At 49.7% G+C, this 142,509-nt stretch overlaps 1 protein-coding gene across 1 annotated transcript; it reads left to right on the top strand.

Moving 5' to 3' along the window:
* The first annotated feature begins 79,009 nt into the window (after window positions 1–79,009).
* On the top strand, window positions 79,010–133,529 carry MAPK4 (mitogen-activated protein kinase 4). The gene is made up of 6 exons (XM_044242963.1): window positions 79,010–79,025; window positions 82,086–83,527; window positions 121,450–121,594; window positions 123,103–123,264; window positions 127,997–128,198; window positions 130,878–133,529. Exons 2-6 carry the CDS (start codon window positions 82,982–82,984, stop codon window positions 131,572–131,574), a joined length of 1,752 nt encoding a protein of 583 aa, XP_044098898.1. The 5' UTR covers window positions 79,010–79,025; window positions 82,086–82,981; the 3' UTR covers window positions 131,575–133,529.
* Window positions 133,530–142,509: the final 8,980 nt, after the last annotated feature.

Raw genomic sequence — 142,509 nt, 5'->3', positions numbered from 1 at the left:
TTGACAGATGGGAAGCCTTGAGCTTGGGGAAGATGGGTGGCTGGTCTTAGGCCACGTTGTCAGTACTTGGGAAGTTTAGAACTAGGAGCCACGTTCATTGTTCCTTTAACCCTAACTTTACTAGAAACTTTAATAGAAAGAACTGTTCTATTGCTTCTGGACATTCTTTCCTAAATGCTCCAAGCTGCCTCCTCTCTGTTTTTATGCCGTAACATCTGTTTCCTTCTCTGAAAGCATGGTTAGATGTATAATTGTTTTCCTTGTTAATATTATCAACATAGGCCATTTCTCTGCTTTCCGCAGGCTTGTGGCATCGAGGACATTATGGTGTGTTTATTAGTTACTTAATCTTTGTTTTATGGAATTGGTTACTCAAGGTATTTTCTCCCAAATAATTACCCATTTTTAGGAAAACAAAGTAATAAGCTTAGCCATTTCCACCAGGCTAATGTCGTTGTCCACAAGCAAATGAGAACCACATGATGTTTGAATTGGAAGAAAACCATCCTTGCAAGGACTTACTCTCTTGCTTTGTAAATGAAGAACCTGATGGTCAAGTAACTTGTTCTGGATCACCTAGGGAACTCAAGGTGACATGGGATCCAGAGCCCACTTATCTTAACTTCCAGCCCAGCTTCCTTCTGATGCAACAGGAATTACAGAGAACAATTCTCTCAGGCATCAGGCATGTAGATGAACGGTCAGGGGTGGCAAAAAAAAAAAAAAAAAAAGTCACACTAAAAACTGCAACTGTGCAGAGGTAATATGAAAAAGAAGAGGAGGTGTTGAGCTTATTTTTCCAAGTTTTAATGAGCGTTTTTGCAGGCTTACCCCTTTTAAAGCACACATGCTCTGTAAACATCAGCACTTCCAGAAAAGGATTTATAATAGGAATCCTTTAGATGAAACATATCCCAACCATATTTCATTCGCCATAGAGTAAAAATCTCCCTCACTTGCTGGGCAGATCAAGGCACACCGCATCAATGTTGTGAAAGGAATTTTTTTAAAAAGATTTTATTATTTTATTTTCTTCCTTGTTTGACACCGAGAGAGTGTGCCTGTGAGCACAAGCAGGGGGAGGGTGAGAGGGAGTAGGAGAAGCAGCCTTCCCGCTGAGTAGGGAAGCCTGAGTAGGGACTATGGGAGCCCCGAGGGTTGGATTCAGTAGTGAGAATGCCATTTTTATGAATTGTGTACCTTTGGTGGCACCCGCTATCAGATTTATACAGTCCTCGGAGGCACTCGCTCCTGTAGGCAGCGTTGTAAAGGATGTCACAATAATGGATGTCTCTGAAAATTCCGTGTGTGTGTGTGTTTGTGTGTGTGTGTGTGTGTGTGTGTGTTACACAGACATGCCAAGGCTCCAGCCCTAAAAACTGATTTATTTGGTTTGGAGTGGGATTCAGACATCAAGATTTAAAACCATGGTTCCCCAAATTGGCCACACATTGGAATCTCCTGGGGAATTAAAAAAATCCTGATGCCTGGGTCTGACTCCCCAGATTCTGGTTTAATGGGTCTTGGGTCTGGACTAGACATCATAATTTTTTCAGAGCTCCTCGTGTGATTCTCATGGGCAGCCGAGGTTGCAGTCCATGGGTGAATGAGACCTGGCTAACCTCGTGCATAGCAGGTGTTCAATAAAAATACAGTATGAGATGAAAGCTAGGTGTAAGGGTTTATAAGAGAAGCCAGTGCTAAGAAGTCCATTTCTGGTTCTTTGGACATTTCTGTAGGTTTGGACGTGTTATGCAGTGATTTGGGGTGGAGTGGGCAGCAAAACCCAATAATTCAGCTCGCCAGTGGAGCTTGCAGCCAGAACCGACAGCTAGGGTCTTCCTGGTTGCTCTGCTGCATTTTCTCTACCTGTCATAGGAGTGGCTGATCTGCCTGTCATACTCCTGATGTGTCTGTCTCACACTGTCCTTTGGAGAAAAACAACCAGAAACTGGCTTCTGTAAGAGCAAGGTGCTCCAGCCCTGGATGTAGCCCGAGGTGAACTCTGTCCCATTGGCAAGGCGCTGCGAGAGCCCGCCCACTGCTCAGGGTTCCTGAGAGCTCCCTGAAGCACAGAGCGCAGGAGTTGCCTGGTTTCCTTGGTTCCCTAGGTGATTCTTGTTTAGTTCAAGGGGTGCAGGGAGGGTACATGTTTCCGCATCTGGCCCCAGCCAGTGCAGCTGCCTGCAGCCGTGGGGAGGCTCCACCGTCCTGGAGAAGGGGAACTTGCCAGGCAGAGAGTTCACCGGAGCTGCTTAACGGAGCTGAATCTGAGCTGCTCTTCTGTGCTCTTGGAAGTCTCCCAGGGCACTGGTTTTCGCACTCGAGTGTGCATCGGCGTCCCTTAGAGAAGTGTTAAACTAGGGATTCCTGGGGCGACACCCAGATTCTCTGATTCAGTAGGAGTGGGGTGGGGCCCCGGAACTGGCCCGTCCGACACCTTCTGGGGTCAGACTGCTGGTTTGACGGTTGCTGGTTTGGGGACTGCCCTGTGACGGAAGCACACAGATGGCACTTGTGGTGTTCAGGGAAAGGACGCTGTTGGGTGGCTGCAGATCTACCTAATGGTCACAGGATGAAGAGTTCAAGTGGCCTCCCAGCCTGGGGCTTCCACGGATCGCACAGGGGAGGCGGCGGTGTGGCTCAGAGGTGGCTCCCTGGAGCAGATGGAGCCTGGTGGGGAGGGCTTGGATGAGTAGGGGTTTGCCAGCTGAGGAGCAGGGGGCAGTGCGGGCAAAGGTGGAAGAGAACAGGAGTGAGGCTGCTGTCGGCGCCCACGTGGCTTAGGGTGATTGATGGGGAGCGAGCTTCATCTGCGTAAGCAGGCAGAGGCCAGATCCCGGCGCTGGTCCTCCACGTGGAGGAGTCCGGGCTGATCTGAAAGCAAGGCGGTTCCCTGGGGGTTTCACGCAGGAGAGTAACATGATCAGATTTGCCGACGAGTAGGGAAACGGCCTGGTGGAGCGTGCATCTGCAGGAGACCCACGAGGCTGTCCCAGGAGTCCCCTTGGGAAGTGATGAGGACACAGGGGCATGACCTCTATGTCATCTTGTCCTGGCATCACCCTCGGTCTCTGCTCAGCATTTCCATCTTTTCAGAGCCATTTCCAGTAGGTGCCTTTACTGGCTCTTTGAACATCTGCGAATGCTTGTATGTAGACCCAGGCATTCTTTGCTCCCCCTACTCAGACTGTTTCTCAGGGAAAAGTAAGTTAAAATAAATGTCAAGGGCAGCCTTGAAGCAGGAGAGCCCTGAAGGGCCAGCGTAGAAGGGAGTGGGGCAGTCCCCCCTACTTAGCCTGAATGAGGGCCTAGTGGGTTGTGTATCTTGGGGAGCTCTGGGTTTTTCTTTCTTGGTTCTATCTGGGAGTCATGCATCCCTCTCCTGCTCCCACTCAGAACAATTACAAACCTGAGTCAGAGACCAGCCCCCCAACCTCCCAGGCTTTTAGTTTGGGGGCTTACCCAGGCCAGTCTCCTAAATTCATAGTACCCTCAAAATGGCACCATGCTGGGCATTCTGGAGGCACGGGGGTTTCTGAATCAGGGCAGACCCCCACCTTGCCCACCGCAGTAGTGAATGCATCGTGCCTGCAGAAGGAAGTCGTGTACGTGGAAGAGGGCCGCAGAGAGCCAATTGTTTAGTAGGCACAGGTGCAAAAGGTGTTGGCAGGAGCAAGTTCTCATCTGTCCTGGCCCATCACAGAGAAAAATCAACACTGATGGATTTCATTTGTGGTACTTCTTACTTCATCTGGTAATGAAAATTTGATTTGTGGTTTCCTCTCGTAGGGCTCTTCATCATACTGTAATTGATACATCTCCAACAAGTGGCTCTTTTCTTTTCTCTTTCTTTTAAAAGATTTATTTATTTATTTATTGGACAGACAGATGCCAAGTAGGCAGAGGCAGGCAGAGAGAGAGAGGAGGAAGCAGGCTCCCTTCTGAGCAGAGAGCCCGATGTGGGGCTCGATCCCAGGACCCTGAGATCATGACCCGAGCCGAAGGCAGAGGCTTTAACCCACTGAGCCACCCAGGCGCCCCCAACAAGTGGCTCTTGAGGAAATCGATTCTGCCAGGTCTCATCATGAAACGGAGAGACTGATGGAGATTTGTGTAGGCTGTCTCCCTTGTTGGGCCCCTTTCTCTCAGGCTGTGGGGTCTCATCACTGGCTGAGTTAGAGGCTCCCCCAGAAGGCTTGAGTAGGCTGCTGTTGGGGAAGGCAGGGATCTAGACTGATGACCAGCGTCAGTGAGCAGTCTGTGTTCTGAGATAATGACATCAAGAAGTATAGGTCACCCATTCCAAGGTGGCTTTTGCTGCTTCAGACTAACACATAGATAGGAGAACAGATTGTAGGATGGTGAGCTGGCAGCCTGACTCAGATTGGAAGGCGGGTGAGAGCAGAAAGGGGTGGGCGTGACCCACAGTCCATCCTTGCCCTCGTTGCAGGTCAGGGGAAGAGATATGCTGTCCAAGCAGACACCATCTGAATGCCTCACTGAGTGCTGTCCCAAACATTTTGCTAATGACATGCCCAACTAGGACTTTTTTGCTTCAGAGTTGCTAGAAACATTTGGCCAGATGTCCAACGGGGCTTGCTTCAAACTTTGGCTGGCTCATGCAAAGCTGTTTTTATCCTGATCCCATCTGCTGTCTGTCCCTGAATGAGGTTTGCCATACATTGGGTACCATCTTGGAAGTCTGTTCTAAGGTCATGTGAAGGGGGCTGTGCCTTCTCTTTTTCTTTTTCATGATGTTTACTGTAAAAATGTCAATCTGAAAAAATAAAGTTATGAAATGTCAGGTAGTAGAAAAATTTCATCATTCTTTTATTTTTTATTTTTTATTTATTTATTTTTTTTTAGATTTTATTTTATTTATTTGAGAGAGAGAGACAGTGAGAGAGAGAATGAGCGAGGAGAAGGTCAGAGAGCGAAGCAGACTCCCCATGGAGCTGGGAGCCTGATGTGGGACTCGATCCCGGGACTCCAGGATCATGACCTGAGCCGGAGGCAGTCGTTTAACCAACTGCGCCACCCAGGCGTCCCTTCATCATTCTTTTAAAGCTCATTTAATATACTCTACCTCATTTGGTTACTACGAGAAGTCTGTAGAGTAAATAGGAGAGGTGTTACTATTTTTTTTTTTAAGATTTATTTATTTGTCTGAGAGAGAGAATGCAAGGGGTAGGGGCAGAGGGAGAAGGAGAGAGAAATTCAAGCAGACTCCACACTGAGCTCGGACCCCGACTCGGGGTTTGATCTCGTGACCATGAGATGATGACATGAGCCTAAACCAAGAGTCAGATGCTTACCTGCTTAACCAACTGTATCACCCAGGCACCCCAGGAGTGGTGTTATTATCTCCATGTCGTAGGCGCAGAGGGTCAGTACCTTGCCCAAAGTTCTGAGTAATTCAAAAGGTCAAGAGTGACTTGGAGCTCAGGCTTCAAGTCTTTACCCTCAGAGCCTTTCAGCATATTTAACTTGTCAAGACTGCTGCTGAATAACAGATTTTAGCTATTGGCTGTAAGAAGAGTTTGGAATTCTCTGTCTACATAGTTGGTGATGTCATTTATGCTGTTTTGTGGTGGAATGGTGAGACATTGCTGTTTCATTAATTTGCTCCTGTATAAAAAAACCACCGCAAAACGTGGCATCTTTTTTTTTTTTTTTAAGATTTTATTTATTTATTTGGCAGAGAGAGATCACAAGTAGTCAGAGAGGCAGGCAGAGAGAGAAGGAGGGGAAGCAGGCTCCCTGCTGAGCAGAGAGCCCAACGCAGGGCTCCATCCTAGGACCCTGAGACCATGACCTGAGCTGAAGGCAGAGGTTTAACCCACTGAGCCACCCAGCCCCAAAACCTGGCGTCTTAATACAACAATGACTTACTCTCAAAACTGTAATTTGAGCAGTGCTTCGCTGGGTGACTCTTCTGTTCCATGTGGTGTCACCTGGGACTCCCTTGGCTGCTCTCAGCTGCTGACTGTGTTGGGCTTGGCCAGAAGGTGGGAGAAGGCTTCCCTTGCCTGTCTTGTGCCTCCGTGCTCCTCCATGTGGTCTCTTTCTGGGTCTGGCTTGGGCTTCCTCACAGCCCGGTGGTTTCAGGGTAATCAGACTTTATGTAGAAGGAAGAAGTGGAAATTGCCAGTTCTCTTAGGACCTGGGCTCAAAAGTCCTGGAGTAAACATCATTTCCACCACCTTCTGTTGGTCAAGGTCACGAGGCCTGTCCAGACTCCAAGGGAGGAGAAGGAGACTCCACCTCCTGAGGGGTGAGTGGCAGGCACCTACAATGTTGGGAGAAGTGGTTGGTGGGCTGATTAGGGGTCTGGCAAGCACAGTAACATTCCTGTGTCCACTTGCTGAGAGAAACAAAGCATCTTTACTAATGTCCCATCCCTAGATACACGGAAGAATGTCTGTTAAATATACCAAGTGTGCATGAGGTGTTGACGAACAGCAGGTGTGGCCCAACAGGAACATATGGGTGAGGAGCAGCCCTAGAACTTGGGTCCTCTGGCTGGTTGCCAGTCCAGGCCACCATCGGGCTCCTCTCTGGGACCACGCACAGACTCAGGAATCACGGCCTTGGTCCTAAAAATTACTTGATGCATCCGACCCAAACTCAATTCAGACAGACATTTATGGATAGAGGAAAGACTTGGAGAAATGACCATAAAGGTAGTCCATTAGATGGTAGAAGAATATGAACTCTAAATGTCATGTCATGATGATGGTGCGTGCGGAGCCTTTTGGACCCACATGACTGTTCAGATCCAAATAACATGGTCAGTGCACTTTTCCAGCTGCTCATAGCTGGGAAATGATCCTCTCTTTTTGTTCTGGCCCATTCATCCAACCCCATGCTTCCTGAGCAAGCTTTTCTTGGCTCCTGATTGCATCAAGAGCATTGGGCATTGGGCCTCAGATTGTAATTAACAGAGAATTCACAACTGCTGCTTCTCTGGTTCTGTGGGGTTGTCCTCTCACCCACAAATTTGTATTGCCAGTATATCTGTAGAACTTTCTGTTTTTTTTCAAAGAGTTTTCGGATGGATTATTGCATATCATTTTCATAGCAACTCCATTAAGATAACACTGAGTAAGATTACTCCCTTGTAGAAAGAAGGAGGTTTGAAGTCCCAGAATGGCAGAGCAGTGGCAAAGCCAGGCTTACACTCTCCGTTCCAGTGTTCTTCTTTCTCTTCCACACCTCCAGCCTGTGGTAGGCTTGTCCTAATGTCCAGGGCAGGATGACCGGCTGTGATGAGGAAGGACCAATTTTGGGATTAGAGCATCTGTTAGTACCTGAATCGTGGCGTTGGTCATGAAGTTAAGATACAGAGGTAGTTTTTTGTTGTTTTGTTTTGTTTTTTATTTTTTTTAAAGATTTTATTTATTTACTTGAAAGATAGAGATCACAAGCAGGCAGAGAGGCAGGCAGAGAGAGAGAGAGAGGAGAAAACAGGATCCCTGCCGAGCAAAGAGCCCGATGCGGGACTCGATCCCAGGACCCTGAGATCATGACCTGAGCCGAAGGCAGCGGCTTAACCCACTGAGCCACCCAGGTGCCCCTGTTTTGTTTTGTTTTTAAATATTTTATTTTATTTTTTGACAGACACATTGAGAGGGAACACAAGCAGCGGGAGTGGGAGAGGGAGAACCAACTTCCCCCAGAGCAGGGAGCCCAATGCAGGACTTGATCCAAGGACCCTGGGATCGTGACCTGAGCTGAGCAGATGCTTAACGACTGAGCCACCTAGGCACCTCCAAAGATACGTATTTTTAACTTGAATTTCAGCTAGTGGCAGAAAAACTTGCTCTTTGCAGCTAGTGGAGGGACCAGCAGGAAACACATTTTTACCCAACCCTGATAGTACCTTTCTCTGGATGGGGATTTGAGCTTATCCACTCATGGCCCTGAGTCGGAGCATAGGAGAGGGATAAAGGCAGCTCTCACATGCTGAAGTACTTCTGTGAAGCCCACTTGGGTCAAAGCTGATCAGAAAGTGGAAGAGTTCAGCAGCCCTGCTCCATCAGCAGCCCTGTGGACCCGGCCCAGAACACCTCACACAAGTTAATGAAGACACTTGCTCAGTAGCAACTAATGGGCTTTTCTGCTGTGCTAAAATTAGAGCTGAAAGGTAAACAGATAGAGCATTGGAATGGAATAATAATGTCATACCATATGGGAAAATTCTAGTGTGGATTAGTGATTTTCTTGTCCTTGGAGTTCTTCAGAGCTCTGCTCTGAGCTGTGTGGGAATGGGAGACAAGACAATGCATCTAACATGGCCGGTTGTCCTCGCATAATTAATGTGTCTCCTTTACTCTCGTAAGTGTTCAGGTTTGGAAGGTAGGTTTGGTCCCCCAAAGCGTGGAGCTCAGCATATCATGGGCACTCAGGATGGGTCAGTTTCCTTCCTTGGCAAGCCAGTAACTTCTGTGTGGAAGTAACCATCAAAGCGCTGTGTATTTTGTTTTTATGAACCTATTCTTCTTGATGCTCAAGGTCAAAATCAGGGCTCTTCCCTTGATTAAGTTTTTCTTAATCACTTTTTTCAAAAGTGATAATGCTGAAACTGGTGAAGGGGACTGAAAGTACACTTCCATCATGAGCCTGAGTAATGCATGGAATTGTTGAATCATGGTTTTGCATACCAGAACCCAGTATAACACTGTGTATTAACTGTACTGCAGTTAAAGAAAATAAAAGTGATAATGCTTTTTCACAGTCTTCTTGGTACCATAATAGGCATGACATTTGCTGGCTTTGGATTCAGTCAAACCCTAGGGAAATGAGTCTCTGGTTCTTTATGGGTGAATCCATAAAACCATCCTAATAATATTGTCCACTGAATTTATAAGGTAGTAAATTACTTCTAATGTAGGACTTGATCTCACAGCAACTCTATTCAGTGGGGGAGTCTGGGGCACTAGAGATAAAGAGAAGCTCCCATTGCTAATTAATAATACCACAAAAACTGGAACCTTTTGGTTCTACGTCCTTCCTTTAATCCTGCCTGTTGTGGATGCTCCTGTATCTGACCGAGTCATGTCGATTTAAGATATTTCTTCTGGCGCCCAGTAAAATTTAGGATCCAGTGAAATTGATGACGCTGTATCGTGCTGACCTAGGTGACAGTGGAGAATTTGGCTACTGCAGCATGTGCACTGTTTCTGGTTTATTCATCCAAGTGGCCAAGGGCAGCCTCTTTTTTTTTCTTAAAAGATTTTATTTATTAATTTGACAGAGAGAAATCACAAGTAGATGGAGAGGCAAGCAGAGAGAGAGAGAGAGGGAAGCAGGCTCCCTGCTGAGCAGAGAGCCCGATGCGGGACTCGATCCCAGGACCCTGAGATCATGACCTGAGCTGAAGGCAGCGGCTTAACCCACTGAGCCACCCAGGCGCCCCTAAGGGCAGCCTCTTAAACAGGCCTTGTATTTGTTTCGGGCATTTATGGTTTACAGAACATTTTATCTGCAGTATCTGTTTGATGCACCCAAAGAGGAAGTGTAAGGGACAGGTAAGTGTTTAGAGGTCTGGCTCTCACCATTCTTCTCCGAGAGAGGAGGAAGGCGGCTCGGAGAGATGAAGGGAGTTGCTGTAGGTGACACATCTGATAAATGGCACCACATGGTTTGGGGCTCAAATAAATATATATATATTTTTCCTTTTAAAGATTTTATTTATTTATTTGACAGACAGAGATCACAATTAGGCGGAGAGGCAGGCAGAGAGAGGAAGGGGGGAAGCAGGCTCCCTGCTGAGCAGAGAGACTGATGCGGGGCTACATCCCAGGACCCTGGGATCATGACCTGAGCCGAAGGCAGAGGCTTTAACCCACTGAGCCACCCAGGTGCCCCAAATATTTCTGATATCTGACCCCTCGTTCCTGATTTCCAGGAGCTCCTCCAGTGCGTCATCAAACTTGGGAGAGATGGTTTGATTCTGAGGCCAGAGGGCTCATGATGAGCACCTCATAAAATGCTGAGATTGATTCTCCTCTAGGAAGAGGGACAGTTATGGCCTCTGACTGCCAGAGTCGTGAGAAATGTAACAGCCTCTTGCAGAGCAGGGACGGTTTTAATCCACCGAAATGGCCTGGGAAAGTAATTAAGCAGCTCGTTGTTAAGTGGAGCAGTGGGTAGAAGGCAACGAGAGAAGGGGAACGCACTTAGGAATGAGAGTGTTTAAAAACACTTAAAAAAAAAAAGCCTTAAAAGGCTTGGAGCCCCTTGTCTGTCAGGAGTAAGAAATGGGGCTGGGAAAACACTAGAGGTCCATAAGAGTTGAAGTTGAAGAGGCCCAGAAAAGGGTTCAAGGACATGCCGGATGACTCCGACAGGGACATTATTTTGGAGAAGGGAGTACTTGAGGGGTGCAACAGGTTTTCGATAGATACAAATCTCTGAAGCCTGGGCCTGGAGAAGAAACAGTCCTCCACGTGGGTCTGAGGACAAAAACACCCAGCCTCTCTGAGTCAGAAGAATGCCATTTCCCCTTGCCGTGGACTTTTCTAGATCCCAACAACTGAACCAAAGACACAGGGCCTCAGACTGGCAGAAGCTAGAGACTCGTATTGTGGGCAAGTGAATTCTGTTGCCTCCTTTTGGTGTCCATCTTCTCTTCCTTTCTATCACCTGTGTGTGACTGAGGGCACAACGTGGGTTATGTTTCCTTACATCACTTAGAGGCTTTGTCTCCAGGCAAGCTGGGCTCTAACTGATGGAAGGAAGAGAGAATGTATCGACTGATGGAGGCAAGAGGGTGGGCATGTCTCTTGTTGTCTTCATGACTTTTTTAAAAAAGATTTTATTTATTTCTTAGAAAGAGAGAGCATGAGCTGGGGGAAGGTCAGAGGGAGAAGCAGACTCCTTGTGAGCAGGGAACCTGATGTGGGCCTGATCCCAGGAGCCTGGGATCATAACCTGAGCCGAAGGCTGACCCTTAACCAACTGAGCCACTGAGCCGCCCGTCTTCATGACTTTTGAAGGAATTGACTTAGAGGCATTGGATCTTAGAACTGAAAAAAAAAAAAGAAAAAAAGGAACCCCAGAGACTATGTAGTCCCAACTTTTCCTGTAATGCAAGCATCTTTTCTGTAGCTATCAGAATAGATGGTAATTCAGACATTTTTGGAACCCTTTGAGAAAGAATGTCCTGGCTGGTCCTCCCATCCATTTCTTGATTTTTTTACCCATTGACCCTTACTTGGCACCAGCTGTGTACCCGATGCTGGCATGAGTCCTTTATGATTACTAAGCCATTGATCCAAGACTTTTTTTTTTTTTTTAAGATTTTTTATTATTTAAGAGAGAAACAGTGAGAGGGAGCATGAGCAGGGGGAAGGGTGGAGAGAGAAGCAGACGCCCCGCTGAGCAAGGAGCCCCATGTGGAACTTGACTCCAAGATGGTGGAATCACGACCTGAACCGAAAGCAGACACTTAACCGACTGAGCCACCCTGGTGCCTGATCCAAGACAGTTTTTTAGAGATGAAGAAAAGCGAGGCCTGATCCAAGACAGTTTTTTACAGATGAAGAAAAGCGAGGCACAGAGAGGTTAATTGACAGTGCCCACAGCCATACAGCTAGCTAGTAAGTCACAGAGATGGGATTGGAACCCAGGCAGCCTGACTCCCCAGTCTGTGTACTTTACCACCAGCTTTGCTGCCTCTCTAAGACATTTCTGGTCATTTAAGTGTTTTTGAACCAACATTGGCCCCTTGAAGTTTCTACCCCAGGGTCTTTCATATGATAATTCATTAAATTCTTTTCGGACAAACCATCATGTCTTCTCATTATCTTTTCTTTTCCAGGCTGGCAGTCCTTAGTTTTTCCGGCAATTTCTCTTGTGGAATGATTGCCATGCTCCAGATGCTTCCTCTGGTTGCATGCCAATTTTGGCCTGGCAAAGAGCACCTGAGGGTTAAAGTCAGACCCACCCGCCTTGGGATCTCAACCTCCTTACTTAACTAGCGATATATACTTGAGCAGACACTTTTTATTGGTCCGTCTGAGCAGAGGGTCCTGCATTTGTGAAATGGGACTACTTCTAGACTCCCTGATTCGTTGTTGGAACTGTATAGCTACAGTGACAACTACATTCATTTCCCCCAAAATTGATCTTTAGATTCACACAGTCCCAGTCAAAACTTTAGCGGGCTTATTTGAAGAAACTGACAAGCTAATTCAAAATGTATATGAAAATGCAAAAGATCTATAGTGGCAAATGATATTTAAAAAGAAAAACAAAGTTAGAGGATTCATCCTGATTTCAAGACTTACTCTAAAGCTATAGTATCAAAGATAGTGATACCAGCATAGAGAAGGACAGATCTATGAAACAGAGTCTGCCAGTAGAACTACACATTTATAATTAACTGATTTTTGACAACGATGGGAAGTCAGTTCAACAAGAAGGGCTTTTTAACAGGTGGTGCTGGGGAAAAAAATCTCCCTGTTAATAAGATGAACCTTGACCCTGACTCCACTCAACATATCAAAACTAATGAGTTAGAGCATAGAATTAATGGGGAAGCTAAACAGAGAACTTGAATAAGAAAACATAGGAGGGGTGCCTTGGTGGCTCATTCGGTTGAGTATCAAATTTTTGATTTTGGCTCGTGATCCTAGGGTCGTGAGAGTGTGCACTTTTCCCATCTTAGCACTGAATGTGGAGCCTGCTTTGAATTCTCTCTCTCCCTTTTTACCCTCCCCCTACCCTTCCTCCCTCTCTCTTTTCTCTCTTAAAAAAAGATACACTAAGAAAAATGGGAAAATATCTTTGTGGTTGTGGATAGTCAGATTAGTCAGAGATTAGGACATTAAAAACACTAATCACAAGAGAAAAACAATATATTGGACTTGATCAAAATGAGATATTTCTTTTCATGAAGAGACGTTATTAAGAATGTGAATAGGGAATCTATAGATTGGGAAGAAATTCTTGCAAGAAATATAAACAAGTAAGACTTAATACGTAATAATTAATCAGCTCCCACAAGTCAATAATAAAAGACCAACAATCCAAAGGAAAACATGGGCAAAAGACTTGAAAAGATGTTTGACAAAAGAAGATATACAAATGGGCGGTAAGAAAGTTACATCATTTGTTGTAAGGGAAATGCACATTAAAACCACAAGGAGATACTATTCATCACTGCTAGAATAGCTAAAATCAGAAAGACTGGCAATATGAGATGTTGGCAAGAAGATGGAACATGTAGGATGTTTGAACAATGCCGGTGGGAGTGTAAGATGATAGAACTGTCTTGGAGAACTGTTTTGGCAGTTCTCAAAGTTAGACCTACATCTACTCCATAGCCCACCTGTTTCGCTTTTAGATCCTTATGTAAGAGAAATGAAAACATATGTCCATAGGAAGACTCATGAGAATGTTCACAGCAGCTTTGTTCATGCTAGTCCCAATTTGGAATCAACCCAAGTGCCATTGGCAGAGGATGGGTAAAGAAATTGTGATAAGATCATGGAAAGTGGAATAATACTCAGCAATAAAAATAAAGAAAAAAAAAGATGCACGAGATAGAATCTCAACAACATAGGTGAGAAAAAAAAAAGCCAGAAAAATGAAGTATTTCCTAAATGATTCTATTTAGATAAAGTTCAAGAGTCGACAAAACTAATACACGGTGTTAGAAATCCTGACAGTGGCTGCCTCTGTCTAGGATGGATGGGAGTTGACTTGTAGGGGGCATGAAAAGACGTTCAGGGGTAACAGGAACTTTCGGTATCTTGATTGGGGTCATATGTGTGGACACGGCCATCAAAACTCATTACATAAAATACTTAATGTCTGTGTAAATTCTACCTCAATATTAAAAAATAAAAGTGATCTCTGAAATTGAATATGTTGCTGTTTACTCTAAACAGTATAATGTGCCTTGGGGCTGTTATTCCCATGATTTAAACTTTCTAGTTCTACTACCTGGAGTTGCATTAGCTTTTTTTTTTTGTGAAGCAGGAACTTCATTACACTGTTGCCATTTATGGAATTTGTGGCTAATGAAAATTGGCAAGCCTCTCTTCCTTTTAAGTGTGAATTGCTCCCAAGCACTGTTTCTCTCTGAAATACTTCCTTTGTTTGTCTTAAGTGGGTCTATATGTAGCCCTTGAAGGAGTGAATAGATAAGCAAAAGTGGTATTTCAGGAGAGTAATGCTATAAATAATGATAGCTTACAACTAAATAGTACTTAGTGCCAAGTACTCCTCTAGAACCTTACACGTATTTACCAAGATAATTCTCAGAACCGTTTGATGGGATGGGTGCTGCCATCATCCCCATTTTATAGATGAGCTGATCTGAGGCACAGTGAGGTCAAATGACTTATCCAAGGTCATATGGTCAGTAAGGGATGGAGCTGGAATTCAAATCCTGGTCTGATCTGATGCCAGAATTTGAACCCTTAGCTCCTGGGCTGCACAGACTATGCCTGTTCCTGGTTTGCTTCTGCTTGATGCTTTGACTCTTAATTGACTTGATCTGTCTCTGGTTCATCCTTTTCAAATAACTCAGCCTAGGAGATGCCTATAAGGAGCATCATAGCATCATACCAGAGCAGGAATGTCTTGTAGGACTCCTGTGGGAGACCCTGTTTATCAGTGAGGGAATGGTTTTCATAATCACCAGATCTCATTCTAAGTCCAGCCTTCCAGGTCTCTCTCCACACACCAGAGCTCAAAGAATTCCTTAAATAGAATCAGTTATCTTTTTTTTCTTTTTTTTAAAATATTATTTATTTATTTATTTGACAGACAGAGATCACAAGTAGGCAGAGAGGCAGGCAGAGAGAGAGGAGGAAGCAGGTTCCCTACAGAGCAGAGAGCCCGATGTGGGGCTCGATCCCAGGACCCTGGGATCATGACCTGAGCTGAAGGCAGAGGCTTTAACCCACTGAGCCACCCAGGTGCCCCTAGAATCAGTTATCTTGAGGTACATGCTTCTGTCCTATGTATCCACCAAAATAGACAGACATCAAGGGCGCCTGGGTGGCTCAGTGGGTTAAAGCCTCTGCCTTCAGCTCAGGTCATGATCTCAGGGTCCTGGGATCGAGCCCCGCATCGGGCTCTCTGCTCAGCAGGGAGCCTGCTTCCCCCCCCCCCCTCTGCCTGCCTCTCTGCCTACTTGTGATTTCTCTCTCTGTCAAATAAATAAATAAAATCTTTTAAAAAAAAAATAGACATCAGTGGCACAAGGTCAGATTGGGGAAGCACTGCTTGGTAGCCTCAAAGGAAGAGATAATTGACAGTTATCATTATTCACGAGTTCCATAAATGGCAAAGAATGTGATGATGCTGAAAACACACATGCGCACACACACCTCGGTCTCAAGCCACATTCATATGTTCAGATCATGAGAATAATAGCCCCGAAGCACTCATCACTGTTTAGAGTAAATCTTAGCATGTTCAATTTCAGATGTCATTATTATTATTTTAACATTGAGGTAGAATTTACCCAGATCTGAAGTACTGAGGTCAATGAGTTTTGAAGACATTATGTACACCCATATAACCATCTACTTCAGTCAAGACATATGAGAACGTTTTGGTCACCCCAGAAAGTCTCCTCATGCCCCCTTGTAGTCATTTCCCATTCACTCTCACCAAATGCCTATTTTGATCCAGAGAGAAGAGGTTATCGGGACCAGATTGGGATTCTTCTTTACTAACCTTTACCGGTCTTTGTCATATCATGAACCCAGGGATAGAGTTCCTTAGAAATGGGTGGCTTAGGCTGGAGATGACTCACTTCAGAGGCGAATCCAGTCCTATCAAGTAGAAACACTGAAGGCTGATGTCCGTGCCTAATGGCCAGCCCTGGGTAAGGCTCACCTGCACTAAAATCATGACTCCATCCTGCTCATCTTCTCTTTAGACCTGTGGTCTCAGGGAGTCTGGCTAGAGCGAAGCGTAGGTCCTGGTTTCGCATCCCGCAGGGAGCTGTCATGGAGCATTTAATTAACTCTAGTTCCAGGTGGCGAGTTATAATTCTTATTTTGAAATTTTAATGATCTGCTTTTTTAATAGTCTATGTCAAATTGGCTTCAAAGTCCAACAGAAAGAAGACATGAGAACATGTTGGATCAGGAGGCACCCAGAGGACATAGGCTGCATATCGGGGAGGTGTCTAATATTAAAGTCTGCTGGTTTTGAGAAGGCAGACCTGGGTTTTCCCTGCAGTTTCAGCCACGGTTCGGCATGGTATACACACTTCTTTCGGTTGTCAAAGTCTGCATCTGAAAATTGGGATTAATGCTTTTCCTCTATGTCAAGTTCATTGGTTAATGAGATAATGACGTCTTTAGAGCCCTAAAAATGTATAAAAATAGTATGACATTAGGGAGGACTACCTGTTAAAACCTTCATCACGGCTCCTTGAAGAAGCTGAGTTGGTAAGGGAAAAAAACCCCAGGATTGGTGTTTGGGACCATAAAACAACACTTAACAACCCCTCTGTGTTTGAAACTTGACCCTTAGTCCTTCATCCTTCTAGGCCCCCTTCCCCGTTCGTCACCACCCCCCCCCACCTCCACAGGCTGAAACCTCTGAGAAGTGTTAGACCTTGAAACTTGATCTCCTAAAACCGAGTCAACTGACTTTAATATTAAACATCTACTGCATGCCAAGCACTGTGATGGTTGTAAAAATGAATAAGAAATAGTTCCTGCCCTCAAGGAATTTACAGCTTGATCACATCACTTACATCAGGAGGAGAATCCCAGATTGTGTGCTGTTTCATTCACCAACCAACTCTTCTTACTGGTTTGTGTCTGTTTGTCCAAGCCTTTGCATTTTTACACATTAAATAATTCCTGGGTTTCCTCTCTACAGTGAGCGATAGCCTCACCAAGATCAAATCCTTTCATGAACTTCTAAGACAAGACCAAAAAAATCAGTAATTACTGTGTGTTTTGACAGAGTCATAAGTAAACTTGGTACTATGTTATCAATTCATGGATAGCTTATTTTAAAAATGTCCATACAGCTTTAGCTTCATAATTTATGTCTTAAGCTGACTTTTTTTTTTTTTTTAAACTAAACACCACACTTTCTCTGGATTTCTCCAGCTTTTCTGTTAACATCTGCTTTTCTGTTCCAAGATTCAGTCCAGAGTATGGTGTCCCACTTAGTTGTCATACCCCACTTCCCTCACCCCCCACTCCTACCCCCCGCCCTCCCAAGTCTCTTCTGGTCTGTGACAGTTTCTCAGTCTTTCCTTGTTTGTCCATGACCTTGGCTGTCTAGAGGAGTGCTGCTGGCTCAGTACCATGTGGCATGTGCACCAGTCTGGGTTTGCCTGATGTTTTTCTCATGGGGGTTATGGGTTTTTGGAAAAAACCCCGCAGCAGTGACATACCCTTGTCATCACAGTGTCTCGGGGTATGTGATATCTACAGACATCATTGATGACCTTAACCTTGATCATTTGGCTGAAGAGGTGTTTCCTGGGCTTTTCCACTGTAAAGGGATTCTTTAAGCAATTCCATTCTCTCTTTGGAAGTGGGCCACTAAGTCTAGGACACCCTAAGGATCACCTCCTGAAACAGAGTGTCTACAAATATAATTCGCTTCAGTGTTTTTGACCAGAATTAATATTCAGTCTCTCTACTATAGTACAATTCAACCTTGTGCTAAATTTCACCCGTGCTCTGTGCTTTGAGAACATTAGCTAATTAATCCTAATTAGACATTACAGCAGAATCTCACTAATTCTCACTTCACTGATCTGTAAATAGCATAGTTTTTCGAAAAACCCGTCAGTCTTTACTTCACTTGTAACCTGAGATTTATATAGCTGAATGCGGCCGTATCAAGGATGTCTGTATCCGTGAATGTATTTCTAAAGAGCTTATCTACAGAGCTTCAGCATGGGTAACGTTCTGCAAACTTTTTACTTTGTATTTTCTGCTTTCCTGTGGAGCATTATCCTAAGTCATTTAAAAGAATATGTTTGTGAAAAGAGCCTTGGATTTTAATCTGTTTATTATATTACAGCCTCTAATGGAATGCCTTTCTCTAAGGAGCACAAAGCCGATTATGATATATAATTAGGTAATATCTGCATTCTCATAAAACTCCAGTCACCTATGACTTGGTTTCCAGTAGAACACTGTTTGGTTTAGGATGAATCTGTCTTGCATTTTGTGTGGTGGTAGAGTGCTTGCATTTAGTACTTAACATACATTGACTTGTGTACTATAATTATCTTCCATTTATACACATTTATGCTTTTCCCCCAGCCACACTGTAAAATGTTTTGGGAGAACAGTCTGTGACTTACAGCTTTGGCCCCAGCGGCGACTAGCATGTGGCATTCCTAGTAAATGTTACTGATGGTTGTTCAGTGTCTGTTTGCCTCTCTCTTTCGGTCCAAGAATCCCAGTTTATTCAGGTGTACCCTTTCTTCCTTCTCAACAACATATCTCAGGATGAATAGACCTACCCTTAGCTTTGGGGGTGGATCTGAGTGGTTTAAGGGCATTTATGCTCCTTGCTGTCCTGATGAGCTTAGGATGTCCACAGGACCCCAGCTAGGCTGTGAGGCAGCTCCCTGGGGGCTTCTGATAAAAGTTTCCTCCAATTTACAAAAAAGCTACAGGGCGAGGGAGGTGGTTCCTCTACCCTAGGACATTGTCATGTGTATCTGTGAAGGTTGGAGTTGTAGGAGCTGTTCACCTCCAGTGGAAGCACAAAGCCAAGACATTGTGGGGGGGGGTTGGGGGGGATAGCTGGACCTGGGCCATGCTGTGGCCGCAGGTTTTGTGGAACAATAAATGTACTTACCATGTCAACTACTTCGAGAGAAGTGTCTCGTTACTTGCAGCCAAAGGCATCCTGAATGATACAAAATTGCCAGGTATTTTTATTTGAAGGATTTTAGTGCCAAAGGAACTCTTTGGCCTCTTTGGAAGAAGAGATTAAAATGAAGTGAGAGACACTAGGTCCCTTTGGGAAGATAAATTTCATACCAGTTAGGAAAATTTAAAGACTACGCAGTTTTTATTCCTATCCACGCCTTTTTCACAAACGTATTCATTAAGTGTTATTTTAAACTTTGGTATTGATTATGACTCAAGGTTATGAAGTAAAATAGCTCTAGTGCAGTAGATTGGCCTGTTTGGCATTTTTTTCTTTTGTTTTTTGTTTTTTAAGGAGTTTCCACATCCAGGGAGGGCTTTATTTAGTTTTTGGATTCATGACCCTGAGAGCAAGACCTGAGATGAGATGGAGTGTTGGGTGCCCTACCAGCTGAGCCACCCAGCCACACCAAGCCCCCTCCCCTCCACCCCCTGCCCCCGATCTGTTTTTTTCTCTAGAGAAAAAAACTGACACCAGTGGCGTCAGTTCTGGGGTCCTGAAATGGTCTCAATTTTAGCTTCCCTTGAAACACACGTTGACTTTCTCCTCCAGAGTTCCATTTCCATGCTTTGCACCCTTCTTCTGGGGCATCCCTTCTCTCTCCCTTTCTCCTGGCCATCCTCTGTGGGCAGTTGTCCCCTGGGCTGTCCCCACATGGAGGATTAGCCTGCCCGGGTCGTGGCTGCCCTTCGCCAGTGTCTGCCCTTGAGCTTTCTCTGACTGTTCTCAGAGACCCTGTTTGCTGCTTTTCTGGCATCAACTTAGGACTGTCTTATTCCTTATCAAGGCTCTGCACGCCGGCACCGGTCGGACTTGAGGCCCCGGCGTCTTGTTTCTCATCCTTTCCCATGATTGGCTCCATCACCACACACTTTCTACCCTCTGCTCACTGTCCTGTGCTGTATTTGCTGCCCGCTCAGGTGCTCACTGTGAAGGGGCTACGAGGAAGGTTCTCTCCATCTCCAGGGACACTTCAGTTTGTTTTGTCTCCATTCAAAAGAGAAGACCCATTCATTTGGTATCTTAAACTTAGCCCAGTAAGTACATTTCTGTTTTCTCTCCAGCCGACAGGCCAATATTTCCCAGCTAGTATGATCCAGCTTTATCCTCCATATTTTTTTAAATTAATTTTTTATTTTTTTATTGTTTTTTATTTTTAAATGAACATATACTGTATTATTAGCCCCAGGGGTACAGGTCTGTGAATTGCCAGGTTTACACATCACAGCACTCCCCATAGCACATACCCTTCCCAGTGTCCCTAATCCAACCACCCTCTCCCTCCCTCCTCCCCACCGACAACAGTCAGTTTGTTTTATGAGATTAAGAGTTCTTATGGTTTGTCTTCCATATTTTTTAATCTGCATTTTTCAGAATATCTTTCTCAGCCTCCAGTTCCTTTAAAGTGCTCTGTAGACAGATGATACCATAGACTGTCATCGGAGAAACACTGCAGCTCTTCCCAGAGTCACCATGTGTGTTAGTCCATTATAGGCCCCCAGATCCTGTGTGAAGACAAAAGACAACTGTGTCGCCTACTTGGGTCATAACTGGCCCCTACTGCTACTCACCCCACCCACAGCCTAGCCCCAGGCTCTGTCCAGTATCCAGGGGACCCCAAGGAGTAGAACTTAGAATCTCCCGAACCTGGTTGAGCTTTGCACCCCTAAGCTTCCGCATTGGATGGTGGGTGGTTCCGCACCTGAACACCCTCGCTGCCCGTCCTCGTATCTGAATGGCCGGCCCTCCCCTGAGCCTATAGCACTGCATTGTGCTGTGATCTTTTGCTTTAAAACATTTCCCTACGAAGGTTGCAGCAAGAAGTGTAGACACGGTTGAACTTCAGTCCACACCCTAGGGGTAAGAGCTGTGCCTTCGAAATACCCTAATCAGGAATCAGCATTCCATATGTAGCTACCCTGCATTCCAGGTATCCTTGAGCTCAACACCTGGGGCTTCATTAGCCTGAGTTATGTAAGAAACAATTTTTCCTTGGTGTCCTGAGTGGCATTTGAGTTCAGTAGTCTGTTGGGAAGACCGTCCAGGTGGTGCCTCCTGCATGGTGGGTGGAAGAGTCTTCTAGGCCCGGGCTAAGTTGGGTGCCTTGGGGGTCCTGAAGGCTCTGCTTCATGGGGGCCTCCTGCTGCTTGTATCCGGAACAGGCCTGACCCGCATATCTCTGCAGCCACCCTAGAAGTAAGGTGCTGGCTGTGGGCCAAGATGGGGACTTGCCGGAGCTGCGGAGCTGTTCACGTGGCTGTGTCTGCAGGCTTGCTAATGAATACTAAACAGTTGCCTGAATTTTATCTGAGACTTGCTTAAGTGGTGCCTACCTGGCCCGGGGGTTGTGGAGAGGGGCGTTTTGGCCCTCAGCTAAGCCAGAGGCTGTTGATAGTTAAGGGGAAGCTGGCAGACAGTTGGGCCTGTCAGGAAAGGGGTCATTTCCCCACAGGTGGTGACAGCAGGCTCTGTCCCCATCCCCACTGGTGTTCAGGAGGTGGTGTTGACCAGAGTCACCCCAGAGCTCTGCCAGCTCCATGGGCTTTCATTTCCCTCCTCTCCTCTGTCCCAGGGGGACCTCTGAGCGACTAAGGAACTTGCTTGAGGGGTGCCCTCATCTCCTCGTGGTCACCACAGAGAGGTGTTCCTGAGTGTCCTGCCCTCCTCATCTTTCAGCTCCTCCCTCCCCCACCTCCTTGGGATTCTTGCAGGAGCCATTCCTATACCAGTGAGTGCCGCACTGTCACCCCTCCAGAACCCAGTCTTCCAGCCCCTGTGGTCAGGCTTATCTTCTTTGTGCCTCAGAGTCTGTACCTGAAGAATGGCTGTGATAATGGTATCCCCCTTTCCGGTCTGTCCTGGGGGCCACCAGCTCATACAGGCAAAGCTCCTAGAACACTGCCTAGCATCTTGTACGCACTCACATGGGTTCATTATTCCCTCCCTCCCTTCATCTCTCCTTTCTTTCCTCCATCCTTCCCTCTATCCCTCTGTCAGTCTGTATTTGTCAAAGCTTTACCTTAATGGGCAGGCTCATTACACCGTGTGGAATAGATGAACTCATTCCTCCATGGAAGGCGTAATAGGCTTCTGTTAACCAAGATGGACGTCACAAAGACATGGTGCTAATACTCAGGAAAGAGTCCCCTTGGCCCTTACTTAGGGCTTAATTGCTCTTGGTTTACATGGAGTTCTAGTAAGCACGATTTGCTTTCCTACTCACAGAAGAGTAGAAATGGCGAATTAGAAAGAATTTGTGTCAGGCAAGAAGTGACTGTGGATGGTGAAGGAAGAGTCGTATAAATATAAAAATCAGACAAAAGCAATTCTAAATTCTGGGATCATTTGTGTAGGAAAAAGAATCATCCCACACCTCAGTGGATTCATGAATAGTCTCATTGTTCTAAAGCCCTGCGTAATGGTTGATGCTGGCAATGATGGCCCTGAGTGACCAAGAAGTGAGGAAATGGTTCTTAGCATACTTTGTTTAATGAGGCAGGAAAGTATGTGATAAGCTTTAGAACTTCCAACAAAGTGGTGAGTGTTAAAGTTTTGATGCTGAGAGTGAGAAATCATCCCTCCGTTATTTGGGAAGGCGGCTGATAGAGCATCATCGGCACCCCGTCTGGGTGAATGAGGCATCCGTTCACACGGTTGCCACAGTCCCCCGTTGTAAAGTGCCTCCTCATCCATGAGGTACGAGCCCACTGACGGCAGCAGAGAAGCAGCCCCCAGACCTGACTCCCGACGGAGTTTCCCAGACGCACTCATGTCAGAACTCACGGACACCCTGGACTCTGGGTCTTAGGAACAGACCGCTGCCTGTATGTAAGGTGGTTCATCTCTTTCTTTCTTTTCTTTTTTTTAAAGATTTTATTTATTTATTTGACAGAGAGATCACAAGTAGGCAGAGGCAGGCAGAGAGGGAGGGGGAAGCAGGTTCCACACTGAGCAGAGAGCCCGACGCAGGGCTCGATCCCAGGACCCTGGGACCCTGGCCTGAGCCAAAGGCAGAGGCTTTAACCCACCGAGCCACCCAGGCACCCCAAGGCGGTTGATTTCTAACCCTGTTTTTACCATCTGCTTTTTGTCTTGCCCTAGAAGGCCTTACCCACTGTCACATTTTTTTTTTTAAAAGATTTTATTTATTTATCTGACAGAGAGAAATCACAAGTAGACAGAGAGGCAGGCAGAGAGAGAGAGAGAGAGGGAAGCAGGTCCCCTGCTGAGCAGAGAGCCCGATGCGGGACTCGATCCCAGGACTCTGAAATCATGACCTGAGCCGAAGGCAGCGGCTTAACCCACTGAGCCACCCAGGCGCCCCTGCACTGTCACATTTTGCTAAGTTGGGAGTAGGTGCATTTTAGATGTACTGGAAAAAGGCCGGTGGAAGAGCTTGCATTGGGTTGCAAAGATTGTCACCAGGCCACGGTGCAGAAGCTGGCCTTGGCTTTTCAGCCACGGCCAGTCCTGAGGGCGGATGGCCTGAGCAGGGGCTTTGCCCCACCAGGGACTCAGACATGACCCAGTGTGGACTCTGACTTGTGTCTTCCAAAGACACACACGAGTTGGTAAACAGTTAAGGGATTTGAAAGTCTGGGACCAATGCCGGGGCGCGAAGCAGAGCCTCAGTTACTGAACATCTTTGCGCATGAGAAGAGAGGATGGCACGGACAGTTGGTATTACCGCCGCACTCGTCAGACTCTGTACCAGGCCCAGAGCACACACCGGCGCTTCAGCTCAGAGGCTGTCTACCCGACAGAGTAGGCGCTTCATACAGTAAGAAGATCAAGGCTCAGAGAGGTTCAGTGTCCTATCCAAAGTCACACAGCTAACTCGAGAAGGAGTTAAAGTTGAAACTCAGATCTGTCTTGCCCCCAGCAGCCACGCTTGAGCCCTCGACTGGGCATCAGTGACCATCTCCTTCCCCCACGGACCAGCCTAACGTTGTATGGAAGAAAGAGCCAGGAGAGGGGTCCTGGGAGCAGGCAGGTACTGCTCTGAGGGAGAAATGTCAGGGATAAAGAAAGGCATGGATCTATCTGGACAGAGCCTTGGTGAAACACTTCTAGGTCATAACAATTCTCCTGGAGTCGGCCCCCCCGGCTCTAGGTGCCAGAACAAAACATAGCAACAGCAGGAACGTCCCTTTCCGCCGTGCAGGGGACACGCTCTACAACCCTACTCCTGTGGCCATCATGTGCTCACTCTGGGTTTTTTTTTGGGGTCACTTCTGACTTGGCAGTTGGATTGCTGATCTTCTTAGAAATTCAGTTCAGGCTTGTTTTTGTTTGGAATGGGTCTCAGGGGCAGCTGAACTGCCATTCCTCTTGGGAGGAGGAGGGGAGGTGGCGGACGGGCAGCTCAGACTTCCTTCTAGAGGCCAGGCCATCCGAAGAGGATTTGTGCCCTCCTGGGAGAGCCTGGCCCTCTGTTCCCAGCTGACGTGGCTGGCTCTGGGCTTTCTCAGGGAGTGGCAGCTTCTGTGCATTGCCTTAGCCTGTTCCCAGTTCTTCCAGATCTTCTTGTCTGTTACATGGCCAGAGGGAAAGATGAGAGGACAGATTTGGGCTATGATCTCAAAGGGGAAGAGAGGTACAGGCAGACCATGCTGACTCCCAGTGTTCTGAAAGGCATCTTGGAACACAGGGAATTCTGGGCTGCACCAGGAAATGAGGGCTCGTGTTTCTCATAGGATCCAAAAAAAAAAAAAAAAAAAAAAGCAAAGAAAAGAAAGAAAGAGGGGAAGTAGCAGGTGTCATAATGGGAACACCAGGAGTGCTGCTGAGGGTCGAGACTGTGTCCTGGAGGCAGACAGATCCGGGGAGAATACCACCTGCCACTGACCTTGTAACCGCGGGCATTTTCTTCGTTTTTGAGGGAGATTAGACAGAGAGAAGCAAAGAATCCTGGCAGAGAACAGTGTGGAATGTTTTCTTGGATGGAGGAAAGGGGCCGGTTTTGTGAGGGTCCTGAGTGTCCAGCAGAGGGGGTGAAATCTTATCTTTTCTACACTAGGGATCCACTGGAGGTTCCCAAGCAGGGATGTCACGCGGTGAAACCGCACGCGCGTGAGGTTAGCTCAGCGGTGTCACGTTCCGTTGCGATCCATGCCTCCCCCGGAGAAGGAGCTTTCAGAGCGGCTGCCCTGTTGGTGGGCTGGTACCAGTCACCGTGTCGTCTTTAGCGTTTGTGCACCGTTCTCTGCGATCTGGGAGCACAGTAGCGCTTGCGTTCATTTCCTGTCTGCCTCCAAGTTAGGTATGGCTGCGCCTCCCTTCGACCATTGCACGGGTCAGTAGGACTAGACAGGAAATAGTTTCAGCTTATAGGCCCCCCGGTCTCTGATGCAGCTGTTGAGCTCTGCTGTCCTGGTGTGGAGGCGGCCGCAGCCTGTCTGTGAAGCAGCCATGTTTCAATAAAACTTTATTTAGAAAAACAAGCAGCTGGCCTGTGGGCAGGAGTTGGCTCACCACCTGACTAATGCGTTGTGAGCGGAAGTGCTACTTCTGGACAGAGGCTGCAGCTGTGGTGTGCATGACTGTGGAGCTCTGCCGGCCTGGGACCCTGAAAAGAGAGAGACGCTTGGCGGCGTGAAGCTGGTGAGATGCTGATGTTGCTTCCTGTAGCATAAGCTGTCTCTGCCGGGTGACACTGTGTCACCTTTGCCTAGGGAAGCTCACTGGGGGCCTTCTCTTTGTCCCCGTCATCATGGCTAACATGTAGCATGTAGCCAAGCACTACCTGGAGGCCTTTACCAACTGTTCAAGAACTCCCTCCAACGAGATGCCGCCTGTGTAATGTACTAGCCATTGTTCCAGAAACAGGAGGGAAAGGCTCCGGAGGACGTGAGCTAATGTGCTCATGGTCTCCCAGATGGTTCAGGATTGGGACGAGGACTTGAGCCTGGGTCTTCTAACTCCAAATCCCAGATTTTTTTTTTTTAAAGATTTTATTTATTTATTTGGTAGAGATCACAAGTAGGCAGAGGCAGGTAGAGAGAGAAGGGGGGAAGTAGGCTCTCCACTGAGCAGAGAGACCGATGCGGGGCTCGATCTCAGGACCCTGAGATCATGACCTGAGGCGAAGGCAGAGGCTTAACCCACTGAGCCATCCAGGCGCCCCCAAATCCCAGATTCTTAGCTGCTGTGTATTCTGCCTCAGGTTCAGCCTTTGGGATGATTTTTTCTTTTATCCCTTTGCCTCTGATCACTGCTCTTGGTGGCATGTGCTATTTAGACATGACCCACAGTGGCCCTGGCGGCAGGGAGAAAAGCCCTGGCCCGAGCAGCGGAGCGGGTAGATGAAAATAGCCAGAGGGATGAATCGGGTTGGCAGCCCAGACGCACAGGGGCAGGCGACCACGCTGGAGACGGGCAGATAACAGGGGTCACCCTCAGTCATGTGTTTGCACATCTCCGTCCATCACCTCAAAGACACATTGTTGTCTCTCCCTTCTCAGCCAGGTTCCTGCCTTTCTTTAAAGGGAAAAAAATAATCTATATTCTGGAACTGCTTTGAGAAATTGTATGACTCCCCTTCCAGGCCTGGCAAAGCATGGAGCAAGCTAGAACTATCATCTTTGGTAGCTTTTACAGATAATTTGCCAGTCTTGTGTTGTAATGACCTAACTCTGTTTGAACAAGGAATAGGAAGTCCAAAATGAGTTCTTCTAACTTCTGAAGAGCTACCATTGAATGGTCGACTCATTGTGTTATGCAGTGTTCCCTATGTAAAGTCTCAGTTAATTAAATTTCTTTTTGTAGTGTCATGGAAATTTTTCTGCCTTTAAAACGATATCTACCTTAGTCAGAATGAGAATTACACAACAGTTAATGTTTTCCTTTTTACCTTGGCTGTTGGGAAAAAGGATTTCTTTGATACTTGGAGATAATAACCATCCTGAGGTAGGTTCAGAGTAGATTATCTTTACCCCTATCTTTCTCCCCCTTCGCCTCTAGGCTCAGATCTCGGTCTCTGACCTTAAGTTTTCGGTCCCATACCATTCTATGAGAGGTAACTGAAAATCCTTCTTGGAAGTAGATAAGATGTAAATTACCCAGTTAAAACATCACGTGGTCATGTGATAGCAAGTCAGCGAAGTCCTGCGGAGTGAAAACGGAGAGCCTCACTCGGAGAGCCGCTGATGGCGTCATCTGGTTGGACATTCTTGTATATCGCCCAGGAGTGTGGTGAGAGTTGAGATGGCTTGAAGGCACGGATTTCACTTCCTTTTCCATAATGACAACTCAGGGCATCTCTGTTCTGAAGTCACTGCATGCATGTCCCAGTGATCTAGAAGGAGACTTTTGGTCCATCAGACTTGATAGAATTAGTAACAGTGGAGATAACCTTTTATTAAATACCCGCGTGGTGAACATTGAGCGTGTCTTGTGTTCTGTCGTGATTCTTCTGGACTGTGAGATCTGCCTTATGATAGGGATGGGGCGGCAGTCTCTGATAGGTGAGTGGACTTGCTGAGGACGTGCAGTGAGTAGGAGACAGAGCCAAGATTTACACACAGATGGTTGTGGCTGGGGACTACACTCTTTCTGCTGTGCTGCTGCTTGACAATGATGGTGATGCCAGTACCGTTCTACACGCCAGTCCTGTTCCTCAGTGCTTGATGTGTGCTAACGCGTCACCATATCCCTGTGATGGCTTCTGTGGCCCCTTGTATTTTGCTGGTGGGGAAACTGGAGGCCCCGAGAAGTAGCCTGCCGTAGGTCCCATAGATAGTATTTGGTGGAGGCAGGTTTTGAATCTGAGTAGTTTGGCATTAAAACCCAGTTGGTCATTATGCTGTACTGTCTTTGATAGTACTGGTCTATAGATGTGGTGGACGCGGTGGGTGGAAAATTAGGATTTGGGGTCACAAAGCCCAGTTCCTGGTGCCAGTTGTGCCACTGAGTAACTGACAGATACTGGGCAGGTCGCCTCTCTCCTGTAGGAGGGAGGCGATCACAGTTAGAAATCAGATCACAGTTAGGATCACAGTTAGAAAAGCAGAGCCATGCCAGTTACTTTAATAGAGTTTAATGGAGGGAGTTGGTGAAGTAAGTGTGGGAGACCTGCAAAAGTGAAGGGAATTTGCGCGAAGCAGGAGAGGTGACTGCAGAGGCAGGACTGTCACTGGTGTGGATATCATGGGGCCTTGGAGGAAGGCCTCTCAGACTGAGCCTCTGACCTTGGAGAAGTGGGCCCTGCCCAGGTGTAGGTGCCTTGAAGGGCCATTGCCCTGAGGACACAGCCAGGAGCAGCCTTCTCCCGCTTGCAGTCTCCCTTTAGAGCCCACTGTTGGTGGAAACTGACACGGCACGGGTGTCAAAGTGTGTGACTTGCATTTTGTTGATTTCCAGCCCAGCATCGCTGAGCAGAATACAGAGAGATGGTTCAGAGCTGGGAGATAGGTGCTTCCTGGCAGGTACCCTTGATTTGTAAAGTAATGGGCTGGAATGTGGGGTGTACAGGGGGCTGAATGGCACTACACTGACCTCTCTCCTGGGCTTTCGTCACAGCAAAAAGGTATAGCTCATCGAGTTCATCCCCTTCTTCCTTTCCCCCTTAGCCGTGAACATCTTGAAGCCTAATATGTCTTTTCCTTGTCTAGGCCAAGGACCGTGCTTGGAGGGCATTCGTTATGTGTTTGAATTGTTTAATTATTGGATTTTTGACATGGACCCAAGTCACCAATATTCAGTGATCACAGACTGTACCTAGCCCTGGGCCAGGGATTCTGGGGAAGCAGGAGATGCACAAAGCATGGCTTTGGCTTTGAAAGAACTCACAGTCTTGGTGTAGGGGTGAGATAAACTTGGTGAGCAGACAGCGGCTTTTTGGATGGGCTCCCGTGTGGTTTGAGTTCAGAGAAGGGAGACGGGTCCACATTGCTGGAAGCAGGCTTCAGGAGGGAGTGGTTTCTCACCAGCCTCCCATGCACTAATCTGGAGACACAATTTCTCCAAACATCTATGCTTGGGAGAAGCCATTTATTCTGTCATCTTTGTCACCTGGCGACTAGTGTTGTGCTTCTCAGCGTCATCTTCCCATTGTGAGCCCAGTAGCGTACAGCTGCCTGTATTTTTTTTTTTTTTTTAAATGAGCGTGGAGACAGCAAGAGAACACACAGCAGAGTTACCTGTTATGGCTGCAGAAAACCCACACCAGAGAGGTCCCCTCGGGAGCAGCCGTGGATGTGGCCTCGCACACCTCCACCAAATGAGCGAGCAGACTTTCTGCCGGAAGGTGTCACAGAGCTACTTAGGCAGGAGTGGACCAGAGTGTCCCATTGCAGATGTCGCCCCAGGGACAGGCGCCCATCTCTCTGACAGCTGGGACAGGGTTTCTTGTCCTCAAGGAAGGCTTTAGGGAATCATTTAATGAAGCAGTACCTGATCTGCCAGGTCTCCAGAGAAGGATAAAGTGACCCAGAGGAAATGGTAGCATTCCTCCAGCAGCACCTGGGCACGTCAGCTAGTCCTGGGAACCCAGGGTGAAACATCTGATGAGGACTCATGCTGGGTCCCTTGGAGGTGATCACACTGCCGACACCACTTTCCCCTGGGGGACTCCTAGTGAAGTAGGGGCACTGTGCTCTGTACACAGAGTCCCCAGGTACAGCGTCCCCCATCCCCTTTGTAGTTTAGATTGTTAAAGATTGAAGCATGCTGTGTAGAGTAAAGCTCACAGATCTTACGTGCACACAGCTTGATGGGGCTTTTAGATATGGATACACTATGTGACCAGACAAGGCTGTGGGCTGATTCTAGCAAAAGGTTTCTTCACCTCCCTCTCAGGCAGTTCTTCTACCCCTCCCATTCTGCCCAAGAATTACTTTTGTCTGGTCTTCAACTTCCTATTAAGAGGAATCAGAGAAAAAATATTCGATTATGTCTGGTTCTTCTGCTGAATATTGTACAATTCTGTTTTTTACTAATGGGAAAATTAGAAATAACTTCAGAGAAGCAGTGTGGCTTAAAGGTTTCACATCTGTGGTCCTGTACTGTTTACCATCACACAGCTCATGTGTTATCATCAGTCCATCTATCCACCCAAACCCATATGGAGAGATGGCTCTGTGTCAGAGATGGTTCCAGGGGCTGGACAAGCAGATAGGAGTAAATCACTCTGCCCTCAAAGATCTCCCATTGTAATGGAAGAGAGATTTTAGGGGGAGAATCAGGGTGTAGAACTCTGTAACAAGAAGTTCTGTTTGTATGTGGACTCTGAGAGGGTAAGGAGGAAGGAGAGGAGGAGGAGGAGAAGGAGGAGGCTTTGACTGGAGGGCTCAGGGAAGAAAGGACATTAGAATGAAATTTCATTATTGGACATTCTTCTTGTCTTTTCTTACCAATAGGGCTGCAGACTATAAGGAAACAAAGTTAGGGTTATCTTCTTTGTATACCTTATAGGACCTTGCGGTCATCGATCTAGCAGGAAGTTCAGGAAACTTCCTGAATTCATGACTAGAAATGTCTTCTCTAAGAGCATGAATAGTACACTGAGAATGTTCTAACTAGGCGAAGAGCAGAAAAATGACTGGTCGCCATCTTGATTTGATTAGACAACTTGAAAGATCTAGGGCAAAGAACAGTTTTAGCAGAGTTCTTGGTGTGGAATCTTCTAGCTAGGGTAAACATAGGACCCTGTATGAATTTCTGAAAGTTGTGTCTATCACTTTCCTCTCTAAGTAGGCAGGATTTTTTTTTTTTTTTAAGATTTTATTTATTTAACAGAGACACAGCCAGAGAGGGAACACAAGCAGAGGCTTGTCTCCTCTCCCACGGAGCAGGGAGCCTGATGCAGGACTTGAGCTGAAGGCAGACGCTTAACTGAGACACCCAGGCACCCTGGAATTTTTTTTTTTTTTTTTAAAGATTTTATTTATTTATTTGACAGAGAGAGATCACAAGCACGCTGAGAGGCAGGCAGAGAGAGAGGAGGAAGCAGGCTCCCTGCTGAGCAGAGAGCCCAATGCGGGCCTCGATCCCAGGACCCTGAGATCATGACCTGAGCCGAAGGCAGCGGCTTAACCCACTGAGCCACCCAGGCGCCCTGGAATTTTTTTTTGAAAAGATTTTATTTATGTATTTATTTGAGAAGGAAAGAGAGTGCGCACATGTGAGGAGGGGGAGGGGCAGGGAGAGAATCTCAAGCACGCTCCTTGCTGAGTGTGGAGCCCAACACGGGGCTCAGTCTCAGGACCCTGAGACCAAGAGTGAGAGACTTAACTGACTGAGCCACCCAGGTTGCCCCTGCATGGGAATTTTTTTCAAGGTCTTATCATTCTGCCAGAGCATAAGAATACTTCAGGAGACATATCCCAAGGTGACTCCCTAAGGGGTATAACCCTTTATAATATCTTTTTATAATCCATACTCTTGAGTGTGGCAGAATGTAGTACTAGCTTCTAACCAACACAGTATGGCAAAGGTGATAGTATGTCACTCCCATAATTACAGTATGTCAGTCTCTGCCTTAGCAGGTTGGAGAGATAGGGTCACCTGTTGACCTTGAAAAAGCTTATAGTCTTATTGTAAGACAGCCATGTGGCAAAAAACTGTGGGTGGCCTCCAGGACCTGAGTGGCTTCCAGCCAATAACCAGTAAGAAGTTGGGCCCCGAGTCCTTTAGCTGCAAGGAAATGAATTTTGCCAACAGCCTGAATGAGCTTGGCTTCTTCCCCAGTCAAGCCTGCCAGTGAGAATGCAGCCCGTCTGACACTTTGGTTTTAAGCTCGAGACTCTGAGCACAGGATCCAGCTAAGCTGTGTCTGGACTGTTGACCCATAAGAATTGCGAGATGATAAATGTGTGTCCTTCAAGCTCCTGAGTTTGTGGTGATTTGTTCCACAGCAGCCGGTAACTAACACACAATGTCTGCCACCATTGACTGTGTCAGAACAGCCCCTTAGTGCCACATGGCTCTACAGACGTTCTGAGTCTGTTCTGCCGTACACAGGGTGTAGAGATAGCCAATGAATCCCTTTCATGATCGCTGCTTAGCCTCTTATTTCACACTGTTGTGGGCTCTGACTTATCTGAGAAGTAAGCAAGGGCACCACACTGTTTAGAACCTAAGTTCAGTTGCTCTAAGAAAGACCCGTTTTCTAACATTTGTCAGGCCTCAAGCAAGACTGCAAATGGATAACAGACCATATGTCTAAAGAATGAAAGTTACAACTCAGTGTTACATGTACTATGTTCTGCTACTTTGATGGATACACTTTCATAATAGGAAAATGCATGTAAAGCCATGGTCTTTATATCATTGAAAGTTGACAGAATATTAACGATAATGGAATTTGATTATTATTTTGCATGCTTGGATATTCTGCTGCTAGAAAATGTTTGACTGGAGTAATAAGGTAGACATTTAATGCATAAATTATATATTTCATAAAATGTATTTTCTTATCTTCATTTTAAGGAATCACTAATTATGTTGTTTATCATACTTGGTTTTCAGTTGACAAATAAGAACCTAAAGGATTAGGGGCAACTGACTGAGGTGGCTCAGTCAGTTAAGCTTCTGCTTTCAGTTCAGGTCATGATTTCCAAGTCCTGGGATTGAGCCCCTTGAAGGGCTCCCCACTGAGCAGGGAGTCTGCTTCTTTCTCTCCCCTTCCTCCCCATGAACCCCTTTACTCATGCACTCTCAAATAAATAAATAAAATAGTTTAAAAAAAAAAGAATCTAAAGGATTAAAAAATAAAATGTGTTAAATTTGAATGTATTTTCATCAAAATGTAAATTTAAAGTAATTAAAAATTTAAAAATTAGCTTTATTGTATTCCTCTTATTTATTTTTATTTTTATTTTTTTTTAAAGATTATTTATTTATTTATTTGACAGGCAGAGATTACAAGTAGGCTGAGAGGCAGGCAGAGAGGAGGAAGCAGGCTCCCTGCTGAACAGAGAGCCCGATACGGGGCTCGATCCCAGGACTCTGGGATCATGACCTGAGCCGAAGGCAGAGGCTTTAACCCACTGAGCCACCCAGGCGCCCCTTATTTTCTTATTTTTAAAAAAGATTTTTACTTATTTGAGAGAGAGAGAGAGATAGCAAGCCCACAGAGGAGGTGTGAGAGGGAGAAGCAGAAGATATAGCCCTGTATCCCAGGACCCTGGGATCATGACCTGAACCAAAGGTAGATGCTTAACTGACTGAGACACCCAGGCGCCCCTAAAATTATTTTAAATGAAAGTTTTAAAAACATTTTTACTAAAATATTGAAAAATCTGTTAAAATTAAAAAGCAAAAATACAAATTATAAATAAGTGCCACATTTTAAAGTAATTTAAAGAATCCTGAATTGTTACTTAATTTCCTGAACCTCAGTTCAAGAGCTTATAAAATATTTTCCTAAAAATAGGGTGCTTGGCTGGCTTAGTCGGTAGAGCGTGCAACTCTTGATCTAGGGGTTGTGGGTTTGAGCCTGAGGGTGGGGCTAGAGATTACATAAAAATAACACCTTCAAAAATATAACATCTTAAAGGAATAAAAATAAAACTTTGTAATTATAGCTTTTAAAGTCTGTTTGGTTGCCCGTGTAAAGAATCAGGGTCACATATCATGTATGTTGACTTCAGACCTACACAGAGGTGTGCAAATTTCAGAGGTCTATACGTTGTCTAATATGGCACATTACTCCTCCGCTTTTGTATGTGACTCATAAATATCACACTAATCCAGCCGTGCTGCTAGAACCAAGAATCGGAAGATGAAGAAAGGCAAAGAAGGAAAGAAAGAAAAGAAAGTAGCTCTCCCACCCTTCTTCATTATGCAGAAATCTGTTGCATTGATGCTCTCTGAGAAGAAGGATTGGATGAGTTAATACCCAGTGCTGGCACTGCTCAGATTCTCCCTTGCGCTGAAGCTACAGCTCTTCCTGATGCTGCTGGCAGTGGCCAAGCCCCCAGTCTTTACAACATTTGGACACAGTGGCCTTTTGTTTTGAGGACTAAGGCAAGAGATACAGAGAAATGTGTCCCTGGGGCTTGAATGATGTTAGTCATGCTAGCGGATGTTCAAGGTACTGGTTATACTGTGTCCCTGGTCCTGAGTGACTGGGGTGTGTGTGTCTGTGTGTGTGTGTGTGTGTGTGTGTGTGCTGGGAGACCCGGAACTTTCTGAAGTGCAGGGCCCAGTGCACATGCCCTTCTTGCCTGAGTCCAGAGTGGGGGGTCGCTCCTCCTATTATTAATAATTTAAACAATATAGACATTTACTTCCTTTTCACTCAGTCTTGCAAGCACTATACTTCATGACGGCGTGGCAGCTCCCAGTACTGAGAACCCAGGCTTTCTCTATCCTGTCGCTCCCCTGTCCCTCAGGTGTTGCCCTCATCTGCGTGGGTCAGGGTGGTTCCCTGAGATGTGCAGTTCAGCCAGAAGAAAGGGAAAAGGATGAAAAGCAAGGAAGGCCCCTCTTCTTGAGGGTTGCACCCTGAAGTTGCAGTCATTAATTTTGGACACATCCCACCGTCCAAGGCAAACGTGGTCTTGCCCTGGGTGTCTTGAGGCTTAAGTGAGTGAACATATTTGAGAGGGCTTATAGATAGGACACGTTTAATAAATGAGGATAATTTGTACCATCATCGTCATCATCAGCCTCTCTGAGGTTTCGGCTTTGGGCTTCAAGGCTTTGTGTCTCTGGGATCTGTGGTGCAAAACAAAGGACACTTTTAGAAAGTGAGTAATTACCCGTGGGTTTTTCTTTAGGTCTTGGGCTTTGGCAGATTTTCTCAAATGGGGCACACTAGCATCAGTCCATTCCGGGTAAAGCAGTTGAAACATAAGTAATGTGTAGAGTTCTGTCATTCCAGAGGCAATACCGAAGTAGTCTTTTTAGACAGAGAAAACAGGTTCAATCTTTTAAATCAAGGAGAAAAATGATTCCATTTTTTAAAGTGGCACATGGCAGGAACTAAAGTACAGGGGTTGTAAAAGCACTCTTTTTAAACTTTGTGCGTGTTCTCAGTTTTAATTTTCTTTTCTTTTTTTTTTTTTTTACGCTGTTATTTAAGTTCAGTTAGTTAACAGGCAGTGTCAAATTTGTTTCAGGCATACAGTATAGTGACTCACTACAAGTGCACTCCTTTTTTTTTTAAAATAATTTTATTTTTAAAGATTTTATTTATTTATTTGACAGAGAAATCACAAGTAGACGGAGAGGCAGGCAGAGAGAGAGGGAGCAGGCTCCCTGCTGAGCAGAGAGTCCGATGTGGGACTGTATCCCAGGACCCTGAGATCATGACCTGAGCCGAAGGCAGTGGCTTAACCCACTGAGCCACCCAGGCGTCCCACAAGTGCACTCCTTAATCCCCATCCCGTTTCCCCATGCCCCCACCCAGCTGCCTTCCAGGGGAACCCTTCTTTTTTTCTCTGTAGGGAAGAGTCTGTTTCTTGGTTTGTTTCTCTTTTTCTCCTCTGCTCATTTGTTTTGTTTTAAAAGCACTTTAAATAGTTAAAGAGAAAGATAAACCCATGGGAAACCCCATGATACTACTTTTTGTCAAACTTGACTTTCCAGGGATTAAACCTGCCTTTGAGTTTAGACCCCTGCTTATTCCACTTTGTTAAACCCTTGACAGACTCCAGCCTGTGCGGCTCAGTAGCTCCCTACGAGGGGCCACTTTTCAGCCTCTGTTGCAAAACTGATGAAGCTTTAGTGCAGAACCGGTCGGTCCTGGAGCAGAGAAGGCTTGGAGGTCATTGATCGCAGATACCCTTGTGGACCAGTCTGTTATTACGCCAAGAATCCAGTGGCAGGAATGTCTCAGGCTGTCTGATCCACCTGCCCATCAAGATTTAAAATCCTCTCCAGAATATTCCTGTTAAATCTTTACTCTGACTTGGAACCGTAAGCCATTTACCCACTCCCCATCTGTCCCGTCTTCCAGCTTGGTAACTATTCACATTTATATTACCCTAAAATTGTAGCACCGAGTGCCAGAGTCGTCTTTTTTTTTTTTTTTTTTTAAGATTTTATTTATTTATTTGACAGAGATCACAAGTAGACAGAAGCAGGTAGAGACGGGGGAAGCAGGCTCCCCGCTGAGCAGAGAGCCCGATGCGGGGCTCCATCCCAGGACCCTGAGATCATGACCTGAGCAGAGGCAGAGGCTTTAACCCACTGAGCCACCCAGGCGCCCCGGAGTCGTGTTCATACCATCCTGACAGATCACCGCTTCTCCTTCTCCAGCATGTCCCATGAGAGGGAGCTCACGGTTTCGTTAGGAGTCAGCCGTCCCTTGGGAGGAGAGCCTCAACTTACCTGCAGACTTTCTTCTTTTCGCCTGAAACTGTCTTTTCTGATATATATGTAAGTATGTGTATGTGTATTCCTGGCAGCCCTTTTTACCCTCTGGATCAAATCACCTGCATCTCCAGCCTTAACATGTTCAGCTGTCCTCGCCCTGGCCCCCAGTCCTCAACACATGGTTATCACTCTCTGTCTGGGCTTCTTTGCTTTGGTTGAAGGTTGCTTACTAAAGCAAGTAAACCAAATTAGTTATTATCCCCTGCATCTGCTCTTACTGCCCCCCCATTTCCCCATTTCTTCTCCATTTCACTTTTTTTTTAAAAAAAGATTTTATTTATTGATTTGACAGAGAGAGAGAGAGAGTGAGAAAGGAACACAAACAGGGGGAGTGGGAGAGGGAGAAGCAGGCTTCCCGCTGGGCCCGGAGCCCCATATGGGGCTCAATCCCAGGACCCTGGGATCATGACCTGAGCCAAAGGCAGACGCTTAACCCACTGAGCCACCCAGGCGTCCCTCCTCATTTCACTTTTAAAGCTGTACAGAATACTCTGAAAAAGGGTTTGAGTAATGTTGGGGAAAAATAAGAGGAAGAAGATACACAGGCTCAGAAGTTGCATTTTTCTCCATGTATTTCTGTAGTAAGATGGCTTTTAAAAATTTTTTTCCATAATAATTCAGATGTTAATCTGGGGTCCTCTGAGACCCTCAAGGCCTTTTCCAGTGGCCATTCCTGCATTTCAGATCTCATAGTAAAATTGGGGGTAAATACTGGATCTTCTATTTATCCCTGCTAAATTTCCCTTGTCTTATGTTTTTGACTTATCTCTAAATGTATCAAGGTACTTTTATTTATTTATTTTTTAAAGATTTTATTTATTTATCAGAGAGAGAGAGGGAGAGAGAGCGAGCACAGGCAGACAGAATGGCAGGCAGAGGCAGAGGGAGAAGCAGGCTCCCTGCTGAGCAAGGAGCCCAATGTGGGACTCGATCCCAGGACGCTGGGATCATGACCTGAGCCGAAGGCAGCTGCTTAACCAACTGAGCCACCCAGGCGTCCCTATCAAGGTACTTTTAAAATCTATTTCTATCTTTAGAAATGGTAGAGACCGCAGGCAATTAGACACCATTTACAAGCCTGATGGGAAAGCATTTGCTTGGTTTGTAAGAGTATCATCATCGTAATAAAGTAAGCCCATGTGGAACAGGTGTTTGAAGAGATGGATCAAAAAATCCTAAACCTGGAGAGAAAATGCAAAGACCGTGCCTTGCAAAATACTGCCTGAAAGTCAGCGTGCAGGGCTACCTGGGTGGCTCAGTCAGTTAAATGTCTGACTCTTGATTTCAGCTCAGGTCATGATCCCAGGGTCTGAACTGCACATCAGGCTTCGTGCTGTGTGTGGAGTCTGTTTAGGATTCATTCTCTCTGTGTCCCTCTCTTTTTCTCCTGCTAAAAGAAAGGAAAGGAAAGGAAAGTCAAGATGCCAACATTTGACCTCTCCAGTTATTTCAGTTACCAGTCTCTCCAAGACTGAGCCTCCCGGTTTTGGTAACTGCCTTGCTGTAGGGCATCTTTCTATGCCCCAAGGATGCGTAAGTCATTCCATTTCTTACACAACAAGGTGAATATAAGTGAAAAATATACCATTTTTAAAAAAAGATTTTATTTATTTATTTGACAGATAGAGATCTCAAGTAGGCAGAGAGGCAGGCAGAGAGAGAGGAGGAAGCAGGCTCCTTGCTGAGCAGGGAGCCCGATGTGGGGCTCAAGCCTAAGGCAGAGGCTTTAACCCATTGAGCCACCCAGGCGCCCTAAAAGATACCATTTTAATTAGGATGTTCCCTTGCAAAAAGAAAGATCTCTGGGAAGGATCTCATATGTTGACTCCAATTTCTGTGAGCCTGGATTAATGTCCAGCCAGAGATTCCCAGCTCAAGGTATACGAGATCCTCCATGATGAACCGATTAGCCGGCGGACCCGGTATCTGTTACTCCTTCATCAGAAAAAAATGAAATGAGCAGCCGTGGTTCATTTTTCTGTGAGTCATTGTGATATTTACTCAACACATGAACTGCTCATCAGAACTCAGGGGTTTACATTAAACTGGACTTAGAATCCTTGACTCACCCAAGGAGGTGAGCACATCTCAGTGACCACACATGACTGCCCCCTCCTGCATCTTTTCAATAATGCTTTCTTCCTTGGTGCGGCCAACACACTCACGCTCATGGAACTCTCCCTTTGGGCATTATTTGTAGATGCTCCATCCTTTTACCAAAGCTGGGAGCTTAAGCCAAATTGATGTTTCTCTCTTTCCTTCCACAGTCCTTTCTCTCTGCATAAGCTCGGGGTGGTCCGTAGGTCAACTGGCAGGAGGAGGACACAGAGCCAGAGAAGCAGGGCCTGAGTACTGGCTCTCCCAAGGAAATGCAGGCTGTGTGACAGCTTTATTTGGGTTGGCAGAAGTATTCATGCATTGCACTTTTGCCGAGGCCTGATCACTTGCTGAATATTTATTTGTCCCCAAGATTATTTAGTTATCCTCAGGAATCTAAGCTCTCCGGCCAGCTTTTCTCCCTTGGCATGGGTTCCCAGTGGGGAATGTGACTGACCCCTTCTCTTGCAGAAGGGGAAAGCAAAAACGGGACCCAGGAGGACACGGGACTTTGGCTGAAAGACAGCAGCAGAGTGAAGACTAGAACTTGCATCTTCTGATTCCAAATCCAGAGTTCTTCCTAGAATCTCTCAAACTTTGGGCAGCGTATAAGTCTGGAGGAACTTGCTTTTAATAAGACGCAGATTCTTCGGTCCCTTCTTGAAAAAATCTGGCGTGGATTCTGCAAGCGCTAAGATGACACTGGCTTATCAATGTTTACATTGTTTGTTTTCACCCAGGGAGGGAAGTGGGGCTGCCCAGTTAGATATGAAAGTCACTCGTTTTAAAAAATTACAGGACAGGGTGCCTGGGTGGCTCAGCTGCTAAGCGACTGCCTTCAGCTCAGGTCATGACCCTGGAGTCTCAGGATCGAGTCCTGCATTGAGCTCCCTGCTCAGCAGGGAATCTGCTTCTCCCTCTGACCCTCTCCCCTCTGATGCCCTCTCTCTCTCTCGCTCTCTCTCTCTCTCTCAAGTAAATAAATTTTTAAAAAATCTTTAAAAAAGAATTACAGGACAAAGAACGCGATGACATTAACCTAACTTACAGAACGAAGAAAAATTCAGCCATAGCCCAGCCATCTATCCCTCCGTCTTTGGAGAGATTATCCATATATTTAGGTAACTATCAACCCAACAGTTCTGTTGTCTTATTTTTAGTACATTTGAGCCAAGTAGCCTTTTTGTTATGCAGCTTGCTAGGAACAGGGCCCTTGGAAGCTTGTAAAGAGGAAGAGAGAGCGGTATTTAATGTTACCGAACATTCGCTTTATTACTGGTCGTGGTGTTCAGTGATTTACACGCTTTCATTTAATCACAGCAAGGAGGTCCTATTATCCCCACTTTCCAAATGGGAAAACTGAGGCTTGGGAAGGCTTAAGTAGCTTGTGCCAAGTGGGTAGAGAGCAGTAAAACAGATTCAGACCCTCCGACTTGGGAGCGTGTGCTCTCTCTCACCTGCTGCTCTCCAGACGTGCCCGCGAAAGACAGAAGACACCTGGCCTTCAGGTGCTCCTCTCCACGTGGGAAGGAGCTCCATCCAGAGGTCAGAAATAGCATGTTCTAAAACGTGTGGGAAAGCTCCATGATGCTGGCGTGGGTCAGGGTAGAGAAGTACCTATTGAGCTGGAAGCATTGAATAACAGGGAGGAAAATGGGACTTTGTTTTTTTGCCGTTATAGGACTGGGGGGGGCGGGCAGCGACTTGGTGATGTAAGTTACAGAGAGCGTCCGTCTGCCACGAAGCACGCGTTTCTGCTGCGCCCGCCTCCCAAGCTCATTCTCCGCAGAGCTGTTCATCAGCACAGCCGGGACCCCAAATGGTAGGAAAGAGGGACGACGAGCTGGAGAATTGAGCTCTTAGTAATTCAGGGTAGAGCTCCCAGGAGCAAAATTGTCCCCCAGAAATGAAATTTCCATTGTCCCCAGTAAGTCGGTTATTATAAAAGTTTTTCTTCCGCTTTCCCTGGAGTTTCTTCAATCTCTGCCTTTGCCAAGTATCCACAAGACTTTCTGTGTGTAGCATACATTTGGCAGTTAACCTTAGCGCGCGCCATCGCTCTGCCTGCCGGGGACGGCAGCCAGCGTTGACCGTCTTGCGTCCTGCGCTGTGCTGGTGTGGAACATAGAGACGTCCCTGCCGTGGGGTGTTTATGGCCTCTCCGGGGAGGCAGGCCATGTCCGTAATACCAATTTACCGCCCTAAGAGTGTACTGCGGGCTCAGTGAACTTCATTATAAGGAGAGGCATGACGAGGCACGATGTCGGCCTCAAATATAAAGGACAGGTGAAAAGTGAGCCAAAGAGTTGGGTTGGGGGGGCAGTGGGGGAGGCCCTGAAGCCTGGGAGTAGCTTGGGGAAGCGTGCCTGGAGCAGGTTTGTCTCCCTTCCTAGACCACAGCCCCTGGGAGGGGGTAGGGTCCAAGCCCATCTCTGCTGGGGGCCTGTCCCCGGACCCTGCACTCCTCCCTGGGAAGCAGGCTGTGAGAGAGAAACGTCAAGGGCTTTTGTGGGGAGGGCTCCCGAGGACACACTGGGCTGGGAGGCCGCCCCGGTGATGGCCTCCTCTGGCCCCGGGACTAGTGCAGCTGGAGCGGTCCTTCGGAGTTGCCCAAGTCAGAGGCCTTCAGACCCTCATGCCATTTTGCATCCCCCCTCTGCCCCGCCGGGTGCGGTGGGCCCGGGGAAGGGAGCGTGACCTCAGCTCTGTTGGGGGGAGACAGCCTTTAGATGGTGGTGGTGGGGGCACCTGCCCTGCCGTTGAGGCTGAAAGGCCCACGTTCCTGGAGGGGACCTGGGGGGCGTGTACAGGGTCTGTGACTCTGGCTTCTAAACACTTGAGTGAGAGCACGCACTGCCGGGGGGGCCCTGGGTCCCCGACTTGGAGGCTGTGACAGAGGCAAGGGGCTCTGCAGCTGTGGCATTTACGAAGCAGTCATTTGCCAGGCCAGGCCAGACCATCTGGTGAGTGGTTGAGGAGCAGCCCCTCAAACTGCCAAGTGTCTGGGTTTAGGGCTTTAAAATAAGAACCTTATCTGTAATGAGAGTGAATGGCGGTGTTCCCACGCCAGTGAAGGATCTTTGGGGAGGAATTAGTGACCCGCAGGGTCAGATAAATGGTATCATTTCAGGTTCAGTCCCCCAAAGATGTTTTCGCTCAAAGGCTGAGCCCTTGGAGTATGATAAAGGACTCCTGTATACACACAGGTAGTTCGGGAGACGGTAAGGAAACCTGACAGTACATAGTATGCCTCCTTTCCAGGAGCGGAAATAGCTCCTTTGGCATCATTTCTCGGCCTTTAAGAGAGCTGCAGGAATTAAGAAAGGGACATGTATTCTTTTTATTTGGTCACAGATGGGGGACATCTGCATGGAGTGAGGTAAGTTCCCTGACGTTTCAGGTCTGGAAGGGGCTGATCCCGAGCTAGAACCTACACCAGCTAGGTCTCAGTGCTAGAACCTTGGAGCCAGGGAGAGAAAGGATCTCAAAAGCATTATAAACATTGTGCAGCCATATAGACGTCTCTACAAATTCATTTTGACTCCTTTCAAATCTGTTTGTCCGCAGACTTTCCCATCTGTGTCAGTGGTGCCTCAGTCAGCCCGTCAAGCAAAAACTAGTAGGAATCTTTCTTCAGTGCTCCCTGCCCTCTTCTCTCACAGCTAATGTGTTAGCAGATCTTCATTTCACTCCAGAATGTATCTCGTGTCTCTCTCCACCCCAACAATCAAGTCCAAGACCCCATCATCACCCACCTGGACCACTTCCAAGACTTACTGGTCTCCCCTCACAGTACATTCTTCACATTTCAGGACCCAGCTGGAGGGAACTTACAATTTAGATCACACCACTGCCCTTCAGGAATACTTAGCGGCTTCCTGGTACACCAGGATGAAGTTAGAGCTCCTCACAGTGACAGGACCCTGGGTGATCTGCCTCTTCAGCCTTTCCCCACATTTGGCTTACTTCAGCATATACCAAACCAAAGGCTCCTGCCTCAGGGCCTTTGCATGTGTTGTTTTTCTCTACCTGGATTCCTCTTCCTCCAGCTGTTCATGGGGATGACTCCTTACCTTTCAGGTAAGGAAAAAGATCACTCAGTGATCTTTTCAGAGAGGTCTTCTGGCTAAACTAATCCTCTCTCTTGAGCTATGTTATTATATATTGTCCTCTCGATTTCCTTCACAGCCCTTATTGCAGTCTGATTTTTTTTTTTTAATCTCTGTTTTGTTATGTGTTGTCTGTCTTCTCTCACTGCTGTCCAGGTTCCACTGGAGCAGGAACATCCCAGTGCTTATATAATGATGGGAATATAGTAGGGTTATAATCAGCATATGGTAAATGAATGAATGAATATATGAATGTATGGGTTCTTTAGTGCCTGTTGTATAAATGGAAGCAGAATGCAAGAACATCAGAAATTATGATTCCCTGATTACTTTCATAGAGATTTGTTCATTAAGTTATCATTTGCCAATATTGAAAGTTCTAGGAGGTACACTATTTAAAGGAAGCAGCACGTGAGTAAATGTTAGTACTCTATTTGATGATTCTGTAGAGCTGTTAAGTGATGTATCAGTCTCTTCATTCAAAGAATTTTATAAAATGGCATATACCATATGATTGTAGTTTCCTTTAAAAAAAAAAATGTTATCCTATATGTACCGCAAATGTTAGAAGGATGTGAGGCAGGATTTTCTGGGGCATTAGGGTCATTCTTTTGTTGTTCTTACCTTTATTATCTGATTTTTATGCAGTGAATTTTTAATTTTTATTTTTTAAGTTTTTTTTTTAAAGATTTATTTATTTATTTGACAGAGAGATCACAAGTAGACAGATGCAGGCAGAGAGAGAGAGAGAGGGAAGCAGGTTCCCTGCTGAGCAGAGAGAGCCTGGATCCCAGGACCCTGAGATATCACTTGAGCCCAAGGCAGAGGCTTAACCCACTGAGCCACCCAGGCGCCCCTGTGAATTTGTAATTTTTAAAAAGCAGCAATTGTTTTTGCTGCTTTTTAAACACAGCAGTGGTGAGTCCTTTTGTGAAGCAGAGAATGAGCACCATATTTTTGCCTCAATCCAAGTTTTTCTACCTAGGTTTACTTGCTTTTTGTAAATAAGCTCTTCGGAGTTTTGTAGAGGTGGTGGTGGTGTTCTTGATGTTAATATTGTCTGAAGACACATCCCGTTCCATATACGCAGGTGTCCCTCCTGGAGGGCCCTGTCTGGAATGCTCTTCCGGCGCGGCGTCCTGGGAAGTTCTGGCCGCCTCTGGGTCTCAAGAGAACTCAGTGTGTTCAGAAAATGACACTTGAGAGCACCCAGTGGCGTGCTTAAAGGGTATTGAGTCAGCTGTAAGTTTTGTCAAAGCACACAGCTGGGCTGGAGCGCCCCCGTCTTCTCCCTCAGCCTGTGGCACTGAACTCCCATCCTCATTCACTCTCTGGGGTGCCTGGAGGATGAAAAGTATCTGGAAACAAACTTGCATCCCTGCTGACTGGCGCTCACTTCAGCACACCCATGTGAGAAGCTGAAGCCCAGGCTGCCCTAGAAACTCGGCCAGATCCATGCTTCCCTGAGCTGACCCGGGACACCAGAGAAGGAGCTGAAGAGGTGCAGGGGCCCTAGAAACTCAGCCAGCTCCGTGCTTCCCTGAGCTGACCCAGGGCATGGGAGAAGGGGCTGGAGAGGTGCAGGTTTGGAGGAACCAAGGCTGGCCCTGGAACATGCCTGGTCTGCCCCAGGAGACCTCGGGGGACTGAGTCTTGGGTGCCTAGAATCCTGGGATGCTTAGGGAGAGTGAAAGTGCTGGCATGGAATGTGGCTGGAAATCTTCAAAAAGAGCCATAGCGTGGGTCAGCCGTGTCGCTCTTGTGCCGGGTTCTCCCTGATGTCCGGGAGGCTTCGTCCCATTCCCCAGCCCTGTGCCCAAGGGGCTGCTTGCTAGTCTGAGTGTGTGATGTCCTTCATCAGGTAGGAAAACCAGCCTCCTGGCTATCCCCAGCAGGGATCAATCTGCTAGACAAATGGGTGTTTTCATTAGGCCCTGTGACTGAGCAAGGGAGGGGAGAGCATTACCATTCCAGCTCAGCTCTCTTGCCTCCTGCCCTAGTCTTGGCCAAGTGGCTTCCATTTCAGCTCCTGCTGTGTTTCCTTAGCTGGATGCTGCTTGGACCTCCCCCTGGGGGTACATTCTAAAAGCAGGAAGCTGACAAAAATCATTTGAGGAGGGTACAATGGATAACAATGGCCCAGTGAAGCCACAGGCACTCCCTTCTGGAACATTCCTTCTTGCTTCCAACCACCAGCTTCAGTCAGCCCGGGCTCTGGAGGAAGGAGAGGTTTCAGCCATATTTCCTACTCCATGTCAAGTCTCAGCCTTGAAATCCTTCTGATTTTAAAATGGAACCAAAACACTCTACCACTAGGGTACAGTCACACTTCAGTCGGCTGCTTATAATGGCCTGTGTTTAGGGCTTACCGTGTTCTACACTCTTCCTCAGGGTGACCTGGCAACGGGGCGAAGTGAGGCCCATGAGGTCCAGGACTTGAATCAGACCTCATGCCCGTTCTGTCTGCCCAGGACTGATACAAGGGTAGGGTCTCACTTGGCCACGAGTTTGGATGGTATTTACCGGCCACACCAGAGACCTGGGTGCATAGGGTGCTCTCTCCCAGTTTCCTGGGGAGACTAATGGAAGAATTTTCATGAGGTTAGTGACACGAGTCTAGTGATGGCGGCCTTCTCTCTCAGGTGTTCGATTCTGAGTGTGAGCACAGGCCTGGGAGTGTGCGTGGTGTTGGCAAGAGATGATAGGAGAGATGCTCCAGGCTGTTTTCTAAGGGCAGAGGAAACAGAGATGTTGTCACTGGGGAAGGGGCTTCCCCCAGCCCACCCCCACCCATCTGTCCTCAGTGGTGACTTCTGACCCTCCGTCTGAGGTGAGGCTCCTGGGTGTGGGGGTTGGGGAGCAGGGAGGCTTGGTTTCCACTGCAGCTCTCCCCAGATGCCAAGTGGCCGCTAGCTCAGCTAATTGGCAAGAAAAGGAGAAGCAAAAATAGTGAAAATCTGTGAATTAATAAAACAGCCTTGAAGCAACCGCCAAAATGTGTATACAAATCATGAAGTAATTAGAAGTGTGAAGAATACGATCGGGTTGACTGTTTCCAAATCCAGCATCTGATCGCGTTAGGAGGCCAAGGGCTGGCAGGCCACGGGGAGTACGAATTTTTTCCATCGAATTTGATCTTGCCTCCCCCAGCTGGGATTTCTTGAAATCGTTTCAGGGCAGTTTCCTTGGGATCTGCTAGACCTTCTGAAGGCCCTTTAAGTACATGCAACATCTGGGCCCCGTAGCATCTTCTGTTTTAGAATAAGACTTTAAAAGGGGGTGCCTGTGTGGCTCAGTGAGTTAAGTGTCTGCCTTCAGCTCAGGTCATGATCTTGGGGTCCTGGGATCGAGTCCCACATCTGCCTCCCTGCTCAGTGGGGAGTCTGCTTCTCCCTCTCCCTCTCCTCCTGCTGGTACTCTCTCTCTTGCTTAGTCTCCCTCTCTCTTTCAAATAAATAAATAAAATCTTAAAAAAATAGAGTAAGTCTTAAAGGTTTCACAGAGGGGTTTCTGGATCCATGGTCTTATTTAACCTCACTGTCACCAAATTTTTTTAAAGAAGGTTGATTTATTTAGGGACGCCTGGGTGGCTCAGTTGGTTGGACGACTGCCTTCGGCTCAGGGCGTGATCCTGGAGTCCCGGGATCGAGTCCCACATCAGGCTCCCAGCTCCATGGGGAGTCTGCTTCGCTCTCTGACCTTCTCCTCGCTCATGCTCTCTCTCACTGTCTCTCTCTCTCAAATAAATAAATAAAAAATCTTTAAAAAAAAAAATTTTAAGAAGATTGATTGATTTATTTCAGGGGGTGGTCAGTGAGGGGAGGGGCAGAGGAAGAGAATCCCCAGACAGACACCATGCCAAGTGCACAGCCCAACTCGGTGCTTGATCCCAGGACCCAGAGACCATGACCTGAGTCCAGATTACGAGTCAGCCATCCAGCCAGCTCAACCACCCAGGCACCCATCACTGTTACCAAATTATTTTTAGGTCAGTATTTTTCAGGGGAGGAAACCAAGGCCCAGAGAGTGCAGTGCTATAAACCCAACTCCAAGAGCTAATCAGTAACAGAACCTGGGTCTCCTCTGACCCCTCCAACCTCTCCTCTTCCCACCGTGCCCTTCCTTTGGACCCTGCTGTGCCCCTCAGCAGTGCTAGGTATTCCTGTCTCCTGATGGTCATGGCTAGCAGCCACCTGCTCTTCTGTTGGCCTATGTTATTAAATGCAGATAAATTATTCAACCCATTTGTTTGATTAGTAAACTAAGGCTTGGGCAGTTAGCTGTTTGTGGATTTTAATTTCATTTTATATCCAGATTAGATTGGGGAGGAGAAAAAGGTCCATTTTCCTTAACTTTTTTGGCAACCCTCATGTGAGGATCTTGCAGAACTTCAGGCTTGTGTGGATGGACAGAAGCAATGTGTGATTAGAGTTTTCATTGTTCCGCCTTGTTCTTTCTGAACCGTGGGGACTTTTCTAAGAGGAGGTGCTCCCATTCAGTAATTCAGGGGAGGGCATCACTCAGGGCCCACAGGCTGCTTGCTCTGGGTTAGAGATTTTGAGAGCAGAAATCAGAGCAGAATCCTGAGAGAGTCGTGTAACGAGCTTGACGTGGGTTGTTAATTCCCCAACCGGTAGCGAAAGCCCCTGGGAGGATGAAGTTTACACGGTTTACAGCCAGATTGAGCAAACAACAGTGTGATTAAGTTACATGCGTTAGTTGGCTCCATAGCCAGAATAGAAAGGTACGTGTTAATTTGGGATGGAAAGTTTTCAGCAAAGCAGTGGCTGCTTGCACAGACTTGTCTCTGGTCCTCAGGTTTGGCCCAGAGCAAAGCCCTCTGTGGGAGAGGAGATTGGGGGAGTCAGGAACAGGACCAGCTATGGAATTTGAGGGGCCCAGCGCACAGCAAAGATGCGGGCCCCTTGCTTGAAAAGTATTAAGAATTTCCATACAACAGAGTGTTAAACCAAGTGCAAGGTCCTCCTGAGTGTGGGTGGGAGCCTGGGGGGACAGCCCAGGGCAAACATCCTTGAAGTTGGCTTCGATTGAAGCCACTGGAGAAGGGAGGCCTGATCCGGGGCTGTAGGAGTCTGTGTGCACCACATGCCACTCACCTGGAAGGCTGGAGGTGGACGTGATTCAGCTGATATTTCTGGAGTCACGCAGATGCCCCAGCTCCAAACCAAGCTGCTGGGATTCAGCCGTGAGCAAGCAAGAGCCGCGGGGTCCCTGGTTACGGCCGAGGGCTCTGGCGTCAGACCATCAGCTCAGAGACTTTGTTTGCTTTTTTAATTGAAGTGTAATTGACATACAATATCCTATTAGTTTCAGGCGTACATCGTAGTGATTTGATATTTTTATACATTACAAAGTGATCCCCGTGGTAAGCCTAGTTACCATCTGTCACCACACGAAGTTACTACGATATTACTGGCCATGTTCCCTGTGTGTATGTTGATCCTCATTACTTACTTATTTTTTTACTGGAACTTTGTACATCTACCCCTTCACCTATTTCATCCCCTGCAAGCCGTCTTCTTTCTGGTAACCAAGTTTGTTTCCTGTGCCTCTGACCCTGTTTCTGTTCTGCTTTATTTGTTTTGTTTTTTAGATTCCATATATAAGTGGAGTCATACAGTATTTGCCTTTCTCTGCCTGACTCACTTCACTTAGCTTAATACCTTCTGGGTCCATCCATGTTGTCACAAATGGCAAGATCTCATTCTTTTTCGTGGCTGAATAATATTCCATGGTGTGAGAGTGTGTGTGTGTGTGTGCGCGCGCGCGTGGACCACATCATCTTCATCCATTGATCTGACACTTAGGTTGCTTCCGTATCTTGGCTGTTGTAATCATGACACAGTGAACATAGGGGTGTGTTCTCTTCCAGTTGGTGTTTTCATTGTCCTCAGCTAATACCCAGAAGTGGAATTGCTGGACTATAAGATAGTTCTGTTTAATTTTGAAGGAACCTCCATACTGTTCTTCACAGTGGCTACACCCATTTACATTCCCACCAACAGTGGTACGAGGAGGGTTTCCCTTTCCTCCACATCATTGCCAACACCTGTTATTTTTTGTCTTTTTGATAATGGCCAATCTTACAGGTATGAGGTGATGTCTCGTTGTGGTTTGGATTTGTGTTTCCCTGAGGAGTGATGCTGAGTGTCTCTTCAGGTGTCTGTTGGCCGTCTGTAGGTTTTCTTTGGAGAAATGTCTATTCCAGTCTTCTGACCATTATTCAATGGTGGTTTTTTTTTTTTTTTTTAATGTGAAGTTGTGTAACTTCTATGTAGTTTGGATATTAACCCCTAATTGTAGGTATGATTTGCAGGTATCTCCTCCTATTACGTGCATTGCCTTTTGGTTTTGCTGATGGTTCCTTTGCTGGGCAATCTACAGATTTAGTAGAATTCCCATCAAAATAAATAACACTGAAATTTTTCACAGAACTGGAACAAGGAATCCTAAAATCTTTATGGAACCACAAAAGACCCCAAATAGCCGAAGCAATCTTGAGAAAGAAGAACAAAGCTGGAGGGATCACAATCCCAGATACCTACACGATAAACTACAAAGCTGTAGTAATGAAAGCCATATGGTCCTGGCACAAAAATAGACACATAGATCAATGGAATAGACTAGAGAGTTCAGAAATAAACCCACACCTGTATGGTCAGTTAATCTACAACAAAGGAGGCAGGAATATGCTATGAGGAAAAGACCGTTTCTTCAACAAATGATGTTGGGGAAACAGGACAGTCACATGCCAAAGAGTGAAACTGAACCACTTTCTTACACCACACAGACAAATAAAAATGGATGAAAAACCTAAATGTAAGAGCTGAAACCATAAAACTCCTAGAGGAAAACAGATGCAGTAATTTCTTTGACATCAGTCTAAGCAGTATTTTTTGGATCAGTCTCCTCAGGTGAGGGCAGCAAAAGCCAAAATAAACAGAAGGGATTACATGAAGCCAGAAAGCTCAGAGAGTTTTAAGAGTTCCACCTAACCCTGCCTGTTTCCTGTCTGTAGAAGGGCTGAGTAATAATAACAGCCACCTCTGTCGTGAGGACTAAGCACCGTATCAGGCACGTGCGAGTGTCCAGGCACATGGAGGGCTTTAATGAATGTTTGAGAAGACAGGTCAACAGTGATGTGTGATGGGAAGCCATGGGAGTGCGCAGAAGGAACGAGGGGGCAGGCTTGGGGACAGTCTGCCTGGCTGCTGGGTCCTGGCTCCTGGCTGTGTCGCTTTTGTATGGGTACTGAGACACGGAGGTCTTGTACCATCGAGCCCTTTCCTCCTCTCCCTCCCTCTAGAGCAGCCAGTCACCTCCATCCCTGGAGATCCAGAAGTGCTCTGGATGTACCTGCTGAACTGATCTGGCCCCTCTGTCCATCGCAGCCCCTCCTGACCCATCCCCTAGGGTCCTGAGATTCTGCCCTTTTCTAGTCTGCACCTGCCAGGTTCTTAGTGATTGTGAGTACCTGCCTTGTTGGCCACGCTCCCTCCTGTCCCTCCCTTATGCAGAACCAGCTTCTCTTTCCCATTCCATCAACCTCCATGTGTGTTTCCTCCCCCTGAGAGTCTTGTTTGTCTTTGCAGCTTCAACTCCATCCCACAGACATGGACTAAGTGCCTCTCTTTACGTCCCTTCTGGAACAAAGGACAGTTGATCCTCATTATTCATGGATCCCATATTTGCTCATTGCCCCTCCCACTAGTATATATTTATACCCCAAAGTCTATACTCATGGTGCTTTCACGGCTGTTTGTGGACATGTGCAGAACAGAATGGCAAAAAATTTATGTCGCCGTGTGTGTGTGTTTCCGGCTGAGACCCAGCAAGGCCACACCCTGCCTCGCTGGTGCAGCTCTCCTCCTGTGAGTGAGCATTCTCTCTGCATTCTACTTAATGGCGCTTTGGTGCATTTTTGTGCTTTTTGTTGATGATTTCACTGTTTAAAATGGCCCTAAGCATAGAGCCGAAGCGCTTCCTGGTGTTCCTAAACACGAGAAGGCTGTGATGTGCCTGACAGAAAAAATCCGTGTTGAGACAGCCTCCTTCAGGCATGCCTCACTGTGCTGTTGACTGTGAATTTGCTGTTAATACAGCCAGAAAAAGGAAGGGGAAATTCACCAAGTGTATGCGAGGCTGCTCCCTTGTTTGGACCAGCAGCTCACAGTAACTTAACCCTGTATTTCCCTGGGGAGCAGTGGTTCTGTAACCACTAATTCAGTGTTTGTGGAGACTTTAGAGAATATAAGGGCAGTCATACTAAGGATCAACTATTAAAAAAAAAAAAAAAGATGGAGTTTCTGCTAAGTGCTAGACATCATTCAAACCCCTCTGGTGCTTGGTGGCTTCCTACTTCAGCCAGCCCCGTGCTTTCTCTGGTCCTGTGAGCTCGTTTTGCATCAGTGTCTGCCTGTTCTATTTGAGACTGCTTGGTGGCTTCCTACTTCAGCCAGCCCCGTGCTTTCTCTGGTCCTGTGAGCTCGTTTTGCATCAGTGTCTGCCTGTTCTATTTGAGACTCCGTTAAACCCTGCCTTCTGATGCCTTTTTGTTGTTATTTTAACTCTCCTGTGGCCCCTAGATGGGCAGTTAAGTCCTCTCAGAGCAGAAAACCTTTGTCTCTCACAGCGTCCTTCCTGGGGAGGGAGGCGATGAGGGTGTGCCAAAGCCAAAGCTGGAGAAATTGCTTGAATGGAACATGCTTACAGATAGATCCTAGACACAGTAGGAAATCCGTGACAGAACCCGTCACAGAGGACAGGGTTCAGAGTGCCTGCCTGGTCAGGGGTGTTGTGAGACTTAGAGATGTTTGTAAAAGCCCAAAATAAACCTCAAAAGTGCTGTGTAAGTATTAGATGTTCTTTGCTGTGGACATCTGTGGTGGTCCCATGAAGAAGGGATCATCAGGGGCAGGGGGTGGGGAGAGTGGGGGTTGCGGGTCATCTCCAGGCTAGTGGGCCTCGTGTGGCTTGGAGGGGCTTGCTTGTCACCTTCAGCCAGGACCCCATTGGGTCAAACCCTCCAAGTACTTCCTGCTGCTGAGGGAAGACAGGCTTCAGATGGCCCTGGGTTAGATGCCCTCGAGCCTAACCAGGACTGCTTCTACTCTTGGCAAAGGCCGTTTGTTTTCCCGTCAAGTGTCACATGACCCTGAGTGGTAAAGGCTGGGGGCTTCCCTGCCCAGATACTGTAGGGGAATCTCAAGAGCCAGAAGTGGCTGCCTTGGCTGGCGGCACAGCACGTCCGCCTGTGTTCTTGTAGTCATTCGGGAGAAGTAAATTTTTCCTGTTGTTGTTGGATTTCTACATAATTAGATCTGCAAGGTTTTTCTCTGGTTTGTCAGAATCTACCATCCCTAGTATTTCCCTTTGGAACTAAGTCACTTTGGTGTCCCCTGTGCCTGTGGTATTTCCCTCACCTGCTTCTCTGGGATTCTTTGACATCCTGTCATCTTCTGTCTCACTGTGGATGTTTATGAATAATATTAAGCATCTTCTGGACTTTCATCATTCCCTGAGCACAGAGACTGGGTCCGGTTTGATTTTTTTATATGTACCACTGTACCTAGTACAATACCCCAGGTGTCGTAGATTTATTATTATTATTATTACCACCTATTGAACTGGTGGAATAATTTGATGAAAGTATAAACGGGTCACGGTTCTACACCAGGGTCTCTGGGGCAGTAAGGAAAAGGATGTGTCGAACTCAGACTCACACTCCTCAGCTGTCCCAGGTGTCTCTGTGGCAGAGAAGAATCAGCTCAGCTCTTCTCTATTCTGTGGTGAGGGAAGAGGCAGGTTGTGGCATGGAGTAGGACTCAAGAAAATCCTTCTCGAGTCTAGAACATCGCCATGGGCACCGGGGGGGTCCCTTTCACTGGAAATCTTTAGGGAAAAGTGACCTCCATGGGTCTGGAATTGTTGCGTGGGAAATGGGGGCCTGCCTGGGATGGGACAGCTTCTCAGGTAGCCACGACTGAGCCCAGTCAGAAGGGTCCATAGAGGTCCTCCTCCTTTTAGCAGCAAGCAAATACCCTAGTGATTTTAAGTAGTGTAACACACATTGGCTCAGAGAATGTTCTAGTGCCACTCTAGTACACTTGATAACACATGGGCTTCTGAGGGTTCAATTCTTGTCAGTGGCCTTCCTTTGTTTAATGGCTTCTCAGGCCAAGACACTTGGGCATGATGCTGCCAGATTAATCTCACTGAAACTCCGTGATCCTATCCCTCAGAAACCCTAAGTGGCTTCACACCTGACTAAGGGAAAAAAATCTAAACTCTTTAACTCTTACTCTAAAGTCCTGGAGGTCAGATACTCCTCACGAGTCTCCTCAGGGCAGATGATGTGGCCTGTGGTGGAATGACAAGTGGACTTGATTTTATTTATGGTCGCTTCTGGAGAATCGCGAGGCTAGAATCGTCTGTTAGCTCCTTCTCCGTCCTAAGGAGCGCGGCCCACCACATTGACGGCGGGGGCGTTGCAGTGCTTATAATGACATAAGGGCATTTGGAAGAACTCAGGGAGCCCTGGGCAGTAAACCATACAGTTTGAGTTGGGGGGAAGGGCTGGGGGGAGACAGTCGTTTTCACGGCTGAAGTTCAGGATTTGTTTTTGTCCGATGCCTGCCCCTCCCAGACGGATCCACCTTTTTCTATCTCCCAGATGCCTCATTTCTCTCTTTTCCAAACAGGCCTAATGGATCCCGGCGGCTCCCTTCCCAGCAGCCTGCAGCGGAGATGAGCGGGAATGTTCTGAGCGGTGCTGGGCACTGCTTCTGAATGGGGTGTGGTGTCTCTCCCTGGCACGCTTACTGAAGTGTTGTTTGCCTGGCACAGGCAACTTCGGCCTGGCTGTCAGGTTCTCTTCTTTCCAGGAAAATTGAGGAAGGTGTGCTCTCAGACCTCAGAGTTCAAGGGCAAGATGTGTTCAGTTCCAGGAGGGAGAACTCTTGAGCGGTCCATTGTCGTGACTTGGAAAGAGGAGTAAACACCAGCTATCTCTTGCTTCTCTGATGTTTCTAGGCATTTATTTTGTTCCTTGGTTATTAGCATGGATTACATCTTGCCTTGTGTTCTCTTTGAGTTCTATCTTGTATTAGAACATCAACTCTTAGAGAAGGGATCCCCTGTGATCCAGTTTTCATTCTCCCGCAGGCGTGAGAGGTGTGTTTCTGTGTGTCGTGGAGGAAAGTCTGATCTGAGACAGAGAGGCTCGGCTCTTAATAAGGGAGCCAGGGCATAGGTAGGAACTGGGAATTACGAAGAATGCATGTATTTTGATTTAATAATCAGAAAATAGTATTCCTATGATATCACATGCTTTAGGTTTTCTGTTCTAAATCCTTAAGGCCTAAGGTCATGAGTCTTGCTGCTTCCCCTTTCTGTGGGATGAGGCATGGGCCACCCCGGGTCTCGCAAGCTCCGGGCCTCTCAGTCCTGACCACACCGTAGATCACCAGGGGGGGCCCATAAACACCCAGTTAACTGCGACTTGGGCGGCAGGATATGGGCATCCGTGGTCACTGGACTTCCAGGTGATTCCAGTGTGTGGCCAAGGCTGAGCACGAGCCACTTGAGGGCAGGGAACCTGTTTTGTTCCTTGTGTTTTTTGCTAGGGCCACCTCGGGCCGCTTGGCACAGGGCGAATACTCAGCAGACGTCAGTGCCTCCTGTCCACGTCCCCTCATGGATGTCGCGTAGCCTCAGTGTGATTCTCAGACCGACCCCAGGGCCCATCCCTCATCCGAGAATCCTGTCTCGGTATCAGCATCCCTGTCTGTCTGGGATCCGCTGGCCTTCCCTCCCTCCCACTCCAGGCCTTCACTGTGCTTGGTGACTTGGCATCCTAGGTAACTCTCATCTCTGCTTTGAGTCCCTTGCTCAGCTGCACATCCTAATCCCACCGACCAGCTTCAGGGCCCCGAACCACTTCAGAAGCTCCCCAGCCCGGCTGCCTGAGCGCAGGCCCTCCCCGGCAGTCCATTCTCCACACCATAGTCGTCTCTGCCAAATGCAACTGTGATCTCACGGTCTCTAGATGAAAACCCGTCCGTGACCTACTGCTGCTGTTAGGAGAGCGCCTTCCTCAGTCCCTGCCTTTGCGGACCAGCCCCAGACTCCTTTGGTCCTGGAGCTCTGGGAACCCACGTGACTGCTGGCTTCTCTCCGGCAGGGGCTGCCCCTTCTGCCTGAGCCCCCGCTAATGGCTCAGAACAGTGCCGTCACATACACACTCCACGAGGCGTGTCTGCTTTGCCCTCTTCTCAGCAAACTCAGCAAATGGACTGTAGGTCTGTTTATAGCCGCATCCATCAGTTGCTTTTCTAGGAGAATCTTTTGATGCTTCCTTAATTTTTCAGGTCTGGTCCTAAGGCGTATCTTCTGTCCTGCCCTTGGGCCCACAAGGACCTTCAGGAATTGCTCTCTTTTGTTTTGAATCCTATGCCTCAGTGTCCTGTGTCACCTTCGCGTGTCCGTGTTGGTGCACTCGCAACGATGCTTGGGGGGGAGGGATGCGGCTGGTGCTGTGTGTGTCCCTGTGGGCAGATGAGGGTCTGGGGCTGAGGGTCACAGTCCCCATGCCCACTGCAGTCTCCCAGATGCCTTTCCTTCATTGCGTGCCCTGCTCTCACGTAAAAACCATTAGAAACTAAACCTTGCAGCCAGATACTTGTTTCATTGAGTCTCCACCAAACGACAGAACATGGAGAAGATCATGGAGAAGATCTCAATTACCTGGTTTTGTGACCTTCTAAGACATTCCTCATGTCTGGGCCTCACGTTCCTGATTTTGTAAAGTGAAGTTTGGATGAGATTATTAAGGATCCCTCAGTACTATTAAGGATCTCTCATTATTATGATGATAATAAAAATAATGGTAATAACGATAGTAGTAGTCATATTAGCTAATGTTTGTTGGGCATTTGCCATGTGTCAACTCTAAGTATCTTATGTTGTCCAGGAAAAAAGTGCAGTGTTTTCTTTATTGTCACTCAACACTTCTGAAGCTGGATCGGGGGAAGAGGTTTTTCCCATAGGGACCAATTCTGTAACACCAGTGGTGTGTTCTACAGTTCAGTTCAGTTCTGACACTATCCACCCAGACCTGGGGTCCAGTTGTGCGGGTAAAGGGTTCGGTTGCACAAGACCACCCCTGCTCCAGACACCCGGTCCAGGCCAGCTTGTCACCTGTGCTTCTGAGCCACTGGCTATTAGTCAGAAGTTCCCACGTCTCCCTACTTGGGTCCCCTTCATTCTCTAGACCAGCTCACAGAACTCAGGAAACCAGTACTAGATTTCTGCTAGTACAAAGGGTATTAAAGTGTGTGAATAACAGCCAGATGAAAAGGTACCTAGAGTGAGGTCTAGAAGGATCCTGAACACAGGAGCTTCTGTGCCTGTAGGGTTTGCAGTGCCCAGCCTCCTCACACTGTGGACGTGTTCTTGTCCACCAACCTGGAACACTCCAAACCCCACACTTGGGGGATTTTTATGGAGGCTTCATCACGTAGGCATGACCCATCGCTAACTCCACTCTTAGCTCCCTTCCCCTCTTTGGGGATCCAGGGTAGGGGGGGCAGGTAGAGGAGGGGGTTGGGGCGGGGCTTGAAATTTCCAAGCCTCTGATTATGGCTTGCTTTTGCTGGGCACCAGCTCCCATGCAGGAGCCTACCAAGAGTTGCCTCCTCAGAACAGAATTTCCTGTCATGCAGGAAATTACAAGGGTTTTAAGAGTTCTACATCAGGAATTAGGATCACAGACCAAACATTAGCAGGAGCTGGGTGCTGAGACCCAGCAGAGTGTAACAATCTCCTATTATTTCGCATATGTTTGTAGCTCATTTTAAAATTCTTTCATCCCCTCTACAAGCATACAAAGTAAGGATTTCTGTGGTTCCGTTTTATAGATATTGAAACTGAGGCACAGTGAAGTTAAGCAGCTCGCTCAAAGCCACAGAGCCAGGAAATGATGGAGCTGGGATTCAAACCCAGGAACGCTGGCTCCACAGCCCCCACTCTTCACGAGCTAGAGGGGAAGACCGAGACTGGGCTTTGGAGTCCAGCAGGTCTAGTCTGAGGACTAGAGGTCTAGTCTCTCTTTCCAGTTGTCTCTCGCCAGGCTACTTCCATACAGCTGTTTCCCCATATGTAAAATAAGAGTAATACCTGCGTCAGAATGTATCCATTTGCTTGGGCTGCCATAACAAAATGCTCTCTCACCATTCTTGAGGCTGCAAGGTCAAAGTCAAGATGTCAGCAGGGTTGGTTTCTCCTGAAGCCTCACCCTGGGCTTCAGACCACCACTTGCCACATTCTCATGCGATCTTTCCTCTGTGCTAATACACATCTGTGTCCTAACCTCTTGTTTTTATAAGGACACAAATCATGTTGGGTTGGGACTCAATCACCATTCATTTATTTATTTTTAAAGAATTTATTTATTTATTTGACAGACGGAGATCATAAGTGGGCAGAGAGGCAGGCAGAGAGAGAGGAGGAAGCAGTACCCACGCTGAGCAGAGAGCCCGATGTGGGGCTCGATCCCAGGACCCTGGGATCATGACCTGAGCCGAAGGCAGAGGCTTTAACCCACTGAGCCACCCAGGTGCCCCTTAATCACCATTTAAAGACCCTGTCTCCAAATACAGTCACGTTCTGAGGTACTGCGGGGTTAGGACTTGAATACATGAATAGGGAGGAGGGAGACAGACTTGGGCCCATCACAAGAGAGGTCTGTGTGTCCTCAAGGACGTCGTGTTGTGTCAAGTGCCTGACTTTGTGCAGGTACTTCGTTAATTCGGGGTCCTTCCCCTCCCTGACACTTCTGACTTCACATCTACCCCTTTCTTCCTGGGTGATGATGAGATGTGATGCTGTTGGCAGCCGGCGAGGAAGCACTGTGTGGAATCTGTCTGTTCGGCAGCTATTTCTAGAGTGGAAAAAAAAAGTCTCTCCCTCATTTTAGATAGTTTGTGGCATGGTTTATAGTCCTTGAGTGAACAGTGGAGGTTTTGAAGTCTTAGAAAAATATTATGACAAATCACAGTCCTTCAAACTTGCGTGACATATTTTTATATGAGGCTCTTAGCTTGCCTTTCACGTGTGACTTGATCCTTCTGCCCCAAGGGAGCAGCATCCCATTCCCCTTGCAGTGGGGCAGCTGACACATCAGCACTTTCCGTACAGATGACCACGGGAGCCCTGCTGCTGTTCCCCAAAGCTTCCCGTGCTTCGTCGGGCCTCCTGCTCCTTCCCGGGAGCCCACCTTTCCAAAGACACAGAAGGGGAGAGGTGAGCTACCCGAGAGGAGCCAGGAGCGTGGAAACATTACTTAATTCCTGTTAAGTTCCTGACAGTCCCTGGCATGGTGACATGGACATGAGAAGAAATGTAGGAGCCTTTTTGGAGAGACGTGAAGTTCTGGAAAGAACCGAGGATCCGCAGCACAATACAGTGGTCAGAGCCGCTGCTGCCAGTGGAGTGGCTGTTAGGTGCCAGGCGTGAAGCAAAGCTTCTTGGGTGCATGATCTCCAACCTTTGTACCACCCAGAGAGAAGGCTTCAAGAGCCCACTCCTTAGGGCGAGGACCTGAGACTCCAAGATGCTACACAAGTCTCTTGTGACCCGCAGAGCCAGCAGCCAAAGCCAGGACTGCTTATGTGCGGACCTCTGTGGAGGAGGAAACCCGCCAGGGCTGCCTTGGCACACTCTGGCGGAGTCATGGAGGTGGGGATGAGGGGGAAGACGGGAGGGCCCTGGTGCCCAGACCCGAAGTGGCCTTGCCCCGTCAGATATCTGGGGATTGGAGGAAGACACAGCTCAGCCTTGGGCTGCGGGCAGAAGGAGCTCTGAAGAGACGAAAGTCATTTCTTAAGGGCTGGTGCCAAGCTTGACACCTGGAAATGGGCGTGAACCTGGAAAGCAGTCGTTTCTTACATGGGAGTCGAATCGGCTAAAGCCTGAGATAGGAATGTGTCATCTGCTTTTTCCGTGTGGAGTTTGTACCCAGAAAGGACTGATTCCAGAGTTGTTGGTTTGAGTGGGCTCCGAGAGTTTGGTGTTCTTTTAAGGGAGGTTGGAGGGAAATGGGGAGAAAAATGTAATCTCAGTGTCAAACCACTGTTCCTTTATAAATTTTTTCTGGGTGTAAAATTATGGTCACAGAAAACTATAAAGGAAAAAAAAAAGTTTCTGATTTACCACTTGCAGATAACCATCAGAATTTGAAGACTACCTTTCCAGTATCTTTTCTGTGCAATTTTAAGATAAAAAGGGGATTTATACCTGGCATCATTAGTAACTTTTGATCACTTACGGCTACATCATGCATATTTTCCAGTATCTTTTTTTTTTTTTTTTGAAGATTTTATTTATTTATTTGACAGAGAGAGATCACAAGTAGGCAGGGAGGCAGACAGAGAGAGGAGGAAGCAGGTTCCCTGCAGAGCAGAGAGCCTGATGCGGGGCTCGATCCCATGACCCTGGGATCATGACCTGAGCCAAAGGCAGAGGCCTTAACCCACTGAGCCACCCAGGCACCCCTATTTTCCAGTATCTTTAAATGTCTTTCTCCCCCTTTGGGTGATGAACTATAATCTAATTAGCCTTCCCATTGGGGCATTAGCAGGGTTGACCGTATACCTGGTAGGATATCCCATTAGGAACCTCCCAACAGCAGAGTGGGTTGTCTAGTCTGGGAAACCTATGCTATTTATACACAGCTCACTCTGTTAATAATAATTACCTCTGGTAATAAATATCTCTATTTAGTATCGATACTTGCTATCTCTGGTGTCCGCTAACAGTGGTCAGAACGGTGTCAGGGTCCGGCACTTGCAGCTACCTTGCTTTCTTTTGTCCGCCTAATAGAAGCAGTCCACATGTGTTACAGACCTTTTGTTCTGGAAATGAGTCGTAGAGGAAGATGATTCATCTTGGGAATGGTGGGTGTAGCCCAACGTCCTTTATATTCATCCATGTTCATAACTTTGCTTTTGCCCCAAATTATTATTTGTCAATTTCAGGAGCAGGATACGAGCTGCCACCTGAAAAAAAGTGTTGGTTGAGTGGGAAGTCCAGTTGGTGACATACAAAATCAGGCTCCATTTGTGTCTTTCCACGAATTCACAGAGGACCCTGGAGGAGGCACGTTGCATAAAAAAATCCCCTTAAAGCATTCCCTCTCTGAAACATGCAACATAAAAAGTGGTGGGGACATACTGTCAGAGAAATTGGTTGTAATCTCACTCTGTTAGGACATTCCTGCGTGGAATTTGGATAAGTCTCCCCACCGTTTTTGGACCTTGATTTCCTCATCTGTAAAAAGAAGTTTACACAGATTTGTAGTTTTTAACTTGTGTTTGAAACATGCTTTGCCATTCCGTAGACATTTGATTTGAACTTATTTTAAAGTATATTTTTAATTTCTTTTAAGAATTATAAGCCAAAAACAAAAAACAAAAAACAAACCCACACTCAAATGGGTTGTTTCTCAAATTTTAACATATTGAAACTCTCAATGTGCTCATCTTATTTTTAGCTCATCTCAAAGTTTATTCTGACATCTTTAACTTAAAAATAACTTGAGATTGTCAATGTGAACTATTAAAAAAAAAGCTCTTACGCATTGGCCCTAACTTATCTCTGTGACTCTGGATTTTCTCAATAATATATAATTAAAATTTAGAAATAAACTGGATAGGGGCGCCTGGGTGGCTCAGTCAGTTAAGCATCTGCCTTCGGCTCAGGTCATGATCCCAGAGTCCTAGGATCGAGTCCCGCATCGGGCTCTCTGCTCAGCGGGAAGCCTGCTTCTCCCTTTCCCACTCACCCTGTTTGTGTTCCCTCTCTCGCTGTGTCTCTGTCAAATAAATAAATAAAATCTTAAAGGAAAAAAAGGAAATAAACTGGATAGTATTATATAATAATCAAGTTCAGTGTTCTCATTGATTGTCTTTGTAATTAAACGGTTAGAATTTTACTAAAAATGGAGTAAATTAAATAGCATAGTCCAGTGTCGTCTGTCTTCTTAAGTGTTCAGTAATTACCAGCGGTTCTCCATTGTGTGTATTTGTTTTCCTGTAAGATTTGTTTTTAACATATTCTGCAACACTGCCTCTGAGACCGCTTCAGACTTGATATTCTATATAAATAACACTTTTACATGTAAAGCAAAATATATTTGTGACCCTTCAGACATAATAGTATATACTATTATACCCTTAATGGCCATTAATGACTAGTAAAAGGCAGAGAATTAAAATAATAAAATAAGAAAATGGTAACCATTATAGAAGAAATGTAGGCCGTATCCTAATTAATGAATTTGCTAATTACTTTCCCCGCTGTTTCACTGCTGTTTGGCTGTCAGCTGAAGCACATTATTGTGTGTCTGGGAAGAACACTGGAAAGACGAGCTTCCACAGCAGAAGAATTCTACCCCAGGGGACTAAGAATGACTTCAGACTTGCTTTAGAAAAACTTTGCTGGTATATGCATTTCACCTTCCTTCCTTTATTTTATGAAAACTACCCAACACATTTAGTGAAAAAGCTTTAAGAACCTTGAAGTAGTCGTGATTATCAAGAAGTTGTTTTCAGGAGCAGCTTCATCCTGTGATGAAAATACAGTGAAGCATTGTGTGGAATTCCTGTTTAAGGCTGGTATCCCTGGATAGAACAAATGCCCCTCATTTGATTACCTTTTATTCTTTTTCAGGAGTCACATGATGCTGGGTATGTGCTCTGACATGGCATAGAACGTAATAGGTTCAGCACACGGTGCTCAAAACTCTGGTGGCCTCTCTGGACCAGTACTCTGCCAGGGGTGGTTGGTAATCAGCTTGTCCTATGCCTTTGGAAAGGGGATGTCGGCTCATTCCTTTTTCGGTGCTGAATAATATTCCATTTTGTGGATGTAGCACAGTTTGTTCATCTGTTTACTTACTGAAGACCATCTTGGTTCCTTCCAAATTTGGCAGCTGCTATAAACATTCATGCACAGGTTTTTGTGTGGCTGTTAAGTTTCCACTCCTTTGGGTAAATGCCAGAAAACAAGATTGCTGTGTCATAGGATAGGAATATGTTTACTTTTGTAAGAAACTACCAACGGTCTTTCCAAGCGGCTATGCCGTGATGCATCGCCACCAGCCATGTTATGAGCAGTCCTGTTGCTCCACATCCTTGCCAGCATTTGATGTCAGTATTCTAGATTTTGGCCATTCTAATAAGTGTATAGTGATTGTTTTAATTTGTGTTTCCCTAATGACCTACAATATAGAACATCTTTTCATCCACTTCTTTGTCATCTGTATCTCTTCTTTGGTGAGGTGTCTGTTAAAGTCTTTGGCCCATTTTTGAATCAGGTCATTTATCAATATCTCTTCTGCAAATACTTTCTCCCAGTCTGTTGGTTATCTTATTCTCATGAGGTTTCAGGACTATAAATGGGTTCTGATGTGCACCTGAGTTTGAAAATCAGTGGGTTAAAATGTCAAGAGCATGTAAGGACGGGGAGGATGACAAAGGGGTGGGTGGCAAGGGAAAAGCCCAGTCACTGGCAAGGGGCACAGACTCGCCAAAGCTGGTTCCCAGGCTGCTGTCACAGAGGTACCTTCTTTCTTTTCCAACAGCAAGACTTGAGACGGGATCCTTCCCAGCATCTCTGGAGCATTCTTTGCCCTGGGAACCATGGGGCTGCAAATAAGTAGATGAGTCCCTGGTCTTTCTACTTTGAATCAATGCAAGCCATGGCTTTTTGTTGTTTGTTTTTTTAAGAAAGTTTAAAAGAGTCTTATAATGAAAAGCTGTCATCTTCTATGTCATTCCGGACCCCAAACTTTCAAACATTTCTCTTTTTAGTTATTAATGTTGGTTAGTTACGAATCTCTAAATAAAATACTTCATCCACTTTTGGGGTGGTTTATTGTTGTCTTTGTGGCTCATTTTGCGCGCCTGGGTGGCTCAGTGGGTTGGGCTTCTGCCTTCCACTCAGGTCATAGTCTCAGGGTCCTGGGATAGAGCCCCGCATCGGGCTGTCTGCTCAGCAGGGAGCCTGCTTCCTCCTCTCTCTCTCTGCCTGCCTCTCTGCCTGCTTGTGATCTCTGTCTGTGTCAAATAAATAAATAAAATTCTTAAAAAAAAAAAGAGAGAGAAAGAGAAAGGAGTAATGAAGTAGGGCAGGCAAATCTGCTTGCCTGCCCATTAAACAATCTGATATTATGTTACACATTTATTTTGTTGATGAACCCTTAATGTTTGCCTCATTAGAAAGAAGCATCGTGGTCAGCATCTTTATTTGATTTTGATTGTAATCATCATTTTTAAAGAGCTCATATTTATTATCCTTTAACTTCAAGCTTATATTCATTACCTGTCATTTCTCTTTCCATTGCTTTCAGCAGGATCTCTCAACATAGCATAAGAATATTCTTTTTTTTTTTTTTTAAAGATTTTATTTATTTATTTGACAGAGAGAAATCACAAGTAGACAGAGAGGCAGGCAGAGAGAGAGAGAGGGAAGCAGGCTCCCTGCTGAGCAGAGAGCCCGATGCGGGACTCGATCCCAGGACTCTGAGATCATGACCTGAGCCGAAGGCAGCGGCTTAACCCACTGAGCCACCCAGGCGCCCAGCATAAGAATATTCTTATTCTTCTCCTTCCTTCCTTCTCCCCTTCCACCTGTCCAACAGCGTTTCTCCTCAATATTTTTTGTATCCACACTGAGGACATCTGTCTTGTTTGTGGCATGTTTACTTGTAGATTGATTCTAAAAGTTGAAAACCAGTAAACAGCATTTACATTATGAATTTGTAAAAACAAACAAACCAACACCAAACCAAACCAAAAATGTGTCCTCGCGAACTCATCCTGTCCTTTATTCTCCATTATACCTCCGCAGGGTCCCCTCAGAACTGGGGGCTTAGATTTAGGGGCTGGAGCACATAGGGTTAAAGAAGAGGATGGGAAGGGGAAGGAGGCAGGATCTGCCCGCTTTTCCACAGGCAGACACTGTCCCATTTCATATGCAAACTTTCAGTCAATTCCACAGTTTGGGTCCCTTCCACCTGGCTTGTTGACCACCCCTGGAGCCTCTCCTCCTTACTTGCCCCTCCCTGCTTCCCCCCACCACCCCCACCCCTGCCCAACTGTGCGTTCTGGGCTGAGACTTACCAGTTCCCAACCTTTCAGAAATGTCTTCCAGTTGCTCCCTTGGTATTCCCTTCTTTGGTATGGGTTCATTTTGATTCTAAGACCCCCTTACTGTCATTTTAATGCCCTCTGAGTGGGAGGGGAGGTGTATTCCTGCTTGTCCACATCTCAGTTGCCTCCCTCTGTCTCTGCAGCTGCCTCCAGCAGGACCTGAGTGCCAGAAGTTTTGGGATTTCTGCACTGGACAGGAGATCTTGCTCCGATAACTTTGCACTGGAGTGGAGGGAAGACCAGAATAGGATAGTGTAAAGCCACATGCACATTTGGTTGCCTTGGTAACCTCCTCACTGTAAATCCCACCTGGGGAGGTTGAGGGAGAAGAGGAGAGCTGCAGTCAGCAGTCAGCGGGTGTGGTGGGGATGGACGAGGTGGGAGAAGGGAAGGTAATCACCGGCTTGGAACCGCTCGGCAGCTAGGACCCGCCAGCTAGACGGCTGGGAACAAAGTCACGCTTGCCATTGGTATCCAGACGGCCCCAAACTTGTTCAGTCATGCAAACAAAAGACTCGGGGGGTTGTTTGAGCAGTGGTTTGGGGGGCGGGGGTCCTCTCCCCCAGTGCTCGGAAGGGCCCCTTGACCATCTCTTCTTTTTCTCGGGCGCCCAGGAAATGACCTCCATGATGTCGTTTTTGAGGTGCCAGGAACTCTTCCCCCAAATAGCCAGGGTGATTCCCAACCTTCCCCAGCCAGGGCCTAAGTTCATATTCTATGGTCAGAGACAAGGCTTAAAACACAGATCTCCTGGGAGAGGGAACCTGGCAGGCCTCAAGCCCTTATCTGGGCACTAATGGAGAAGAGTGTGAGTGACTGAGAAGACGAGGGGACACTGCAGAGAAAGAAAAGGAACAAGTAGTCAAGATTGCTGTCCCTGGTCCCGAAAGGAAGCAGAAGGAGGACCAAGGCAATCCCTTGTCAAGGGGCATAGGGCAAGCTAATGGCAACTGACTGGTGTCACTTGGCACACCAGCCCCGTAGTCTGATTGCTGCGACAGCTCCAGCAGGGGTGGTGGGGGTTCCCTCGGGCAGCACTGCCTAAGGGTCGGAGCGTGTGGCGTCTGGGGGCACGCTGCTGGGGTGTGAAGCCCAGCTCTGGCACTTCCGGCGGGGTACGCTTGGCCGGGTTCCTCCACTACGAGTCTGTTCTTGGCTTGTAAGATGCGCCACGCTCCTGCGTTCCTAGGAGTGTCACATTAACAGTGAAGTTAAATGACATTAGGCACATTGTCACCTGTTGTTATTGTGTAGCGCCGTCACTAGTTAACGGTGGTTGTTAAGAGTCGCTGTTATTCAGGGAAGGGCTGACATCTGTGATGATGATTTCAGCAGTCCCTCCTGGGCTGTTTTTGACCTTCCACACTGCCTTCAGGGCTGTTGGTTTTAATTCTCTCCAACACCCTGTGGGATGAATACGGGAGGCAGAATATTCCGGTTAACAGAGGAGGAGACTGAGGCTCAGGGTCACATCCTGTGTAAGTGGCAGAGGTCAGACGCAAACCCAGAGTCCTTTTCATCAGCCAGAGTTTCCCTGCCCCACAGCGCCTCACCGGCTCCTCCTCGCCGAGATCTCCTTCCTCCGACCAAGGGCAGGGTGGTCCCAGAAGCCTCCCTCAGTGGGAGACCCCGCCTCATCCCGGAGTTTGCAGCAAATCGCACGAGGCTCTTCATAAAAAAAAAAATGACGAGAGGGCTGCAAGGATCGTTTACCCTTGGCTGTTTGCGGATGGCGAGAGCGCCTTGCTCTGCTCTGCACCTGGGTGCTCTGCCTCAGGGAGCACACCTGGAGCCGGCCGGCCAGAGGGAGGGGTCCCCCTGGGAGCAGGGACCGGAGCAGGGTGGGCCACCGCCTCAACCAGGCCCGGGCCCCGCCCAGCTTGGAGCCGTGGAGCAGAGACAAGGTGGAACCCGGCGGGTGGGGTGGGGAGGTGCGGGTGTGTGCGCCCGTTGTCAGAGCACCTGCAGGGGGCCTCCCTCCTGGGCGTGCAGCTGCTTCAGACCCGGAGCTGCTTCCTCATGGCACAGTCAGCCGCCTCGTCCACCCCCACGCCTCCTGGGGGCCAGCAGATCCCTCCTCCCCGACCCCAACCGTCTGTTGCCCTCCAGCATCGCACCTCTCAGGACTCTTCAGGGCTCTGACGCCACCCGAAGTTCTCAGCATTTCCCCACCCCACCTCCTGGGGAGCTGCCGGTCTCAACGTAAACATCACTTCCCCAACGTAATTGTCTCCTCATCCCCCAGGCTCCTGGCGTCCTGCACTTTCCCATCACACATTTCTCACCGTTGCCCGTCGTCGCACACGGGCGTGATTTGTGTCATTATTTGTGCCCCCTCTGCCTCTCTGCCCCTGGACTGTGAGTTGCAGGGGGGTCCCCCCCCCCGTGCGCCACCCCCACCCCCCGCCACCGCCTGGTACATAGCGAAGCTCAATAAATATTACATGAAAGTATTAAATAACATTGCATGCAGATGCTTTGGACAGTGGGAAGTTGCTTTGCAAATGAGTTTTCATCTTGATTTTATTGCCATCCGTGGGGCGACCAAACAGTAGAAGAGCTCTCCACAGCAGCTGAGGCTTCTGGAAGAATCGGCAAAACAGTTTATAAGGAGATGTCTCAGCTGCACCGTCTTTTTGCTGTGGGGAAGTAGGCAAGTGAACCTGAGAAGGTAGCCCCTAGCCAGTTTCAGTAAACAACCCGTATTTGACATCCCAAGTTTGTCAGTGGTGATCTGAAAGCTGGGAAAAGAAGCAAAAGACAGGAACGCCGGAGGGAATGGTGTGCAGTCCCTCTCGGGGCTTATGTTTGCTGCAGCTAGGCTGTTCCCACCGTGTCGATGATGCCCTGTCTTGGGTGAGGCCCAGGGGAATGTGCAGTCACCAAGATTCTACTGCAAAATCCCTTCTCTGATCCCACTTTCTCTCAGCTTCGCTGGACTCTCTGCAACACTCTAGGAGATCTACTTGCTCTCTGCACCTCAGCTCAGCAGCCCCCGACCTCGCCAGGTCTGCACCCTTGCCACAGTCCTGGGTGCTGCCCCACCGCAGGCTGGAGGCCCAGGCTGGCGTACAGAGCTTGCATCATTCCGCGTAAACACCTGCTCGGGTCCCGGGGAGCTGGCCGTCTTTCCACCAGCAGGTCACACTCTCCAGGGACATGTGCCTTTGTGGACCGCTTCTGCCAAGCGCCTCTTACGTTCTCCACTGTCAAGTCCCTAGCCCCGTTCCCATCCATCGTCTCCTTGCTGGTTCATCAACTGCTTCCTTAGCACCCTCTGTAAGCCAGGACCCATACAGGGCAGGGAGTATCTGGGGGGCCCAGGCACGGGGCTCTTGCCCCCCAGGATTCCCGATCCAGTGGGAAGGAAGACTCCCAGACAGTAGAAGCTCACGAGACAACTGTTGGAGGCAGATGCTTTGTGCTCCCTGAGCTCCGAGAAGGAGAAGTTCACTCCAAGGGGGCGGGGTGACATTTGGGCACGAGTTGGGTTGTTCCGGGAACACAAAGACGATAGCGTGTCATCAGCAGATGGGCCGCGTGTGCCTGGGATGGGGTGACTCAGGGATGATCGCCCCAGGCTGCAGTGTAGGGGGCGGTTTATGGAAGGCAGTTGGACAGAAGTGGTAAGACAGATGGAGGTCTGATGTGAGGCTGCACGAGGTGCTTGGGTTTAGTCTCTGGGCATTGTAGAGCTGTTAAAAAGTATTTGGCACCAGGAGACTAAAGTGATCAGATGTATTTTAGAAATATTGGAAGCAGAAAGAGGATGGATAGGGGCTAGGGCGCGGGGAGTGGCAGGGAGAGCCGCTGGGAGCTGCCGGGACGTCATTCCTTGTTCCCTCGAAGTGGACTCCGTGAGGGCTGCCACAGGGCCCTCCACCCCGGAGAAGCACTTCCCTTCTCACCTTGCCCCGGTCATGGCCCTGACTGCGCTGCCCCCCGAGGTGGCCTCCTTGTGAAGCCTTGGAAGTGGCTGGAGAGACAAAGAGCACATCCAGGCTGAGAGAGCATCCTGACCACAGCCGCAGGGCGTGAAAGGTCACCGAGATTTTCCCAGCCACTTTCTCCAGCAGCCCGGGAGAGATGAGAGCAGATCTGCGGTCCTCGGAGCCCGGGTGAGCCTTGCGTCGAAGCTGGCGCTCAGTCCCTTTCTGGGGTTGGGTCGGAGATGAGTCCAAGAGCTCACTATCGAAGTCAGTGTTTTTTCTGCTTTTTGGTTGGTTTCAAAGGAATAGACTTGCGTTATAGAACTAAACAGATGGCAGGGTGTGGGGGGCTAGGCGAGACCCCCCACCTCCATTCTGGATGCCCAGAACAGGCTCAATTCTGCTGAAACCCGCGTTGTCTTTCTCTTCAGGCCTTCTGAGGCCGCCGGGCCTCTTGAGTTGTCCCAAGACCACTGTCTGCCTACATTTGGGATTCGAATTTGCAATTTAGGTGGTTGAAACAGATTCAGAACTAAAACCAATTTACATCGCTGCTTGGAAAAAGAAAATAATTCTGTCCTTGGTAAAATAAAGCATTGCTTTAAAACCAACCTTCTTCCCATCCAGAAGTTTCTCCCTGGAAGGTAGCGGTTCTGTCCCCTCCCACCGGCAGGGTGAGCAGTTGCCTCCCTGCGCTTACTCCAAGTGAGAGGGACCAGTGCTGAAGGGGGCCGCTCCTCCAGCCCACCTTGTCTGGATTTGGCCGCCTCTTCTTACTACCCAGACTTTACCTTCCCCCCTCATGTTCTGGAGGGCAGCTCTGCCTACGTTGTAGCTGAAGTCAGCCGCCTTCCCTCTCCGTTGAATCCCAATTTGCCCTGGCCCCTTGACATTGGGGGGAAGGTGATACCTATCAACTGGCCTTCCTCCTAGCAGGTGGCTTGGAGGCTGGGTCTGCATATGAGCCTGCTGGTGGCTGAGACCTTCTCCAGGCCAGGAGACCCACTGACTGCCCTCTCGTTCCCAGCACATGAGAGCTCTGGGTCCCAACAAGAAGACAGAGCCTGGTTTGTGCTGTTTCTTTTTAAAACCCAATAAATCCTGAAGTTCGTTTATCTGCAGTGTGCAGGGGAAAGGGGCAGCAAAGGAACGTGTGAGTGCGTCCCCGTCCAGCGCATTGCTGACCTCACACTCCCGCTGCGTTGGCCGCGGTGCCGGCCCTGGTCGGGTTTCCGGCCGACGGCACCGTGCAGGTAAAATCCAGTTCCCGGCCCAGGACTCCCTGTACCTGGGAGAGCTGTGGAGTTGTTGGCCGCCGACCAGCGTGACCTTTGTCCAGCTAGCGCATGGTGTTGTGTTGGTCATGCTGCCGCTGTTGTCAAGGTTCCTGCGTTTTCCACGCTGAGGACTTTATTGATGTGTGTGTCTAAGGCTCCCAGTTGGTGAGGTGGGTCCGCGTGTACCAAGGGCTCCCAGCAGCCGAACAATGGAGAAGGAAGGCAGGTGACTGCCTCTGGGAGTGGACATGGGGTCCCTCTTTCTTCCCTTTACTCCACTCCTTTCTCTCTCATTCCTCCTCCCTGACGTCCTTCTCTTTCTCTCTCCCTAGTCCTCCTCTTCAAACCTGTTCCCCCAACTCGGGCCCACTCCTTGCCTTGAAGCGTCAGGGTTTCAAGCGCTCGGTTGCTCACAGATGCGTATGAGCATAAGGCGTCCGCATCCCCGTGATTGTTCACTGCCTTCGTTATATCGGAAGGGACAGAGGCATCTCTGGCTCCCAGCCTTGGGGGCCCAGCTCTCCTCAGACTAAAATGAACCTGGAACTCTCCTCAGGATCACACACGGGCTCGCGGCTCCAGAGGCCAGGCACCGTGCTAGGCACCAGCCCAGCACGTCCTCAGTGGGGACACAGACCAATTCACAGCCGCCTGGCTCCCAGCTCTGCTCTCAGTGAAGGGGGAGGATTGCAGTTTGGAGAGCTGACAGCGGCTGCCACACGGTCCATATGTGACTTTTGTTTCCCTGATACACACTAATTATACTTAATTGGAGGAGGAAGAGCTGCTCCTTCCCAGCTCGCCATTCTTCGTTGTGCGGAGCTCTTTGTCAGCTGGGTCGGGATCCCCTTCCTCATTCTTGGGAAGAAGGATCTTGGCTGGAAGATCCTTCATAAGGTCATTCTGAGGCCCAAGACATGCCGGGAAGGATCTCTTCCCAAAATCTGCAGGCCTCCCTGACTAACCCCCGAAGAGTCCTTTCCTGTTTCTGGGCCTCAGTTTTCTTACACGGCAGGGGAGGGATTCTTGGTTCCTGCTGCGGTCAGTGTGGACTGAGTGGGCGCGTAGCCTCACCTTGAGGTGAGGACGGCCACCTTTATCCAGATGACATGAAACGCAGCTAAGATTGCACATGCCAGCTGGTGGGAAGCCCAGGGTCACCATCAGGGATCTGGTTCTTTTGCCTTGTTTAGGAGCCCTGGGAGGGGGAGGGGTGCATTCCTGGGTCCACCGCCCACCTCCCAGCTTCCTCCTCCTCTCCTGTCTCTGTTGCTTGCTTTTCCGTTCTTCCTTCTCTCCCCACCAGGCAGGAGGAGCTTCTGTCCCCTTCTCCAGGGAGCTGAAGGCTGACCGCTGCCATCCTCCCCTTTCCATGTCCAGTGGGGTTGGATGGCCTTCCGTGGGATCCTGGCCATTAAGACCCAAGAGGCTTCTCCCTGTGCGGAATCTCGTACAGGCTTGCAGGGGATTCACTCTTCCTCAGAGACCAACGACTCTCACTGGGGTCCCTCCTAAAGCAGGCAGCCAACAGCACCTGCTGCTTCTCCAGGAGGGCCCGGTCCTGCGATGGAATCTATGTGGCAGGTGGTTCTGACTGGGAGGGTCTAATCACCTTCGAGGGAAGGAGGACTTCACCAGGAGAGCAGAAGAGAGGGCACTGGACGCTTGGCAGCAGAGGTCAGGAAGTTAGAATAGAGTGGATGCTGTTGCCGTAATGAACTTGGTGAGGCACTTTGCGAGTGTCTCAGTCAGTTCAGACTCTTCTACCACAGACTGGGCGGCTCATAAATAACAGAAATTTATTTCTCGTGGTTGTGGAGGCTGGAAGTCCAGGATTAGGCTGTCAACGTGGTTGGGTTCTGATAAGGACCGCGGATGTCTCACTGTGTCCTCACATGGTGGAAGGGACAAGAGAGATCTCTGGGGTTCCTTTCATAAGGGCCTTACTACCATTTGTGAAGCCTCCATCCTTATGATGTAATCACCTCCTGAAGACCCCGCCTCATAATACCATCCCACTGGGGATTAGGATTTCCACACGTGGATTGGTGGGGGTGGAGGGGTGGCGGGAGAATACACTCAGTCTACGCCTGTGATTCATTGTAGATCCATTACTAGACACCCCATTCGGGGCTGATGTCGCAGTGTGTGCTGGGTCGTAAGAGAAGATAGAAATAATTTAGCTTCAAGTTCCCTGCCACCTGCCTCTGACAAAACCCAAAACACCAAGACTTAAAACACATGTGCAGTAGCTGGTGGGCCAGTGTCTCTCCCCACGTGGAGGCCTCTCCCTCTTGGAAGAACATGAAGGGACAAGCCTGAGGAATGAGAAAGGGTCACGTCTCAAACCCCCTAGAACCCAGCTAGTGTCCCTGCAGAAGTTAGGAAGTTATGACTTCCCTCCCAGTATATGGTTTCTATGTTTGAAAGTGTGTTTGGCTCACTGGCCTCTGTTTGTCCTTATCCCCCTGAGGAAGTGGGGCAGTGAGGTTGTTCCCGCTTCACAGACTTGACACTCCTTCTGGATTGCTCACAGGCAGCTTCAGGACTCGAACTCGGGTCCCATGACTTTTTTTTCCCCCAAAGATTTTATTTATTTATTTGACAGACAGAGATCACAAGTAGGCAGAGAGGCAGGCAGAGAGAGGAGGAGGAAGCAGGCTCCCTGCTGAGCAGAGAGCCCCATGCGGGACTCGATCCCAGGATCCTGAGACCATGACCTGAACCGAAGGCAGCAGCTTAACCCACTGAGCCACCCAGGCGCCCCCGGTGACTTTATTGGCTGTGACAGCCCCGTGTGGTCCGGGGATTGTGGTGGTCCCCTGAGCCGTCAAAATAACGTCTTCTGCCGCTTGTGAACAGGGAGATGCAGTCGCCAGGAGAGGGAACTTTTTTCTGCTCCACGAATGATTTCTCTGTCCCCGTGAGCACAAGCCCTGGAAATGATTAGCCTCCATGGGACTAGTAGGAGGTAGCGTGTGCGCACATTTGCTGCGTAGCGGGCCAGGGGACTGGGTGAGAAGTTAAGAACTCTGTCAGATTTAAAGGAACTGAATGCAGGCTTCGAATCGGACAAGACGTGAAATCCTCCCGTCTGGTTGGCGTCTTTCAGGGGGAGGGAGGCGTGAGTATTACAAATCTGCATTTATAGATGATGTGGAGCAAGGGAGGTCTCGGGGTGCCTTTGTGCTGCCCGAATGTTATGATTCGTCACTGAGCCGGTTAGGAGTGGGGCACTGGGGCTGTGGCGATGCGGAAGATGGAGCCCCTGCCCTCACCGAGCTTCCAGGCAGACGCAGAAGACAAGCAATGAAAGCAGAAACAGAGCGGGAGAAGAGTGACGTGAGGACAGAACCAGGGGACGCAGCCTGACAGATAGGCTGGTCTGGGGAGGGGAAAGAGCATCAGGGAAGGCTTTCTGGATGAAGGGACATTTCGACTTAGACCTACAGGATGAGTCAGAATTAGCCAGGGGAAGAGAGGGACCGAAGCCAGGCATTAGCGGTGTGAGGCCAGAGAGAGCCTCGAGGGCTGTGGAGGCCTACAGGCTCTGCTCTGACAGCCAGCTCCAGGTGGTCGGCAGAGGCTTTCAGGGGTGCTGGGGTCCCTGGCTCATCAGGAAGGAGAAGGTGATCACCGATTGCCAACAGCTGCCATAGGCATAAGATGGGTTGATAGTAATACGTCTGATACCTGTTTGCCATTTCTGGTCTAAAAGCAACACACCTTAATGCTGAATCCCATAGCTACAAACCAGGGATCTTCCCCACGCTGCCATGGGCGCCCCCTGCGGGCAGGGAGTAAGTAGTCCCACGTGTGGGTCCAGAAGTTTGGTAGGAAAAGGGAGGTCTGAACAAGGAGTTCCTCCGGGACCAGCAGCTTTGTGCTTTCCCACGATGGCTTATTAAATCTTTCCTCACAGAGAGTAATCTCCAAAGTCAGGGAAGGCACAGTTCGTCTATGGGCTCCGTGCAGCAGGTGCTGAAGCAAATGCGGCAGAAATTAAAGATGCAGACACCGCTTTGAGACGCTTACCCCTGGCTGGGATGTCTGCCCTTTAGAACAGAGCAGACCCCAAATGGGGGCTTCACCTTATTTAGTCACTGAAATCATAACTGTCCTGATTTAGATTTTGAAAGAAGTCTTCAGCTATCCCAGATTTCTTTCCTTAAAAAAAAATTTAAAAAATTATAAAAAAAAAAAAAAGAACAACTAAAGTTTCTCCTTGAATCGACAAAGGTCAAGTGAAGGAGTTGTCTAATCTAAACCCAGAAGGATTCATTGGGTGGCACAGACACGTGTGATCCATCCTGAAGTCAGACTCCCAGCCTCCGCAGCCAGGGCCACCCCCCTGGGGACCAGCACCCACACTTCACATGTGGGGACTCACCCTGTCCCCCTCCCCGGCTTTGCACTGATGTGGGTGTGGCGCTCCAGGGCGGCTGCAGGGGGGAATTCTCTCTGTGCTGCTGGGAGGCCTGCGAAGTCTTTGTTCTCCCTGGCTGGTTATGTAATTTTCTTCTTCTTTTTTTTTTTTTTTTTTTGTTTTAAAGATTTTATTTATTTATTTGACAGACAGAGATCACAAGTAGACAGAGAGGCAGGCAGAGAGAGGTGGGGGTGGGGGAAGCAGGCTCCCTGCTGAGCAGAGAGCCGGATGCGGGCTTGATCCCAGTACTCTGAGATCATGACCTGAGCTGAAGGCAGAGGCTTTAACCCACTGAGCCACCCAGATGCCCCTGGTTATGTAATTTTCAAGAGAAAAGTCAGAGCAAAGACCGAACTGCACGCTCCTGCACGTTGCACTTGGGGGAGGAGGTGACAACCCCAAGGTCTGACGTTCCCTCTGCTAACTTTTCTCTTCCTTCCCCCAGTAGCTCTCCTCTTGCTCCCTCTCAGAGAGGAGAAGACAAAACCGGTTCCCCTCCTGTTTCTTACTCCGCATCCCCCCGCCCCCGCCCCCGCCCCCACCCCCGCCCCGTGTGTTCTTGAAGAAACCTTATAAGGGAAGCAAGCCAGGGTGGGTGGCATCACCGCCTCCAGGAACATTCAGACCTTTGCACACCCCAGGGGAGGATGCTCACCGGGACCTGCTCCCCTGCCTGAGATATATTTATAGGGAAGTGTTTGGCTTGGCTGGTGGCTGTCCTGCCGGCTGGTATGCAGAGGGACATCCCAGGCAGGCCCTCGGTCGGCAGTGGTGCTGGTCACGGGAGAGGCACGGGGTAGGAAATGTGGCCTGAGTTGGCATCGCCGGCCAACACTTGCGGCAGCTGTCTGCCCATGCACCTGGGCTTCCACCGTGAGGAGAGGCCTCCTGTCCTCCCAGCAGGGCGGCTCACTTCGCATAAACTCCCCCAGCTGCCTCACCTCCCAGCCGGAGGGCGTTTGGAGGGCTGGGACTTCATTTCGAAGCCTGGAAGGCCAGGAAGAGCTGTTTCTCCCAAGTCCTGGTGTATCGCTGCTGTTGCCGCCAGGGTAAGACCCATCTGAACTCAGAGTCAGAGATAACACAGTGCTAACTGCCTTAGGACTGGCCCTTCCTTCCTTGGCGAGGAAGTGCCTTCCAGTCACTATGCTCTTTTGGGGTCCCTGTGGCATCCTGCTTGAACCCCCACCTTTACCTCCTGCTCTCCCTGGAGGGATTCCAAAAGCTTTCTGATTCGGGCTTCAGGGACCCACTTTTTATTGCTCTTCCCGTTTGGGTTATATTTGGTCATAACCAAACTCTTCCTGCAAGCATGTAGGCTTTCCTGTGTCATTGGGTATCAATTTCTTAAGTCCCTACTGTATGTGGGACCCAGGACGAGACACTAGGGTTCTATCATTGAAAAAAGAGAGGTGATGTGTTCTTATCCACCCCACCCCACCCCCCGCCCAACCCCAGACTCTGTAATATGATGAAATCCGAGCCAGGTAAGACCCAGGACCCCTGGCCCAAGAATTCTCAAAGTCATAGGCCAGCGTTGCATCTTCTCTGTCTTGGAAACTTCAAGAGGAGCATATCTCCAAGTCCCTTCTGAGGCATCAGTGGTTTGTCGCTGTAGAACAACATCTGAAAATTCAGGCACCTGAGCAGCATTTATTGCCACATGGTTTCTGTGGTCAGGACACTGGGCTCAGCTTAGTGGGTGCCTGTGACATAAAATCTCTTGTGAGAATTCATCAGGCTGTGGCCAGGGCTTTTTTTTCTTCTCACGGCTCACCTCAGGGAAGGTCTGCTTCTAAGATTGACCCTGTGGTGGCTAGGGGGCGTCAGAAGGCCTCCTTGCAAGAACTCATGCGGAGGGGCGCTTGGGTGGCTCAGTCGGGTAAGCGTCTGCCTTCGGCTCAGGTCACGATCCCAGAGTCCTGGGATCGAGTCCCACTTCGGGCTTCCTGCTCTGTAGGGAGTCTGCTTCTCCCTCTGCCCCTCCTTCTACTCATTCTTTTAATCTCTCTCACACATAAGTAAATAAAATCTTAAAGAAAAGGAGAAAGAACTCACGTGACTGACCCCCGAGGGCTGCCTCCCCTGGCTTCCCTGAGAGTGATCACCCCCAAGGAAAGCCATGGCCTCTTTATAACCTCATCGGAGAGCGGACATCTCATTACTTCTGCCTCGCTGTTCCTTAGAAGACGGTCAGGAAGTCCAGCACACTCTTACGAGGAGGAGAGTACACAGGGCCTGAAGCCAGGAGGCGGGGGTCGTTGGGGGCCGTCTCAGAACCTGCCTTCGCAGCCTCCGCGCCCTGCTCGGACTGGTCCGTCCTCCGTCGGCCGCGTCCTAACTCCCACACGTGCTGAGGGTTCTCGATTGTTTTTGTAATTGTTACTGCTCGGGTTCCTCTTTCTCAGTCGGACCACAAGCTCCTGGAAGTCCGGAGCCCTGCGCTCTGCACCTCTTCCTCTCCCGCCCCCATCCACCGTGTCCCTGGCGAGTTACTGTCACATCATGTCCCCTTCAAATAAAAGGGGGAAAAGGCGGTGAAAATGTCTTAGCCAGAAATAGAGCTTAGCAGCCTCACGGGGCGAGAAAGCTGGAGGTGGGCATTTCCAGGTTTGGCTCGGCCACTCAGCAATGTCAGCACCCTCTCCCCCCCCATCTGCCAGCTCTCCTGTGCCGGCCGTCGTCCCCAGGCTTGCCCCTGTGTGCTTCAAAGTGACTGCAGTAGCACCAACAGCACTTCCTCTCCCACAGCCGGCCAGGGACAGAGTGGTTTCTTCTTGGGAAGGAGGCCTTTTCCTGAGCACCATCCCCTGAAGCGGGATTTCCTCTAAGACTTACCATCCTAAACGGGATCATATAACCAACCCCTAAGCCAATGGCTGCCCAGGAGGGACTGGGTTTCCACGCCTTTGACTCAAGGCCCTCAGCAGGGCTGGTGTGGGATATCCCCTTGCCTTATGGGGTTTTGGAAACGTGTGAGGCTGTCACAGGAACCAGAAATGCTATTGATATTTAGTAAGTAGAGACCCGGGTTCCTGAACTGTTGACAATAGCGTGCCGTACAGCTGCATAAAACAAGTAACTCTTCTCCAGTTCTAGAAACGGCTGCTTTAGACCAGTGGTTCTCCGCTGGGAGCGATGGGGTGCCTCCTCCACCAGCGATCGGTCTTTTGGTTGTCACAACTCAGGGGTGCTCTGGCATGTAGGGGCGCTGCCAAAATCCTCGAGTGCATAGGTCAGCTCCCCAGCTGAGAATGACCAGGCTCACGGTGTCAGTCACGTCGAGGCTGAGAAACCCTGGGTCGGAACCATCGTGGGTCATCCCTGGTCAGGCTCAGCTGCTGGCTGGTTCACGCAGACCTGTTTTTGTTCACCCGGAGGAAGTGGGAATGGCTCCTGGTTGGTGGCCCGTGTCAGCACCAGGACCTTGTGAGGTCAGGGAGCTGGGAGAACACTCCGCTCCGTTCACGCCTGGGATAGCCAGTCTCTGCAGCCCGGGCTCCGGTGTACCTGAGGCTTACGTGAGAGAAGAGGCCAAGAACTGGTTGGAAGGGAGTGTGATGGTTGTTTAAGCTTGCAGTTTTTGGTTTTGGTTTTGGTTATTTTCTTTCTTTCTTTCTTTTTTTTTTTTTAATTTTATTTATTTATTTATTTATTTGACAGAGAGAGAGATCACAAGTAGGTAGAGAGGCAGGCAGAGAGAGAGAGAGGAGGAAGCAGGCTCCCTGCTGAGCAGAGAGCCCGATTCGGGACTCGATCCCAGGACCCTGAGATCATGACCTGAGCCGAAGGCAGCGGCTTAACCCACTGAGCCACCCAGGCGCCCTTTTTTTTTTTTTTTTTAAAGATTTTATTTATTTATTTGACAGACAGAGATCCCACGTAGGCAGAGAGGCAGGCAGAGAGAGAGGGAAGCAGGCTCTCCACTGAGCAGAGAGCCCGATGTGGGGCTCGATCCCAGGACCCTGGGATCATGACCCGAGCCGAAGGCAGAGGCTTTAACACACTGAGCCACCCAGGTGCCCTGTTTTGGTTTTTTTCTTAACTCTTAATCTCATTTTAATGTTCTGTTTCTCAGTTTCTGTTTCCATAAAGTGGGCAGGGAATCGTGGTCTCCACACTGGGGCTGCTTTCCTTTGGGAAGTACCACAGGTGCGCCTGTCCCCCAATTTTCCCTTCCTTGGGCCTCAGAAGTCACATGGGCCCTAGGTGGTTCGTGGTGAGGGTCACTCACTTGGGCTCAGATCACATATTAACAGTGCTGAGAGGTCATTTCTGGAGACGTCAACTGCTAGTGGGGTGACTTTGGGCAAGTCACTGCCCTCTCTTCATGGGAGCATGACACAAACCGAAATCCTCAGACGCAGCTCCTGGCCCATGGTGACCTCTCAGTCTGGGCGGCTACCCTGTCTTCATCACCTCACCTTCTCTGCCTCTCCAGATAGTCTCTGGTAAAGGCCAGCTGAGTAGGAGTGAGGCAGTCAGCAGTACCCGAGAATCACAGAGACAGAGGGTAGCCTGTGGGCCCTGAGGCCAGGAAACCTGCAGATGAGCTCAACTCGGCCCAGGGTAGCTCCCTGGGAGGGCAGGCAGGCCTGGGGTTGGGCCACCGTGAGAGGCAGCTGGAGGTCTGAGGCCAGAAGGGAGGAGACCATGCACGGGGAGCAGGAAAGGTCTGAGTCATAGCACACTTCAGTGCCACCTTGGGAACAAGCTAGAGAATGTTCCTACACCGTCTAGAACAGGGGTGACAAACTGCAGCCTCCTCACCAAATTCAGTCTCCCACCTCTTTTTGTAAATAAACAGTTTTTAAATGCGGCCATGCACTTCTTTTGGGTATTATCTGTGTCTGCTTTTGTGCTGGAAAGAAGGCTGGAGTAGCTGCAACATGGAAGGTCTGTCCTTCAAAGCCTTAGGTGTTTATCCTCTTGCCCTTTACAGAAAAAATTTGCTGATCTCTGGTCTAGAGGACTTCATTCACAGGGGCTATGGTGATTAGGGTCACGAACCTTACAGTCAGACAGACTGGACTCTAACGTGAATGGTGCCACCTAGAATTTTTGCAGTGCGCAGCCTGTTCAACTGTAAACATTAGCCTTGCCTGAAAAGGATTTCCTGCAAGTTTTTGGGTGCTCAGGAGAGAAAAGAAAGCTCTGTCTGTGAAATATCAGCACCTCATCGGGGGCCATCCATCGTTCCTGCTGAAAGTTGATGGCAGCACGAGGCTTGGGAGGATCTGAACAGGCAGAATGGAGTCTAAATTTAGACTTTCCAAAGCCGCTTTGTAAACCAGATCCCCAGGAAACCCAGCAAGGGACAGTTGGTGCACACCATCTCGTCTCTGGTTTGCCTCCACATGTTAGAAGGCTGGATGTGTAAGAGGATAATTAATTGGTCTCAGATAAGGTATTGCAGGAGAGTCCAGGAGAAATCAGTGGAGAGATGAAGCTCCGTTGCTAGCTGCATCCAGTCCTGAGGATAGATATTTCTACTCCTGAATTTTATGACGACATTCACCATGAATCACCAGAGCCTGGGCTGCCCTTGCAAGAGTTACACGTGTTCTTGCTCATTGTCATTCGAGCACAGCTGAACCCATGACCTTTCCTTCCTTCAAGGTGAATGCCAACTCCCTGGTTGGAAGTCACACCTGATTCAGAGCAGCTCTGAGCCACCAAATTCAAACGGAGAATGGCTGTGCTTTGCCCTAAGAAGTTGCCAGAATCACTCCTCTGCCCAGGTGGGCACATCTCCAGATGCTTGGGTCTGCCCCTCTCCAGGACCCGTGGGCCCACACCCCCTGGTGTGTCACACACACAATGAACCACTAATCCAAGACGTCTTAGGGACTCGGTGTTTTGTAATCAGCCCACCTGTGGAGAAAGGCAGAAGGTTTACCCAGGAAATTACAGAGGAATTCTAGAAACTGAGAAAGTAAAGAGGACTGAGAAGGGATGAGTAACAGTAAACTCACACGGGAACAGAGAAACGGCGGGTCAAGGGCTGTCTGCTTAGTGCTGGAATTCTGGAGCAGAAGGTGCTCCAAAGGGGGTGGCGGTGTGTCTGGGTGGTTGGGCCTTGTCATGAAAAGAACCTTCTGGAGCAAGTTGTATTGAGGCAGCAGACACAGGGAGGGGGGGCTGGCCATGCAGGAAATGTGGGCACGACCACTTTGTAGACTTAACGGACGAGTGTTCTCAGACACTCCCAAGCCACAGTCATTGTCCAAGGGCAGCTTTGTGCTGGAACCTGAGGAGCTTGAAGTCTAGCTGGGAGATGGTCATGGAGAAAAAGCTACCTAGCAGCCCAGATTCAGATACGGTAAATGTCACAGACAGCAGACGCACCAACACTGCAGGAGTGGAGAACAGAGAGAATGTCACCGGGGACGCTCCAGGAATGGGAACTCTGGAGTGGAAGTGAGATGCCATCTGGATTCTGAGTGATGGGTAGGATTTCAGCAAGTGGGGAGGAAGCAGGAGGACATTTCGGGAACTGGGAAGGTGCAGGCAAAGAAGGAAGGCAGGAATTGAAAAAGTGTACTTAGAGGCCCATGAGAAAGGCCGAGTGGCTGGAAGCAACTCTTCCCAGGGGGACATGGTCCTTGCCCGCTGGAGCTGATAGCTCATCAGGGAGACCACTGGCACACACGCACACACACGTGTGCACACGTGTGCCCACGCACGCCCAGGGGGAGGTGGTCCTTGCCCCATGTGAGAGGAAGAGGAAAGAGTTTTAAAAATAAATAAAGCACCTCTTAATTATTCACAGATTATCTGCATTGCAGCTGATCTGGAACAAATCCTGCTGTCATTTGCTGGTGATGTCATCCCCTCCCTGCTTAGGTGCTCAGTCCTGTCTTTTTACACCCCAGTGGGAGCTGGCAAGGGAAGAAGGCTTAAGCATCTCTTCTCATAAAGCAAAATATATAATTGCCCATTTGCTGTGCCCTTGGGAACTGGACCAGACATATGGATAGAGAGTGAAAGCAGCTCCAGTTTGGTTTATGTTACCAAATGCACAGGGAGAGAGGAGAACAGAATGCGGGACTGGGTTGATTCTTTGGTTCCCTTGAATTAGGTATCCAGGTGGACATCACTGCATGAGCCGCAGAATATGGCACAGAGGGTGGTCCCAGCACTGTCCCTAACTGGCAAGGAATCCTCAGAGTGAATGGTAGTCATTTCTCGATTCATCAAATGTTTATTGACCCTGTTTATGCTAGAAGCACTGAGCTAGCCTCCTCTGAACCTCCGTGCTCTCAAAGTCCCACAGTGAGGACTTGGACCAGAATCATGGTCTCACAGTGAATGTGCTGGCATTCGGGGGCTCGTGTCAGTTACTCACTGACAGAACTGCTTGGCAGGATGGTTAGCCAATCTGACCCTGCCTCTTCAAGGCCAGTAGGGACTCCTAGTCGAATTAACCAGACAAGGCAGCACCATCCCCAGTTAAGGACCACTAGACTTGTTTGCTGTGATTGCTTCCCAGTCCGAAATTTCTCTAAGACCAAGGTTATTTTGTTGCTCGGGCCAGTGAAAGCATGCAGAGTAGAATCACTGAAGATCTTGACAAAACATTAGAATAGTAGGTCCATCTTACTCAAGTACAAGGGAATTTTTAACAAAGTTGTCAATAGGTAACATCTGCTGAGCATTTACTGTGTTCCAGACCCTTGGCAAATCTCTGTCCTAAGTCTTCAGAGGGGATCTGATTATTTACTATTTCAGATCATCTGTGTCTCCTGATTTGCCCCCTTAGTTTCAGACATTGAGCTAACTGTTGTTTTGCCTCACTTACCATTTGCAGAGTTGTGCAAAATTCCGATACGAAGGCATCCCTATAGAGGACCCAACGGGGTGATGAGAACTAAGAAATAGCTCTGCCAGATTCACTCCTTTGTGCAGCATACAGTATTTGTTCTCTGAATGTCCGTGGACTTAATAAACTTGTAAAACCTACCACTCCCTTAAAAGCTATGACATTGCCTTTACTCTAGAGGTCTGATTTTACATTGTTTGTTTTGGCAGTTTTTTCCCTCCCCCTTAGGTCCTGTCCCTGTAATTTGAGTCAGCAGCCACAAGGGGGCAGTCAGGATACGATTTGAACCATTGCTTTGCAGAGCTACATCTTCATCATCAAAGAGAACACAGTTCACCATGCCGGTCCTGGTGTCTTGCTAAGTCTGTGCCCTTCTTTGCTGGGCAGAGAGTCCCTTTTATAGGGTGGTAGTAAAGTTCTCTTATTTGATGTGTGTGCTTAAGCTGCCTCTTTGGAAAGCAAGAGATACACATGTAATTAAACATCAGCACCTGGCAAATTCTCTCAAAATACCCAGAGACATTTGCGAAAGGGAGAAGCAAAGGGGTCCAAGCAGAAACACAAAATTATTGCTCCTTTATTTTCTGTCTGCAGCACGTTACTTTTTACTCTCAACCTTCCCAGCTAGTACTGAGGTATGTGTTTAGAGAGCATCACAAGTTAATTTCTCAAAAGTCAGAGCAGATCATTCCCACCCACAATTTGGGTGTGTGAACCTCTGGGGAGCAGGCATTTACATCAAAGGCACACCATTTGACGATCTTATCAAATCAATCCATCTTCTCTCCCTTCCAGGGGAGCGCTGTGCACAGCAGGAGGGGCGGCTGGGCAGCGCAGAGCCTGGAATCCCCTGAGCAAGCAGTGTTTCAGCTGGCTGGACAGATCAAATAACACTTGGGCTGGTTAACAAAGGACACGCAAGTGGGAAGGTGTTGGAGGCTGGAGTGTGGAAATTTACCCAACGTTATTTCTTTGACAGGAAAGGAGACATGGTCTGAAAGATGCCGCGTTCCTGCAGCCTGTCCGAGTCCAGCAGCACAGTCTTGTGCAAGGTGGCGTGGAGGAAGGGGTGACCAAGGACGCAGCCCCGTCGGAGGTCTCTGGAGGATCCTGGCGTGGCAGTTGAGTGCCCCTCGGCTTTGGGACTTCCTGGGTAACTTGGTGTAGAGCTCAAGAAAGCTGGTTGGGTTTCTCCGGCTTCTTCGCCAGTGCCCACCAGCCTGGCTTGGGTCGCAGCATCTAAGGGGAGCTGCTAGAAAGGGGAGCCGGCAGAAGTAGAAAGAAGGCCCTGGAGGCCTCCAGAATCCATTGCTGGGATCCCTTCATCCTGCTTGGGACGCAGAGAAGAGCTACCAGGCCGCTGGACGCTGTGATAAAACCGAGCTTTGGGCCATCAGAAGTCCAGGAGCTCAGCCTAGCCACAGCTCTGCGTTTCAGCCGGAAGGAACGTCTTTTAACACAAGATTCAAAGAGGAGAGTTTCTGGATCTTTTACCTTGAGGCTCATTATGGTAGGAAACATCACATTCACATAGATCATGAGACTGGTTTTTCTCTCCAAGATGCTAGATTTGAAGAAAGCATGAGCCATTCTAAATTTCAGGGAGAGTTCAGGGTACCGAGGAGTTGGTGGACAGCCCTCCTGACGCGGGTCAAGAAAACAGTCTGAGCCTTCGCCTTCCGCAGCTCAGCAGGCATGGACAGATGCCACTCCTATCTCCAGAGGGCTGGTGGCAGTGACCTCACCACAAGAAAAAACAACCCTCAGCTCTGGGACTCGACAGAATGAGGTGTGCTGGGAAAGCTGCTCCCCGGGGCTTGGCCAACGTTGACCGCCCCTCCATCACCCAGGCGGACCCTGACCACTGAGCCGACGATGGCTGAGAAGGGGGACTGCATTGCCAGTGTCTATGGGTATGACCTTGGTGGACGCTTTGTTGACTTCCAGCCCCTGGGCTTTGGCGTCAACGGGCTGGTGCTGTCGGCCGTGGACAGCAGGGCCTGCCGGAAGGTGGCCGTCAAGAAGATCGTCCTGAGTGACGCCCGAAGCATGAAGCACGCCCTCCGGGAGATCAAGATCATCCGCCGCCTGGACCACGACAACATCGTGAAGGTGTACGAGGTGCTGGGGCCCAAGGGCACTGACCTGCAGGGCGAGCTGTTCAAGTTCAGCGTGGCCTACATCGTCCAGGAGCACATGGAGACGGACCTGGCGCGCCTGCTGGAGCAGGGCACGCTGACGGAGGAGCACGCCAAGCTGTTCATGTACCAGCTGCTCCGAGGGCTCAAGTACATCCACTCGGCCAACGTGTTGCACAGGGACCTGAAGCCCGCTAACATCTTCATCAGCACAGAGGACCTCGTGCTCAAGATCGGGGACTTCGGGTTGGCGAGGATCGTTGACCAGCATTATTCACACAAGGTATGGCTGGCTGGAATGGCCGGTGGGGTGGTTCCCGGAACCCTCCAGGATGCTCACGGTCACTCAGGAGGGCGTTCCCAGCTTTGCTGAAGCCGGGGGGCTGGGGTCCGTACCTGGGGGAGGCTGGAGGGTGCCAGAAAGACCACTGACCTCACAAGCAGCGGTTGGCTGGGCAGGGGGTGGGAGCAGTGACCTGGCTCTTAGGCTTGGCTCTACACTGTGGTCACGACCCAGAATTCCTAGCTGCGCAAGAGGGGGTTGGAGAAGGTGATCTCGAAGATGCCTTCCAGCTCTGAACTCTATGACTTTAAGACTGTGGTTGGTGAATTTGCCTCTAGCATCCTCTTATCTCTGCCATCCGCCTAATACCCCCTTTCCCTGCTGTCTGCTCAGGGCTCCCCGTGAGGCTCCCCAGCACACCAGCCTTATGTTCTGGTTCAGCTTGCCTCCTCCCCTACTCTGTGTCCCATTCTCTCTTTCCATGGACAGGGGGCACGAACAGTGAATCTGGTAAACTCATTCTCAGCGTACGCTGTCTAGCTAATGGTTCAGCTCTCCCAGGTCCCACGGTGCTCTGGCCTCTCCCTGTCATACTAACACCAGAGGTGTCTGGACAGGCCTGAGACCCCCTGGTCAGAGCTAAATGCTCTTCCAGCTGCAGAGATCAGAGCTGACCCAGCCACACTGATGGACATGTGGACACTCGTTGTTAAGGCCCCCAACCTCTTCTTAACTAATCCACTGCTCCCTTCAGGAACTGGGAATCCTTGGAAGTTCTATTCCCCCACCCCTGGTTCCTGCCAATTTAGGGGCGCCTCTGAGCCCCTCAGCCCGAGCAGACATCACCAGGCATCCCTCATCAGAGCTGTGGAGTGAGTGTGATTTCCAGCCTTCTGCCAAAACCTTTGAACCATGAATTTTTATTAGAATGAAAACATTCCCTAGGAAGTAGGTCAGCCAAAGTGGCCGAGGTAGGTCATGAAAGGGGAGGGTAGCTCTGACCTTGAACATGCTTCAGCTTTCTCTCTGAGGTCCCATTCCTCTGCTCTCCCTTGCTACCTTATTTGCCGCAGCCACAAGGTCACAGACTTGTAGAACGGCACTGACCTGCATGGGGTAGCTACAAGGAGAGGGTATTTGGGGGAGGGGGAGGCAGGGCTCCCCGTCCCACCCTCACTGGCTAGAACTTGGGCTCCAGCCCAGATTTCACACCCCAGATCAGCCCAGCTGGTTCGAGCTCCTTAGTGCCACCTTAACCAAGAGCTTGCCCCCATCCCCCCTTCCTGCCGCTCAGCCATCTGTCAACACTGACAGTTGACTTTGTAGGCAGAGTACCCAAGGTAAAAACAACAACAACAACCATAATAATAATGATGCCCTTTTGTCTTCCTAATACCCTTCGCTTTCTTCTAAGAAGCAATGGGCCAGACTTTGTGACCTGACTGAAACAAACTGAAGGTTTTAACCCAAATCAATTCTTATTTGGTGAAAGGACCAGCACATCCATGACACTCATTTCTGGGATGCACAAAACCACTTTCTGAATTGCAATAAACCAGTACCTTTGGGAGTAAGAACAGGACCTCCTTTGATGAAAGGGTCTGATTAAGCGACATGTTCCAGGGAGAGTGTTCCGAACAGCACGCCGGAGACTGTCTCTAAAGTCAGGAAAGGTGTTGGGGTGACGATCGGCTGCCATAACAATTCTTAGAAATGCATAGTGTGAGGAGGTGTGGAGGCAGGGGTCCAGGCTCCCTTCTGGCAGTGCTAGCCGGGATATGGACAGTCACTTGCCCTCCAGGAGCCCTGGTTTCCCCATCTTTGACAGGGACGAGGGTAGATGCCATCTGCCCCGCTGGCTTGTGGTTACAAGTCAACATGAAGCATGAATGTAAAGCCCTGCTGGAGGCAGTAAGGTAAGGAGCTCATCCATTTATATAAGGAGTGTTTGCTGAGCACCCCGGACCCCGGCCCTGGTTCCCTGGCCGGCAACTGTAAGTGTCTGCGTTCCTGTCCTTTGGGGCAGGAAGGAAGACACCTTTCTGGTTGGGACTTTCATGTTCCTGATGCTGAAGAATTTCGGTGTTGTGACATATCTTTTTAGAGTCTCTTCAATAAAATTATCTGTGGGAGTTAAAAAAAAAATCACTGTGGCCCCATGTGAGCCCAGTGGGTGTTTGCGTGAGCCCTGCCTTTGGCAGGTGTCCCCCGCACCCCTTTGCACCCCTTCTCCCCACTTCTCCCTCATGTACTTTCAGCCTCCCTCATTACCTCCTCATTCTAAGCCGAGTGATGACAAAAACTTTATATTTGGTGCTTTCATTGACCCAGTGTGCATTTAAATCAGCTCTCATTTAGTTCTCATAAAGCTGTGAGGCACTTAGGGCAAATGGTCCATCTGAAATCGGAGAGAACCGGCTATCTTGAGATGATTTGGCTGACTGTGGCAGGAGGGGCTCTAGAACTGGGGCCTTCTTGCATCCTAAGGCATGGTCCCTCCAGGCTCTATCTTGTTTTGGAAGGCCAACTGGCCCCCCAGTTGAAATGAACCTTCCCTTCTTCTGAATCTCCCTGTTGGTTCTTCCCCAACCCATAACCTGGACCTTCTAGCATCTCCCATGCTCTCCTCTGTCCCGTGGGTATTTGCGTCTGCCTCTTCTCTGCTCCCGGAGGCTGAGAGCCCCTTGGTTCTTGATGGCATGTCGTGTCTACCTTATCTCCCCCAGGGAGTCTGATCATTGTGCCCGAGACTTGGCCCAGTGGATCTCTTGACCATCTTGAACAGGGGGGAGAACAGTCACTTACCAGCACATCACAGGTGGGAAGCTAGTTGGGTCCACGGATGGCATGTGTGTAGAGGGTTTGAGTCTCGGAAAGAGAGCAGGCCCATAATTTCTCCAGCCAGGGGGTTGGCTGGGGTCAGATGTGCACATCTGCTTTCCCCTGTGTGTGTGGAGGATGGTGTCCGCCTGGGAACTGCTCTGAACCTGAGCCTTCCTCAAGTCTTGCGGCTTCTACACTCGCCTCGAAGAAGGTGGTGCTCACCTGGGCAGCAGGCAGCACCTAGGTGTGGGTTATGAAAGGGCACTCCTTTTTTTCATGCTGATTCAGCCCAGGGCCAGGGCCAGACTTTGTGACCTGACTGGTGGCTGGACTTGGCCTGTTGGCTGAGCACCAGCCCCCCAGTTTCCCACTCCTCACTGGGACTCCCTCCTGGGTGGACAGTGAGTCTCCTTTGCTTCCGCATCTGCTCATCTCGCACAGGGCCTGCCATGCAGGGTCGTGTCCACTGAGTTCACCTGGTGAAGGAGGTGCCGAAGGAAATGGCCTTCTCTTCGCCAGTGAGCAGCTGGCTTCCCTGGGACTTGAAGACACAGTCCGAGAGCATTCTGCATCTCCCTTACCATTCCTCCCTTGGGGGCCTCGATCTTTGCCAGGTCCAGAAGGCAACTGGAGTCCCCAGTTAGCCCACGCTGTCAGGGTGATGGCAGTGGGTGGCAGTGGGAATGCTCTAATGGCCTCAACAGCTGGTGGGGGGCACTTGTCTCTCTGAGTCACTGTTCCTCACCTCACTGACGTCAGGCCAGTCCTGGTCTTTGGAGCAGCTCATTCCGGAGTGGATCTGTCAGAAGGCCTCACCATCACCTTGTCCATAATTTCACAGATGACAAAACCAGGGCCTAGGAAAGGGACCCCCCCCCCCGACTCAGGATCTCACAATTCTGTGGTCAGCACACACGTTCGGCTCCATGCCCACTGGTTTTTCCGTGCCTCTCTTCTCAGGGGTCTTCTGTCAAACAGTCATTGTTCCCATTCTGGTGATTTCCCAGGGTTCTTGAGAGAGTCACGTGGAGGATGTCAAAGTGTTTTCAGATGTACAAAGGGCGAAATCACTAACAGAACTGTTCGCCCAGTAGACACCCTGATGATACCATGCGGACATTCAAGTCTCGGTTCCTTCTCCACTGACATACAGAACCAGCTCCGGACGGGGCCAGAGGGGAGTCATGAGGCCCCACTTGACAGGTGGCTTCCCAGCCTCTGCTCCTGGGATGAAGCCCTCCCCACCCACCTCCTCAGCCAGCCCACTAAGGAGTTCTTTGTTGTCTGTGTCAAGAGGCTGCTGAAGGGTCAGAGCATGTTTTCCTTTGAATTTATCCTGTTAGGAAGCAGAGGGTCTCCAAAGAGGCAAAAAAGAAATGTTGTTTAAGACTCGGCTGAGTCCTGTGCAAATTCTACGTGGTGTCAGGAGCCCCCAAGAGCCCACAGCACGCTGACAGCCAGATCCGCTGTGTGAACTCACTCTCCTCCTGGAGGGGCCTCCGTCGCTGAGGGAGGAGCACCCCATCCTTGCCTGGGCTGTCGGGCCCTGCCAGCAGCCTCGTCTTTCCTCTGTGGGCCACAGGCAGAAGTCACCAGGAAAGAAAGCCAGAGTCAGAGGCGCAGCAGCGGCTGGACAGCCCATGGCACTTGTGCTTTGGTGGATCAATTGAGAAGATCTGAGTTTGTTCAGCCGGCCTGTCCTTGGGCCCTTGACCCCTTTCTGTTCCAGAGCCCTCTGTCTTCATACCTCACTTCGTATCAGAGTGTGTTCACACTATAGCTACCAATCTCATGAAGATGTCTTAGAAATTAATAAGACAGTGATTGATTCTCGAAGTGGGTGCCGGACCAGAACGTTGACTTTGTCCCTGGGGCTTGTTAGAGATGGTCTCAGGTTCCGACTCAGGCCGACTCTTACTGGAGACTCAGGGTGGGGCCCAGCAAGCTGGGTGGTAACAAGCCTCCCTGTGAGTCTGATGCTGATTCACTTTCAAGAACCACTGATCTGGGGCGCCTGGGTGGTTAAAGCCTCTGCCTTCAGCTCAGGTCATGATCCCAGGGTGCTGGGATCCAGCCCTGCATCAGGCTCTCTGCTCAGCAGGGCGCCTGCTTCCCCTCTCTTCCTCTATGCCTGCCTCTCTGCCTACTTGTGATGTCTGTCAAACAAATAAATCTTAAACAAAACAAAACAAAACAAAAAACCAACCACTTATCTGAAGACACGGAACAGCTTGTGTGTGGACAGCATCATGAAGGAGGCTAAGAACTCCCAGATTACGGGGTTGTATTTAAAGCAGCTCCTTTAACTAACGGGGTCATTCACGGTGAGAATGTCATGACAGGGAATGGGGAGGGTTGTTTTGGGCAGGGCGGCTTTTCAGGGTTTCCATCACATCACATGGGAAGCTGTCTGGCCTGTTCATCATCGCTTAGGTTTGGCAAAAAGCTACACAAACCAGGGATCTCCACTGACAGGAGCGTTGGTTCTGTTCGGGTGTGACTTTCACGGTAGTCCGGTGATTGGAACACAATCTTAGAAAACATGGACTTTTCATTCTGGTGTAAACTCCTTGATTTCTGTAACTTGACGGGAGACACCGGCTTCACAGATCAGTGAGACCGAGTGTGGATTGAGGGCAGAGGACCGTGGTTCATTAAGGCTTGTGGTTCAAGGTCCTGGAGGAGGCAGAAAGGTTCATAGTGGTGAACACACACAGCCAGCTTCCGAAGGCTGTGCATGGAGCTTCGGTCGGCAGTGTCCATGCTGGTTTAACCGTGTTGATCAACCACACCTCCTCCTCTCCAGGCCACTGCTTTCTGACAGCTTCTCATCTGTCTAGGCCGATAGAAGCTCCTCCTGTCTGCCTGGGCAGACACGCAGAAAGCCTCCCTACAGCCCAGATTCCCTTGAAACGGAAACTCCGAGGAGGAGTGCGTGTTCCTGGGCCTGAAATAGGGTCTTTGCTCCTGATCAAGAGCGTGGTCTTTTGGGGTTCTGTGGGCTTGTGTTTTGAATGATCTCTGTCTTGGAGATGTGGGGAAAGAGGAGCAGTTCCCTACATGCAGGGAGGGAGGAATAGTATCCCTCCCAGGGATCCCAGAATAGGACCGGGGTCCACGGTGCCAGCACTGGGAGAGGCCCAGCCAGACCCGGAGGCCAGCGTTTCATGAGAAAATGGGCTCGTGGAAGGACAACTTGCTGAAGGCCCAGCTAGAAGTTCTTAAGCTGCTAAGCGTGTTATTCCAAATCAGTGGAGCTGAAAAGATTTATTTAAAAGGCTATGAAATATCCCTTTTTAAAAGGGAAAAACATGACCTAGGGGATTAGAACAGAGGTTGTACTAGAGAGTCAAGTGTCCCTGAATGCTCTGGCCCACTGGAGAGCTAATTTCGTTGGCTTTCAGAGCCTCCGTGCCCTTTCCCACTGCAGCCCCACCCCCAGGAGCAGGGCCTCCATGGTGTCCCTGGGCCTCCTGGGGTCCTCTCCTGCACCCTCCCTGAACATCACACCCCGGCCTCCCTCCCTGGGAAGCAACCATGGGCCATAGGAAAAATCTTTAACTAGCATGGCCCGTGTACTGCCCATCAGAAAGGGAGCCAGCCAGAGACCCAAGGTAGGGTCCTGGAGGGGCCCTGCTTGCCAGGAATTGACCCTTTATTGCCAGATCCTAGAGAGATCGAGGAGCCTCTGGGAATGAGGCCAAGGTGATGAGTGATGGAATTGGGGCTTGGAGCAATGCCTGTTTACAGCATTTCAGGATTCTACTGCTGGCTTCGCTGCCCCAGGGTATCGCTGCCTTGCTTTCTGCCTTCCCCATCATCTTAGGAAACAAAGCTCACCTTTTCTCCTGTGCCTGCTGGTCTGCCTCTTGGGAGGGGGCGGTGAGCTATTAATTAAAAGCATAAAGGGATCAGAAGCTTCCACCTTATTTTCAACACCAGCCTCCTTACCTCACCCACAGGAAGTCAGTGTCCCACCAGCCTACTGGAGAGGGGCTCGAATTTCATGTAGTAGGTTTGCTGCTGACAAGACTTTCCCTTATCTAGAAAGTGTCTTTATTTTCCTCTCATGTTTAAAGTTTGTTTTCTCTGGATATGAACTTCTGAATCTACGATCTTTTTTGCCATTCAGTACTTAAAAATGCCATTGCCTTATTTCCTGTCCCTATTATTTCTGAAGAGAAGGTCTTCATTCACATCATTTCCCCTATATGTATGTGGGGTTTTTTTTCCCCCTCTGCAACCAAGATTTTGTCTTGAGCCTTTCAGCAGCTTGACTGGGATGTGCCCAGGTGTGTGTTTCTTGGTGCTTATTTTATTTGGGATTCATTGAGCTTCTTGGTTCTGTTATTTGGGACATTTCAACAATTTTTTTTTTCCTGCTCTGCTTTTTCTCTTTTCTCTTTCTGGGTTCTGATTAGATGTATTACTTAGGTTGTTATTGCTCCAGAAGATTGTACAGTCTTTCTTCTGTCTTTTTTTTTTTTTTAAGAATGGATAAGTTCTGTGGTTCTGTCTTCAACTTCACTAATCCTTTCTTCTGCCATCTCTAATTTGTCATTAAGCTCATTTGGTGAGTTTTCCTTTTTAGATAATATGCTTTTCCATTCCAGAATTTCCATTTGGTTCCTTTTTTATAGTTTCCCTTTATGTGCTAAAATTCCCCATCTTCATCCATTGAGATCATTTTTTTCCCTTTTAAATCCATGAAATATTTAAAATAACTGCTTTAAAGTCTTTGCCAATTCCAAATCTGGGACATCTCTGGGTTGTTTTATATTGACTCCTTTTTTCTTCTGAATTTGGGTCACATTTTTTTTCTTCTCCACATTTCTCATAATTTTGTGGACATTGCAAATGATACTCTGAAAAGGAGTCTGAATTATATTGTCTTCCTTTAATGAGTTCAAAACCCAATTTTGGTTTTTGTTCTGGCAGTCCATTAATTTACTGATAATGGTTCTCCTTAATTTTGTTAAGGCTTGGCTTTAGGCTTTGAGAGGGCAGGACTAGAGTAACCCTTACTCTAGAACATGGTCCTTACCCCTAGGACCTGCCCTTTCTGTTGTCACTGGAATTCCTGGTGCTTCCCCTCTGGCTGGCTAGACTGGAACTCCCATGGATCCAGTGGTAGGTCTCTAGAACCTCTCATATTCTTGCTCTCAATTCCAAAGTAGCTGCTCTCTGCCAGCCCACACCAGATCTCACCCTGCGTCTGAGCAACACAGCACTCAGCCAGAGATCTGTGTGAGCCCCACCCTTACAAAAAACTTCTGGACCCCCACCTTATTGAAGAACCTTCCTCTCCAGCATCTTGTCCTGCCAGTTCTGGATGTTTCAACAGCCCCAAACTCCAGTTCCTACTTCCCCAGATCAGTAGGACAACGATGTTCTGCTTTGCTCCATCTCCCTGTGCTGTGGTTGGGAAATCTAACCAGGCGGAGTGCCAGGGCGAATATGAAATTCACCTTATGTGTTTCCTTACGTTCCCTCAACCCACTGTGCAGTGCCTGAAAAATCTGATGTATGTGCTTGTCCAGTTTTGTCATTGCTTAAGATAGGAGGGCAAATCTAGTATAGCTACTCCGTCATGACCAGAAGCAGCCCCCCTCGCATTCAGTGATGTAATGCTCTGTGTGGCCACTGATCCTTTATGCTAGATTGTAAGCACCTTGAAGGAAGTGTTGGTGACTTACTTGTCTCTACATCCCAGTAGCGTGCTTAATGAATATTATTCGGTGGCATCAAGTGGAGAGCCTAGGGGCTAAGTGTAGAATAACGCACTGTTCCTCCTTCCCTTTGTACCCGAGTGGATGTGCAGGTAGGGGAACTCCTTTCACACAGCGCCTTCAGATCTGATGGGGAGGAGCCCAGCTGCTCCAGGCCTTGCTCCAGTCCCTCCTCTTGGGTACTCCCAGGATATAAATACCTCAGGAACATGATACCGTCTTACTCTATAGGCAAATATCCCTGTGTTTACACTGAAGAAGAATGATTGGAAAATTGAGTCAAATCCTTTGCAATTTTCACCTGGAGTATAGTTTCTTTAATATGGCCTTTCTTTAGTATAGCCTTTGCTGGGGTTGCCTGTTGAAAAGATAGTAGTAGAGAAATAGGCTGGGCGGCGGGGGGGGGGGGGGAGATCGTACTACTGGGATTATCCTGACTTTCTTGGCAACGTTGTACATTGGTATTCTACTTCTTTGAGCCCCATCTCTAGCTTCTGCCACCCCACCCACCTTGTGCTGTAACATCACTGACTTGCCACCGTTCACTGGATAATCCCATACTTGGTGACAGCTCTGATCCCACACACTATTCCCTCTGCTCCCACATGAACTCCTACTATCCCTGCAGACTCAGCTCGGAAGCCCCACCTCTGCAAAGCTTTGCCCAGCTCCCCAAGGGAGACTTAATCACACCTTCCTCCAGTTGCCCAAAGCACTTACTCCCATACTATGGTGACTATCTGTTCACGTGGCTGACTCTTCCCTGATAGACACTGGAGCCCTTAGGAAACAGTATGTATCTCATTTATCTCTCTATTCCTAGCACCTGGCACAGTATCTGACCCAAAATACATGTACATTAAATGCTAATTGAAATGAAGAGGCTAAGCCTTTACCTTTCCATTGAATCGAGTACGGTCCTCAAGAACATCTCAGAATAAAGCACAATTTCGCTTCTTCAGAGAAGCTTTCAAATATTTGAAGTCATCCATCATGCCCTTCTAGTTCTCTGCAGCCTAGAAGCCCTTGTTTGCATATCCAGGTACTGTTCTGAGTGCTTGACAGGTGTTAACCTGTTAGTCCTTATACCAGCCTAATAATGTAAAAAGAATAATAATGGTGATGATGATGATAGGTGCTGCTCTTGTCCCCATTTTAAGATGGAGACACTGAGGGCGCCTGGGTGGCTCAGTGGGTTAAGCCGCTGCCTTCGGCTCAGGTCATGATCTCAGGGTCCTGGGATCGAGTCCCGCATGGGGCTCTCTGCTCTGCAGGGAGCCTGCTTCCTCCTCTCCCTCTCTCTGCCTGCCTGTCTGCCTGCTTGTGATCTCTGTCTGTCAAATAAATAAATAAAATCTTTAAAAAAAAAAAAAAAGATGGAGACACTGAGGCACAGAGAGTAGCTTGTCCAAGGTCACCAGCTAGAAAATGGCAGTGTTGGGTGTCAGCGCCTAGCAGTGGCTTCGGAGGTCACGCTGTAGCCACTGAGCTAAGCTGCCTTGTTGGCTGTTCACATGATAATGTTGCCAGAGCTCACCCTACCCTCCCTGTCTTTTTGTGACCTCCTCCTACTTGTCATACCCTTTCTTAAAAAGTATCTTTCAGAACAGATACTCTGTGATTTCACCAGCAGAGTCAGTGAGAGTGTGGCCTCTCTGCTCCATAAATGATTTACTGTTCCCGCTGCCCGTGGTTTTTTTGGCAGCCATGTCAACTATTATCTCATACTGAGCTTGTTGCCAACCAAGTTCAGTTACGCCCGGTATTCTCTGTTTTACATTTATATGCTTGATCTTCGTCTTGTTGGCTTAAGACAAATATTCCAGCCTGATGAGACCTTTTTGGATCTTTGTTTTATCCTTTACGACGTCATAATTGATAGTTTTATCCCTTACAATGTCATAATTGATAAACCTGTCTTCTATGACTTCACTTGTATCACTGGTTTTAAAATGTGTAAAGGGATTAGGTGAAATGCTTCGACTCATGGCGGTTAGACACCTCTCAGGGTGACACTGAACCTGAGCTAACAGTCTTTGGATTTAGTTGTCCAACCAGTTGTGAGTTTACAAAATTATATAGTTATCTGATCTGTATTTCTTCACTGTCCACAAAGATGTTCTAAGAGATTTAGCTAAGTGCCTTGTTGGGATTCAGGGACATTTTCCTTCCACCTCAGTACAATTTAAAACTCGTCCTTAAGTTAAAAAGCCAAATTCAAACTGCATGACCAGCTGCGACACTTTAATTCCTAGATACACAGAACTCAGATGTGGCAAATACCACCTCTTTACTTAGAACCTCATACATGAACATCTCAACTTGAAATCATATTGGAGGTTAGGGCATGGTTAAGTAAACTGGCTTACCCACCGTATATAGCATGGGATACAACTATTTTCATTGGTGTTTTTGGAAGAGTTCACAATAGTATAGAAAATGTGTCCTAATGATTAGGTTTAAAAAGCAAGATACAGAATTGTATAGATGGTGATCATAACAGCTGGAAACACAGAGAAAAGAATGACACGTTGAAATTGGCTAGAGGTTAAAAGCTCCAAACTGTTAACAAAGGTTAGACATGACAAATAAAAAGAAGGAGATTTCCCCCCTTCTGTTCATTTTTCTATAGTTCCCAAAAATGTGCAGCAGGAACATGGATGGTTTTATCACAGTAACCTTTTCAGGTCGGAGGTTGGGGAAGTTTTGTTAACAAGAGTCTGCTTGCCAAGAACATGTTTATTACAAGAGTGGTAAGCCCGATCACTCCCTCCATGAGAGAGAAGGGCAAAGCCCACCAGCATCTGGGCCGGGAGTGTGCACATGCTGACCATAACATGTCACATGAGTCTTACCCCGCTCCCCAAGGGTGGTCACGCCTCGGCTGCTGGCCCCATGCCAACCACGGGACAGGCTCTTCTGGGTGCATCACGCCCTTGGGAAGTTGGATGACCCTCCTCATTGGTACCAGGTGACCCAGAGTGAATTACCTCACCTGCTGCGGGCTGGCCCCGTCTCCTCCTCATACTAGATCTTGCTTTCCAGGGCTGTGTGTGCGGTGCATGGCACCAGGTCAGGCATCGGGAAACACTCAGTAAATATTAGCTCTTCTCCACTGTGATTATGAATCATGATTGGAGAGGGTTTCTGTGTTCTCAGACAACTGGAAATTCTAGCACTAATGATAAATATTATTGAGGCACTTGACCGTGCTTTAGTTTCTCATCTTAGATAAAAATGGAAGGAGTGAAGAGGAGTAGGGACAAGTCAGAAACCTTTATGGGAATCAGTTGTCAGAATAGATTGATGAGGAAGCACCGCGCTTGGAAGAGGGTGTTTAACCTGAAGGTAGACTAGATTGCTAAATGTTGGCACTTCTGCAATTTAGCCAAAGACTGATTCTGGTAATGAGGTTATACACTAGTGTTGATATTCAAAATAGTTAACAATCGGTAAGCTTGGGGACCAGCCAATCAGAATAGACCTTGGTGATGGCCCCTCAGAATGGATCCCAGCAATGAGCACCTGTCGCCCCTACCCATCCACCCTCCCCATGCACAGACTGGAGAGCAAGGTCTGTCCTCCCCAGAGGTACTCACTTAGATGTCCACCTCCAGTTCCATATCCAGGCATGCAGAACAGCAACCATGAGGTCCATCCTGGCACAGCTGTTTGGGAAGAGGCCAGCCTTTGTCTCACAGCTGCCCCAGTGCTCATTCTTGCTTCCTTTCCCTCTCTTCCATGATGTCCTGTTTGCCTCTACTGTCCATCACACGCCTGACAACATCCTGTTGTCCAAGGCGGAGAAAACGAGGAGCCATTCCTTGTTCTGCCTGTTGCACCATATTGGCCTCTCTTGTGTCCCCAGATGACCTGGACAGCAGGTTTCCAGAGTGTGGGAGACCCTAGGGTATGGTCATGAAGGTTGTATTGCACTATCTTCTATGCAGAATGACGACCATCTGCAGAACCACGTGTCCTCCTGGCAGTGAGCTCAATTAAGCAGCTGTGAAATGTGGGACTCATCTTCTTGGGGATGAATTTTTCCCATTTCCCATTTCCCTAGTGGTCCTCCATAGGTCTTTTTTTTAGCTCTGTTCTGTGGTCACCAGCTGCCCTCAACCCTGACCCCGACCAGTTTGCAGATGCTAATGAGAGAGCATGAACAGCTGATGGCCCCTGTAGCTGAGGGATCAATATCATCATATCTACCCTGAAGTTTTTCCTGGAATTCACAGTAATGCATGCTGGGAGTTCTTTCCCACCCGTGGTAGCTCTGGATCCTCCTCTGAAGGAAGCAGGTCAGGTTAATTATTGTCCTTACTTGATACGTGAGTACTAGGGGACCCCTGGGGCTCATCTAAGACCCACTGCTAATAGGAAGCAGAGCCTGGACCAGACCTGCCTCCAGGGACTTGGACAGCAGCTAGTGCCGCTGGACTCAGCTCCAGAACTCAAAGATTCCCAGGTACTTTCTGTGATGAGAAGGAGGGAGAGTCATGAAATGGGGAGCACTTACTTCTGCTTTTCTCGTGAAGAAAGTTGGAGAACAGAGCAGTTTTGTCATCTTCCGTGGGGCCCACAGTGAACAAAGGTGAGGCCTGGACAGGAAAATGCAATCCCTGTGTCCTAGGCCCCTTCTTCTCTCTGGGACCCCGCACAGTCTCTCACCTTTGCATGTCCACCTGCCGTCCTCCCCAGTGCTCCCATACCTCTCTTCACTCCCACTTCTCCCCACTGGAAACTTACTGGGGCCACGGCCTGCTTCACTGCCCCAGCACGCAGCTATTTGGGAAAAAGCTACCAGTGAGGGCGCTTCTTGCAGTAGAACAGAGGTTTATATTGGCTTTTACACTAACTTAAGACATAATCAACATCCTATACAACTCACCCATTTGAAATGTACATTTCGCTGGCGTATATTCACAGAGTTGTGCCTCTATTACCATAATCGATTTTATTTTATTTTTTAAAATATTTTACTTATTTATTTGAGAGGGAGAGTGCATGCATGAGTGGGAGGAGGGACAAAGGAGAAGGGAGAGAGAGAACCTCAAGCAGGCTCCATGCTGAGCACACAGCTCTAAGTGGGGCTTGATCCCACAACCCTGAGATCATAACCAAAGCTGAAACCAAGAGTCAGACACTCAACCGACTGAGCCACCCAAGTACCCCCAGAATCAATTTTAAAACATCTTCATTACCCCTCACAAAACACTCAACCCCCTGAGTCATCACCCCTCAAGGTCTCCATCCCCTCCTTCTCCAGTCCTAGGAACCTAAGAAGTCTACTTTTTTCCTTTATGGACTTGCCTATGCCAGGCATTTTATATAAATAGGATCATGTGGTGTGTGGTCCTCTGTGACCGGGTTGGTGTATTTTCAAGCTTTATTCATGTGATAGTGGGTCTCACTGCTTCATTTCTGTTTATTGCCAAATGACATGCCAGAATTGGATACACCACATTTTGTCTATCTGTTCCTTGGCTTATGGCATTGTTTCTACTTTTCAACCATCATGAATGATGCTGCTGTGAATGCTCTTGAACCAGCTTTTGTGGGTCTATAGGTTTCCATTTCTCTTGGATATAAACCCAAGGTGCCATTATTGAGTCATATGGTGCTGTTTGAGGAACTACCAGAATGTTTTCCAAACTGGTGGCACTATTTTACATTCTCACCAGCAGCGAGGGTTCAGTTTCTCCATATCCTCAGTATCACTTCTCAGTTTCTGTTTCATGTGTTTGTTTTCATTCTGGCCATCCCAGAATGAGGGATGAGGGTGTGCGTCCTTGTGGTTTTGATTGCCATTTCCCTGGTGGCCAATGATTTCGAGCATCTTATCGTGTGCTTGTTGGCCATGTGTAGATCTTTTTGGGGGAGCTGTCTGTTCAGATCCCTTGCCCATTTTTAATTGGGTTATTTGGGTTTTGTTTTGTTCTAGAATTATAAAAGTTCTTTATATATTCTAGATATAAGTCACTTATCAGATAAATAACTTGAATTTCTGTCACTCTGTGGGTTATCTTTCGCTTTTTTGGAGTTGTCCTCTGAAGCAAACTTCTTTAAAATTTTGTTGGTACCCGATTTATGTTTTCTTTTGTTGTTTTTGCAGTTGGGGTCTGATCCAAGGTTGTGAAGATTTACATGTATGATTTCTGAAAGTTTTATAGTTTCAGGTCTTACCTTTGGGTCTTAGATCCATGTTGAAATCATTGCTGTAGATGGTGTGAGATTGGGGTCCAGCTTCATTCATGTCTCTCCTTATGTCAGAACACCACTATCCTGATGACTGAAGTTTGGTAGTAAGTTTTGGAATCAGGAGGTGGGTCTTCCAACATTGTTGTTTTTCAAGATAGTTTTGACTCTTTGGGTCATGAAGCAGAATGAAGTACTAATAAGCATGCTGTATGTCATGGGTGAATTTTGAAACCATTATGGTAAGTGAATGTAGCCAGTCACAAAAGGCCACCTGTTGTATGATTCTGCGTCTGTGAGCTGTACAAGATAGACAAATTCATGGAGACAGAAAATAAATTAGTGGTGCCAAGGGCTGGGAGTTGGAGAAAAATAGAGTGTGACTTCTAACGGGTATGAGGTTTTGTGTTGGGGTGGTGAAAATGTTCTAGAATTAGTTAGTAATGATGGTCGTACAACCTTGCCAGTACACTTAAAACCATTGGATGGTACATTTTTAAATGGTGAATTTTATGGTATATATGTTGTATCTCAAAAAAATTTTTTTGAGGAGTAGAATATCCCTCTCTACTTACAAAATGAATATGTAGTTAAAAACATTTCCACAGGGGCGCCTGGGTGGCTCAGTGGGTTAGGGCCTCTGCCTTCGGCTCAGGTCATGGTCTCAGGATCCTGGGATCGAGCCCCGCATCAGGCTCTCTGCTCAGCAGGGAGCCTGCTTCCTCCTCTCTCTCTGCCTGCCTCTCTGCTACTTGTGATCTCTGTCAAGTAAATAAGTAAAATCTTTTTAAAAAAAAAAAATTTTTTTTTCCACAAAGAAGACTTCGGCCCAGATCGCTTCACAGGGGAATTCTACCAAATATTTAAGGAGGAAATAGTACCAGTTTTACAAATTTCTTTCAAAAAATTGGAGAGAAGGGACTACTTCCCAACTCATTCTAAGTATTGCGGTGATAGCAAAGCCTAACAAAAACATTACAAGAAAAGAAAACATATCCCCCATTAAGATATATTTAAAATGTCAAAACGAAATTTTAGCACATTGAATTTAACGACATATACAAAGAAAAACGCATATTGACCAAGTGTGTTTTATCTCAGAACTGCAAGTTTGGCTTAATATTTGAAAATCAATGTTATAACCATTTTGGAAAATGATTTGGCAGTTTCTTTAAAAGTTAAATTTACATCTGCCATATGATCCAGACTTTCCACTTTGATATATTTACCCAAAAGACATGAAACTATATGTCCATGCAAAGATTTGTGTATAAATGTTCCTAGCAGCTTTCTTTTTCATAGAGGATAAACTGGAAGCTACCCAAATGTCTATCAACATTCAGTTGAACCAACTGTGGTATATCCATACAGTGGAATTACTACTTAGCAATAACAGGGAATGGACCATTTGCAACAATAGGAAATGGATCTCAAAACCATAACGCCAAGTGAAAGAAGCCAGACCAAAATGAAGGAAGGAAGGAATGAATAATGAGATCCTGTAAGATTCCATGTATATAGAATTCTAGAAAATGTAATCTACGGTAATAGTAAACTGATCAGTGGTTGGAGAGGCAAAGAGGCATGGAAACTCCCAGGGGTGACACTTGTGTTCATTACTTTGGTGAGGATTTCACAGTTGGCATATGTATGTCAAAACATATCAGAATTGTACACTTTAAGTATGTGCAGTTGTGTGTCACTTGTACCTCAATAAAGCTGTTTTAAAATATAAATATTTATTCAGGGTGCCTGGGTGGCTCAGTGGGTTAAGCCTCTGCCTTCAGCTCAGGTCATGATCTCAGGGTCCTGGGATCGAGCCCCACATCGGGCTCTTTGCTTAGCAGGGAGCCTGATCTGCCCCCCACTCTGCCTACTTGTGATCTCTCTCTGTCAAATAAATAAATAAAATCTTTAAAAAAATACTTGGCATTCTGAATGCCAACTATGATCTAGCTTCTGAGGACACAAGGCCGAAAATCAATACTCTAGCTGATGTCCGACTTCAGGGAGTTTATATTCAAGTGGGAAGCTTACATAGACTAGATTTTTTTCACAGTGCCACAGTTTGCCCATAAAACTCCTTCGGCCCCAGATGGTGAGTTCCCTCCCAGACGTGCAGGCAAAGCGGCAGCACAGCTGGATGCAGGGCTGTGTGGAGTTGGAGCACAGCCACAGAGCAGTGGCTGGATGCTCCCCTCTCTCTGGACGTCCCCCTTCAGCAACAGACTCCCCATCCACGTTCCCACCCTTTCTAGCAGGGCGTGGTCAGGTGTGCTGGCCCCTGTCAACTCAGTGGGGCAGAGCCCATCTTTTTTTCTTAAAATCTGATGAGTGGCTTGTTATTGCCATGAAAAAGAGCTTTACTCCCTTCATCCCCTTGCGTGGATGGGGAAGAGGAAAGACCTTCTACCCTTGGCATCCCCCTGGGGTGATGGCATGGACTGGATCAGCCCGTTAGAGGGGCTCCCGGGGTCCTCTGATGAAGGCAGGCCTGGGGGAAACTGTCCCCCCCCCACCACCACACACACAAACGGGCTCTTAAGAAGCCACTGGTAGGAAAGCACTGGGATGAAGTTAGAAAGGATGGGGCTATTGCAGGGGTTAGGAAGTAAGGTCAAGGAAGACCTGTGTGGACTGGGGCCAGAGGGCCAGCAGCAAGGAGTGTGTGAGGTGACACCTGCTGGCGTCGTCTCAGTCTGCAGGCTTGGCACCCAGGAGGACACACGGCCCCAGCTTTGCTCGCCTGCCATCCCCCTCACTCCTTCTCTGGTCGCCGCCCCTTCATGGCTTTCTGTTGCTGGGCCTCCTTGCTCAGGGCATTCACAGGGGGCATTCCACGGCTCACTAGGACCACAGAGTGAAGAAGTTGCTTGTTTGGAAACAGATGCTGGCCTGAGGTTCAGACGCTGTGCTTTTGGCCTCCATGCCCCTCCCAACTCCTCAAGTGACCAGGAGGGAATATCACTGCTTTCTGCCTTGGTTTCCCCATCTGGAAACGAAAACGATGGTTGCCTGCACTTCCTCTCTCCCCGGGGCACTGAAGCAGAATTCGAAGTGAAGACAATTTCAAAGACCAGTGGGCTGGCGTCCGAGGCCTGGGTCCCAGCCCTGCCTCCCGCACAATACCCTCGCAAGTCAGTCTGCCCCAGGAGGCTCAGCTTCCTCCCCATCAAACGAAAGAGAATATGGGCCCACGTCCCTCACAGACAACTGGGGGGAAAATCAGAGTCCAAAGACAAGAATATAGAGATAGGACTGTGCCCGCGTGTGTGAGGAGGCGCCATGACCATGGAAAACCACCCGGGGGATGCTTACTGAGCCCCTCAAGGACTCCCCTCCCAGTGTCTTCTTCTGTGGTCCATCTTGGGACAGAGACCCCAAAGTTCAGGATGTGTGCAGTTAGAGCAGCGTTCATCCCTGAACTTCTGGTCTTGGCCCTGTACCCTCAACAATCCCCAGGAGGACCAGTTTTGTTGGGGTCACCCTCAGACTCTGTTCGGGAGAAGCAGCCTCTTCTAGAAGAGTGTCCTTGAGTGGTGATGACATTTGACATCCAGACCCCCTCGAGGGTTCTGTTGTTTCAGTGATGCGTGTCTGCTGCCTTCGAGGTGAGCGCTGGGGCATGTTGGGGCTGGGGGACTTAACAGTTCCTGGAACGGGGCTCACTTTGGGGAGCAGAATCCCGATTCGGGGGGGCCCGTCCGCTAACTAGAGCAGCTCGGTTCTCAGAGACATAATGTCGGGGCCACATTAGACCTTAGACAACAGCTCATCTCATTCCCCAGAGGGGCCTCCCCGAAAACGACTTGCCTGACGTGATATTGGGGTCTTGATTTGACTTTGAGAAGCAAACGAGTGAGAGAAAACAGAGACAGGTCTCTCCAGGAAGTCCCTGGCTTTGGTTTTTCACTTCACATTGGCTCTGAATGCCGAGCGGACGGGATGCCGCGTTCTCCACTCTTCGGCCTGCCGCCGGGCTCCGTGATGTACGAAGACTCAGAAGTGAAAGCTGATGACATCATTCAGTCGTCCGAAATCGAATTCTGTTCCCTGGGCGCTGTGTGCCAAGGCAGGAAATTGAATGGGGACATTTTAGAGATCTTTCCGGCAACAGGCCTTGAAACAGAACGTCTTTTTTGCTTAACCCTACCTTTGGCCAGAACACCAACCCACCTCCAAATAGCACAAAAACCCAACCCTCTGCTTCATTTTGAACAGTGGGTTTTCATCTTCAAGGTGGCTCCTGACTGAAGCAAACCACAGCCTTCTGAGTCTGTGCTTGTTGGTTGAGCTCAGTAAGGCCGTGTTTGTTCACACGACCAGACCATCTCCTGGTCTTCGTCTCCGCATCCTTTCCCCTTGTTAGAGCTTCCGTCCACAGTTTGCTGCCCCCTGTCCTCTTTCTTGCCCTCCTTCGTCCCCACAGGAGCACCGCCAGGTACTTCTTCCTTTTCTCAAAACCCCCCAGGGATCTTAAAAAGAAAGCCATATCAGCCATGTACGCGTCTGTAGAATTGTAGCATGAAGCCATACCGCCTGGTCACATTGATATTTTAAGTTTTACTCTTTGCTGGGAAAGGGAAAGGGATTTTCAGGCAGCAGCCAGCAGGTGGAGGCAGTATTTCTCAAGCAGCCTTCCTGTGGCTCCAGAAATCACACCACCTCACGGTTCTCTGCCTGTGACCCAGACTTCGGGTATTCTCACCCGGAGCCTCCGCGCAGGGCCTCAACCAGTCCTGGGTGGCGTTCCCCGACCCTCTGGGTCGGTCTTTCGTTGCTTCCCTTGGACTCCGTGGTAGGTGCGAGCCCTGTGGTGCAGGCCCGGTAGCTTTTGTAGGAGAGAATCTGGACACTGAGTGCTCAGCAGGGCCTTGGATCCATGCCGGTTGTGCCCAGGAGGAAGAACTCCACAGACTGTAGGCTGTAAGCCCTGATCCTAGTCCTTAATAACTATGGGACTTGAGCAAGGGGTTTATCCTCTAAGCTCCATTTTCTTACCTGCAAGACGGAAATAACAGAACCCATGTCACAGCGTTGTTCTAAGAACTGGATAAAGAATGCCAAGTGCTTAGCACAGTGCTCAGCAGGGAGGAAGTCCTCTGGAGACACGAGCTTCTTACCGAATGAGCAGAGCCAGAGCGTGAGGGAGGAATCTGGGATAGGACAGCTTGGGGGCCAGGACTCATTTCCGTGAATTCAGCTTTAAGCCGCCGGTCTTCATGCTGGGGGAGCTCTGAGTAGGGCTGGCTGGCAGCTGGCGGGTGCAGGATGAATTTTGGACTCTGGAGCAAGGACAGGGGTCTTTCTGGTTTGCAGCCCTCATTTATCTGAGCCCCAGGCAAGATGGAAGGTAAAGACAGTCTAAACCCCTGAACAGATGGGGCCTCACCCATCCACGGGGTCTCTCCGTCCCCGTCCCCGTGCCCACCCCCCGGGCCTCTGGATCCTCACCTCACACATGATAACGGTGAGATTCCTGGCCGGGTTTTCAGACCCCCCAGCAGATGAGAGGCAGCGAACCAGGGACTAGATGGTCACCTGAGAGCAGAGAGAAGCGACAGCTGATGGTCTGACAAGTAAGGAAACAGAGAAGGGATAAAGGCAGATATCCGAATTACTAGAAAATCACAGGCACCGGGCTCTGGAGAGGGGTTCCTGCCTCCCTTTGATGTCCGAGAGCCACAGCGTCTGAAGACTCAGAGTCCTGCCGTTCAAAACCTGATCCTGCCGAAGGGTGTCCAGTCTCGGTCTGTTTTCAGAAGCCAGTTGTGTAATGTGAATGGCGATAAAAGCTTGAGCGCTCCCACGCATTTGCTGCGCCCTTGTTTAACCGGTCATGGTGGGAGTCCCACGGTCATCCTGTGGTTTGGGTAGGGCCCTGTCTCCCATTTTATAGATGAGGAAAGCGAAAACTGAGGGGCTGAGATCGCCCAGGCTTCTGTAGCTGGTGAGTGTACATGTGGCTTCACTCCAGGACTTCCGACTTGAGGGCTAGTGCTCTTTCCCACACAGATGTTGTCAAGCTGTGTTCCTTGGAGCCTGGGGGGTTCTTCCCCAGGGGCTGCTGCAGGGATGCAGGGAGGCCCTCAGGCAGGTCTGGACCTCCCACCTCTGACTCAGCAAGCGGTGCTAGGTGTTTAGCTGCCAGAGACTCTGGATGGGGAAGCATCAAAGAGGTCCTGCTGCTTGGAAGAAAACAAGAGAGTGAGAGAAAAAGAGAGCTTTGAAGCTACTGAGAATGGTGCCCTTAATAGTTGGGGATCATTTCTATCCAAAACCAATTAAAATCAAAAGAAAGGCTCAGGACTATGTGCATATAGGGCACACCTGCTCCCCGGCAATCTCAGCCAGCCTGAATGACTTACCCCAAGGGTGTCCTGGTCCTGCGGGACTCAGGTTCCCTGCGAGCTGCCCCAGGTGGGCTCATCCACTGGCCTTAGATGGGCACTTCTTGGCTCCCCTTCTCCGCAGCCACCTCGCCTGTGCAGGCAGAGTCCTTGAGCCACCTGGGGCCATCAGTGCCTTTTACAACCTCTGTCCCCATGGTGTCCTCACTATCTGCCAGAGCCCTGTTGTCACCTCTTCCGAGTGGGCTCCCGTCTGCATGTGTCTCCCCAGCTGTGAACACTTGATACTCACTGGAGGAGTGGCAGATGTCCTCCTGCATTTCAATAGTGGCCCCCTGCACATCCAGACTACTACCCCATATAATTTATTCCAAAGGTGGGAAATCAGGCATGACACAGGACTTCGGGGAAGAGCTATTTGCATAGAGAGGGCTCCAGTAACACCATATAGATGGCACTGATTCACCCGGGAAGATCTGGCCTCATTGCCAGCCTCCGGCTCTGCTCCCTCCCTCTGCACCCACCCCACCCTCACCTAGAGAGGGGAAAGAATGTGAGAGGGGCATCTGGGGTTAGTCCCTGACTTACTGTCGCCGTCCTCAGCGGCAGACACCGAAAGTGGGGCGTCTGTGCTGGGTGTGGTGGGAGGGCAGTTGTGCCTCGACTGCCCCGGGTCGCTCTAAGAATTAACCAATCCGAACTGAGCGCGCTTGACAAACCCCAGTGGGCCCTGTGTGGCCACGGGTGGTGACACTGGGAAGACAGGACAGAGACTCACATCTTAGCCAAGCACACGGGGCGGCATGGGATATCCGGTGTCGAATGAGTGACACGGACGGGTCTTCTGGAGAAAACTTTCCTTTCCCTCCCCCTGTCTCTGGCCCCATTTTTCCTTCTAAGTTAGAGCTCGTTTGGAAAGAGTACGTCTTGAGGACGTGGGTGTGAAGGTAGCCTTACTGGTCATCAGGCTCTAGGTAGGAAGTGAGAGGCGGCATTGTAGGGGAGGGCACCAGCGAGGGAAAGGGGGTGAACATCTCAGGGAGAGCAGAGCCTGACCCCCCCCCCCGGGGACCAGGGAGAGGAAGGCTGGGGACAGAGCAGTAAGGACCCGAGAATCAGGCTGAGGCGTTTGGGCACAACAAGCAAAGGGGCACCCTTGAAGCCTCTCAAAATAGAGCCTGGGGCATCTGGGTGGCTCCTTCCAATTAAGTGGCCAACTCTTGGTTTTAGCTCAGGGTCATGGGATCGAGCCCCTCTTTGGGCTCTGCACTAGGGGTGCAGCCTGCTTAAGATTGTCTCTCCCTCTCCCTCTGGCCCTCCCCAAGCCCCACTGTCTCTCTCTTAAGAAAACAAAATAGAGCTGAGAATGGAAGGACTTCGTGGCACTCTTCAGAGCAGCGTGCTTTGCATGTGTTTTGTTTCAATCCGACAGCCCCGTAGGGAATCTTCTCCTCAGGGAGGTTAAGAAAATCACTGTTAAGTCACCAACACAGAAGCTGCTGGCGCGGGACTCAACCCCAGGTCCAGAGCTCGTGTTCCCAGCACCGATTCGCCACCTGTGAGGCATCACTGTCTGGCAGGGGAGTGCGGGCTGTGGTGAGACCAGAGCCAGGTCCTCCTGCTGAGAAACCCTCCAGATGCTTCCATGCCCCGTGTTCTTCCCGTGCTGGAGCACCTGAGACTCAAGGCACCCGCAGACAGCCAGAAGGATTTGTGTGGGGTTTGATTTTTGCTGTTTAAAAAAGACTAATCAAAATCATCATTGTGGGAAGAAAATCAAGCCTTCATTGGGCTTTGCCTTAGTTTGCTGGGGCCGCCGTGTCAAAGCAGCCCACGCTGAGAACCCTACAGAACAGAAACCCCTTACCTCATAGTTCTGGGTGCCACACGTCTGACCTCAGGGCGTTGCCAGGGTCAGTTCCTCTAGGTGCTAGGAGGAAGGGTCCCTTCCATGCCTGACCCTGGCTGCTTCGGCCATATTCGGCATTTCTTGGCTCTTAGAGGCTTCACTCCCTCTGTGCCTTCATCTTCCTATGGCTACCTCCCCATGAGGGTGCCCTGTGTCCACATTTCCTCTTCTGGTAAGGATATGAGTCATCCTGGGTGGAAGTCCATCCTGCTGACTTCATCTGAACTGACAACACCTGCACTGACCTCTTTCTGATCTGAACATACTTGGTGGGTTGAGGTCATGTCCCCAGAGGTCAGCCCTCACTTCAGTCATCGGCCACAAGCTCAGGGCTTCCCTGGCACACAGGGCACTGGCTACAAATTCAGGGGCCCACATACCCCCTCATTTAAATGATTCACAGAACTCAGGAAAGCCCGACTCAGGAACGCTTCCGACTACAGCGTTCTTACAAAGGTTACGAATCCCAGCCAGCCAGAGCAAGAAATCCCAAAGGCAAAGCCCAGGAGGGTCCCATACGTGGAGGTTTTTTGGTCACATAGGTGCATGTCACCAACCAAGGGCATTCACTCAACGTCCAGGGTCCAGAGTTCTTCCTGGGCTTTCATCATGTAAGCATGGTTGATTGAATCGTTGGGCACCTGGACGAACTCAAGCTCTAGCAGCCCCCCAGCCCACAACCCAGCTCTCTGTTCACATGGCCAGACCCATCCTGAAGCTATCTACAGGCCCACAGAGAGTAACAATCGCCCTCTTGACACGCAGGACATTCCAGAGGGTTTAGAGGTGTCCTCGCGGGAACCAGGGGAAATGACCAACCAAATTCTCTATTATATAGCAGTAGCTAGAAGGGAATCTAACAGAAGGATGCCCACCCCCTGTTCACACTCCCTCTAAATGCCCTGGAATACTAGACGGCGGCGAAGATGAAGCAGCTGTGGCTTCACACACCGACTGGCGCTCGTACTACGGTTTTGAAGACCCAACGCACTCACAGCGCTTTCTCGTAAATATTGAAGCAAAGCTCACCCCCCTTTTTTGTAACCATCCACCTAGGGTTGCCAGACCCACTGGGTGGGGTGCTGGAAAGTTGTATAGAGGCTGTACTTCCTCTTTGGGGCCCACTCCCCCCACCCCATGCCCCTTCCCTTCCTCAGAGCCCTGCTTTCTCTATGTCCAGGGCCCTTGCAATCTCCTACCTCCCTTAGCTCTCCAGGAACTTTCCAGAGGCACTGCTGAGTGTGGAGAATAAAATCCCTGCATACTCTTTTCGGGGGGGGGGGTGGTTATGGAATTTGCTTTTTTAGCTATTCCTCTAAAAGTGAAACCAAGGCTCTTGGTCAAGGAATTTAAGGCAGCCGGATGGCAAGGGGAGGAGATCAGAGACCTTTTCTGGTGGCCAGAGATCATACCAGCTTGTTTTGTAAGGAGAGAAAGAAACATCCTTCAAAACGACGCTAGCTTCCTCTGTAACCTTTCCCTCTTCACAGACTCTCTGGGGTGACCAGAGCTCTAGACAGTCTGCCTCAGGCTATGAGAGGTGAGGCCCTGCTGTGACTGACCTCAGGGAAGGTTCCTAGACTAGGTCGGTACCTGCTTTCCTGTCTCGAAGATCCTGACAACATGCCTCCCTGTCCTCCTCGGCCCCTGCCTCTTCCTTGCCCTTGGTCCTCCTGGTTGAGAGCCGAATTCACCACAGAGTTGGTGAATCCCAACTCAGGACCTCTCACAGTGTGTTCCTATGGTCATATATTTTTGTAATATTTGCAACTGAGCTGTCTCGGCAGCCATCAGCTAAGAAGGAGCCCGTTTCCATTCTGACTTGCCCCCTACCGTGTCTTCCCTCTTGTTGGTCATGCTGGCGGGGCTCAGCATCTGGGGCCTCTGAGAGGAGGCTGGGCTAGGGGTACGTTTACTTTGGGTTTAGTCGAGTATATTTACATGATTTGCAGTTAACTTCTATATATAGTTCAGTCATTGCTGTCGTCTTGGTGTGGGAATAGCTCCCAGGAATCCTTTGGTGGCCCCTGAATCAAGTCATGGGGTGTCAGCTCACAAAAGAAGCAGAGCCCACCTACAGCTCATAACGTGTGGCCACATCTGGCCCATCCTGGTTCACAACAGCCTCGTCAGTGAGTGCCACCAATTCAAAGAATAGTCACCACATGAGACAGCTAGAAATGCCCCCCGAGTTTTACAGCTCATACATGAAAGAAGGCTTAGTAGCGTTTTTCCCAAACTTGACAAAGAGTCCTAAAAATATATATGACCTTACCCAACGAGTACTGGAGGTGAGAGAAATTTATAAAATACCAGTCATTCTGAAATATCAACCATAGTGAAGACTGAGTTAGCTTTTCAGTTATCTTTCAAAGACTGAGTTATATTTAAATTCTGACTGAAAAATTACGGTACAGAATTGCCGTACAAGAGATCAGAGATGAGGCAGCACGTTTCAGAAGTTTGCTACCTGCAGTTTGCCAAGCAGCTAATTAGTAAAAACGTTATTTTTGTGAATTGTGTGGTGCTTGTGGTATTTGCCAGCTCTTTATAATTTTTAATTTGCTACAGTTTCTGACTGAAAAATACTCTCATAATTTTGTGTTCATAATTTTATATATTTTTTAAAGATTTTATTTATTTATTTGACAGACAGATCACAAGTAGGCAGAGAGGAAGGGAAACAGACTCCCCGCTGAGCAGAGAGCCCGATGCGGGGCTCGATTCCAGGACCCTGGGATCATGATCTGAGTCAAAGGCAGAGGCTTTAACCCACTGAGCCACCCAGGTGCCCCACATAATTTTATATTTTTAAGAGGCCCCCAGAACTTACCCCAACCCCCTTTTTGTTTCGTTCTTCACACCCTGAGGCCCTATCGCCTCCCTCGCTCAGGGATGAGTGTCCTTTGGCTTAATGATGGTCTCTGTAGTCAAACCAGAAAGCTCACTGCACAGAATTGGCTTGTAAGCTCCCTGAGCCAGGGAGCCAGACACAGCCAGACCTGTGGGAAAAACTCACACACAGCCAGACCTATGGGAAAAACTCAAGGAATGCCTGTCAACAAACAATCCCTTCTGAAACAGGACTGGAATTCCCTGGAGCAGATGACCCCAGTGGTCCCTCAAGTGCAGGGCATTTCAGAAGTGGGACATGTCTGGAGGCCTGCAGGTGTTTTGGGAAGAGAAGTATTTCCGCAGAGAGAGGATGTGGTTCTTGGTGGATAATGTGATCCAGGCAGCCCAGCCACCAAGGAGAGGAGACCCTTCTTGAATCAAGCTCAGACAGAGTTACTAAGCCCAGAGCTGGGTTTGGACCCTGACAGGACCAACATTGGCAGGGAACCGGGGGGGGGGGAAGGGGAGGCTGGAGTTGGTGTCCGGGCCTTTCCGCCACCCTCTTCTCTGACCCCACAGTCTTTCTCCATCCCCTGCAGCCTGTGCTTCTTCCCTGATGGTTGGGGAAGGGGACAGGGCAACCACCCTGCAGGCCGGCCCTTCCCCACCCTTGCAGCCACAGCATCCGTGAATTCAGAGCAGCCAACATTTCTGATTGCTTCTGTCACACATGGTCACCTGGGCCTTCAGCCTCCTCCACATGCAGACCCCAGGCACAGCAGGTGCAATGGTCCCTGCCCTCAGGGGCCCAGAGATGAGTGAGGGCTGCAGTGTGTTTCTGTCCACACAGAGTGTGTTCGGCAGGAGCCATAATGACATAAGTCTTTGCTAACAGAACAGAAGACAATGGCTAACAGATCAGTGTTTCCTCTCCCAGGTACGCGTGTGAACAAGAACCTTGCCCAGTATTTCCCAAGGTGTATCCAGAGAAAGGTCGGTCCCCAAAACATGCTCATAATGCTTATGCAGACAAAGAGGGGTGCCAGATGGTGCATTCTGAATCCCATCTAGGAGACCCTGAGACTCTGTAAACCTCTTGGTGGTTGTCCACCTGCCTGAAGGGTCTGTCTGTTCACACGCTGTAGCTTCTCCCATCAGCCTCTTTGGGATGTGAGCCCTTTTTGGGAAACACTGCCTTAACTCAAAGTAGTGACTCCATAAGGGAGACTTTCCGACCCCAGACCAGGGAGGTAGCCAAATTCAGAAGTAATGGGGCTTTTTTGGCTCATTCTCCTCCATTCTGCAGGCAGCTACTTCCTTTCCTATAAACAGGCTGGGCCCAGCAGGAGTTCTACCCTGCCCAGTGCCAACTTCCCCAGGCTCCTGCCCTTCATAGGCTCCCAAGAGAGGGATTTCCAGCCTGTTCAGGTGAACTGCCGGGGCCCAGCGTCTGTCCCTGCCCATCGCCATCCATATGATCAAGTCGCCCCAGGGCTCCAAGATCTGCCTCTCCCTTCTAACATGCACCTGACCCTGCTTCCATAGGAAAAGGCAAGACCGTGACAACATAGCCCTCACTTTTCTCAGTCTGATTCCATCTTACTTATCTTACACAAAGGTGGTGGTGTATACCCCAGAGACTTCTGAGGAGGGGGAGCCCAGAAGGTTCTTCCAAGCGCATCCTGCAAGCTGAACAGAGGGAGAAGGCTTACCCTCCAGGAAGGGACGGTGCATGAGCAGCCACGAGAGGAGGGGCAGAAATGGGGACGGAACTGTGTGCTGTGGGACTCGATGTTGGGCCTGTGCCGTTGCGCTCCCCGCCACAGAGCCGGGACAGTGACAGCGCCCATCTTGCAGGCCCATCCTCTTTTTGAGAGCAGAGGTGGAAGGATTGGAACACAGCGCTGAGTCTGACCTCCACCTTGGCCCCCCAGCAAGATCCACAGCCCAAAGGGCCCAGCTCCCATGCTGCAGCATCAAGATAATGTCAGGTGGAAAGGAGCCCTGGATTTCAGAGGGCTGGACTTGAACATGGCTGCTCCTCTTGCCCTGTGATTTTTATGTGGCCTACGAACTTCAAAATAATTTATTGACTCGTGGTCATTTCCAGAAATTCTGCTATGGGCCTATCAGCCATTCCTCTAGATTACATTCATTCCATTAATTCACCACATTGAACGTGAGCGTCTCCCCTGAGCAACGCAGGTGGAGAGAGAAGGTCTGGCCCCTGCCTTCCGATCTCCCCTGCTCCTCGGAGCTGTGCATTTAGAGATGACGGGATTCAGGAACACAAAGGCTTGCCCAGTAAGCCAGGCAGAGGGGGTCGGGCCTGGGGGAATTTCCCCAGCTGTGAGATGAAAAAATAAATATTTCTCTTCCAGGGTTGTCATGAGCTCAGCTGAGCTAATGCGGGCCAGAAATCCCCGGTGCCTCATGGGAACTCCTCACGCGGTGGCTCCCTTCCCCGCCCGCCCAAAGATGCTCGGTTATGCCCACCTGGGTGTTAAGGAGAGATCTCAGAGGAGGGTTTGCGAGGGGAGGGGAGAAGGTTAGAGTGCTGCCCTCGTTTGGAGGTGGGGCTGGGGGACAGAAAGGGGAGACTTGGGGTTCAGAGATGGACGTCTTTGATGTTTCCCCACATGGCCACAAGGATCACTGATGTCCCCTTATCACAGAGGCTTTCCCGCATCACCCACCCAGTCCATCTGTCTGTCTCCTTACCATGCTTGCTTTTTATTCTTGCCCCATCTCCAGGGCACATATCGTCCATTTGCTTGTTCTGCTGTCTTTCCGGCCAACAGGTGCACTCCGTGATGACAAGGACTTTGTTCTGTTGCACGGCTAGGACTGCATCTCAGCACTGCCCATTTTTAGCCAACCTGGCCTTGGTCAAGTTGCTCACCACTCTCTATTTTTCTCACAGAGTCGTTTTGATCATGAAATGCACTAGTAATAAAGCAGCCCGTGGCACCGAGCCTGGCGTATCGTTAGGCTTTTCAGTAAATGGCAGCCGTTGTTACGACTGGTCGCTTTCCAGGCAGGGTCTGCTTCCCACGGCCCGGCCATCCGGGGGAGTGTCTGTGGCTGCTCAAGGATTCATCTCCTCCCGAGTGGGGCTACAAACAGAAGCTGCCCTAAGTGGGGAGCCTCGAAAATAACTGCTTACCTTTCCAAGCAGTTGATCAGTAGGGCACCGGTTCTCCAATATGGCTCTAAAGTGGGATCACATGGGGAACTGTAAAAAGGACGGATGCTGGGCCCCCCCCCCCCACTGGAGAGTCCGCCATAACTGGTATAGCAGACGGCCTGAGCATCGGGATTCTCTGAAGATCTCTAGATGCTTCTAATGTGTAGCAGGTTTGAGAGCCACTGCCCCACGGGGCCACCCGATTTCCCCTCGAAGGTCAGCGAGACAAATACCTAATTAGGGCCTGTCAGTTAATGGGTCTTCCTAATCCGAGTCTTTGCTCACAGACCAGCCCATTGAAAATGAGTCCCTTGGGCCCAGCAGGGCCACTCATTTAAAGGTTGCGGTTGTGGTGGGCCATGCTAAGACTCTAACGCCCCACAGAGGAATGCTTGAGCACCAGGAATGCAAACAGATGGGGAAACTGAGGCTGAAGCTGCCCAAGCAAAGCCTTCCCTCCATGCACCTCTCTAACCAGCTCAGGGGCCCATCCCTGGCGAGGATGGTGCTGGTGATAGTGCTGGTGATCTTGGTACATCTTGGCACATCTCCAGACAAACAGAACATTCTGCCATGTCTTTGACCTGTGGTAGAATTGCGAGTTCATGGTTTGGGAGGACAACGTCCAAAGCTTTCATCTGTGGCGGAAGCTCTCATTTTATTAGAAGACAACCACATTTCAAGAAGGTGCTTTTTTAAAAAGAAGGCCCACCCCATTGCTCCCACTTCCCTGCTGTTTAAAAGTAAGAGGTAAAGGGCCCCTGGGTGGCTTAGTTAAGTAGCCAACTGTCGGTTTGGGCTCAGGTCATGATCTCGGGGTTGTGGGATTGAGCCCCGCCTTGGGCTCCGGGCTTTTCTGGAGGCTGCTTCAGATCCTTTACCTTCCCCTCTGCTCCCCCGCTCCCGCCCCCTCTCTCAAATAAAATCTTTTAAGAAATCAATAAGGAAAAAGTAAAAGTAAGAGGAAGAACGTTGGGAAGAGGAAGAACGTTGGGCTGAGTGAAATAAGCCAGTCACAAAAGGACATGATGACACTTGTATGAGTAGGAAGGTAGAAGGTTGGGGTCGGGGCCTGGGGACTTGTTTAATGGGTACAGACTCCGTTTTCACTGTGTGAAACGCACAGTGGTAATGGACAACATCGTCAGTGTACTCAGGGCCACTTAATTGCTTGAAAGTGGTTAATTTTATGTTAAGCGTGTCTTGCCACAATTGAAAGTAAAATTTTTTTTCAAAGATTTTTATTTACTTATTTGACAGAGAGAGGGAACACAAGCAGGGGGAGTGATGGAGGGAAAAGCCAGCCTCCCTCCAAGCGGGGAGCCTGATGTGGGGCTCGATCCCAGGACGCCAGGATCACTATCCGAGCTGAAGGCAGATGCCCAATGACTGAGCCATGATTCTTTCAGGGCACCTGGCTGGCTCCATCCATAGAGCACTCGACTCTTGATCTCAGGGTCATGAGTTCCTCTTTTTTTATTTTTTTAAGATTTTATTTATTTATTTGACAGAAATCACAAGTAGGCAGAGGCGGGGAGGGAGAAGCAGGCTCCCTGCCAAGCAGAGAGCCCGATGCGGGGCTCGATCCCAGAACCCTGAGATCATGACCTGAGCGGAAGGCAGAGGCTTTAACCCACTGCGCCACCCAGGCGCCCCCCCCCTTTTTTTTTTTACTATAAAGAGGAATAACCACATGGCGTCTTCAGGCCTTCGCAAACTTAACTGGGCTTTGGTTGATTTCCGTGGAAACCTAGGAAGAGATTGTGAATTTCACTGGCCAGGATCCCCCCTGTGCACAGAGTGGGGAAGGAGCAGCCCAGACGAATGGGGACAGCCGATCAGCATTGAGGGCATCTTGAAGTTAATGACCGTTCTGTGCAGCCGACTGAAACCTACTCTTTCTTCAGCCGTGTGGACTGTAGCTGTATGAACACAGCGTACCCCATTACTTACCAGCCACTGTGCTGTTCACTGGGCTTTGAAGACTGTGTTTCTTTCCTCGCCTTGAGCGATTCCCTGCTGTCTATTTTTATGGAAATGAGTTTAATAGAACGAGTTTGGAGTCAGCAATAAGAAAGGCTCTTTGACTGTGGTGTTACTTTTAAAAAAGGCTTCTAACCGTGCCTGATGCGGATATTGGCACAAGTAAGAATTACACCTTAGGAGGGAAAAGACTGGAGGAGGAAGGCCATACGTCTTTGCTTAGAGGGGCCTCTGGGAAGGTGGTGTTTTTCTAAATGATCTTTGATGAGTGTCTGTAAAGAATTAACCCCATCATAGGTCAGCCTGCTGCTCTGATGGGGAAATCTGCCTGGGCTGTGAGCGAAGCAGATCGCAAGTCCTTAGGGCCGGGCATGATATGCAGGATGAGTAGGGCCTTGCTGGCCCCGATGCGGCCCTCTGACCGCGCAGCATCACCTCACCCACCTGATGACCCGAGCGTGCACTGAATCAGTCCGGGTCCCCAAGTGTCTGAGTGCACGCCAAAGTCCGAGAAGCGGTGCTCTGGACGTCCACCAGGGGAGTGGTGTCAGGGTTCCCCGTGCTGTGCCTGGACGCCGCTCCCTGTTAGGAGCCTAGTCCTCTCCCCGTCATTCCACTCTCCCCCCACCCCCGATGCCTTCAATAGCCCTGATGGCTTTAGAGGCTTTTCTTCTGTTAAAAGATTTTATTTATTTATTTGACAGAGAGAGATCACAAGTAGTCAGAGAGGCAGGCAGAGAGAGAGAGAGAGAGAGGAGGAAGCAGGCTCCCTGCTGAGCAGAGAGCCCGATGTGGGACTCGATCCCAGGACCCTGAGATCATGACCTGAGCTGAAGGCAGCGGCTTAACCCACTGAGCCACCCAGGCGCCCTTTAGAGGCTTTTCTGATGTGAATGGCAGGAGGGCTGCGTAGTCAGATGGAAGGCACACCAGCCGCATAGTCTGCGGCGGAATCCCAGCTTGCCCCGTACAGCCTGTGTGACGCTGGAGAGACCGCTTACCCTCTCTGTGCCTGAGATTGCTCCCTGTAAAATGGCTACAGTGAAAGTCCCTGCCTCCCTGGGTTGTTGTGAGACTGAAGTGAGTTAATCCTTGTGAAGCAGCACAGTTTGACGAGCTCAGTGAATGTTAGCTGTTATGATCCTATTACAGAGATTTCTGTTTCCTGCTTTGGCTCATGTCTGTCCCCAGAGCCTCAGGGAACAAGCTTAACTCTTCCATATGACAACCTTGCAAACATCTAAAGTCAGCTCTCGGGGCCCCTGGGTGGCGCAGTCATTTGAGCATCTGACTCTTGATTTCAGCTCAGGTCAGGATCTCAGGGTGATGAGATGGAGCCCCACGTCAGCCTCTGCGCTCAGCATGGAGTCTGCAAGATCCTCCTCTCTCCCTCTTTGTCTACCCCTTCCCCACCCATGCAATCTCTCTCTCTCAAATAAATAAAAAAACACTTAAAGGCAGCTCTCATGCCACCCTCCCCCTTTATGTTCTGCAGGCTAAAAATCCCGCGTCTTTCCCATTCCTTGTGTGACATCCCTTTGATTTCTGCCGCACGCCCCCTGGAAGATCTTCTGGGAACGTGCACGCCTCTAAGAGTCACAGCACCCATGCGGCAACCTGCACGGACCCCTAAGGCCAAAAATTTTACTTCTTCATAGGCTGATTTCTTTTTCCCTTGACCTAGTTTCTTCTAGAGCAGACAGGGGTGCCTGTGTGTGCTGCAAGGACACGTGGTGCCCACAGGCCTTCCCAGGGGCCTTCCTGAGCCCCAGGGTCCTCTGCTGTCCAGAGAGTAGCATCTTGGTGCCAGCCAGGCTTGCAAGGCTCTCTAGGCTGCGAGGGACAGGGACTGCAGAGCCCGTAACCACCTTGCTCCATCAACACCCTGCCCGGTAGGGAGAACCTGCAGGAGGTCTACCAGAGGACACAGACCTGTCCAGGGGGAACTGGAAGAACAGAGCAGCCTCTCACAGCCTTCGATGAAACTCCCATCCTACTCACAGCCCCTCCTTCTTCACTCCACAACTGTCCATGGCTGCCTTGGTTCTTCCTGGTGTTCTCAGACTGGGCAGGGGCACGCAGGCTCCCTGGGGAGCTCATTCAGGATGGAGACCACTGACTCCAGGTGAGCAGCTTTGGGCAATCTGTACCTCTCACCGGCACTCCTGATTCTCCTTGCTGCGGGTCCACTGACTTTCAGAACGGAGGTCGTTCTCCTCAGCCCCTTTGTCCACATGCCCAGATGTCTCTCTGTCCCCTGAGCACATTCTAGGTCTTCCCACCCTCTACCTTGACTCACAACTGGTGCCCATTGTCACCACCCAGCTATCCAAGATGTCCCCTCCAGCAAGACCAGCTTGGACCGCATCTCCAGGAAGCCTTCACAGACCCACCGCCAAACAAAGCCTGTCCCTGTGCGTTCTAAGCGGTCCTCTTCCTTGCTGCTTACGGGGGCTCCGATGTGTGTGCTGGTGGGGGTCCGGCGACGTGCAGGTTAGAGCGAGGGCTCCGGAGCGGGACACCCTAGGCCACATCCCAGTCATACGAGCTTGGGCAGGGGGCGCTGCGGAGAGCCTGCATCGAGAGGCTGACGGGAGCACGGCAGAATGGAAGCGTGCAAAACGCTAACCCAGGAGCGCCGTCTGTTCAGTGTCCGGCTCTTGGCTTCAGCTCAGGTCCTGATGGCAGGGTCGTGAGATTGTGCCCCGCAGGCTCCGTGCTGAGCTCAGAGTCTGCTCAAGGCTCTCTCTCCCTCTTCCTCGGCCCCTCTTTCCCCCTCCCTCTCTCTCTTATAAATAAATACATAGATCTTTTTAAAAAGGTCAAAGGCTAACACAGTGCTCAGCAGAGTAGGTCCCACGTAAATGTTGACCGAGATCATTTCCTTATCTTTCTGACAACCATATTGACTGTTTCATCTCTACCTACATTATGTGCTCTTTGAAGACAGGGCTGGTTTTAATCATCACGTTCATTTCCACCGCACATGGACACCACATGCCACAGGCTTGCGGTAGAGAAGGTGAGGCTGTCCGAGTCCCCCCCACCCTGGCCCGGAAGCGGGGACAGCCCTAAGCAGCCATTCAGTATGAGGGGAGAAACCAGCCTTCGCACCTTGTCCCCCTATCCCCCCTTCCCCAAAACACACTCAGCTACAGCTGACTGGGCTTTTATGCTTCAGAGGCTGTGTCCCCGTTTCAATTCTCCTGTCCCTGTGAGGGGCCAGAAGGGTGAAGTAGAAGGCGTATTGGAACATGGCTTCTTCCCTAAGCTTCTGTCTCCCAGACACAAGGGCTCAGGCTCGGGAGGCACAGAGCTGGAGCCCACCCACCCCGTGCCGGCCTCGGATCGGTGCCGACCCTTCTGGAGTGAGTTTGAGGGAGGCTGTTCTGGATTCCCTGGCAGGCAGCTGGGACTGAGTGCAGTGTCCCCGCTCCCTCTGCCCAGAGGATGCTCAGGTCGTTAATCAGACCTTCCCTCTGGATCTGTTGGGGGTCCCTGATTACCCTCGTCAGAGGGCAGCCACTGCTGGATGATTTCCCAAACACCTCCCGTGCTTTTAAAATCAAAACCTCCCCTTGGCTGTACTGGACCCTAAAAGGAAGTGACACTGGCTGGTTGCAGCCATCTCTGAGGAAGGCCCAGAGGCCCCCATGGCAGAGTCTAGACAGGGAATCCTGGCTAGCTGCCTCCCGGGAGCACCTCCAGACGGGGTGGCAGGAGGAAAGGGCAGCTCCAGTCCTGCCTCTCACGTGCTGAGGGGGGCCATGGAGAATCGTGTGAGTGTTAGTGTCCCGTCTCCTCAGAGACCCACACAGTGGTGCACCACAGGGAGACCAGGTATGACGACAGGTTTCCTCCACATCCTGATGGAGCTGCAGGCTCCACACCCTGCAGGCTCTGACAGGAAAGCCATTTAAAGATACCTGTTGAGCCCATCTACTTACTGTTTTGTGAGCCCTTCTGATAAAACTCTCCATTCCTCGGTATTCTTTACTCTTTTTTTATTCTAGAAAGTTCTGTGTTCTTTCACCCCACCCACTCTGCTGAAACGTTCTTGAATTCAGATCACCAGGATCGTGTTATGGGCCCCAGAGCCTCTTGCTTGGACACCCAGGGCTCATCTCAGCTGAGGGCAGGACCCCTGCCACCACCTCCTTCCCCATGTCTGCTTTCCCTCGCCCTGCCCCGCCTCCCCTTCCAGAAAGGGCGCCCCCTCTTTGTTCCCAACACCCCCTTCTGCAGGGCTCCTCTTGCTCCAGAACCTGACCGAAGACACTGCAGCTTCCCAAATTCTCCTCTGTCCGGTGGCTTCTGAAACACATCAGTATGTCCTCTGTTTTCAAAACAGCTTGAGGGACAAGTGACCGTGGGGAAGCAGCAGGACCTCGGTTTTCATTCCGAAGTAAGGAAGAGCTGTTGGGTGAACTTTCTCAGCTGCTCTCATGGCCTGGCCCTCATTTCTGGCTCAGGTGCAGCCTTGCCCATGCAAACATCTTTCTTTTACTTTCCAGGCAGGTGTTTCAGAAGGAAGCCTCCCTGTGTCCCCACTTCAGTCCTGGGTGCTGTGGATTGGCAGGTGTTAATGAGAGGAAATTCCATCCCATAGAAGACTGCACATTTACATATCAGAAAACTCCCCTCTGGGTGACTGCTTTTATCTTCCTCTGGCTGCCTCAGCCTCTGACTGGAAAATCGACCAAACCATTCTTTACTGATGACCTGCCCACCCAGAAGTGAACTTCTACAGTTTGGCTTGTGGCTGTAATTTTTTGGGGGAAAAAAAAAAAAAAAAATTTTTTTTTTTTAAAGATCTTATTTATTTAAAGAGAGAGAGCAAGCGGGGTGGGGACAGAGGGAGGAGAGAATTTCAAGCAGATTCCCTGCTGAGCACAGAACCCCATGAGGGACTCCTACAACCCTGAGATCATGATCTGAGCCGAAATCAAGAGCCAGACGCTCAACCGACTGAGCCACCCAGTTGCCCCCCAAATTTCATTTTTTATTTAATTCAATTTTATTTATTAGATAGAGATCACAAGTAGGCAGAGAGGCAGGCAGAAAGAGAGGAGGAAGCAGGCTCCCTGCTAAAGCAGAGAGCCCGATGTGGGGCTCAGTCCCAGGACCCTGGGATCATGACCTGAGCCAAAGGCAGAGGCTTTAACCTACTGAGCCACCCAGGTGCCCCTAAACTTTTATTTATTTATTTATTAAAATTTTTAAAAAGATTTTATTTATTTATTTGACAGAGAGAGATCACAAGTAGGCAGAGAGGAAGGCAGAGAGAGAGGAGGAAGGAGGCTCTCTGTGGAGCAGGGAGCCCAATGCAGGGCTCAATCCCAGGACCCTGGGACAGTAACCTGAGCCGAAGGCCCAAGGTCAATCCACTGAGCCACCCAGGTGCCCCACCTAAAATTTATTTTTTAAGTAAGCTCTACACCTGACATGGGCTTGAAGTCAAACCTGAGATCAAGAATCGCATGCTCAAGGACTGAGGCAGCGAGGCACCCCAGTCTATCTGTAACTTTTAGGATCACACTTAAACCCCTAACAAACCACCGTGCATACAGCAACATGGATGAATCCAGCTGCTTCACGCTAAGTGAGGGAATTGGGACTCAGAAAGGGGCGAGGACTCCACGTATATGGCATTCCATACAAAGCAAAACCGGAGGACAGAAAATCGTGATTGCTAGGGGGCTGGAGCCAGGGCGTGGGGGATGAGTGACTCGACAGGGACATGAGGGAAGCGAAGGAGTTCATTTGGGTGGGAGCATTGAGGCGAGGGAAGGGGTACCCTGTGGTCACTTCCTCTTTCCCCCTTCCCTCCACCAGTTTGGGTCCCTCCTCCGAAGAAACATGGACCACAGAGGAGAGAGAACTGCCATCATACCGTAGGGCTTTCGGACGGTTTGAGCAAATAGATTCTAGAATAATTGATCAAAAGCTCCTGGTGGGTATTGGGGCTTCTTAACTTTTCATCTGCGTGAGCCTGGGTCTGTGAGAGTTCCTGCATCAGGAAAAAGGGCAGTTCAAATGCTGAATGGGGAGTTTCATCAGCAGACATCAACCATCCCTGGGCTCTCCCACTGGATCCCTTCCATCTGAATTGTCTCACCTTAACCCCCAGACGGGTCTGCCTTCTCAGTTTAGAGACTGTTCCAGGTCATCCGAATGGACACCTCCCAGGTTACACTGTTGGGCCAACTTTGGCCCAACATGTAAAAAACGGAATCCAAGTTGCCCAGCTATATTTTCCATGCTGTGCGAAACCACGTAGCTCCCCACCACATCTTGTAGGGAGGGCTTCTGTCGCAGACCACAAATCCTTGAGCAGTGGCTGAAATCAGTGAGAACATTGATGCCCTCAGAAAGACACTGTGGAGCTCCCAGAATCCTCTGGGCCAACCAAAGCTGCACCCACTCTCTGTTCAGGGTGTTTCTGTATGCCCTTCACCTGCACCCATCACGGAGCCGGCCTTCCCCGTGGTCAGCAGGGGCTTGGCGTCCCCAGCTCTATAGCTGCGTTAATTCTTACCTTCAGCATCACAGTAACTAGCTTGATTTCAGATGTGTGGCCATTGCTGAAATTCAGCTGCTGGATCAATGAAATTCCAAGTTCTTGTCATCACTCCGTTGATGATGGTAATGAACTTGAGTTTGGCTCCTAGGCATCCAGCTTCTGACTAGATGAGGGCAGATTCGTGTGGCAGGGTGATGTCACGTTGGGGTGGGAAAGCCTTCCTTCCAGAATGTTGGTCTCTTGCCTCCCCACCCACAGTGGAGAATCGCTTGGAAGGATCCTGGACGGGGTGCTGTCTTCGAGTGGAAAGAAACGAGAAGGTGCTGGGGAGAGAGGGTATGTCTGCACAGGGCTGCTCATCAGAGCCGGGGGTTTTGTCTTCCAGGGTTACCTGTCGGAAGGGTTGGTGACTAAGTGGTACCGCTCACCGCGCCTGCTCCTGTCTCCTAACAACTACACCAAAGCCATTGACATGTGGGCCGCCGGCTGCATCCTGGCTGAGATGCTCACGGGGAGAATGCTCTTTGCTGGTAAGTCACTGCCCATGCCTTCTTCCTTCTCTGATGTTGTTCTATAAAAAGGGAGAACTGACTGAAAGGGGAAAAAAAAGGAAAAAACCACACACACACACCAATAACAAAATAAGACAGAAAAAGATGGTAACCACAAAACATCCTAGTCTTTCTCTTTAAAATGACCTGTATGGCTTAATGGACCTACTTAGAAGCCCCTTACCATTTCTGGCAAGATACCAGAAAGGCTGAAAATAGCCTTTTGAGGGTAGAACTTTCAAAGTCAAGTAACGACTTCTATTCAGACACCTTGGGATTGACCCCTGGAAACACCCATCCTACATTTTCAGACTTTTCGTCTTCTATCCCTGCCACTGTGAGCAGCCAGTCTGGAGAGTTCATTTGGGAAGGGGACCGCACAGGGGGCTCCCAGGGTCCCTGAACTGACCCTCCATGAGCCCGCACAGGGGGAGGCCAAAGGGACCGCTTCCAAACAGCCTGAGCTGCAGGCCCTTGCTGGGACAGCATTGCAGGAATCCTGTCCGCTCGGGGCTGCACCGGGCATCATTGGGGGACACAGAGGAGCCCCACCATAGGACACCAGCTTCTAGCAGTTTGGAATTAGTGGTAAGGGACAGGCGCGCAGAGCAGCTACATAAATCTGGGGACTTCTTGAAGATAGAAAGTCGGTTAAGAGTTTAAACTGGTGGAAGTAAGTGGAAAGGCTATCAAGCAAAGAGTGAAAATGGAAGCAGTGGGAGTAAGAGCAGCCTGGAGGTCGAGGGGGACAGGGGGACAGCGAGGAGAGAGACCTGACCCCCAGCAGCAGTGCCACCGTGCCGAGAGAGAGCGTCCGTGCTTGGGCGGCAAAGATGATTTGCGTTTCTGAGACTCGTAAAGACTGAAGCTTCTTACGGCCGCGCATCCAGCCTGAGGCCTGCCAGGGAGAAGGTGCTCAGTAAGTCGACATTTGGTGAAGGAATGAAGGAGCACAGGCGTGAATAAATGCCCGACTCCGCCCTGTCCCAGCACACTTCTCCCACGTGCCTGGCACAGCCTGTCCTCCTCCCCTCTGCCTCAGGGAGCACAAGCCGCATTCCAGAGCCAGCTGGTTATTTCTGATTGTCCCCCTCCTCCTTAGGGTCCTTCTAATTGGATACCCAAAAGGCGAGGCTCAGTCCTTGTTTTAAAATCACTTCCTCGCCCAGCCCGGGAAAGAACACGCAGAGGCGTCTGGGACGGAGCACTGAGCCCAGCTGTTCCCGTCACATTAGCTCTGCTGACTCAGTCTGTATCAGACGGGTCCATTCCAGAGGCAGAGACACTTGTCAACGCCAAGCCCCAGAGATGGCAAGCAATCTGCCTGCAGTCACACAGCAGGTCAGCGGCTGAGTGAAGACCTGAACCCGGGTCCCCTGGCCGCCAGCCCGGTGCTGCTCCCACCGTCCTCCCGGAACCACCGTGGGGCTTCCACCACCCCAGCCTCTCGGGCAACGCACTTGACCATGTGGTATTTGGCTCCCCAGGGGCTCACGAGCTGGAGCAGATGCAGCTCATCCTAGAGACCATCCCCGTGATCCGGGAGGAGGACAAAGACGAGCTGCTCAGGGTGATGCCCTCGTTCGTCAGCAGCAGCTGGGAGGTGAAGAGGCCGCTGCGCAAACTGCTCCCCGAAGTGAACAGCGAAGGTACCTCCACCTGGGGCCAGGCCAGCCTCCGGGAGGCTGCGCTCCGGCTTCCTCCCGGGCCGGGCGGGTGGTCAGCTTCCAGAAGGACCATGCCGAGTTCCTAGACAGAAGGGCCAAGGCCATGCCACTGTAGCAGGAGTTTGCCCCAGCTCCTTCCAGAATGAGCGTCCCTGGCCCCCAGAGTTTGGCCGCCAGGAGACCCTCAAGGCAAAGCTTGGCGTCCTCCAGAGTCTATCCTTGTCTTGGCTTCCTTTTCCTTCTCGTCTTTCTCACTCACCTTCCTCCATCTCCTCCTCCATCTCCCCTTTCCTTGTTTCCCTTGATGATGTGATGCAGAGAACGTGGGTTTTATGAGCTTCAGACCCAGACCCAGACTCATTGCCCAGTTCCGTTGGGAAGTAGCTGTTTGGCCTTGAGCGAGTTTCCTAACCTCTCTGCCTCTGTTTCCTTAATTGTAAGATGAGTGCAGTGATCCGTGTAATGGGGACATCGTGACGGGTGAGTGAAATAGAATGTGTAAAGCCCTGGGCCTAGGAGAGTTGCTCCATCAGCTGAATGTTAACATTAGGGGCACCTGGGTGGCTCAGGCAGTTAAGCAGCTGCCTTCAGCTGAGGTCATGATCTCAGGGTCCTGGGATTGAGCCCCGTGTCAGGTTCCATGCTCAGCGGGAAGCCTGCTTCTCCCTCTCCCTCTGCCCCACTCCCTGCTCATGCTCTGTCTCTCCCTCTGTTTCTCTCTCAAATAAATAAACAAAATCATTAAATAAAATGTTAACATTATCACTGGATCTCACATCTACCAGAGGCTTCCTGAGGAGACCCCTCCCCATGTTAGGTAGGACACAGGTTCAGCCAACTGGAAGAGACACCCAAATTCCTAATGGCTTACATAAGATTTCTTTCTCATTTAAGAAAAAAGAAGTTAGGAAGCTTATTTCTCTCTTCTGTAGTAATCACAAAGCAGACAGTCCAGGGCCAAGATGGTGATCCTGCTGCAAAGTCATCCAGGGGCACAGGCCCCTTCCATCCTGCTGTTCAGCCATCTTAGGGTGCTGCCCTTACTACCCAGAGGAAGATCGGGAAGGGGGGCAGGTCCGCTTGCCCTTAAGGTCATGAGCCGGAATTTGGACACCTCACCTCCACTCAACGTTTCGTTGGCCAGAACTCAGTCCCGTGGCCCCAGCTTGCTGCGGTGGAGGTGGTGAAATAGGTTTTGTTCCATGCCACTTTGTGTCCATTATTACGAATGAGACCATCAAGAGACCAAGAAGTTGGACCACTGGTGTCTTCTAACAATGTCCGTGGCCACGATCCCCACTCAATCATAAGCTGCCTCAGTTTTCTTTTCATGAAAGGGGAGGAAGGATCATTTCATTCACCACAAATTAAGACTCAGCCCATCTGTATGAGTCCCAGGGCCCTTTAGACATCCCACCACGAGATGAGATGGGCATTCACCTCTCAGGAATTCCGGGTCAGGGATGTGTCACCGCGTCCCCTCCCCCAAGCAGCCACACACACAGCAGCCCCTCAGTGCTCTGGCTCTCAGAGTGGTGGGCTGTGTCTCCACAAAATCAGAGTTGGTCCTGATAGGAGATGAAGCTCCTCATTATCGTTGGCAGCATCCCCCGACGTGCATTAAGCCCCCACAGTGTCAGGGATGGAAGTTCCGAGACACGAGAGGTGCTCTCGCTGGGAAGATGGGGAGAACCAAGACGTGAGGGGAGAACAAAGACTAAGGAACACATCCTAAGGGGGCAGCGAGAGCTCCGCCTATTTGGGGAGAGGAAGGGAGTGGAGAGGGACAGAGAAGCTGGCCAGTGAGACATGGTGAGGCCCGGACCAGCAGGACGAGTCACAGACCTGTAGGTAGGAAGTGAGGCTGGAGAGGTGAGAAGGGCCAAGAGGCCAATGACTTTGGACTTGATCCTGTAGCTGAACAGTGTTCACTGAAGCTGGGCGTGATCCTCTCTCCCTATGTGCCAAAACTCAGCTCCAACCAAAACTCCCCTGCCGACCTGTGGCCTTGAAAAGCTGGCCTTGAAAGTAGGTCTCCAGCTGACCTCTGGCTTAAGGAGAATGAGGGGTCCCCAGAATGAAATATGGGTCGGGGGAGAGCAAGGCCACCCACCTAGGAGAGCCGGCCGGTGACTTGCAGTCCCTCCCTTTTCTGTACATCTGAGGCCCCGCAGGCCTGGGAAGAGGCAGGGTCTCTCTCTGGCTGTAGCCCGCAGAGGCTCAAAGGGCAGCCTGGGTGACTCTGTCCCTCAGTGGCTGACGGAGCCATCAAGGCAGGAGGAAGGAGACAGACCCCAAGGCCATCATATCGAGGCATCAGTTCTGAGCTCCGTTTACCCTACAAAGTAAAGGTGTCACAAGTGACAAATCTGATGGGAGTGCTCTGGGTGAAGCAGGGGTGGGGCCCTCAGGGCCCGCCTGCGTCTCAGTCACCAAAGATGCCCCTGAGGATCCTTCCAGACCTGGGGGCTCTGGAAAGTCCCGTTTGAAGTTCACTAGGTCACAGGAAGGTGACAAGATGGTAGGAAGCCTCATATTAGAAATGCCTTCAGAAAATGTGGGGAGGTTGAGCCCAGAGAAGAGGAGTTGGGGGTGGGAGGGCTTGGTTTCTGCACTGAGAAAAACAAAGCCAGTGCCGTGGCAGATACATCCGGAAACTCCAGGAAGATCTGCTGGCAGTGTAGACACGGCTTGCCTCCAGTCTGGAGAGAGTGGGGGAGCCTGGGGCTCTTCCGGAACCCAGACTCTCAGAGAAGGGTCTGCCATCTTTAAGACTCAGCCTTCAGGGTCCCCCTGGACACCCACTTCCAGCCTAAGCCAGGGGAAGAGAGGCGAGAGACTCTTACATCCAACTGGAAGTGGGGTGCACACGTCACTCCCACCCCGCCCCCCAGCCTCCCGTCCCACAGCCGCGTCAGACAGCAGGGGCGGCTGGGACAGCCAGGCCAGTGTGTGCCAGGCAGAGGGGCCATGCCCAGGACCTGGCTGCTGCCTTAGAACCTGAGGGGACCGGATATGGGAGACCTGCAGAGGGCAGAGCTAAGCCTGGGTTGGAGGTTAAAGGGGGCAGATTTAGCTTAGAGACAAGAAGGGATTTTCTAGTCTTTAGGCTTCTGGAAGTGTCTGGCACCTGCTAGAAGACCCAGCTGTCAGGAAGAGGAAGGAGGAGACTCATCTTCACTAGAGTCCGTGGGGGGCACGTCAGGGTTTGCTGGGTCTTTGTTAACAACAGTGATGCCGGTGATGATGCCTGCCGATGTCCAGAGCTTCAGCTCTCTCCTGTCCTTGTCAGAAGGTCCAGAGTAATCTGCTGGATCGCGGGAGGGCAGCAGCCCAAAGAGGAAGAACCTCGCCCTGCCCAGAGCTAGGCAGGGCCAGAGCGGACTGTGTGCCGCGGCCAGGTTCTTCCCAGCCCCGCCCCTCAGGGAGGGTCTTTCAGGTTCCCAGCCCTGACCCAGAGGCTCCCCCTGAGCCTCGGAGCTCTTGGCGGTGGGTGATCGGAGTTCCTGCTGCTTTAATGATCTTGCGGTCTGGGCTTACGGAGCGGCACCGCGTCCTCCCGGGAGGCTGCGGCCTTCTGGATCCCTCAATTTCCTGAATCATTGATGAATCTTGCTGCAGAGAGACCCAGGGCTGGTGTGAGGGGCAGGGCGGTGGTGGCTGGCTTGCAGCCTTTCTCCCCTGCCACGTGGGCAATAACGCGATTAGCCCCGCCAGGATTCAGGTGGGCTCTCCCGCGCAGAGACGTGATACAAACCTCCAGGCTAGACCTTGTGCTGAGATGAGGCAGGGCAGAGCCCACAAGGCAGATGGTTGCCCCTGCCCCGCCGGGAGAAAGGACAGCAGTCCTGTGCGCAGTGCTGGTGTGTGGCCACTGCGTACCCACAGCGCCCGACTGGCTACCGAAATTTCGATGTACTTTCATGCTGGCGGGCAGCCAGCCACCGTACAAGGCTTCGGAGTGTCCCTTCCTGTCCCCAGGTTCCAGTGCCTAGGACCTCCCCTTGATCTGGACCCTGGTCCTCAGGAGGGCTTCAGCTTGGTGGTTATAAATATTTTAATATCAAGCCGGCCTGCTGTTGTTTGTCAAACCTCCAGGCGCAGCCTGTGGTAGGAAGGCAGGGCCGGGGAGCCGTGGGCTATCGGACCTGTCCCAACTGCCTCACCTTTCGGTGACCTGTCTCATAGGTCACTGCTGGCACCTGGGAGCCAAGGCTCCCCCAGGCACTCCAGCAGCACACAATCTGTAGCCAGTGGGAATGGGTGTAGAGACACCGCAGCTCCCCCTGACCCCACAAGGGAGCCGCCTCTGAGGTATGTCCCCTGCTGTCTCCTAGAGGACGCCCCCCCCCCACAATGGGACTGAACTCCAGGTGTCCTGCTCATGCGCACAGCCCCCTCCCCTGCCAGTGCTTCCAGGGAGGGTCACCACGTACTCGCCTATAGCCCAGACCAGCCTAAGGCAGACTCCTAGCCCTGTACCGGCTCTTAACCAACAGCAACTGCAACAAGTCACTTTCCCCTGCTGGGCCTCTGTTTATTCATTTGTGAAATCAGAAAAGCAGTTATCTACTCTAAATTGGCACTGGATTGTGGTGAGGATCACAAGAAAGGAGAATGGCTGAAAAGCTTATTACAAATGGGAAAGTACCAAAAAATGTCTGTGCTAGGCAGGGCAGTGAATGACTTTCCTGTCCTGTTTTGCTCCCTGCAGCCATTGACTTTCTGGAGAAGATCCTGACCTTTAACCCCATGGATCGTCTAACAGCAGAGATGGGGCTGCAGCATCCCTACATGAGCCCGTACTCGTGCCCGGAGGACGAGCCCACCTCGCAGCACCCCTTCCGCATTGAAGATGAGATCGATGACATCCTGCTGATGGCTGCCAACCAGAGCCAGCTCTCCAACTGGGACAGGTGCGGTTCCAGGGGCCTCCGGCTCTGGAGTGTAGAATCCACGTTGTCATCCTCCCGTTTCTGTTTTGCCTCTGATCCTCCGTGACCTTTCCCTCTACCTCCCAAGCTCTATACCCCATGGGGTTCTTTCCCCACTTAGCTTTCTGCCTTTCTCTCCTGTCCCCAGGCACTCCCAGCCGGTGAGCATGTGTGGGTTGGGAGCCTTCCTTTGTGCAACACGGCCACCACCCCTGTCCTCCCCACCCTGAGTGTTCTAGAGCCAGGGCTCAATACAAGGTTCAGTGATATTTAAGGAGTACCCGTCACTGGAACTCACTTCTGGCAGACTGGGAATCTGCCCTAGAAAAGTAGACTGCGCCAGCGCACAGGGAGGAGACAATGTGACATTTACGATCGCACTGAATTTCACATGGTCCTCATCGTTGAAAGCTCCCGGAGTGCCACGAAGGAGGGGGCCATTATCACTACTGCTCAGCGACACATGAGGAAGCCACAGCCCAGAGAGGGTAGAGACTAGCGTCAGGTCACACAGCATTAGCAGGCCTCCTGCATCTGCATCTATGCCGATCTGTTGAATGCCAGACTGGGCTGAGCCTCCGAATCCTTCCCAACACAGTGTACCCGGAAGTCACTACCCATGATTCAGCATTGGGTAGAACACACATTTTTTTTAACCATCTCTGTGTAGGCATGTTATGATTTCTCGGGACCCTTCCTGTTCTGACGTTGAGATGAGGCAGCTAAACATTTGGGCGTCACCATCTGCTAACCCCGGGGCCGGGAGAGCTGAGAGCTGCTCAGTTTAGAAATAGAAGTCAAGGGCTTAGCAGCTAGGACTCCGAGGAGGCCTAAGTGGGAGCCCCGCTGCGGTGGGAATGTGACAGCTAGTTACATAAGTGACAGATGAGCAAGTTCTCCTTTTCTGTCATTTGACAGATGATAGGTTTCAGCGTAAGGAGGCAGTGGGAGGGCCGGGGCAACGTTGCTATTTTTGGACAGGTTTGTGGGTTTGTTGTTGTCGATTGTTGTTAGCAAGAGTTGCCAGCAAATAGAGATTAATGAAGACCCTTCCTTCTGCCACCCCCCAGGCCTTTCCCGCCCTTGACTGTGGTCCCTGCAGCCCCTCCCCCTCTGCGCCACAGCGCTTAAGGGCTCAGAGCGCTGGCCCAGGGAGGCCCACCCCATGCTTATCACAGCTGTAGTGCGGGGCTGGGCCCTGGAAAACTGCAGGGTTTCTTTAGCCGCTGCCCACCAGCTCTGCCCATTTCTCAGCCTGACAGAGTTCCGCTCCCGACTTTCCCATCACACCTTCCTGATGGAGATGGGCCATCCACGGCAGACTCCTTCCTACAGGCCCTCCTGCTTTGGACAAATGGCTTAACCTTGGATGAGTGCCAGCATCATGTCCCAGTGGGGACATCGGGAAGGCAGCATGATAATGCTGATTCCAGAGTCTTGTCCGAGAATCGGCGCTTGGCTCCCGGTGTGTAGCAGCCAGGGATTAGGGTCTTCTCAAGTCCTTCCTCCTAGAAATCTCGGCGGCTTCTAGGACCCTTGCAGGAAGAGGCGGTGTTCGCCTCTGGGAGGGACTCCTGCCCTCGTGGTGTCACTGGGAGAGAGCGCAGCAGTCCCGGGGCCTCCCTGTGCCTCGTAAACCACATCATGTGGACCGCTTCTCCGCGTCTACGCTCTCACAGCCAAACCTGCCTGTCTTTGGTGCATCGGCTTTTCCTGTGTGAGCTCTGGGCATCCTGTACTATGAGCAGCTGGCTGTGGGCCACGGCCTTCCCTGCACTCCCTGCCTCCCTCCACATGGTTCTTCTGCACAAAGCACCTGGCATGGGGAGGCGAGGGCCCAGCTCGAGCTGATGGCCAGCACACCTGCCCTTCATTTGCTCTTGGCTAGCTGACTTTACTCTCCGTGGCCGCAGGGCACTTGACAGAAGGCAGAATTCCAAGGATCTTTGGCCTCTCTGGAAGGTGTCTAGAACCTTTCCATAGATCCCACCTGCACTGCATTGTTGCAGGGTGCTGGGGGTGGGGAGGCATCTAACCAGAGCCCCTAAAGCAAGAGGTCTTAGCCCAGGCCGTACCTTAGCATCCCCTGGGGATGTGTTAAAACCATGCAGACGCAGAGCCCCAGTGGAGACCTGCAGAATCAGAGTGTGGGGTGATTCTAATCTGAACCAGGGCCAAGGAGCACTCATTAGGGCTCCACTACTCCAAGTGTGGTCCCTGGACCAGCAGCATCAGCATCACCTGGGAGCTGGTTAGAACCACGGACTCTCTGGCCCACCGAGAGGCTACTGGATCAAGAGTGGCAACTTTGCAAGGGTTGCGGCCTTGGTGGGTCCCTTTGAAAGGAGGGTGCACGAGGCCAGGGAATTTGTTGTTTGGTTCTCTGCTGTGCCTGGCAATGCCAGTGCCTTGCACTTAATAATGTGCTCAAGAAATAACTGTAGGATATTGAATGAGTACAGAAGAATACAAGGGTTAAGCCAAAAAAAAAAAAAAATCAGCCCTTCCACGGGAACCCTGGGGGTGTGGGTGGGGGCAGTCACGGGACCAGAGGGACAGGAAAGGAATGGAAAGGCAGTCTGTGCCTGACAGACAGGGGTGTGGGGCCTTGGCTCCCTCGGGGAAGGCAACTCACCATTGCGTTTGTCTGCATCCTTGCAGGTACCCTGTGAGCCTGTCCTCGGACCTGGAGTGGAGGCCGGACCGGTGCCAGGACACAAGCGAGGTGCAGCGCGACCCGCGCGCGGGCTCGGCGCCGCTGGCGGAGGACGTGCAGGTGGACCCGCGCAAGGACTCGCAGAGCAGCTCGGAGCGCTTCCTGGAGCGCTCGCACTCGTCCATGGAACGCGCCTTCGAGTCCGACTACGGGCGCTCCTGCGACTATAAGGTGGGCTCGCCTTCCTACCTGGACAAGCTGCTGTGGCGCGACAGCAAGCCGCACCACTACTCCGAGCCCAAGCTCATCCTGGACCTGTCGCACTGGAAGCAGGCGGCCGGGGCGCCCCCGAGCACCGCGGTGGCCGCGGACGCTGGGCCACGCGAGGACGAGCCGACCAACCTCTTCCTGGAGATCGCGCAGTGGGTCAAGAGCACGCAAGGTGCCCCGGAGCGCGGCAGCCCGCCCCCCGACAGCCCCGAGCGCCGCCTGTCTGCCTCTCCGCCCGGCCGCCCGGCCCCCATCGACGGGGGCGCCAGCCCCCAGTTTGACCTGGACGTGTTTATCTCCCGCGCCCTGAAGCTCTGCAGCAAGCCCGAGGACCTGCCGGACAATAAACTGGGTGACCTCAATGGCGCGTGCCTCCCTGAGCACCCTGGCGATCTCGTGCAGACCGAGGCCTTCTCCAAAGAAAGGTGGTGAGGGAGAGGGGGAGCTCCAGGCACCCCCGAGCGGAGGCCACCCGGGAAAGCCCGGCCTGGCAAGAAGGGGCTGGCCCTCCTCCCCGGCATCTCCACCGCCCCTTGCACCCCTCTCTGCTGCCTTGGGGTTAGCAAAACACAGGAAGGATCCGAGGACGGAGAGGAATGTCCATTTCTTAACTGCCTTAATAACTAGCCTTTAACCTCTGGGAGCAGGTTTGAACAGGAGCCTAGTTTGGGGGTTGATCACTTTCCCAGCAAAGAGGGGGCCCTTGCTAGGTGGCGGTTTGCCGGGAAGCAGTGTGTCTTAGACAGCAGTCTGCAAGCCCGGCCGGGCGCAGAGGAGTCTTGCTGGCCGACGGTTGAAACCATCTGGCCAGTCTAGCCTCACGGACAGAGGAAAGACAGTGAGGCCGGGAGAAGCCAAGTGAAGTGCTTACCCCCAGGGCAAGGCTGGGAGTCCTGTCTCCTAGGCCAGTGTCTGTCCACTCTAAACTGTCTTCCTCTGCTGGGGGCCCTGTGGCTTTCCAGTCAAAAACCTTGGTCCAAGGTGTTTCCTCCCTGCCCATCACCATCTGCCCTATCCCATCTTTTATTCAGAGCAATGTTGCTTTATATTCCAAAATGGGAAACTGAGCTAGTTTCACCCTACAGACCAATCAGATATTATCTCAAGTACTTCAAGTACTTGAGTAGCCCATCTGCCACACCCCCGTTTGCTTCATCCCTGTGTGGTCTGAAAACCTTGGCTCAGATCAGACCAGTGTGGGATCTGTGGGTCCAAGAGCTCATCTAACAGACCTGGGCACACACCTCCTCCAGAACTCCCTATGCACTTTCCTGACACATGCACGGATGCAAGGCCACGGCCCCAGCTCCCCAGGGAGTGTCATACACAGGTGAGTTTGAAGACAGCAGTCCTAGTAACGCCTGCAGCCCAATACCCAGTCCCATACATGGAACCCACCCGCAGACACGTACAGAACTCCTCTCCCAGCCTACCTCGGGAACTAATGTTCTTGGCACAGATTGCGCCTTTGGAGTAAACAAGGCCATGAGGTGCCCGCCATAGAGCAAATGTGTTAGGAGAGAAGATTTCACATGGGACCGATCGTGCTTCGTGAATACTGACCTTGATTTTGATCATCCATTTAGCCCTGGCAGAGAGTGGTCCCTAAAGAAATGCATGGAAAGCAAGTGGCCTTGGGAGCAAGGTGGGAAGATGGGAATGGCGGGGTGCCAACAGGAAAAGTCCTCAGGGGTCAGGCACCAGCATAGAGAGCCCAGGACACAGGAAGGGCTTCCAAGCAGCCATGCCCCTTGTAGCTTCAGGCTGAGTTTGGGGTGTGCACACCAGAGGTGTCCTTGCATTCAGAGTCTGGGGCGATGGTATAGGGGCACAGCAAGCCTTCTGCAGAAGCAGAGTCCATTCCCTGAAATGCTCTGCCATTCCCACCACTGGTATTCTGCCCTGCCCAGCACGCCCGGAGATACCCACGGGAGGTCTAGCCAGTCTGCAAACAGGACTCCCCAGTGTTGGCCTTGGGCTGTGTTCACCCTCACCTTGACAGCACCTTAAACCTATCAGCTAACTAAGAGTTGTACATTGAAACCTGCAACACGTTAGAAACTTATATTTAAAAACAAAATTAATCACCTGACCATAATTTTTAATGGAAAATATGTAAATATGAAGTGTTTGAGTTTCTTTCTTTCTTTTTCTTTTTTTTTTTTTTTTTAATAAGACAAGGAAATACACACCGCTCCTCATGTGCCACTTGTCCTCAGAGGGCGGCTTTACTTTTTGGTAAAGGAACAAGCTGCTGACCCTGACCAGGAGTTCATATACAAATGTTATTATAGAGGAATTGTTATACTTACTCATGTTTTCAAAAGATCTATTAAACTTGATCAGGATGGGCCAAATAAAGTTTTATTGGAACACAGAGTCCTTTATTCATCGAAGTATGCTCTCATTCATTTACGTATTATTTGATCCTGTCTTGGGCAGTGGTGGAGTCCTTGGAGCGCGGCTGGCTTCTCCCTGCACTCCGGAGGGCAGGGTTTTGAGGGGTTGCCGTCGGCAGGGAGGGAAGTGGAGAATCTATACGGATTGGTAGTTGGGGGAGTGATTCCAGAACCGTCTGGGTCGGGCCTGGTGTCCGTCCTATAGATTTCAAACCATATCTTGGAGTTAACCCCAATCCTTCTGAGCAAGGCTAAACCCTTTGTCCAGCCCCAAAGGGGCCAACATCATGAGATTTGGGGGAGCCAATACCCACAAATACCTCCCCGAGCCACACTTCACAGGTACCCGAGAGTCCCCTCAACTGAAGTTCACCTGTTTTGTAAGACCGGCCCGACATTAGCCGTGACCTCATTTGTTATTCAACAACTATAAAATAAGACAATGGAGGGGGTTCTTAAAATGTGTTTCTGTCGATTCGGACTTCCCTGAAAGGCCCTTGCATTAAAAGAACTTCCTACTGGGGGGCTGCATTTGAGCCAAGAGGAGCAGCCCCATTAAGGGAGTTGTGGGATTCTTTCCAAAATGGCAGCAGAGAGCGGCCATCTCTCTGCGGGGCAGAGGTGGATGAAGAGAGCACCGGGGGCAGGGCCAGAGTCCTGGTGGGAATCTTACATTGGCCTTGAGGCCCAATTTGAGGTGCTGATAGGTAGTGAGAAGTGGGGTTTGAGAAGCCCCAAGAGCAAACAGCAACAAAGGAAAGAAAAACTAAGAAAGGAGCACCCTGAGGTTGACCCTTGAGCATTCTAGCTTTGAGCCGCCCGGGCCGCTTGGAGATGGATTTTTTATAGTGCGATACTGTCAATGTAGTTTCTCTTCAGCAATTTTCTTCTAACATTTTCTTTTCTCCAGCTGACTTTATTTTAAGACTGTAGCATATAATATGCATAACATACAAAATACGTATTAACCAACTTTATGTTATGGGTGAGGCTTCTGGCCAACAGTAGGCTCTTAGCAGTTAAGTTTTGGGCAGTCAGTAGTTCCGTATGCGGATTTTCTGCTTTGTGGGAGTCAGTGCCTCCAAGCCCCATGCTCAGGGGTCAACCGTACGTCCATTCACGTATTGTCGGATCCTGTCTCCTGTGAAGACGTGTTTCTACTCACAACACTTGTGACACTAATTGTGAGTTTTCCACGCCACACAGTTCTCCGGTTCTCTGTACTCTGACATTGGACGTGGTGTCCCACCCCTCCAGATAGCTTGTGCCCGGCTTGGGGGCTGATCCGTACAGTAAGGAAAGTCGGATGGGGCACTGGCTTATTTTCCTTCAGAGGCAAATCGTGAGACAAAAAAAAAAAATCAAGGGCAAGTCATTCGGGAGTGGGAGGAATGAGCTCAGAAGCTAGAGCGAAGGGGAGATGATGGAGAAGGGAAGGAAGCCAGTCACGGGGCAAGTCACCACTGTGGGAAGGAGGAAGCGTGTGAATGACAAGCCTGTGGCCGAGAGCAAACTTCCTCTTCAACAATTGTTTCCCCTTCCGTCTCCCAGAGCTGCTAACATGTGGTTTACATCTTCTCCACTGTAATTCATGGGTTCGATACTAAGAGTTTTAAATATGACTGAGAAATGCTTTTGCAGAAACAAGGACACCGGGAGCCACGCTGAGTTGGTTCAGGGCGTTGCCATGGTATCAAACATGGTCGTGGGGGTTCCAACAGCCATGACGGTTTGGGTCATCACCGTCTCGAATTGGTTCCCTCAAATCAGTCCCTGAGATGGGGGCTTCTCCGCAAGTGATTGTTGGAAGGAAAGCGCTAAGAGGAGGGAGAGGACAGGAAGCAAGGCTGGGGAAGAGCGCTCAGCCAGCACGAGGTCCGGGTAGAGAACAGCTTCAGCCTGACACCACACAGAGCTCTGGAGAATGAATGGCACCAGGGAGTTGATCCCATGTTGAGGAAAAGAGGCATTTGTGCCCCCATGTCAGCTAGTGACTGGGGACTGTTGGGGTGGAGTGGAGGAAAGAGCCCATTCACCCAAGGCCAGTTCTCTTAGGAGCCAATTGGCAGCCAAAACCCACAGCAGCTGGGCAATGGGTCCCCTCAGCGCACCTGCTGAACGGGATCTGGGCAGGGCACCATCTGCATTGCAGGACAGTGTGCCGGGCACTGTGGGGGCAAAGAGGTGGAAATGAGAGACCACCAGAGTTGGCCCCCCAGGGAGCCCTCCAGGGCCAGTTCCAGCCCTTTTGTTACTAATTTCCCACTGTTAACGGTCCCCAAAGTCACTTCTCCACCACTGCCCCCTACCACAGAGTCCTCCGCCAAGTAACTGTCCGGAGGGGGGTTCCCAAGACCATCCTCCAGTTTCAATAATTCAGTAGAAGGACTCACAGGACACAGAAAAGCTGTCGCACTCACACTTATGGTTTATTACAGTGAAAGGATACAGAACAAATCAGCAAAGGGTAAAGGGGGGCAGCCAAACTCCTGGAGAAACCAAGCACAAGATTTCAGGGGGTCCTCTCCCAAGAAAGTGGCATGGGGACATGCTAATTCTCCCAGCAACAACATGTGACAACCAGTGAGTCTCATCCCAGTCTTGGCACCCAGGATTTTTATTAAGGATCAGTTCAGCTGGGTAGGACCATGGGACTAATGTGAGCTCCTGTGTGCCCAGCACCCCGGCCCAGGTCCAAGTGGGAAAACATGGCCTTGGCTTCAGCTGTAAAATAGAGAATCCAAAGGCTCTTGAATCGCTCCCAGAAGCCAGCCAAGGGCCAGTCCTTCTGAAGATAGGCCGTGCTTTGGAATGTACAGGGTTTGAGAAATGAGGACCTGGGAAGTGAACCCTCTTCTACAAGGTAAGTCTGTTTGTGACACATTGGATGTATTTGTGCCTCCTGCCATTGTAAAGTCGCGTGAGAGTCTGTTTTATGTGAACTTTACAGCAAAGCTGAAGCAACAGAGCTTTGTATCCTGGAGATCTTAAGAATATACAGCATTATTAAAATATAATAATAATAAAAACGTGCCTGCTGAGGCCGGTGTCAGGCAATCTAACACCTGAGATCCTTTTTCTTAGTAAATCATGGTCTGCTCGTAAGAGCCAAGCCTGCTGACAGATCAGCAAGCTAGCTAACCACTCATTCTGTCAGCGTGGCGATTACCACTGGGGGAATTACACTGCAAGCATGACAGACTGCTGTAGGAAGCAGGCATTACCAGCTCCCCCAGAGCCGTACTGGAATGTTGAGCTGAGGACACCAGGGTTCTGCCGCCGAGAGAGGTCCCAGGCCACATGAAGCAAGAGGCAAGACAAGAAACTGAGGATGTCAAGAGTCAGGCTGAGCCACACCCAGCTCCCACCTTCAGAAGATGGTTTTTGGCAGGGGTGGGGGTTCCTCTAGAGGTGAGAAGGACGGAAAAATCGAGTCCCCACATATGGGCTCCTACTAGGTAGAATTAGAGGAGATGATGGTTTCTTTTATGTTCCAACCCAATGAGACCAAGGTGTCTGTATATTTGGTCAAATATTATTCTAGATTTTTCTATGAGAGTGTTTTCAGATGAGATTAACATTTCCAAGGTGCCTGGGAGGCTCAGTCAGTTAAGCATCTCTGGCTCAGGTCATGATCTCGGGGTCCTAGGATTGAGCCCCGTGTCAGGCTCTGTGCTCAGTGGGGAGTCTGCTTCTCCCTCTCCCTCTGCCCCACTCCCTGCTCAGGCTCTCTCTCTCTCTCTCTCATGAGCTCTCCCTCTAACAAAAAATTAAATCTTAAAAAAAAAAAAAAAGATGCAGAGATGCCTGTCTGTCTTCACTGTTGCTTGAACTGAGGGCAAGCCAACTTGGGAACTGTGGGGTGACCAGGGTAATCAAGTGTTCCTAACCACAGAGGAAGAAGAAGAAGAAAGCAGGAGACAGAAGCTGCTCAAGTGCGGGGCAGTTCCCCCCATCCCAGTCCCTTGTAGGAACCTGACGGTACCCCCTGCACCCGGTTCTCATTGGATCCCCCACGGCTTCCCCGAATCTTTTCTGAGTGGATTCTTTTACTGGCCACTGAAAAGAGCTTTGACTCGCCTGCCTTGTTCCACCCTGGCCTGGCCCGCAGGAGCCATGCACGAAACCCCCGTACCTGACCTGTGTGTAGGGCAGCCTTGTCCCCTCAGTATCCATTCACACCAGCATAACATCGCAGTGATTCCCTTCAAGCAGTGCTTAGACAAAAAGGAGGGCACTGAGTAGTTTTGCCATGTGAAGGGCTTCGGGAAGGATGTAGATAAAGCCCACATTTAGGCCAGAGTTGGGTGAAAAGAAACTCGAGAGAGCAATGAATGCCAGATGGGAGGGGAGGTCTCCTCTGCTGACCCAACCTGGGCAGGGCTGATTAAGGTCAATCAAGGCCAGGAGAGGTCCCTCTGGCTTAGCACAACACACAGGGTCTGACATTCCTACTGGGAATTGGCATTCAGAGAGACCAAGGACACCAAGATGTTGGTGTAATTAAACTTCCATCAAAATCTGTGAGCAGGAGAGTTTATCCAGCCAACAAATGTGCCCTGACCACAGGAAGAAGAGCCACAGCTGTTTTTTACCAAATGGATCTCATTAAATTAATTATATTACCCCGGACAGCTCATTCAACACCCTCAAACAAGTTTTAATAAAATCAAAAGTGTTGTAGCAGAAAGGGACCATCTAATGAATCTAATTTTTCACCCTGGAGATAAGGTTGTAGGTTCAGAGAGACTAAGTGACAAGGACAGGTCACATAGCAAGCTGGTGGCTCCTGGCTCATAAGGTACTGCTCTTCCTTCTACAGCATGATGCCTGTCTTGGGACCTGAGGCATTCATTATAGTTAGCTATCCAAAAGCTGGTTCCCTCCCTAAGACTTCCTTGAAATGATCCACAGCCATGTGACCCAGTTCTGGTCAGTGAGAGATGAAGGAATGTTTCCTGGGAAGCTTCTCAATACGTGGGTTCAAAGGGCATCTTGAGAAGAAAACCCTTTACCCTCTGCTTCCTACTTTTGAATTTGGATGCAATGCTGGAACTACGGCAGCCATCTTGAACTCATGAGGCAACAAACCAAAGGACAAAAAGTCATCAGACTGTGGAGGTGAAAATGTGGGATCAAACGAGCTCAAGCCTGTGATGATGTCAGTAAGCTGCAGAACCAGCCCTAGAACTGCCTACATTCAGACTTTTTTTTTTTTTAAATATAGGGGTGGAATAGACAGAGGGAGAGGGGGATGCAGATTCCCCACTGAGCAGCAAGCCCAACTCGGGGCTCGATGCCAGGACCTGGAGATCATGATCTGAGCCAAAGGCAGACGCTTAACCAACTGAGTCACCCAGGCGGCCCTACGTTCAGACTTTTTTAGTTAAAAAACAGTAAATATCCTTATGATTGAGCCAGTTAGTCTTCAGTTACAATTTTCTTTCACTTGTGGTAGTAGGCATCCCAGGGAATACAAAGATTATTTGAAGGTTGCTGATTCCTCCACGATGGTGTTCTGCCTCGTTCCCATAACAGTGCAGTTTGGGTTTCCGCCGCTTCGTAGATCCTTGGTGAAGTGTTATTGTCCCGTTCTCTAAAACCTGCAGTTGGCAAACTTCTTTACACACCTGTGACCACAACAGCTGACCCCAAGGGCATATTTCTACATAGCTTTATGCCTTTTATTGCAAAGAACCTGGCTTTTCCTAGGACATATGAGCAGCAAAAGTTCCAAACCTGGAGTGCTTGGGTAGCTTAGTCAGTTAAACACCCCACTCTTGGTTTCAGCTCAGGTCATAATCTCAGGGTCCTGGGATCCAGCCCTGCATTGGGCTCCCGGCTCAACAGGGAGTCTGCTTGTCTCCCTCTCTCTGTTCCCCTCCCTTCCTTGCCTCCACCCCACAGTCTCATGCTTTCCCCCCTCTAAAATAAATAAATAAATATTTTCCCCGAAAGCGAGTTGTCCTGTTTAAGAAAAAAAAGAGTTCCAAACCACGGTGAGTGTTTGAGCTCTTTGGTAGACTCAACAAACAGCCAAGTGTTGGCTCTCATCCCAACCTGCCCCGGTGGGGAAACCCTCTTGCATTATTTATTGTGTCCTTAATCTACAGTTCTCCAGCCATCCCATGTCTGCTGCCTAATTTTTGAGATCTTTGCTAGATACTTAGCTACATTCCCCCTTTTCAAGTCCTTCTCCCTGGCTTTCCTGTCTGCTCCCATCTCCCAGCTTTCACATTTGCTGAGGATTAAGACAGAGACATGCCCATCTGCAAGCCCCACTCCCTCATGATTTCAGGTCATATTTCTCCTTCTCGGAGGAGGGTAGGAGCAGCTCCAGAGAGGGAAGAGCCCAGGAGGCTGTGTTCCTGGTCCAGCCCACAGAGCCCCACGCTCTCCATGCTGTACGCCTGACTGGAGCCCCGCCCCTCTAGAACAGGCAGGGCTTAGAGCTCAGAACTGAACTAGATCAAAGAACATCTCTTTTTCTGCCATTATTTCACGGAAGTCTCTCCTCCTTGCTTCCCTTCCCATCCAAATGCACTTGCCCTACCCTTTTGAAATTCTGGTTGGTGGACCGTCCCAGTCTGCGCTGTCCAATCTAGTAGCCATGACCACACGTGGCTGCTGAGCGTTTGAGAAGGGACTGGTTGAAGTGGAGATCGGTTGTGTCAAATACACACCAGATTCAAACACTTGGGACCCCCCAAATCGAAAAAAGAATGGAAAATACCCTTATATTTTTTAATTGACTGCCTGTTTTTATATTTAATATGATTGCATATTAAAATTGTAAGGTTTGATATCTTGTATTAAATAAAATATATTAGGGCTAACTTTACTCGTCTCTTTTACTTTTTAAATGTGGCTGACTAATACAAACTTTATAAGTTACGGGGGTGTCCTGCATTCTACTTCTTTTTTTTTTTCTTCCCCACATTCTGTTGGATAACACAGTTCTAGAATGCTATGGGCTGATGCTGGCCTTCATCCTTTTATAATAATATTTCACTTCAGGGTTTCCTGGGTGGCTCAGTTAAAGCCTCTGCCTTCAGCTCAGGTCATGATCCCAGGGTCCGGGGATCGAGCCCCGTGTCAGACTCCTTGCTCAGCGGGGAGCCTGCTTCTCCCTCTGCTGCTACCCCTGCTTGTGCGCTCTCCCTTTCTCTCTCTGACAAATAAATAAATAAAATCTTTTTTAAAAAAAGGTAATATTTCTCTTCAGTGAATTCTTCATCTTCTCAAACGGAAGGAGTGGCACTCACAGAACTCCAGGCCCCATGCAGCCTTTGTGGGCAGATCACTTTCAGATCAAATCAGAGATGGTTTTCAAACCCACTTACACGGCCCTAAATGAAAGAAGTCCTGTTTCTTAAACAGATACAACAGGGTCTCTCAAGTTCTGAAGTCAAGAAGCAAAGCAGAGCTCAGGAAGGACTCAGCAGAAGCCCCTGGGGAGCCAGGAGTCACGGTTCCTCTGTTCACCTTCTTTTGCAAAGAGTTTCATGATCTCATCTCTTGGCTCAGCCGCTTTCATTTCACTTGAAGCCCTGCAGCTGAATGTCCTTCTGCTTCATCAGAGTTTAGCCAAATCGATCACTGGAGTCACCGGAGCGGAGTGGAGGATCAAGATGGCCCGCTTTCCCGATTACAGGTAATATAGTTATCTCTAGCGGTGCCAGACACTGCATTTTACATCTGGGTCTCGTGGCTCCGAGCCGCGATTTATATATTAGACTTGACAATGAGACGAGTCTGCCCTGTGCATACAGAAGACGTTTCGGCCCGAATCCGAAAGTGGAGATGTTATGCCAAGGCTGGCCACTGCTTTAATGAGGGGCAAGCCCCCCTCCCTCTCCAGGAACTGAGCTTCTGGCTTGCAGAATCAGGCTGAAGGGGATGGAACACTCTTATGAACACTCATCATCACAAAGATCTCCATATGAGGAGGATTGTACGAGCAAAACCTCATCCCTTAGAACCTAACGGGACCTGGTAGGATGAAAAAAAGCAGCCAGGGCTAGACCTCTCAGGAGAGAGGCAGGTGCCCCCCAGGTGGAACAAACAAAGCTCCACCCGATAAAAGCCTACCCGCCCTCCCACTCAAGTCCATCCCAGAGCCCAGATGTTTGTCCCCCACTGCGTCTCACTAGCACCTGCAACCACGTTACCTGGAAGGAACAACACCTTGCCCTAGCCAGAGAGCCTTCACCAGCTTACCTAGCCTGAGAGCACAGTCCGAAGAAAGGGGCGGAGAGCTTCCTGAGGCCGGCTGGGATGGGCAGTAACGGTGTAAGCCGGACAGCATGTAGCGTAGAACTATGCCAGCCCGAAAGATGCCTCTTTGCGTGGAAGGCGCTTAGGAAGCAGCAAACATAGGAGAGCGCTCTCTACCTTTCCTCCTTTCTGCCTAAAGGCAGGGTATAACTTTCCCTTTGACTGCCCACCAGAAGAATCTGCAAACTACTCCATGTGTTTCCTCCCTCACAGTCGCCTTTCCCACGGTTCACCGCCCTTGGGAGCCCGAGACCCCTTGCCTCCGTCCTGTCGTCTCTTTATGAAGCAGTGCTCCTTGTTGAAGCTGCTGGCAGCCCTGGCCACCACTTCGAGTTACTCCTTATTTGAGGTTTCTCCTACATGATGTCACCACTGTATTAATAAACTGTTCCCAATTGGTAAGCTGTCTTTTCATTTGCATCCCCACTGAAATCCTAAATGGGTAGAGGTAACATTTTGCCTCCCCTATGAGAACCTCTTTTCCAAGAAAGAGAGATGGAAACCAGGCGGGCAGGATCCTGGACCACTCGGGGAAGGAAAGAATGAAGGGGAGGGGGGGCTTCCTGTAGGGAGAGGTGGAGAAGGGCCCAGAGAATCTGAAATCCCTCATCGGCAGAGGGAGGGTCAGGTGGAACCTTGCAGGAAGCAGACCCTGTGGGTGGGTAAAGGTGGGGAAGGAGGCACGTTCTGA

Source organism: Neovison vison, chromosome 3 (genome assembly GCF_020171115.1).
Source record: "Neovison vison isolate M4711 chromosome 3, ASM_NN_V1, whole genome shotgun sequence".
In the NCBI taxonomy this organism is placed as follows: Eukaryota; Metazoa; Chordata; class Mammalia; order Carnivora; family Mustelidae; genus Neogale; species Neogale vison.
This window is presented reverse-complemented; position numbering and strand designations above follow the sequence as displayed.

Bases quoted from the DNA above. Each gene is read 5' to 3' on its own strand.
- MAPK4 (XM_044242963.1), top strand. From the start codon at position 82,982: ATGGCTGAGAAGGGGGACTGCATTGCCAGTGTCTATGGGTATGACCTT. The intron at 123,265-127,996 runs GTACCTCCACCT...TGCTCCCTGCAG, and splicing joins CCCCGAAGTGAACAGCGAAG to CCATTGACTTTCTGGAGAAG. The intron at 128,199-130,877 runs GTGCGGTTCCAG...GCATCCTTGCAG, and splicing joins CAGCTCTCCAACTGGGACAG to GTACCCTGTGAGCCTGTCCT.